This window comes from Thalia democratica, chromosome 6 (genome assembly GCF_965202585.1).
Source record: "Thalia democratica chromosome 6, ktThaDemo2.hap1.1, whole genome shotgun sequence".
Taxonomy (NCBI): domain Eukaryota; kingdom Metazoa; phylum Chordata; class Thaliacea; order Salpida; family Salpidae; genus Thalia; species Thalia democratica.
In genome coordinates this window covers 22,033,624-22,164,464 of record NC_139170.1, presented here as the reverse complement: position 1 = coordinate 22,164,464, position 130,841 = coordinate 22,033,624, and the positions used below count along the sequence as shown (strand labels likewise).

The window sequence follows — 130,841 nt, the reverse complement described above, 5'->3', positions numbered from 1 at the left end:
TATGTTTGTGAAAAAGTTTTGCAGTTTTGTAAAGGATATTTTTTTTAATTTGTACCAGATGAAGGCATTGGAAATCAAATAATTTATAAAGATTCTAGGAAAATTTTGCAATTTAAGTCTGACTTTAAAGGATTTTTAATAAATTTTTTACCATTTGAAGGCTTTGGAAAATTAGGAATTTTGTAGATTTAAACTGACAAAATCTGACTTTTTTTTAACTTTTGTCAAATTTCCTGACTTTTGTCATTCTTTTTATTTTTTCCTAACTTTTCCTGTTTTCTTGACTTTGTGGCAACCCTGGCTTACAAACTGATTGTCCTGGACAAGAAGTTAAAATGTACCCGTGGTGTGCGACTCGATAACCGAAAGGTTTTTGTGCACCAGGTCCTAGGACCAAATATTTTGAGCGTATTTTTGTCGTTCAATAAACTGTTATTGTTGTTATTTTCCTTTTATACATTATTTATTAGTTTTATTTTGTACAATTTTCTTACTTTAAATTTTTATATTTTTTTGTAATTATATACTATAGTTTATTATAAAACACTTAATCGTGTACTCTAATTTATATATGAGTGTTTTGGTTAATGTTTATTAAAAGACAAAAACTAAACGCTTTAAATTCTCGGTCCCAGGACCTGGTGTACAAAAAAGCCTTTTAATTATAAGGTGTGCAATACTTAGAGAGCAGCAGCTAAAGTGTTTAAAGCATAAGTAGGCTTGATATCAAGTTTAAATAACGTAATTTGTAATGAATAGTTTATTAATGATTAACAGATAACTTTACAGTTTTTATAAATCGTAAAAGTTTTCAACCAAAACATTATTAAACAAACCTTTAAAATATACAGTTTCTATGTTTAGTCACAAACAAATTTTCTTTTTTTTAGCTTTAATTTATTAATAAAAGTTAGTTGTAAAGAAATAAGTAGAATTAAATTATTATCTACTGTTTGTAGTTGTTTACTGTAAGTTTTTATAAAAACAACCTTTTAAAGCAAATAAAAAGTATAAATATCAGAAATAGCTTTAAAAAACCTCAGCAAAACAATGTGCTTTAAACAGAGAAAAAAATTATTTATAAAAGAGTTTATAAAGCTACCTAACGAAAAAAAATTAAAAGTATTAATAATTTTTTTTCGTAATTAGACAGTTTGCCAATTCTATTAAAATTAAAAAATTAAATATTTTTTTTCATTCTTGAGTAGTAAAAGCGATAGGTAGCAAGTCTTATTCGTCCTTGTATATGGGAAAAATAGTTAGACGAATTTTAGACAAAAACTTTTTTATGAAATAATATTAAGCTGTAAAATTTTCGAAAGAATTTGTCACTTTTGCTATTTAATCTATTACAACGAAAAATAAAAAGTTTAAAATAATCCAGTTTAAAAGGTTAATTATATAAGAATAAAGTTTAAGAGATTTTAGTTTAAAGTTATCGCGCTTAAAATGATCGAGATTAAACTGCTATGTTTTAAAATTATCGAGTTAAAAATAATTAAATTTAAAATATTTCAGTTTAGAACTTTCGACTTAGAAATGATATGTATAATGTTAAAGAGATCAACAAAAACATCGGCAAAAGTCTGCAGAGTAGAAGCCTTATGTTGTGAGACAAGCTCAAGTTTAGCAAAAAGGTTGATCACACCGACTCGATCATCAGACTAGAAACTTGCGGTAGACTGATACTTGTTTCGTCCTTGTTATGACTTGTTATGAATTTTAGTAAACAGGTGATTTTTTCATCTCTTTTTACAAAGTTTTTCTTACACTTAATTAGAGAATTATAGAAAAATTTATATCACGGCCCTGTGTTTAAACAACCTGTATAGTACTTACTAGGGACGTAGCTAGCTCAAAAAAGTTACGAATCTGCAAAAAAAAAATCGAGAATAACGTGTGATGACGTAATATCAGGAATAGAGTAGTTTTAACTACCTTTAATTTTATATGAAAGTGTGCAGTTCTGTAAGAAAATTAAAAATAAATTGAATGTTGAAGTATAATAATAACTGAAAACAAGGCAATTTGTATTGCTCTTGACCCTCTAAAATTCTTTTTGTGTTGCTACTTTTATGAACCTATAAAACCTTTCATTTAAGATAAAAATATTAATTAACAATTAAATTTTAATTGTATTACTGATAGGCCTAAAATATATAACTTTGAAAACAGTTTCCACAATTCAGAAAACATTTGCAAAAATTGTTGCTTTTATTAGATAAAAATCATAAACTTTAGGAGTTGAATAAAAAACAAAAGAGATAAAAAATAAAAAAGTTCACAACACTAGATAAAATTCAGATGTACAATTACTTTATTATGGTCAACAATAATTCATAAAGAAATAAAGAGTACACTTCTTTGTAAATGTTATTTCTAGCTTTGGCAGCATAAAGATTTAAGCTGTAAAGAAAATGAAACATTTTCTTACTTAAAAAAAACTTGTTAAATAAAAGCTGTAAAAATGAATAAAACTTTTTTTTTATAAAACAAATTTGTTAAATAAAACAACTTAGTTAAATAACTACAAACTTTGAATATTAAACATCAATATTTTTCAGATACAACGTAAAACATATAAATAAACTCAAACATAAGTTTTCAAAACATAAAATATATTAAAATTTTATATTTTTTTACTTCTTATGAATAAATAGTACAAATACACACTTCTTAAAATAAATAGTATTAACTTTTTCTTTTTAATCTTAGATTGAAAAAGTTATATAAAACTTATTTTAAAACCTTTTATCATTTATCAAACATAGTTTAAAGAATTAAACTGATATATTTTATGAATTTTGTAAACCACTCTAAAATTTATAAACTTATTTTGAAACAACAGATACAATACATATTCTTGATACGTTTAAAGAAAAATAAATTACAAAAATCTTCATATTGTAAACAACAATGCTTGTAGAAATAAAAAAGTTACAGTAATATTTAAAAACAAGTTAAAACAAACTTTATATTTTACATAGTTGTCTGAAAACATCATTCAAAGAGCTTTTTCTTTGAAGTACTTATATTATTCTTGAAAAAATGTTTATATTATTAAGTTTTTCAGTTTGTCTTCTTGTTGCAAGCTATTTGTCTTATTGTGCTATTTTTTCTGATTTAGTAGATTCTAATTTTCTTGATAAAACTTAAGGAAATGATATTATCATCACTGTTTCAAAAGTTTTTCATTTTTGTATATTTGTCAACCTTAGGGATTTAATCTTAAAACATTCAACTCAGAGAGTCAATTTGATTTAAAACAAAAGTTAATTCTTTATGTTAGTTTACTTTGAGGTTCATCTACTTTAGAATTCATCTTCTTATATATCTTCTATCTGTATTTGCTCTTTTGTAACATAGTAAAAATGTAAATTTCAAAAAAAATGTTAAGTTTTTTTTGACTTACATCAAACATTTCAATAGTACAAGATCCTCTCTCACACTTACTTTTTTTATTCTCTCACATCATTTAAACCAAATCTACAGCTTCTAAACGGATTTTTTTACAATAATTTGCTATTTGATAACAGAAATCTACACCAAACAATTTGTATACAATTTAGATGTATTCAATTTGTTCACTAAAAGTGCTAGAGAATAAAGTTAATGTAAAAGTTATCTCTCAGGAGTGCAAAACTAAGTATAAACGAATACTGAAAGCTAAAGAAACAAGGCCTTAAAAGCTGAATAATCGAAAAAAAAGCGAGTTTTTCGCCCAAATGTTTACGTTTCTGTAGATTTGCAGGATTTGCAGAAACGTACCAAGCTACGTGCCTGGTACTTATTAATGTAAATTGACTTTATGTTTGCATGCTTTAGATTTGTGTGTTTGTTTCACTCTTTTATGTTAGAATTTGAGTCAGTGCTCTAAACAAAAAATAAAAGTAAAAAAATTAAAAATAAAAACCCAAAGCTGGGGTAGGGCTCGATGTCGGTTTACCTCTTCTTTTCAAAAAAAAAAATAATTAAGGAGAGAGTAGAAAAAAACGCGAAAACCGTATAAAAATTACCGCGAGAGAGACCAAGCGTGGTAGTTGGTGTTGAGTCGTAGTCGTCGTAGCGCGGTTGCGTTGGCGTTAATGTGTTTTTTATAGGGTATGTGCTTAGTTTTCGAGCACAGTTTTGATTATGTTTAAGACGAACTTTTCAGTCGATTACTAAGCATTATTTGTATTGGGAATTGATTCATATTCTTGCTAATATCACTAATTTTCATTTAGCGAGTCACTTAGTTTCTTTTCTGAGATCGTAGAATTTTACATTGTACAATAAACGTTAAATGCTAATTCGTATTTATTTAATAACTAGAATTTAACCTAGTTAAGCTTAACTTATATATCTAGCATTTATTTATAGGCCAGACTATATTAGACCTTTTCAAGAATACATATAAAATCAACTACGGTTTAGTTAACACCGTAACCCAGATTTTAACCTCGGTATATTACGGTATATTACGATTAATTATTTAAACTACTTATTTACCTTCTAGTCATAATAACTGAAAACAATAACAACTGTACTGCTCTTGACCCCCTATAATTCTTTTGGTGTTGCAACTTTTATGTCATTACATTTCAGTTTTACATTTCAGTGGCGTAGCGTGGTATTTTGGTCAGGGGGTGCGCAAATTTTTTTGTCAAAAAATCCCTTAAATTAAAACTTTTGTAATTAACTATAAAAAGATCTTTTTATAAGTAATTTAATTGAAATGAATTCATTAAGTAAAATAAGTTCGAAATAACTGTTTTAGAAAATACTTATGTATTACAAAACTAAACAATTTAAAAATAGTTTAATTTTCATTAGAATTACTTATACTTGCACAAATAAAAACTTACTAAATAAAAACTGTTTTTACTACTTACAGTAAACTTTATATCTTTAAAAATGAATATACATAAAACGAAAGTATCTGTTTTATTTACAAAAAAAAATTATTCTCTTTCATATAAAATACAACAGTGATAACAACACCTCAATGCACATAATTTAAAAAAAGTTACACAGAAGTTTAAATAGACCAACTTAATAACTGTTATTACAATTTATTACAACTTTCTAAAATAGATAAAAGTATACTTTTAAAATTTAATTCATCTGATTGCATTTGTTTAAAATAAAAATCACAAACAAAGTTTATTTATCATAGGCCGACAAGCTTTTTCTTGTATGCTTACAAAAATAAAGATCAGAAAACTAGCAGTAGTCTTAACATTTATTGTAGCATAAAAAATAATTGTAAAATTGTTTAATTTTCTTTTAAGCGTGACGTATTTTTGTAAATTTTCGTAGAAAAATCTGTCATAAGGTTATTTTACTGCGGTGCACTAATTAGTTGCGTTCTTTTTGTGGTAGGTCTTTTTATGGGTAGTATTTTATGGGTAGAATTGCTGCAATAAAATCTGCATTTAATTTTAGGTGATGTCATTAAAATTATGGGTAGTATTTGCTGCAATTTAGTTAAATAAATTTTTGTACTTTTTATTTGAGACAAACAAAAGCTGTCTAGGCCTCTAAAATGTTGAACTAAAATTTATGTTTATGCAATGTAAACAATACTGACTAAAACAAAACATTGAAAATATTACATTAGTATTTTAAGTGTTAAAAATTTGCTGAACATTAAGTTTATGAATGCTTGTTTTTTTTTTAAATAGCCAAATAACTTGAAAAATTAGTGTGTCACTTTTAATTTTGATATAAAAATTAATTAATGTTTTTTTTTTCTGTTTTTGTTTTTAATATTGGCAATTTTTATTTCTAACTATATAAGTAAAAAATAATATGTTACAAAACATATTTTTTTCAAGAAAATATAATTATATTATATTTTATATATTTTGTATTGTATGAAATGTTTTGTATTTTTTACAAGATATAAAATTTTAAAAGAAGTAAAAGTGTCAGCAGCAAAATAGGAGACTATATAACAGAATTTGTCTTAACTTATTTTTGTAAAATATAGAAAATAAACATATATGAAGGAAAACAGTTGTTAAGTTGGTCTTTTTAGGTTAAAGTATTTGTTATAATGCTCATTAAATGTTTTTTTTATGTTTTAGTAATATTATTTTCAGGGTTGCCACTTTACCTGAAACATGAAAAAATCTGGAGATTGAAAATCAAGGCAAAAAAACCATAAAAACCTTTAATTTAAGAAACTTTGAAAAAAACCTGGAAAAACATTGAACTTTTAACATAAAACCTGGAAAAATCTGGAACTTTTAACAGTTTTAACATGTTCAGTAGTAAAATTTAAATTTGACACAAGAAATCTATTTCATAGAGAGACTTTTTTTTTTCATCGTGAAATATTATAAAAAAAAAAAGTAGCTCTACAGCATTTTTTTTACTACTGTAACCAAACAACTCAACAAAAAATAAAACGATTGCTTTAAGTGTATTGAAGTATTTTTTTTCTTTATTAAATAATAATAAAACTATCCATAACCTTTCAATAAGTCTAGCCACTACTTCTGTTAGTTTACAAAATATAATTTAAATAAATGTACAAATAAATCAAACTATTGGTTTATGTGTATTCAAGTTATTTTTTATTTGTTTGTTTATAAATTTTAAAATAAAATAACTATCCATAACATTTATATAAGGCCTAGACAGTGTTTTATTTTTCATTTAATTGCAGCAATTTAATTGCAGGAACATCTAATTACTACCCATAGTTCAAATGAAATCACATCAAATTGTGGGCATAATTAATTGGAGCAATTCTACCCATAAAATAGTGCCCATAAAATAGTACACATAAGGCCAAACCACTACTTCTTTAAGTTTATTATTTATAAATTACATACATACAACTATAAATAAAACAATTGGTTTATCGGTGCTCAATTTTATTTTTTTTATTTTGTTTATAAAATCTTAAATGAAAAAAAAAATATCCAAAATATTTATAATATGCCAAGCCATAACTTCTGTTAGTATAAAAAAAAAATTACATAAATATAATTTTAAATCAAACAATTGGTTTAAGTGTATTCAAGTTTTTTTATTTTATTAAACATTACATAAAAAAATTATCCATTATCTTTCAAAAGTCTAGCCACGACTTCTGTTAGTTTACAAAATATAATTTAAATAAATTTACAAATAAATCAAACTATTGGTTTATGTGTATTCAAGTTATTTTTTATTTGTTTGTTTATGATTTTTATGCTAAAAAAACTATCCATAATATTTATATAAGGCCTAAACTTTTAGTATAAATTAAATAGTATTTTATTTTTCATTTAATTGCAGCAAACTAATTGCAGCAACATCTAAATACTACCCATAATTTTAATGACATCACATCAAACTATGGGCAGAATTGATTGCAGCAATTCTACCCATAAAATAGTGCCCAAAAAGTACTACCCATAAAAAGTCCTACCGTTCTTGGGAGTATAAATTCTTACGAAGTTAATGAAGTTATAAAATTTTTCCTCAACAAGAATCAGTATATTAAGTAACTACCCTAACTTGTCACTAATTTGTATTCAAAATTTTGTTAAAATTTTCGATTACTAGATAAACATAGTTGAAAAAAGGCAAATTAAGCAGAAAAAATAAACGATAAAGATATTACATTCTTTTTTTTTTTACTTCTTTTCTTTTTTTTGGGTAGCACGCATGTGCCAGTGTCCCTACCCACGCTACGCCCCTGCTACTAACGTAATTGTTTTTCGGTGACGCCAATAGTTACCATAGTTTTTGTAACGATTGTTAGGTCGTGCCTATAATTACCACCGCTACCATATTCTTAGTTTTGGTTGATAAAATTGCGCACAAAGTTACTAGAATTGTTAATGTAGTTATAAGCATTACCTGCATGTTCCGAAAGACTTATAGAAATAAAAAGAGTTTTTTACTTTAGCTTAACACTATATAAAGCCGAGCGCGGCTCGAAAAGGGAGTGTTTTTACAGTTTTTGAATATTATTGAGTAGAATGTTAAAACTTCCGTCGTAGTTAAGCGTCGCAGTTTTTGTTTAAAGCGAGTGCGCTTTGCATTTGCAGGTCATTTTTCGCTTTCGTTTCGGCTAGCTAAAATTGTTGGCAAGCATAGTTACAATTCGTTACAATTAAAGCAAACGCTCTTTTGTTTTAGCAGGCACTTTTTAGATTCTTTGTGAACCAGACTTCACTATTTTTTGTTAGAATCACACATTGTTTGACTTAGTAACAAACAGAACCTCGAAAAATGTTTACTAAAAAGTGTTTCGGTCTAGTTTTGAACGTCACTTAGATTGTATTTTAGCGAATATATACTTTCAGCTTTCGTTGTGTTTTAGCGACTGTTTGCTCACCATTGCACTTATTTTGTAGTCCTCTGACTTCAATAAACACCGCTGAGAAACGAAAGCAAGTGTAATTCATTGCACTTTTTGACTTACGTTGATCGCTACAACCGTTTTTTCGAGCTCACTTCTACAGTGAATTATTTTCCTGTAAAAATTGCCGAAAAACTAAAGCAAACGTAATTCATTACACTTTCCAGCTTACGTAGTTCGCTACAAACGTTTTTTGAGCTCTACACTTCTACAGTGAAATATTTTACTGTAAGAATCGCCAAAAAATGGAAGCAATTGTATATTTCAACGGTATTGATTTCCAGCTTTCGTTGTTTTTTTGAACAACCGTTTCTCAAGTAGAAACTTCTACTTTAGTTCAACCAAAGCGGACTTTTAGACGTTTCATACGCTTCAAGTCTTAACTTGGCTCTGACTTCAGTAAGAAAAGCTGACGACTGTAAACAAATGTTAATACATTTAATAAAAGTTGCCTTGCAAACAAACCATCGAGCTGTGACTTGCATGTGTGATAGTGTTATTTTTATCGCTTGTTGTTAAACATAGTAAAATAAACTTAGAGTGCCGAACCTATACTTTTAGTAATATCCGTAGAAAGTAGATAAGTAAGTATAATATTAATCTAATTTTATTATATTAATTTATTATAATAGTGTATCGTATTTTGTTCTCTATTAAAAATATATAGTGAAGTATACGTTAAAATCACTAAGATTAAATTGAAGATCTATCTAGTCTATATTAAGTATATATTAGAATCTTAGTAGACTGAGTTTAATAAGTACGATAGTTCATATTAAAAGTTGTATAAAACGTTTCATTAAGAATATCTCAAGACAACTAATTAAACGTAGATACGGTCTAGTTTAGTCATAAATAACATATTCTATTTATAGTAAGCTATGAGTGCTACCAGTAAAAAGCCCAAGGCGCTCTTGGTCAAAAACTTTACAAAGCTAGTTTCTAAGCACGCTAAGCGTGCCCAACCGGCCGAGAAGACATCAGGAACTTGTAGGCAAACTCATAAAGGTAATCCACCGCTTGATGCAGCTCCTGACCAACACAATGTGTTATAAGACATAACTGTAACACCAGAGAATTGTAATGGCGTCCTTAATTGTACGATTACGCCAACCGTCGATAACAGAAACGAGTGAAAAACGAAGACCGATATTAAACGTAAAAAGCGCAGAGACTGTCTCGCGTCGAGCAGTTTTCCACCTTTACCGGTGGAAAGTGATTGTGAATCATTGTATCGAACACCTGGTTATGGCCAGGATAATCACAAAACGGCGTCAGACAATGTAATTAACCTGATTCAACCGTAGATCAAGAAAATAAAGAGCTTAGAGTCCTTTTGATCAGAAATCAAGAGGTTGTAGCTGGTTTAACGCGCGAAATCGAGCTTAGAAACATGTCGGACACACGGTCCAAGAATAAGCAAAATGCTGACTTTTTGTCTACTTTCGAAAATTCTGAAACCAAGGAAGGCCACTGCTCACAGCAATTCAGACCCTCCGTCCAAAAATTTGCTCACGAGGATGAGTTAAACAAAATGGCGGATGTACGGTTTGGGAATAGTAGAGAGATAGGCTATTTGTCACCATCGAAAGTACCAACATTAGAGAGGTTCGTTGCTTACAGCAACCTGCACCTCCCGCCCAACTACTCATGCATGGCGGTGAGACTAACTTTATTAAAGACGAACTGGTTAGGGACGAGCAACGAATAGGCTTTGTGTCAGTTTTTTGAGAGTTCCAATACCAGAGATGGTTGGTGCCTAGAGCAACCTAGACCTTACGTCTACTGCGAACCGGTCTATGTCCACGACAACAGTGCCTTTAACAGAGACATTAACGTGGATAACCTTGACCGCAAGTTTTACCATTTTACTAAAATAACTAAGCCGCGCCAAACCCTGAATTATTTCATCGGAGAATTTGAGCGACTTAATGCAACAGTTGATCACACTAAGTAAAACATTATAGTCGGGAAATGGGTTCCCAAAATAGGGACCAAAATTACACTAATAATTCCAGTAACTACGAACGTAATTATGATAATAGGGGACAAAACTTTAATAACGGCTACAATAATCGCCGTAATGTCACCAACTCGAACGAGCCTCCCCCAGACCGACTAATGCTAATCATTATTCACGACAGGGAAACTCTATCCCACCCTTGCAGTAACGCTAGGCTCATGGGGTGGGTCAACAAGTCTCGTGTTAGGTTCGTCACAGATACCCCAAAAACCTGCAACACAGGTTAAAGACGACCTAACATACCTCGAGCTGTAAATATTTCTCAAAATGATAATTCTCATAGAACAAATGCACATAACAAATTTAAAAGCCTACATTTGACAGAGACTTGGAGGAGGAACATGCATATTATATAAACAGCAAAACTTCTTTTGTTCTTTCCAAAAGTGTAACTATTCAGCAGGCTGGTCCTGCTGACAGTGACCAAAATGTTTCAGATTCTAAAAATACAGGGAGGATACTGATGGTCACAAGTATGGAATTAATATCTTGAACGAGAAATCGTCAGATATGTCTGTAGAAAAGACCTAGTCGAGCCGGATCGCTCGAAAAGCTATCAAGACAGTTTTAAAACTGCAAACGATATCTTTTATAAAAATAAATATCTAAAACGTTTTATACTGATATAAATTGTTCAGTTAGTTTAAAAAAACTCCTTAAATTAAAAAATAATATACTTAGGTAACGGTAAAATTACATAAAAAGGTAAACTATATATCTGTTATATAAAATGTTTCCTTTTATCATTCAGTATAAAATTTTTAACAAATAAATCAACTTTTATTTATTTTAGAAACTTAAGTTACTCTAAAAAATTACAAATAAGTAAACTTAACCATGGCATATACATCTCTTATAACTTATTTTAAAATTTAAACAACTTTGAAAAATTACAGAAATAAAGTACACACATAAACTTGTTACATAAAATACTAAACTAACTGCTTAGTTATGAAGAAATTAATTATATATTTAAACAAGAAACACTTTGATTTTATAATTATGCAAGACAAACTTTTGACTATATATCACAGCTTCACTATGGAAGTGTCCTTCCAAAGATCATCAATACTAAAATGCATACAAAAACTGCTTGTTCAAATAGGGTAGTTGTTCAGTATTTTAATAGAAAAAAATTGTTAACTTATCATATAAAGGCATTGGAAATTAAGTAATTTTGTAAACTTCTAGGAAAAGTTTGCTCTTTTAGTCTGACAAAGGATTTTTAATTGATTTTTACCATTTGAAGGCTTTGGAAAATAAGGAATTTCGTAAATTTGAACTGACAACATCTGATGTTTTTTCAAATTTTCTTTCAAAAACCCCCCTTTTCCCCTTATTTTTGTAATTTTCTTAAGTTTTTTCTAACCTTTTGGCAGCCCTGCAATCGAGGTAAAATTGTTAATGATATAATGATCTTATTTTCACTAATAGTTTTAACTTTTTACCGTACATGAGTAATAACTAGGACTAACAGTGATATTTCTTTCTTAACTTCTTAACAAGAATTTTATATGTTTACAATTTGTGTAAGTTGAACTTATGAGCTGAAAAGTAATTAAATTTATTTTTATAATTCATTCCAAAAACACTTAAAATGTAAAATTTATCAAAATAATATTCTTAGAATTCAGATACTTTTTAACATAGCTTTAAACAAACTTAATGTTAGCTAGTTTGGTATCAAATTAAAACTAAAATAATATAAAGTTTACAAAGTACAATTTATATCACTGCTTGTATTCAAACATATCACTTTAATAAACTATATGAACAAATCATCGATGTACATGGTTATCCTAAATTTCGTATGTAAGCAGATTATAAAAAAATCAATAAATAATAAATAATCAAAATATTGTTTTATAATCCTAATTGCTACATAGAGAGTAATATTTGTTTGTTAAAATAATAATTTATAAAATATAGAAACAATTAGTATTGATAATATACCTTTACATGCAGCTTATTTTAACATTACGTACAACAAAAATAAAAAACACAAAAATATTAAAAAAGGATCAATTAAAAACTACAATCCACATCAAAAAAATTATCACATCCAAATGTTAAAAAGCACAGACGAAGTAATACATAAAAATTGTATAAGCAACTATAGTCGAATACTTTCATTTATCCACGTAACAGTTTCATGCAAGAAATCAAAGCTCGCAAACTTTGAGACATTAGAAAATATGTTCAGCATTTTCATAAATTCAGCTTCTTTGAGTGTCAAGTCAAAGTTCCCTACAATTTTATTATAGTTACAACTACAAAAGATTTTAAAACTTATAAACTTAAAACAAACGAACTGTTTTAAGCAAACTTAATAATTTAAAGAAACAGGTTTTTAACTATCTTTAGTAGTTAAACCTTATAGTTAACATGATTGCTAGATTAAGTTGTACACATAACAAAGAAAAATTACAAATCCTAAGTTAGTTTTATAAAGACCATAACAGTACTTACAATATATACTAATCATTTGTTTCTAAGGTAATAAGTTTGAATCTAACGGAGCAAATACAGAATTCAATGCAAATTTATATTCAACAGATATTTAAATGTTGCACAACCCCCCAAACGGTTTCAGTAGAGGACTGGTTGGAGTGTAAATGTGAGAAAAACATACATTGTTTTGGTTTTATTAAGTGATTTGATAAACAATCTTATTAGCGCCCCCTGGCGGTCATTTAAAAAACAAAACAACTTAATGTATATATTTTGTTACATTTATATGCAAAAATCATTATAAGAAATTATTTTTTAACTATAAAGTTGTTCTTACAAATAGTGTTTTGACAAATAGTGAAAAGTAGATAACACTTTAGTATTAAATGAAATTAAAACTAATGTAAATTTATCAATTTTAACTTCTAAATAAGAGTGTCTGTCTGAAATAATATTTAACAGTTGTTCACTTCATCGGCGTTAGCTGCGGTTTCTTCTGGCTGTTTCTCCCTTCTATACGCTCTAAACCGTAGGCTTGTCTTTCCGTTGACTTCCTCTCTTTAAACCGTCTTTATCTTGAAAAATCTGCTATAATGTATAGTAACTAACAATGACTTAACACTCTCGAAATCTGCTGCGACGGCAAAAACGTTCATCTGCAGACGTGTTTGACGTTTGTTTTTCCGTGAGGTAGTTCATGCAAGCAGGTTATCGCGTCTTGCGTATAAAAGAATCTTGTAATTGAATACCTTGCTTTGCTATTAATGTTTAGATACGACTTGCAAATTTTGTAAAATTCCAGCAGATTTCGAGATTGTAAAGTCGTTGTTAGTTACTATACAGTACAGTAGATGTTACAAGATCAATACGGGTTAAAGGGAGGAAGTCAACGGTTAGACAAGCTTACGACTTAAAGCGTGCAGAAGGAAGAGATAAGAAGAAAAAGCCGTTGCTAACGCCAATGGAGTGAACAGTTGTTAAATCTTTTTTCAGACTGTTATATACAAAAAACCAACAAACTTATATTAATGAAATTAATTAAGAATAAGTGCACTAGAATTGAAGCTCTAAATGATTTACATGCTTATACTAAACAAAGACTTAACATTTTAGTTTCAATTGATATCAAAGTATTATCTATTTATCACTATTTGTAAAAGAAACTTTGTAAGAACAGATTTGAAAATCAAAAGTAATATCATTTGACGATTTGTGTACATTTATGAAAATTCCTTTTTTAAAATTCTGAGTTTATATTTTAAAAAATTAAAAATGTTACAAAATCCTCCAAACGACTTCAGGGGGTGCTACAAAATATATACATTTTTTTATGACTACCAGGGGGCGTCGTATGATTGTTTATCAAACTAATGAGACCAAAACAATGTATGTTTTTGTTACAGAGAAACATGATACATGTAAATAATACAGACAAAACGTAATAGTTGAAGTAGACCTAATATATGTTAAGAAAGAATGATTAAAAATGGCTGCAAGTCTTAAAGTTGGCTATATAATGATATGACTTCGACTTAGTACTTTTTTAAAATATTATAAATGGTGTATACAGTTTTTTTTTTGATCGATTTATAATTAATCAACAAAAAGCTATATAATCAAAGGAAACAATATGAAAATAAAACGCCAACATGATTCTAATCATGCCCAGTGAAAAAATTATATTTTTCACGGAAAAATGATTTTTTGAAATAAATAACTCCGAGAAATAGTGAAAAAAATTATTTTCGTTTAAAACTTACTTTTTAAGTAATATAATTGTTATTAAAATTTGATAAATACCCAAATAAAATGGTTTTAATAACTTTGCTCTTAATAATAAATGTTATTATTTATCTTTTAAAGATGCTAAATTTATTACCAAAATAATGTTTTACTCGTTTAAACATTTCAAACGAGATCTTAAGTCGTATAATAAAATCCGTAAAAATAAATTAAACATAAAGAAGACATTAGGCCAGCTATTCTTAACCCCTTGGGGTATATTTCGTTGTTTTAGGGGTTAATTTACTTTATTACAAATTATGTAAAATAATGATTATTAATTGTCTTTTTTATTTTTAAGTTAGTATTTAATTGTTATTTTTTTCAAGTTAAATAAACTCTTTAATTTTTTTATATTTAATAAGCGATAAGTTCAAAAAATATTTTTTTTCCTCATTTTTAAACACTATTTTGTATGTTGGGGGTATATTTGGTAACTACTTTTCAAAAAGGTGTAAATTTGGTAATAACCTTTTAAAAAGGGTAAAAAATTATAAAAAAAAGATTTAGAACCACTGGATTAGGCTAAACTTAAAATAAAACTCGTAGTATAATTAATTATGAATTTATATACAACTCAGTTTGTCTCCTCCTAAAAACTTTTAACTATTTATTAACTTTGTTTTAAACTTGAAGCTTTTAAAACTTCTTGAAATTTATTTTTATAAGTTATATTTTGTCTAGCAGTTTATGTGGTATCAACTTTAACTGAGTGTGTTATTGTTTTTAGTCGTGTTTCTTCTTATGAAAACTTATATAATTTTAAGTGTTTTACTTTTCTCTAGAACAGACTTTAATTTGTTTAAATGTAAAATAACCATGTTTTGTGTGATTTTTAGTTTTTTTTTTTAATTTTACTTATGAATTATACATTTACTATGTCTACTTAGTAAATGTATAAATTAAAATTTGACTTATTTCTCCTCGTGTGTCCCTCTGTTTAAGTAGCCTAAGTTATAATACCTAGGTCAATGCTGAACAATAAGCAATATTAACTACAAATCAATAACATTATCAATATAACGAACCGGCACATGAGCAGTTTTTATTGAGGTTATTTTGCTTGATATTTTTGCACTTTTTGCAAATGAGGTCCTGCAAATTATAACTTATCATTTTGCTTTGTAGTTCGTCTATTAATCGTTCTTCAAATAAATCCATGTCGTAGTTGTTACCACATGAAGGACAATTCCAAAAACTGAAAACACTTAAATATCACTTTTTTTGAAAAATATTATAATATGGAGAAAAAAATCCCTATAACCAAAAATACATGAAAATGATTTAAATGTACAGATATAAAAGCCTTACATGTTGCAACCATTTGCAGCTTACAATATAGTTGCTCTAGAGAAATATCTTGTAAAGCTAAAAACTGAAAATTTTGATTGAAATTAATAAATTACTTATGTTATGTAACGATTTGTAGCCAACCAACAAACTTATTAAAATTTAAATCTTTTAACTTGATGTTTATAGTACCATAAAAATGTTGGTTACGCTAAATACCTGATAAGTTTTAAATTTTTTCTTGTAAACATACCATGAAACCATGTCTTCAGACAAAACCGCATCTCTACAAATATCTACATCGTTACATTTGTTGCAGATTGTACATAAAAGTTGTCTAACAACAAAACTTGCTGACGGTTCTTTCCATTCTACAAGAGGTGAAAATTCGCCAACACTGACAAACCTCAAAAGATTTCTTTTCATTTGTTCCACCTTTTAAAAAATGTCCATGGTATTAAAAAATGAACTTTTTTCAATATCTCTTTGAAAAACATAATCTAACTCTTTAAATAAATGATAAAAACTTAAAAATATTTTAAGTTTCTAAAATTTTAAAGTATGAACAAAAAGATATAACACAATGCATATCGTTAGATTGTTAAAACATGATATGTTGTTTATATGTATGTGATTCGTTATTGTAGGTATATTATTCAAATAAATTTACCAAAAATTTAATTAGTTATAAAAAAGTAAATCTTAGTTACTGATGTAAGTACTTAAAGTTTTATGGGTTATTATAGTATATTGATAAAAACCAATTACAATTGTAAAAAAATATGGTTAAAAACAAATTGAAGTAAAGAACTTTGACAAAGAAAAGTATACTGTAGGATAAGAAAATATTGTTGATATAATTTTTGTTGAAAATCCATTGTTTTGTAGTTTTATTATTGCATTTTAGTCATTTTGCTTTGTATTTATGAGTTGAATTTTTTTTTTAAGTTATTTAATTTAGATTATATGCTGCCTTCAATATCAGGATAATAAGTGATCCGATAGACACACTTAGTCTTAAATTAGAAGTGATTAGCTTTAGTCAGTCAACATTTAAACCTTAGCACAACTTTTATTTTAGGCCTCTACTAAATCACAAAACAATGTACAACAAAGTGCAATGCTTAAAGAATTTAAAAGGCAGTTTAAATTGGCTATATTTAATAGCAATAAATCATGAAACTTGAAAATGTTTATTGTTAGAACGTTTGCAGTAAGCTTCATTATTTTTTAATCTAGATAAAAAGGCAACTGTTTTAACATATGTTTAATAAATTTAATTGAAATTTCTACACTAAGTGAAATTTAATATTGAAATCTTAAAATTATTAGATTAACTATAATAACGACTTTTAACCAACTTTTGTACATGTAGCAAAAAGAAATGAAATAATCACTCTAAGTTTGTACATAACAAATTTAGAAAAAAACTATTTGATGATCTATTATAACATATTTTTTGATAAAATTTTTACTTAATCATTATATAATTTCAAACTTGATTTGACAAAACCTTATATTAAATTTATGTATAAAAAGCTACAAATAACTCAAACTTATAAGTAGACTTAGATAAATAATTAGATGAAAAATAATTACTCTTATTGATTGTTTAATGCAAAAAACTTAAAGAAAACTTTTTGAGTGCAGAAAAAATAGCTTAATGTTACCATGTTAAAAATTTTTAATAATTAATAAGATGGTTAGTATATCATGCTATATATGATCACGGTTTGTTTTAAAAACTTATGTTATTTCATTCGTTTAATTTTAGCTAACCTGAGTGTAGATATCAGAATCAACCTGAAGAACATGACAAACGGTTTTAATCAATTCTAAGACTGGGTTTTCAAACTGCATATGGGATCCGGGTAAAAAGGGAAAGGTGTTTTTAAGAGATTTTCTGTCGCTTGGCAACCGTTTGTTCATTTTCTGAATGACTCTGTTATTTAATAGTTATATGTTATTAGCTTTTAACAAAAATTGCTACTATTTAACTTAATGTGCAAAGAAGGATTTTTATTTTAGAAAACTTCTTACTAGAAAGGCAAAATTAAATTCAAAGGCAAAGCATTTACGCTCAAAGATAGTTTTGCTTTAATACGCTTAGTACTTTAATTTAACTCAAGTTTTACACATATCAGGTTTTTCACATTTTTTAAACTTGTCTATTCTTAGAGTTTTTTTAAGGTAAGTACATGCTTATATTAAATTTGTAGTTTTTGTAGACAATTTTATATTTTTATGTTTTTATTCCAAACTTTGTTTTTAAACCATAAAGTTCGTTTATAGTTACTACTCACATAAATATCATACATAATTATACATGCTTTGTTTCTAATGTTTGTTAATATTTTATAGACTCCGTAGATCTGTACTTAAATTTAATTGAGAACAGTGAAACGCCGTTAGTCGGAATAAAGTTTTAACACAAAAACATCCGTGGTATGTAGTTCTTATTAATTTCTACAAGTCATTTTTTTTCTTTCTTGTAAATTTTTAAATATTTCTTGAGATATTTAAAAACTAAAAAAAATTACTATATTTCAATACCTATTTTAGCCATATCTCGAGATACCTAAAACTATGCTAAAAATAAAATCTAGTTTGTAGATATTAATAAGACCTACATACATATTTTTTTTCAACTATATTACTTTTTTAATTGTGGCCCTTTATTTTTTTTCAAGAACTTGAATTTTCGCAATTTGACTTGTCCGAATTCGAATAGTCGTGCATCCCATAAAAAAACTTAACTTTTTAAAATTATTTCATGTTAACAAAAAATTGAAACTAAATTATCTACTTAGCATAAAAACTAAACTAGCATGAGTTTGTAAATAAATTCTAACTTACCTGAATTGGCCTTAGTAACATAAATGTGTGACAACTTTTAATACAAATTATTTTTTCAAATTTTCATTAAGCTTATAGTCTTTAAGCAAAACAATTATAGATATGCTAAAAAACACATTAAAATGTATTTTATTAAAACTTTTGAGAATCATTTTTATCTAGAATGGCTCAACAAACAATTAAAAGAAATTATTTAATGAAAATAATAACTAAGTGAATTTTTTCTATTGTATCAATATTTTTTTAGATATACTCTTTAATACTCTGCTCTAATTTTACTTAAAACTAAATATTAAAAAATAATCTATAAAATGTAATTTATTTAAAAAAAAACCTTACAATGATTTTATTCAATTTTGTTTTTCTGTTTATAAATTTTCAAGTTAATAATTTGTTTTAAGTAATTTAGACTATAGTGTTACTTATCTAAATGCATTTTATAAGCATTTGAAATTTTATAATTAAATTTTATATAACTAATCAATCCTTCCGAGTGAAACTGGGTCTCTTAATAATTTGTGACAAAAAAACTCTGCTATATAGAAATAATAGTTTATTAGAGCATTAACAACAAGCGTTTAACTGGCACTCACTTTTTTAAAGTAAAAGTACTGTTAAATCATGGAAAAAATACATTATAATCATTTTATAATACCTAAATTTATCAACTTCGCAAGTATAAGAAATTTAAAAGGCCATAAGCTTTTCAAACTTGTTTGGTTTAATTATTTAATACAACAAGCAATACTTACTTAAACATTTCAACACTCAATTGTCCAGATATTATATCTTGGGCATATGACTTTATATCGGTCAATTTCATCTGGCTATCTTGTTCTTGGTCTTCAATTTCTTGTTGCTGTGTTACTGATAGACGAGGGCGAACTTTTTCATTTAACTCATCACCATACTCTTTTTTGCGTCGCTGCATCTCCGTGTAAATAGTAGATATGTAGCCTTTAGTAATAATTAATCAAATGAGTTAGGACCAATAAACACGTTTTTGTATATACAATTACTTAGTTTATTTAAAACTAAGAACGTTTTACTATGTTAATAGCACAGTTCTACGTAGTCTGAATAATATTAATACCTAAAGGAGTAAAAAATATACATAAGTTATCTATAAATGTGTATTTTATACTTTTATTACAAACTTTTAGAGAAAAAAATAATTATAGTTGCTACTTATAAGTTGATTGACTGAGCTTTAGAAAAACATAAAAAAACAACTTTCTAAAAAAACTTACATAAGCTACTGTTTAAAAGTATTTCTTACCTGCAATTACATTTTTAAAGCTTTGTTGCACACCAGCCTGTAATGGAAGATATTTTGCAACATCAAAAAAGAAGTCAACTTGATGAGTTAGCTGCTCTTCAATATTTTGTTGTTCAGAAGTTGCTGTTTTGTTACTTTTAGGTTAATTAAGCATACCAAAAAGTACTCAACATTTCCAGATATCAATTAATAGGCCAAATCTTGATTAAAAGGTAATGTTAACTTAAATACATACATACTTACACTTATACATACTTACTTTTGTAAATAAAATACCCAGTATTAAAAAACAGTCAACAAAAACATCGGCGAAAATCTGCAGAGTAGAAGCCTTGACTTTGGATGCCGTGAGACAAGCTCAAGTTTAACAAAAGGGTTGATCATACCAATATGATTTACAAGGTTTGATCATACCAGTTCGATCATCAGACCACAAGCTGAGACCGGTTTCGTCCTGATTAGGACAACGAGCTTGTCTCACGGCAGACGAAAGTCCAGGCTTCTGCTCTGCAGACTTTCGCCGATTTTTTTCTTGATAGGATCGAATTGGTGTGATCAAACCTTTTGTTTAGTATTTAAATTCTTTGACTTTTTCATAAATCAATTTCATAAATTTTTTTTCGAGCAATTGTTCAAGATATTTTTAATTTTATCTTTGTTTTCTTATAGCTTTCAAACTATAATATTTTAAAGCTTTTATTTTTTGTCTATTAGAATTCTGTTTTATTATTCTAGCTAGATCTAGAACAGGGATCGGTAAATTGCAACCCATAAAAGGTAAAAGTGCGATCCACGAGTATGTTTTTATTATAAATTAGACGCGGCCCCCTAGCATGTCAACTTTTGAAAACTACACTAGACATTCTGGGATCTGAAATGAAGAGTAAAAAAATTCAAATGTATTATTGTAGGAAATTTTGAAAAGGGTGACGTTTTAATTATAACCAAAGATTTTTTTAAATTCGACCCACGACTGCCAAATACCTGCCCACACCTGATCTAAAGCTTAATGCTGTGTTAGAAAATTCGTTAAATTCTAATACCCTCTTAAATATATGGTGTAAGTGATTTAGAGATGTTGATTTAGGTAGTTCATTCTAATGTATATCAGAATCTATTATTTTTACAGATCGTTTATTGTTTAAGAACAACTTAAACGAGCTTAAAACAAGAACTTATACTTAAATCACACATAGCACATCTTTGAAAATTTACAAAAACCTTTTTTCAAATCTTAAGATATTAAACGTATAAGTTATATTTCAATATATTTAAGATAATTAATCTAAAAACCATTCAAATTATCTTGATGTTCTAGTTCATCAGTGCAAATTGCAGCATAATTACAACTATCCATCCACAATAAACTGTTCCACATCTACAAATATTTTGAAATAATAATAAGAAAAATATAAGAATAAATTATACTTCATTCACGTTTAGTGTGAAACTTACAATAAAACTAAAAAAAATATTTAAATAACTATTATTTTGTAGCGTTTAGTGGTCTTACCTTTGTTGTTGTAAGTATAATTGATTGGAATATTTCTTTTGATACAATATGTTCTACAACATAATCTAAGTAAGCCTTGGCATCTACTAGAGATTTCTTTTTTGTAGAAATTATGATCCTATTAAAACTAGCTGAGACAATTGAAGATCCAAGTCTTTTGAATTCCGTAATAAGCTGATCACATGGACAAAATTAAAGTTTAAGTTTTTATTATCATATAACAAATACTTTAGTACCTTTTAATACTAATAAGAACACTATTATTTTTAGTATTTATATATTAATATTTATTATAATACCACATATATCTAAATTATTTGATACATTTAACCTTATTAGTTACATGAACATTGATACAGTTCACAAAATAATAATTTATGTTCATTAAAATTGAATAAAAATTTGAAGCCTAACTTGCAAAAAAAGCTTTTTCATAAGGGTATGTAAAGTTCTAAACAGTGCAGGCTCATACAAAAAGGACTCTTTGTTTCCAAGCCAGTTATAAAAATTAATAAGCTGCTGATCTGCAAGGGAATTTCTGTTAAAGCTGACATCCTTCAACCATTGCTGCACCATTATCTTCATCACTCTATTTGTACACAAATATTATTTAATAATAATAAGTCTAACAAGTTTTAACGAATCAAAAGTGTTATAAGTTTTCACAACATCCATACAAAATGTTCAGGAAAGATTAATAAATACTTGAAAGTTGAAAATAACATTAATCAGAAAATAATTTCAAAAATAACAACTTTGTTTTACTTTTCATAGTAAAAAAGTTATAAGTCACTAAGCTAAAACCAAATATTTTTAGATATTCAACACACTTTTCTTGTAGTTTTGATAACTGTTCACATAAAACTAGGATAAGTTTTAAAAAACTTAATAGTAAATAAAATGCATTTAGTACATGAACTCTTGTATTTTAGTGTCCTTGAATTTATAATGAAAACATTTTATTTCTTATTAAAAAATTGTACATCTATTTTTAATTTAATGATTAAGAAAACTACAAATAAAATTGAATACCTAAAGGCTCCAGAACAAAGCGCAGTTTCATCATAACTCGCTAATCCAGTCACAGCTGTAGTTGGCACACCTGTCACCATGTCCTCCAATGATGACTGTTGAATTACGTCAAAACTTATAACTGAAGAAGCGCCACCTTAATATATTTTGTTATAAATAAAATTTATACACGTTTTTTTAAATAATAATATTTTTTTATCAAACAATACATTAAAGTTAATTAAAGCTATCTAAGATATTTTAATATATAATAGTAATTCAAGTAAAAATTTTAGTAAAGGTCTTGTGCAAAAAATAGTAGCGTTTTAATCAAAAATTATGTACTTTTCTGTTTAAAAAAATTTAATTAAAAAATTATCGCACATCTACCTTAAAATCTAAATTTAACTTTATTTTTACAATAAGAGAATAGAGTAAAAAACCTTCCATTTCATTTACGTTTTGCGACTGTACAACAGTATTTACTGCGAGAGAAGACATGTCAAGTTGAGCACACACATTTTGGTAAAAAGCAACATTATTAATATCTATTGAACGGTGATCATCTTCAGCTGAGGCTAAAAAAACATTTTATTAACCAATTGAAATTAATGTTAATATAAGGGAAAAACTAGTCGGATTTTTATTAAATAACATAAGTTTGTAGGTAAGTAAAAATTATATACATATATATAGACTTGTTTGCTTTTACCTTTTGTCTGATACAACTTAAATAATTTTTATACAGAAAAGACTAATGACATATGACTACATTTGAGAATAAGCTAGGAAACTAGAATTTGTCAAAGTCCAACAAAACTGTCGAAAATTAGTAAATGTAGAGTATTTAAAGGTGTATCACAGTTATATAATAAATACTTTTATCTTCTCTGTTTACTTGACTTAAACCTTGAAGATTGTCTCAACTCATTTCATTTAGGAGAAGCATATAACTTACTTTAAATACTTGACGTAATAAAGCAAAAAATTACCAAGTTGTAGTAAACTAATAATTGGATAAACTTGTTTATTTTTACATGACTAAGAAGAAATCTAAAAAAATTAAAAAGAAAACAAGTGACTTAGGTTCGGTAAAACTAAAATAAAAATCAGTATGTGTTTAACAAATCTTACCCAAGTTGCTGGAAAGCTAACTTTTAACAAACTAATTTAATAAGTTGGAACAAATTAAAAATATATAAACAAGTGCATTTTATAACCAGTAAAGATAATGTTAACATAAGAATAGAAAAATATGTCGTAATTTAATATTATGCGTTTAATTTCTATTTATTCTTGCAACAAATATATAAGGACTGCCATTTTTAAAACGAAAAAATTTCAGTTACATCAAAATTAAAAAGTCAGCTGAATTTACGAGAAGAAAAAAGTAGTAAGAGCTACAAGCTTAAACACCTAAAAATAAAAATAATAAAAAACAGCTGGTCAATTAGAAAAAAAAAACATACTTTTTAGTCATTAAAACTAACTTGATTTCAGAAAGTTGTCTTAATTAGTAAATCAGTAAATTAGTGTAGCAATCTAGATAAAAAAATTCTTAAGAAAACTCCAAATAATGCTTTTTTTAAGTTTAAAAATAAAAATTAGCATAATGTTTAATACATTATTAAAACAAACCTAATCTACAATAGTCAGCATAATTTCCTCCAAGATCTGGCAGATCAGTTTGTGAACACCACAGTACATAACCGTTTCTTATAAGATTCCTATGAAAAAGTTTAAACTGCTTTTACCCATTCTTGGAACAAACTAATTGCAACAATACAAAAATGTAAAAATACAAACATATAGACAAGTTAAATTAAATGTAAATTTGTTTATAACCTTAAAATATATAAATTGTAATTAATACACATATTTAATAGTTTGTCTGAAAATCAAGAACTTTTTGCTTACCTAGCAAAAAATACATCTGCTCCAAGTGTAGCAGCAGTATAAGGTATATTTCCAACAGGAATATGAAAATATCTTGATTGATCTAGACATCTATTTATAGCAAGTTTTGAATGAATTAGATATTCCAACATCTCTTTTGCTGCATCCTGATATTTAATACGATAATAAAAAAAGCAATAATTTTAACAAAAAAAATTTAATGATAAATACAAAAAATATATTTGAAAAAAATTATACAAAAATAAAAAACTTGAAAAATGCGAATGTTTTTGATATTTTAAAACTTATTAAGAGATTGACTATTTTAATCTAACAGCTCTTGAACACTACTTTATGCCTACTTGAAGTAAATTAGCATTATTTTTCATGTAATGTTTTACTTTTTTTTATTATTAGCATGGAAAAATTTGATATCGTAAATCAACAAAAAAAATTAGCACAAATGGAAGAAGATTGAACTAAGTAGTCATAAAGTTTATTATTCATAAAAAATAACATTTTGCCAAGTAAGAGCATCAAGGTATTTCGCTGGAGGCTTGTGGTGAACAGGTACAACTGGAAACTCGTTAGCAATCGCCACATTCTGTCGGAATTGATGTACTGACAAGTTTGATTGGTATGCGATGTATGTAGGGCCTTTTTTCTCTTTTTTATAGTCATCAAGAGTTCTGTTTATATTTCTATAAATAAGCCTTATTTCAGTTTCAACCCTGATTTCAAATGACAATTCGTTTGAAGTCACTTCATCTTTTGAAAGTCCCGCTTCAATATACTGATTTCTTAGATCACTGTTAAATTATTCTATGATTTATGATATATAAATACTTTTTATAATAAATTGTAACTACAAGTTTAAATATGCACTGCACAATTTAGAGTAAAAAATATTTTTTTGTTTTTTACAACGAGTGGTCTTCGTGGTGTGCACCTGTGCACACTAAAGTGTTTAGAAAATGTTTTACTAAAAACATAAAATCAGTAAAATAAGTAAACTAGGTAAAATAAAAATACTTTTAAATGACAATTGTTTTGTCTAAACAAAAAGATAATTATTACACTACTCAATATTTCTTAACACTTAATTTAATTTAAAGATACTACATTAAAATAATATCGTTTAATAAATAATTCACTTTTACAGCCTAGTGTCCACATAATTTATTTTCAAGTAATTTAGAGTGCACATATTTTGAAAATATTTAAGACCACTGCTTTACGTAGTACTAAGAAAAAAAACATGAAAGTTAATAATTCTAAACAAATAAGCAAGTCTTACTCGTAAGTTTTCTGTAAACTTTTGCTTAGACGATTAGTTCTAGATCTATCGACAATGTAAACTGAACACTTTTTTGCAGAACAATTGTGTAACGCAAACATGTGTCTATTTCCTTCAAAACAACAAATACATGTTTTAATTACTTTTGTAAAAGAAATATATAACATGTAACGATAAACGTATTCTTATCAAACAACGATTTAATACTAAATTTAAAAAAAAACATACACTTAAATAGAACAAATAATTTTTGTCTCAACACTTGAACTTTTTAATAAAACTAAGGTTAAATGAAAAAAATAGTGTATTTTCAGTTATAAGGATATAAATATTTTTATAAATGTTCAATAACAGTTTAAAAATAAAATTAATTAAAAATACCTGTATGAAAATGGAATAAATATACATGTTTAATTGTTCCTGGTTCTAGATATGGCAATAATGCAACAGATTGCATTTCTAGCTGATTCATTTCAAAGGTGTCCGTGTCATTTCCAGCAAGCATTCTGTATGCCTGATTAATTAAAACACTGCAGTAATAAAATGTTTTACTTATTTTTAAAAACATATAATTTAAATAGCATTAAAAAAAAAACTTTTTTAGTGACAGTCCACACACTACCAAGTGAAATGGTGAGTCGCAAATGGAGAGGTACGTGTAATTCATAAACTCCAGCTACTGCTCTACGTGAGAGCTCACTACTGATCTCCGTTTGATGTTTTTGGTATTCTGCTTCACTTACTTGGTATTCGTAGAGGTAATGAACCTGTGCAGTTCTGTTAAAATTATTAATAGTTAAATTTTTTATTAAAAACTAGGTTTCCTTTCATGAGCTGGTTTAATCTAAAATATGCATTTAAAATATGGCTTTTTGTCGTCAATTTTAAAACATAAACGAAATACAATTTTATAAGTAAACAAAATTAATATAAAAATTTTGGATTAAAAGCCCAGACTGTGTCGAGCAGTGTGTTTTTACAGAAAAACACATGTTTTTTATAACAAAGCATCATTTATTTGACTTAGTATTAAATAAATAAAAGTACTGGGTGCACAACTATTAAATTCTGATAGTTCAAATTCTATAAATCATCGTTAAAGGATTGCCAAAAAAATTTTGTAAGCTTTTTCCAAGCTTTTAAAAAACAAGTTTTTTGGTTCAAATTTAGTTCAAAATCAAACTTAAGGTAAAAAAAACTGTCTTTAATAGTTATTGTGAAGATACTTTAAATGAGTTTTAATGAAAAATAAAACTTATAATAGAAAATAATTTGTATTTTTATCATAAATTTTTCGTATCTTATTAAAATTTCGTTACTTAACATGTAAAAATAATTTAAACTCCAGTTTTTTTTTTTAATTTCTTAAATTTTAATTTTTTTTTTGTCTAAATTGTCAAATTCTAGGTTTTTCCAGGTAGACTTTTTGCAACCCTTATCATTATTGTTAATTATCTTTTTAATTTGGATTTTTTCATTTTTTTTATACTATTGTAATCTTACTAACTAGACCTACAAAATTATTTTTTAATTTTGCAAAACTTTAGATACTTTTGAAATATGGCTTTAATAATCTTAAATATATGGACGTTTAGTCATTTAAAAAAAATTGTTTAAAAATAATATTTCTTTTACAACTATACTTTCATTTAGGCCTACAAAAGCTTTTTATTTTTACAAATGTATATCACTTTTTTAGATGTGGACCCTTAAATTTTTTAGGGATTTAAATTGTCGTTTAACCACCAAATAAATTTAAATACTTTAAGTCAGGTCTTTTCTACATTTATAGTTCTAATTTAAACTTTAGCTTGCAAAATATATAATGTTAAATCAGAATGAGGAAAAAATCAAAACATCAAGGACTAAGAAGTACTTAATTTATTCATAGTGTTTTACTTCAAAACAATTACCTAGGAAGTGTTCGAGAAACTTTTCTCCATCCAACATGAGCTGAACTTTCTTCTTGTTTAGGATAAGTTTGATTTACGTAAAAAATACGAGGTACGTTAATCTGTAATTACATTTTGTATCTTAAATGTAACGCAATTTGAAAATAAAGAGAAATTAGCTCAAACTATTTTTCTTTATGGTTGTTTGAAAATAAATTTAATTTACCATCAACATTTTTTTAGAAATGTCTACAAATTTTCTTATGATATTCAATATATGATATTATTCATTAAAAAAGTATCTTTAATAGTTCAAAATCATTAAAAAGATGCTGTATTGCAACCTGGTGTTTTTTTTTTATCAAATTTGTCAAAATCCTTGACATAAAATTATTTTAAAGACTAAGGGACGTATATAAAATAAATAGTCTTAACAACTTGTTAGATTTATAAGTTAATTTTATATCATCTATCAGATCCAAAGTTATTTTTTAATTCAAGACCTAGCGAGATTCAAAACACCTACCCCTCTTGCTTTGAAAGAAGTAGAAAAATATTGATTTAAAAAATTATTATCTAAATATGTTACATACAATATACAAAAAACTAAAACAACTTTTTTTTTTACTTTAAATATGTGCAGCTCGTTTCCAACAAGTGCAAAAACTTTAAATAGACCAGGTTCTGTTGTTTCAATTGTTTCAATGACCTGCCATGGAGAGTTAAAGACATTTCTAGCCCTTTTTCTTAGAAATCCACCCAAACCTTTTTTATTAATTTAATTAAGATAAATGAATATTTTTTTGGATTATAGTTTTTAAACACAGCTGAACTTTATAAATTTTATGATACTAAAATACGTAAACTAATCATTAACTATTTTTGTTAGATTCAAATAAAAACAGATATAATTGACTTATTTTATTTAATTACAAATTGAAAAATTTAAATATAACGTTGAATGAAAACAAAATATTCCTATTTATTGTTTTATTACAACACATTGTTGATAACTATTTTATAACCCATTTTTAACAGCGCGAAAAAAAGTAACCAAGTTTAATCAATACCAGTATTGATTTGATTCTTGTGTATTTTAGGGTTGATCATAATTTTTTCCTGGTTTTTACGTTGCTTCAACTGAATAATCCACTTTTTTTTGTGAAATTTAAGCCACTTTCTTTGATCTTCTTTGTTTCCTTTGAACAGAGTTTCTACTTTAGGAGGATCTCCTAATAATTCTCGCCAAGTTTTTGTAAGTTCTTCGTTTTCTAATAGCTTCAATTAAATCAATTATTGTTTTTAAAGGTTATACAAGTTTTTAAAATCTCTGTGATACGAAGTAACATTTATTTATATTTTACCTTTTTCTTAGAAATTTTTCTTTTTTTTGATACAATTGGCTGATTTGGTTTGAAAGTTCGACCTGCTATATCTTCAATGTCAATGGCATCTATCAATGTTGTGTTTTAAATTCCTTTTTATAAATAGTATAAAAATATTAGTTTATCACAAAATTAAATGTTGTTTTAGATGATTAGCACTAAATAAAACATTAAATATGCAACTATCACAAATACCTATCAAAAAGATATGCACCAGCGTTACTTAAGCACTAACCTCATAGATAAAAATGGAAACTAGTTACTACTTTTTATGGAAACTAAGTACTTTACTGTGTTCATATTAAGTTTCAACGTCGTTATAAAATAAATATCTAAGAAAAATACAAGTTTACTTAATAATGGTAATTACAGATATATATGTAAAAAAGTATTGGTTATGGTTAACTTTAGGTGAGCACGCTTTGATCGATAACTTATTTTTATATTTTTTTAAATATTTTTTTTCTTACTTATTATTTGTAATTTATTTTTACTATCACTGTTACCCCTACCCTTACCCACGGTTGGTAGCTTTTTTTTGCTTTAATTAACAATTTTTATTTATTATAAGTTACCAACCAAAGCGTGCTCATTTAAAGTTAAGCATTACCAAAGTATTTAATCTTTTATATACGATTTATCAAGTAAAACAATTAAAAAAAAAATGAGTTACAAAAAACAAAATTTAAAGACGATTAAAATTAGAAAAAAATGGAGTCTTTTAAGTTTTTTTTTTCTTTTTCCTTTAGTGTAACATAGCAACTAATCAAATATGTTTAACTTAAACAAAAAAATAAAAACTACAAGTTTATGTAAAATTGTTACTTAAAATATAAATATCAAAGAAAACATAAGCGGAAGTCTAGCAGAGCCAAAGTATGGACTTACATGTACCGTGATACAAGCTCAAGTTAAGATAAAGTTTTTATCGTACCACTTGGACCACTTTAGCTAACTGCAAGTTCTTTTGGGTTGTGACTGACTGACGAGTTTCATTAAACCCTGGTCTCAGTCAAGGGTTTCCATAGAACTTAAAAACTTTGTTTTTGATTTTCTGAATTTTTTCAAGGGTTTTACAAGTAAAAGTTTTTTTGTTTATTTTGGTATTAATTTAAATCTAAGGTAAAAAACTTTCTTTAATAGCATAAAAATACTAGAAAGTTTTCTTAATGCTACTATAACCGTTTTTTATAATTAATAAAAGTTTAAATAATCCTAAAAATAGTATGCAATAGATTTTTCGTATTCAATCGAAATTTAATTATTTTTTAGTAAAAACTGTTTATAATTCTAAGACCTTTAGTGATTTTTGTTCAAAATTCGACAAAATTTGACGGTCTAAGTGGTATGATTAAAACTTTTCCGACTTGTTGTACTACTTTTTTTTGATACAACAGCGTTAAAATTAACAAGCATGTTAGAGCAAAGCAATACACTATTTTTTTTTTTAAAGTAAAACTTTAAGTTTCATAAGAACTACTGTTAAGGTTTTTTTTTAAACGTTACTCATATTAAAACTGTAAATAAAAACCATTATCATTGATTTGATCCAGTTGCTCAGCATTTCGCTTCGCTCGAACTGATTTTTTTCCAATAATTTGAAACGAATCAGTAACTTTTCTTTGTTTAAAGGCATCGTTTTTTTCTGCCAATCTTTTATGTAACCAATCAGGATGACGGACTCTTGGTACGGGGTTTGAAACACCCTTAAATTGTTAAATACAATAGTTATTAAGTTTTAATTTAAAGGACTAGAAAATTACAAAAAAATAGAATAAAAAATATAAAAAAAAAGTAATAAACCGTATTTTTTTATATTAAAAAAGAACGAAGGAAAACGTAACTTTTATTTGTAAAAATACTTTAAAGTTTTTGTTAGCAAGTTATTGTAATTAGAAACTAATTTAGATCTGAGAAAAGAGTAATTTTGTTCAGGGATCTACGAAAAACGGATATTATCTTTTGAAATTAAGCGGTTATTACGAATAAAATCAAAAAAAGCTGTTTAAAACATCTCGGTTCATTTTATAATATTTCGGAACAACCTTAACGTTATTTATCTTTGTTGCTATTTTGTATGTATGTTATGCATTTTTTACTTAGCTTTTACTTGCGTGTTTACTGACAGTTATATTTATATATTTATTTATAATATATTATTTATTTATATACAGTAGACTACCGCTCAAGTACGTACTTTTTTTGGTACGCACCCCGCCTTAAGTACACACTTATCCAGAAAGACATAATGGCCAACCTGCTGAGTTAGCCTGAGACTTTCACAACTTTTAAACTAGGGTGAGTAATCCTAAGTAGTCTAAGTGGCCTGAGATTGTGACAGTCCTGTTATTAAATGTTAATAAACTAAATACTTATGTAGTGGTTGCAGAAAAGTGAAAAGAATAATGATATTTGAGCCGTAATGCAATAATATAAATAAATCTAGATGACAAAGTAAAAAAAAACCTACAAATACAATATTTTTAAGTCATAATTTAATTTAAATGTACACACACTGATGTTTTGAAAATGTTTGGTAAACTTAATGTAGTTTGGTAGTTTCCCTCTAACAAAACAAAATATGGAAAATATGGCTTAATATTTTTTTTTTATTTCATTGACTGACATTGACTTTCTATATTAAATGTAACAAAAGGGTTGATCATGCCAATTCGATCATCAGACCACAAGTTTCGGTAGACTGAGACCGGTTTCGTCCTAGGACGAAACCGGTCTCAGTCTACCGAAACTTGTGGTCTGATGATCGAATTGGCATGATCAACCCTTTTGTTAAATTTGAGCTTGTCTCACGGCAAACGAAAGTCCGGACTTGTTCTGCAGACTTTCGCCGATTTTGTTGATTATATTAAATGTATGTATTAATTATGTAAAAACCTTTTATAGAAAAAATAAATCATTTTAAAATCTATTAAAAAATTTTGCAGATTAGAATTATGTATTAAATGTTATTTAAAATAAAAAGAATTGTTTATTTGACTTTATTATTTGGTGGCTAGTTGTAAGATAGAAAACAAACAACTAAATTTCATATTATACTATGTCGTCAAAAAGTACGCACTACCCGTGCTAAGTACACACTTTTTGGTCGGGTTCAATTTGCGTACTTAAGCGGTAGTCTACTGTATATTCTTATATTTAGCACTCAAAGTAGTTTGCGTAATAAAGTAACCTTAAAACCATGCATACTGTTTATCACAAAGTTTGCAATTTTAGATTGACATCCCCAAATTTAGACTGAATTTTTCCTAACCATTGTTGGACGACTCCCTACTGGGTTTACAACCAGATGAAACTAAGGAGCATATTAATAACGAGAATTTTTACTATAAGTATACTTTTCCAATAAACTATTTTATTATGTTTAGCAAGTATCATAACAAATTGAGTTGTCTGAACTTGAAATGTCATGTAACCACTACAGACATACTTAATATTCTACTTCCAAAGTGCTATGCTTGCTGAAAAAGCGCTGGTTTACAAAAACGAAATGCTTATTTAAAAGAAAAAACACAACTTGATAATGTATCAGGAGAGCCACTCTTTGAGTAAAAAACCGCGGAAAGTGACTTTAAACTGCCTTGAGTCACCCTGATTTTTTTTTTCAATTCTTTATAAAAAAAAATTGACTCTGACCAAACTACTTATACAAGGTTGCCACTGATCAAGCTGAGAAAAATTTCCTGACTTTTCCTGACTTTTTACCAAAATTTTCCTGACTTTTCTAAATCAGTTTTACTTATATAAATTGTTCACTTAGTTTAATAAAATACTACCCAAACTATTTAATATAAAATCAATGGATATCAATCAATTGAAAATCAATGGAAATAAAATTAAATATTTTTGTAAATTTCTAGGAAAATTTTGGAATTTAAGTCTGACTTTAAAGAACTTTTAATTAATTTTTACCATTTGAAGGCTTTGGAAAATAAGGAATTTTGCAAATTTAAACTGACAAATCTGACTTTTTTTTTAATTTTATCAAATTTCCTGACTTTTTTTCAAAACCCCTTATTTTTCCCGACTTTTGTCATTTTTTTAAATTTTTCCTGACTTTTCCTGACCGAGTGGCAACCCTGCTTATACCTCATGTTCATTTTCTTCTTAAAAAAAAGGAAGGTTGAATGTGTATGATCTGCATTAGATGGTCACTAAACTTATAAAATATACTAATTTTGAACCTGTAGGAGAAAAACTTGTTGAATTGCTCTAGCCCCACCATGATATAAATTTATTGCATCATTTTTGCAACTAAAGTCTTTGTACTCAACATTTCTTTTTGATTTACTAAGACTTTAATGCTCTTATACCCATTTTAAATAAAGAAAAAAATTTATCAGAACACCATTTACATTTAAAACTTTCATCAACATCCTCTAACAAACAATTTATGAAATCCTCATGTTGCAGCCAACTTTTTTTTAAATATTCTTTAAATTGTATTTTACTCATTGCGCAAAAAATAAATTAATTAAATATTCAAAATAAAAACAATAAACTACACAAAAAGATTCATTTTATAAAAATAATTAGCATTGAATCTTTTTTTTTAAGTTACTGTTTTTAAAAATTAATCTTTAAAGACTAAATATAGTGTTTTTTTTTCAATATTTTTATATAGAGTTTTTTTTCTAATTTTTTACAACAGAATTTTCTAAATATTGCAAAAATCATTTCCTGAAAATTTGAGGTAATTATCTGAAAAAACGTAGGAGAAGATAGATTTTCAGTGAAATAGTCTTTTTTTGCCATTTTAGTTTACGCCTCCAATAAAGAACCGATTGTTGCCTACTACTTTGACCTGCTATATCTCAAAAGTTATTTTGAATTCAAAAAGAAAAAGCTTAAGCAACTTGTAGCTTAGTTAAAACACTTTGGCTTGAAGAAAATAGAATTAAATTAAATATAGGTAAAACTAGAAGTATTCTTTTTCTTCCAGTTAAAACAAATTTCTGGAAAAGTATAAAATGTTGTGTCAAAATAGGTAAAACTGTTTTGAAATGGTAAAAAGTTACAAATACTTAGGAGTAATAATAGATAATAATTTAAGTTTGGCGGAACATATTGAAATGGTAAAAGGTAAACTATTAAAGACAATTGGTGTTCTTCATAATACAAGGTACTTTTTTTAAATAAAAAATCTTTATACTTAATTTTCAATTTATTTTTAATGAGCCATATAAGGTATTTCTGTTATGCTGGGGCAGAACCAATAAAAGATAAGTTAATGAAATCAATATACTCTTAAATAAAGCACTCAGGTGCATTCACTATAAAAAGTACAACGATAGTGTAAGAAATTTTAAAATAACAAAAAAGGTATTAAATGTTGAAAATTTATTTAAATATGAGTTAGGAGTTTTTATGTTCAAATTTGTACATAACTTTTTACCATAATATTGTAACTTGTTTTAAATTAAACAATTTAAAGTTCTCAACTTAAATGTCTTTAAGGAGATTTTTATCAAATATTTATTTTAAGAGTTTATTACTAACAAAACAATGTTTCACTCCTATATTTGCATATAGGAGATCCTCAGTTGTTCAAATAGAATGATTTTTTACCAGTAAATTTTAAGTGAAACTTTAAAAATATAACTAAAATACATAACCATTCAACGAGGTCTTCAAAAAAAAAACTATTACCAAGATTTAAAAGCAGTAATGGTCATAAACTACTAGCTTATCAAGGTAGTAAACTTAGGACAGACCTACCTATTAAGCAACAAGACCAAAGCCATTTTGGAAGGTTCAAGGTTTAACTAAAGGATAATTTATTAAATGATCAACTAATTCAATTGAGTTTACATAAGATGAACAGGAACTTTTTATTTATTTAATTATTTATAAACATTCGATTAGTATTTATTTTTCACTGAATAGGTATTTATATTTTTTGAGTATATTAACTGGGTTTCAATAGCATTAGTTCAGTCTAGTTTGTAGAAAGTTGTAATATATATATATACCACAGATGTTTTTGTGTCAAAACTTTATTCCGACTAACGGCGTTTCACTGCTCTCTAATAAATTTAAAAACAGAATATATACCACAAAAACATAGCTTAGCTTATCAGGATCTCCAGGATTTAACGCCTTTTAACGTTACATCTTATATATATATATATATATATATATATATTAAAGATTTTATAACAAGTTCTGATCGATAGTGCTCGACAAATTAAATTGGAGCTAAATATTTATCTACTTAAATAAAAACTATAATTTAAACAGCTGTTTCACACATTGAAATGTAAAATTTCATGTGATCGTCAGTAAGTTACAGTTTGTTATAATAGTGAACAGAAATTTCGATTTTAAATTTTTTTATAATAATTGTGACGTAGTAATGGTACAGTTTATTGTACGATTAGCTGAATTTGAAATACGCTGTGAATGTTATTTTATGCTTTCTGGGAAAGTTTAAAAAGGTTATTTTGGAAAAATGTTTTAAGCTATTAGAACAATTTTTTAGACTGTTGAGAAAAATGTTATAAGATACTCGTGTTTGCCGCTTCTATTTTATTTTGTTTTAATATTTAGTTGGTTTTAATTTTGTTAAAAAAGTATTTTTGGTAATGGATGCATATGTTTTGTCTTTCGCTTTTCTTGTTTAGTGTTACGTTCTTGTCTGATTTTTTGATTTCTATTTTTTCTAAGTTACAAAGTTTGCAGCCGAATTTATTATTGAATTTTAATTTTGTCCTGTTTAATATTTCCCATTTAATTTTGTAGTCTGTATCGTTATCTTTTAAGTTCCATATGTAATTCGCTAGTTCTGTTGTGTGTCTTTTGTTAATATTGTTGAATGATGATTTGTGGTTTCTGTATCTTTGTTTAAAGGCATTTCCTGTCGATCCTATATACTGCTTTGTTGTTTTGTTTGATATTACTGTTGCTTTATAAATTATATTTGACACTAGGCATTCGTTATTTAAAGGGCAAGGTTCTTTACGGCAATTACAAAGTTTATCTTTTATGGTGTTTTTATCGTCTATATTGATTTTGTTTTATATTTTGTTGTTGTGAGCTATTATTTTACTTCTGAAATTATTTGTGCAACTGTAAGATATTTTGATTGTGTTTCGGTTGAATATTTTATGGAATTGGTGGTTTTCGTCAAATGATGTAGTAATCAGGTTTAAGAATTGTTTGCCTATTTTGGAACTTATATTTAGACTGAATGGTAGGTTGAAATATATTATGTCTCTTTTTCTTTGTTTTTTATTTCTTTCTGGTAAAGTGGTCTTATCGTACTTTAAGGTGTTTTTATAATTGGCCGAATTTAATGCATTTTGGTATTCATTTTTTACGTTGTTGAAGGATTCTTCGTTATTAGATAGTTTTATTAGTCTTCTGTTTATACAACAGAACTAGCGAATTACATATGGAACTTAAAAGATAACGATACAGACTACAAAATTAAATGGGAAATATTAAATAGGACAAAATTAAAATTCAATAATAAATTCGGCTGCAAACTTTGTAACTTAGAAAAAATAGAAATCGAAAAATCAGATAAGAACGTAACACTAAACAAGAAAAGCGAAAGACAAAACATATGCATCCATTACCAAAAATACTTTTTTAACAAAATAAAAACCAGCTAAATATTAAAACAAAATAAAATCGAAGCGGCAAACACGAGTATCTTATAACATTTTTCCCAACAGTCTAAAAAATTGTTCTAATAGCTTAAAACATTTTTCCAAAATAACCTTTTTAAACTTTCCCAGAAAGCATAAAATAACATTCACAGCGTATTTCAAATTCAGCTAATCGTACAATAAACTGTACCATTACTACGTCACAATTATTATAAAAAAACTTTAAAATCGAAATTTCTGTTCACTATTATAATAAACTGTAACTTACTGACGATCACATGAAATTTTACATTTCAATGTGTGAAACAGCTGTTTAAATTATAGTTTTTATATAAGTAGATAAATATATATTTTTTTTTTCTGTTTGTAGTTTGTTAGTGTATTAGTAAACAATTTTTTTGTCTAAATTTTATCTGCGTAAATTAAATTATTAGTTTATAAATATATTTTTGCCAGAAAACAAAGAAAGTTAAATATTTATATCATGAGCTGAAATAACTGATAATATTTAAAACTAGTAATAGGTTGACTTATTTTATGATTATTAGTGTTTTTTATCTTATTATTGTTTTTTTTTTAAAGAAAAAACTTATTTACTATTTTAAGTGTTTTTTTTTTGTTGTTATTCACATGATTGTTTTGGTATAGTTAAACTTCTATATTTAGACATTTATTCAAGATTGTAAAAGCTGATAGTTTTAATTAAAAGGATAGATTAATTTTGTACTTTTAGTTTAGTTTAAGGAGAAAAAAAAATTTGGATACAGCTTTATTTTACTGTTTTTTTTTTTTTAATATTGCAGCTTTATTTCAAATATTTATTGTTTTATTTTAATATTATAGCTTTAATTTATTATTGCTTATTTTTTAATAGGTTGAAATAAGTTGATAGTTGAGTCTAAATTCTTAAACATACTATTAAAAAAATTAAATTCTTTTATAAATTTTTTTTCTGTCTTTTTTTAAATCATATAAAAGGTTAAATTAGTTGCTAAAATTATTAATAAATTTTAAAATTCAAAAACATTTCAGATAAAAACTTTACCTTTTGACGTAGAGTTCAATATATAATTTATGTGTATATAATGTTAGATATATGTGTGTATATAATTTTTTTTTTGATATATATATATATATCTTTTTTAATATTTAATGTTGTAATGTTTAATAGTCTCATTTTAGATAGAGTTTTTCGTTTTAGAGTCTAAATTTTAACTGCAAAGTTTTTTTCATTTGTAGCTCATAAATTTAATTAAGTTGGGCAACTCGATGACCGAGAGGTCTTTTTGCGTATCCAGGTCCTTGAACCAAAAAATTTTGAGCAATTTTTCGTTTTTGTTCAATAAACCACTTATATGAAATAAGATCGAATTGTGAAAAAAGTGATTTACATCATGCCCTTAAATGATGCCATTTGTATTTTCTCCTTTTTGAGAGAACGTAATTTGCTTATAAGCGCCAGCTTAGCTTGAGCTTGGCTGATTTTTATTGTTTACTAGCTATTTTTACAGCCTAATTTTCTAGTCACTAAACTCGTTACTTACACAACGATGCTGTATGTTTTAAGTATAGTTAGTCTGTTTTGCCGTGGTAGCATTTTTAGTGACTTGTTAGTCAAACTTTATTGTATTTGTTATTATGTGTTAGTTTATTGTTACTTTCTGTTCACATTTTTACAATATTCACAGACACTGATTTCAGTTTAAACAATAGTATAAGTCAAGTAAACACTTAATAAACCTATTATGTTAAATAACGAAATTAGTTTAAGGACTAACTTAAGGCAGTGCACTATATATTATAGCGTTATTGTTAGTTAACCACCAGGCCCGTGTTATATATAAGCAAGCATATAACTCTCGTTAGTTTTAAAACAAATTTTTTTTTGTATAAATAGAGTTTTTGTATTTACTTAAAACTTCGTTACTTGACATGTAAAAATAGTTTAAAACTCAAGGATTTTCTTTTTTTTTTTTTTAATTCACAAATTCAAAATTTTTCCAGTTTTTTTTTGTCAAATTTTAGGATTTTTGGCAACCCTTGTTTGTGTTTACATAAATATGTAACTTCTTATGATTAAAAAAATAATAACAAATAACAAAAAATTCAAAAGTTATCTAAATGTATATATTTAAAGTTCAATATTTTTTAAATCACTTATTACATTAATGTGTTTGTATTTGCTTTAAGTGTGTTTTGTACATGATATATTTATTAACACAACACACATAAACGATTTTGGTTAATAACGCGCATAACGTTATAACTCTTACTTAAAAAAAATATCAAACTTTACTTCGTTTCGTATTTTACATGACTAAGTTTTACTTAATGTGTTTTTCAGAGATTAACTTTCAAAACACTTAATTCAACCAAACTAAAATGAACACTTGTCTTTTCATGTATTTACTAAATTTGTTACATTTATTTGCTAAATCAAAATTTGAGTTTAAAATTGATGTACCACCGGAAGATTCATAATACAAAGCACATCCCTTATTGTGAAATAAACTTACTTATATAAGTAAAGTTGTAGCAGATAATTCAAACACTAAAAGGTTTCTTACTGAGTTGAAATTAATTTATACTTAAAAGCTTTAACTATATTAAAAAGTTAAAGATGGAATTAATATTTTTAAATTCACCTGCAATGCCGCCGGAATTGTAATAATTTTTTGAATTGCACTTCCTAACCTTTCTAAATAATAATCCCAATCAAGCAATGACCTAATGTCAAATTCAGTCAAGTTTGATCTTTTTGTCCACTTACGTAGATAATGACGTTGTATGCCAATTTCTGACTGTTAGATTTTCAATTTTTAATTTTAAAAAGCAAGATGTTTAGTTTACGCAACTTGATTCTGTATAACTAAAAATTACCATTTCAATAAAAGCTTCAAGCATAAAAGTATTTTATATGAAACCAAAGTTATATTATTTTATTATTATACTTCTAACATATAACTAACATTGTTACATGCAGTTTCATATTTTATTTTTGCTTGAAAAGGTCGCAATCTCTTGCCACCGAAACCGGTCGCGAATAAAATATAAAATTTGCATAAATCTATTTATTATTATACTTCAATTTTTACTTTAAAAAATTGTTAAACAATTTAATGAAATCATATAATGGAATAACTAATAATTTACGCAAATTTTAACAACCTGAAAAATAGCAATAGGAATAGCACGCTCTGTTACAGGGCTGTCTTGTGGATATTTTGAAATAATGTATTTACATGCAAGACCTGCATCTTTTACCATTTGATCGCCAAGAAACTCAGCAAGTCTGCAAAACAGGTTTTAATTAAAGATTGTGTTTATTTTAATATATTTTGTTATAAAACCAAATATTATAGAACAAAGGTGTTAAAACTTGCTAGTCGTAATCCATTAACACTTTTCACTTTGCTAAGGCAACATCTGGCCTTAAGTACAAAATTCTTTAAAAAAAATATATTCATTACCTTTCGTCTTAATTCAATAACAGAATATTATTTTTTTAAACATAATTTAAACAAAACACTATTTACTAAATTATTTTTATTTTAATTTATGCAAATGTTAAAATGAAATGCTTATAAACTCTAGTGAAACTTTTACCCAAACCCTACCGCCCAAATAAAGACATAATAGATAATAACTACAGACTATTTAGATAATGATACCTTTTAAAACCGGTTGTATCTATTCCAAAAACTAAAAATCAATTACTAAAAGATAAATTAAAGATAAATTACAACATGGACATAAAATAACTTGAAATAAATTAAGTATAGACATTTTATGCTATGTTAATTACTTTACCCATACGGACACAGACTTCGTAAAAACATTGCAAACCATCTGCGCAGTGGCTTTTTTTCGAAAAATTAATTTTTAAGTTCAAATTTTGAAACTTAAAACTTTTAAAATTTATTTTTTTTACTTTTGTTTACGCTGGTATATTAAATATTTTCATTTTTTATATCATATTGAATATAAAAATGACAAAGATGTGATTTTTTATCATTTTTAATAGAAATTTATCATTATATATGTATTAATAACTAGCTTTTTTACAAACTTAGCTTGGTCGGTACAATTCAATTAGCACTGTATTTATAATTTTCTACCTTAAAAATGAATTTTAAAATTATGTTCTTTAGTATTTAGATACCTAATTTTGTTACAAACAAAATATTTTTAAAAGCTTTTTACCGTTTAGCAGTACTAATTGATGTTGATTTTTGTTTTCCATAGTCTTCAAGCTTTTTAGACATATTTCTGCTTTCACAAATGAGGTCAAAAAGTTCAGAGTCGGGCATGTTTGTAGCCTAAAATAAAATCAGTTAAGAAAAAGGTTTTAATGTTATTATTTGAATAACTTATGATGCATCTGATTATTTTCTAAAGATAAAACTGGCATTAGCTTATTATATCTAAAAAATAATTTACAAAAGAGTTTAACAACTGGGGAGGGGGGAACAGAACTCTCTTAAAAAATTTATTTTAGGGCTACTCTCTATAGTAAAGTCTTATGCGGACCGCAGTTATCCAAAAACATTAGACAACTTATTCCGGTGCATAACTTATTTAAAAATATAACAAAACAAATTTCATTTTTCAAAAACTTATTTGAGTACTTTCAAATAAGTCTTGTCAAAAATTGTATCTTACTAAACTAAACTGAATTGAAATAAAATTTTAATGTAGTTATAATGTTTTAGTCAAAATAACGTAATAATCAAATATAAAAATTAACTAAATGCTAATACTAAATCATTCCAGCTACATATTTTGAAAGCCTTATGCATTCAACTTTTAAGGCCCAGTTTATGTAATCAGAAAAAGTTCGTAAATCAAACTAGACTATTCAAATCCTAATATTAAGTAATTTTAAAGTAATTGGTTCATTAAATTAAAATAAAAAGTTTAGTTTTATTTGTTAGTTTTTATCGCTGGTTTATTTTAATTTGATCATAATCTAACAAGTTTTATTAGTACATCAAAGTTCTTTAGTACTAACATTTTGTAAATTTTTTCACTTGATTATTACGTCATTTTAATTTAAACTTCAACGTTATAAATACATTATAATTTTATTTCAATTTCAATTCAGCTTAAAATTTAGTAAGACACAATTTTTGACAAGCTTTACTTGAAAGAATTAAAATATTCTTTTTAATGGAATGTGTTTAGTTATATTTTGAAATCAATTAAAGCAGTCAAAATAAAATTTTGTCAAATCAATTACTAGACCATAAATGCGAAAAAATAAGCTATATTAAGCACAATTAATTAATGGGTAGCTTAAAAACCTGCAACTTAATTAGCATATTTGCTATTTCAGCACAAAATAGTTTTTTCATGCTTTTGTTTTAATTTTAATTATGAAAACTTATTTATTTGTTATATTTTTGGGTAAGGTGGGTTAGGGATAAGGGTATAGATTTTAAAAAAAAATCTTTTTATTTTGCTGGCTCACCATTTGCAAGTTTGCGATTTTACTTACAGGTTCCTAAGCTACCCGTATTTAATAATTAAGAGCCTAATTGTAGGTTTTGACAACAAAAACTTATTTTATTCACTAACAAAATGTTTTTAGCTGATTTATATTGCAGCAAATTGCTGACCTGTGATCTACAAGAGGTTTACCAAAGTCAGCTAAGTTACCATTTTGTATTGGTATAAATATTATTAATTAGATACACACAGAGCTCCTAAAGTATTAAATAAAAGTTTAGTTATTTAATATCTAAGGTAAATAAATTCATGAAAAATAAGCCATTTTCAAAAAGCTTCCAAAACTTGCTCTAAGAGATATCTTGCCCTCTTTTGAGCTACTTTTACTAATTTAAATACATTAAATAGTAGTATATATTAAACACTACTAATTTAGGTATAACATTATAAAACATCAGCCGCTAAACTTTTTTTTTTAACTTTGACGAGCAAAATTACTTTAATTGTGTGTTAGTACACTGTTCTCAAACTTTTATTTAGTTTTTAAGCAAGACAACATAAGGAACTAGAGAAACTAGTTTAATTAATTAACTAATATTTTAACTTATTTACTTAATCAACCAATAGTTATTTAAATTTCTGTATTAAATCTACAAAAAATTATTCCAAAAGCAATAAATATAGAACAAATATAAAATCAAAATAATCAATACAGCAAAAAAAACAAACTTTACTGTAAAGGACATCAAGCCAATAGTCAGCAACTTTAGCGACGGATTCATAAACTTGTTCCAACGAAACACCTTTTAAAAAAGCATCAAAAACTGACGACTGAAAGTATTTAATTAGTTTCAGTTCACCTCTTCTCTTTATTTCAAACCTAAAAAAGGTAACAAAACCGTGAGAACTTAATAATATGTGTATTATACAGGAAATTCAACAAAATTTACACCATTTTAGTAATCATAACTTATTAAAATTCCGATAAACATCACTTAATCAAATGCACTCTAACAGATGATCACTCAACAGTTTTCTAGATGAAAACAAAAACAATATATATTTCTTTTAATGGTAAAAAAACATCAGTCTCAAACTCCACCCCTTGCAACGATAAACGTTTTCTGGGGAAAAGTGAGTGTGTTACATCATATGTAATTTTACCTGCCCTATTAATATCTAACTTTAACTATCCAAAAATAAAATAAACAAAAACTATCTTTTATCCAAATAAAAAACCCCTTGGTGACACGCCATTTGGAGAACACTCACAAGGCTAAAATCTCAACACTAAAAACCACAAAGTGTGGGAAAATCATGAAGCTCAAATCCCCAAGTAAGTGTTCGCCGGCGCTACAACAAAAAATCACACCAACAATCCAATCATGTGATCACCGCCATTTTTAGATTAAACCGAGTGATGACAGCTAGACTTGAACTCAAAAAAAATTATTATAAATTGTTTGTGTTATTCTCTATTAAGGAGTGAAGTATAAAAGTAAAAATATCAAACAACGATTATTAAAAAAATATTTGAGTTTGTTAAACAATTCTACAACTCTTTTTTCACTTAAAAAAATTAAACTACCTTACTATAAGTCACTTTACTTCTTAATTTTGTGAAATAGAGTAACACTTTTTGTAATTCCTGCCCTTTTTAAAACTCTCACATATAAGTTTTTGAGAAATTATGTTTCTAATAAAATACGTATTGTGGTTTTCATATTTGATAAGAAAATTCAAATTAACCCTTTTAGTTCAGCCAACGATCCGTCAAAGTTAAATACTGCATATCTCTTTTTTAGACCTTTTCCCTCTTCTTTTGCAGCTGGAAGTACCATAGCTAAGTATGGGCCATCCACTTCAAAAAATATGGAGTTTTCTGAACGAACTTCATACTTTAGTGCTTCTTTGTCTACAAGTTCTGCATACTGCTCGTTAGTAAAATCATCCTAGTAATCAAAAGTTTATCATTATGTTGGTTAAATATTATCACAAGTAAATGTTAACAAAAAACAATCTGATAAAAAAACCAAGGTAATAATAAATCAAAATCAAAGAAATATTATTTGCCAAAATTTAATACTATTGTTCTAATATAGAAACATTTCAATCAGTATTCAATGTCTAATTTTGTTTATTTCAAAATTTTTATTAATTTAGTGTCTTTAAACTAGAAATATTTTATATATGTTATTCTTTTACCATTACATCATCTAAATTCATTTTTACTTACTTACTACTATAATTATATGCTTATTTTTCAGTATATATATTAAAATAAATCTTACCTTAACCATTACATTTAAAATAGCACCAGGATATGAAATGGTTAGTTTAGGTTTTTTTGGATTTGTAGTTTTGATAGTGTAGTTTTCAGGAAAACTTGATGGTAACACGCACCATATACCATCAGTATCAAGTTCTAATGCCCTACCTTAACAAAATACACATAAATATAAAATTTAACTATACAAGTAGTCTTTTGAACTAACCTATTCTTTCGACAATTTTTCGAGCATTCTGAATAATCTTAGCTCCTGTGTAACAAACAATTCCTGCCATTTCCATTGAATACCAACGAGCTCTAAAAGGTAAATGTTTATGAGTTAATATAGTCCAGTTATAACTAAAACTTGCATAATACTTAAACTTTTTTAATCGGTACTTAACTTAATAAGTTTTCAATCTAGCTGTACCGTCTACCTACATCCTTTTATAAGTAAAAAGTCAGTTCTAATGAGTAATTTGCTGGACGCTGTGTTTATGTTTGTTTATACTTTTATTTATTTAACATTAATAAAACTATCTTTAAAAAAGTTTTGAAACTAGCAATAATTCTAAACTGCAACTAAACTAATACTACTTTAAGTTTAATTTTTTTTATAAAAACAAATTATACAGTAATATTCCTTTATTGTACCAACATATGTTTCTTTGTGTTAACTAATCAACACACTTCAACTGGGTTCTGTAAAAAAATAATTACTGTAATATGAGAATAGAAGCATAGAATAAAGTAAGTGTATACATGTTTTCATTAAAATTAAAATAAAATAACTTACTACAATTTTTTACAGGTTAATAGTTAATAATAGGTAAATTACTTAATGTTAAACCCGACTGTTATAAAACTATACAATATTCGTAATTATTGAGTCTAATTAAGTAAAGCAAACTAAAATACACAACAAAACAACAAATCATAATATAAACAAACCACTCACTGTTTTAGTTTGCTTTACTTAATTAGACTCAATATTTACGAATATTGTATAGTTTAATAACAGTCGGATTTAACATTAAGTATTTTACCTATAAATAACTACTAACCTGTAAAAATTTGTAGTAATTTTTTTTATTGTATCTTAATTTTAATGAAAACATATATAAACCTACTTTATTCTATGCTTCTATTCTCATATTACAGTAATTATTTTTTTACAGAACCCAGTTGAAGTGTGTAGATTAGTTAACACACAGAAACATATGTTGGTACAATAAAAGAAGATTACTATATAATTTGTTTTTATTTATATTCCAGTGAAATTGTTTAACTAGGATCTTTTGTTAGCAAACGATTAAATCTATATTTTTGAACAGTTAAAAAAAATTAAGTGATAATATTTTGTTTTTGTTGTGCTTTGGTGATGTAAATTTTAATTAAGTCACTTTTTAAAGAGTGTAGACAACTTTAGGGCTTTAATGCATTATGTTTTATTTCTATACAGTTACGAGGTTAGCTTATTGTTAATTTGTGATATTCTTTTAAAATTTATTAAGTGTTATTATTTATAAATAAAGTAACCGAAAACCTTAAATTTAAATTTAAGTTATTTTAAGAGCACTAGTACCGCATAAGGTAATTATTTTATTTTAAACAACCATGAAAACTGTCTTATGTTTTTGAAACAAAATTACTATTAAGATAAAAAGAATAAAAATACTTCATTTTCAGTAAAAAGAACCAATAATGGCAATAAAAACTCTAATTTATTTGTTTTACAAGTAAAATTAAAAAACTACGTGCCCTCTTCTCATAACGTATCCATAGAAGGAGTTGAGAATGCACTTGTGTGCAAGTTGTAACGAGTCGTATAAAACTTCCATTCCTTTTGCCCGTTTTATTTCACCAGCATCACCTAACTTCTGCGCTTCCGCAACTTGCTTCTTCGCTCGTTTTAATGCTGCTTTGAACTCGTACCTGTATAACAAGTATATAATATTTTAATGATGCATATGTTATACAATGAATAATTTATATAAATCAAATAATGAATGTACAGTGATAATAAATTGCTGGTTTTTAAAAAAGACAGAAATTAAAAAAAAAATCAATAATTAATTAAATAATTAAATCAATTAAATAATTAATAAGCATGAGTAATTTATAAATGAAGCTTGTATAAAAGTATTTTACTCAATATCTTGTATCAATCATTACAATGACTTCACCTGCGATCACGAAACATGCGAACTGTGTCAACATAGAATGAGTTCTCGCGTTGACAAATTGTCGTATATCTCTCCTCAAGCCGCTTTACTTTTGTTTTGTTATAAGCTTGCCTACTATACGCCTGTTAATGTCAGCTAGCTTTTTAAAGGTTTTTACAATTTAAAATCACAAACAGATAATTAAGTACAACTGATTAGAAATCAGATTGTTTGAGTTACATCATAATTAAACTTACGTTTATCAATGTACGTTCAAATTGACATATTTATACTTTCATAATAGATGCATTAGAACTAGTATTATCACACTTAAACCTGAAAAAAACTTATAATTTACAAACTTGTAATCTTTTCTTTTCAATTTCAGCTCGATTTTCTTTAGAAAGCTGATGAAAAGGTACGTAAACCCCTTCTTTGAAAGGATCAGGAAATGTCTCACTTTCAAGCTGTTGTTGAATACGGTGGTATTCCCCTTTAGAAGCAGGCATGTATTCGCCTCTCCACATCCAAGACATTGATCTCTGACACAAGGCATCTGCATATTTTTTTTAAACTACAGACACTAGTCACTAAAACATTTTCATATACCCTACTGGTGCTGTCTAACACTCAAATAAAACTTAAATAAACGTCAAAATGCAACAAAAAACATAATTATCACAACAACTATTTAGCTGGTTGCTAAGATTAAACTATGTGAAAAACATAAACTTGACAAACAAAAATTACATAAAATTTATCAGCTTAAACAAATTTTAGTATAAATTGTTAGTTAAACAAAAATTCATTACAAAATATTAACAATTTCAATACTTATATAAATTTATTGTTTAACTTTTATTGCGTTACGCCGTTTCCCTGCAGAGCAGTTCATCAGACGCTAAAAAAAGCTGAAAACAAAAGTATACCGAGCGATGAATTGGAAAATAAAAATACACATATAAAAGAAAAGGAAAATTTAAATTTAAAATATGAGTTATAATTAATATGTTGTTTACAAAAGTTAAATTTTAAAAAACTAATTTAAAATGAAATATAGGTAAATTTAGTTTAAATAATCTAATAACTATAGATTTTATGTATTTTAATAATCTATTTACTAAGCATTTAATATATTAAGCTTTGGAAAAAATGTAAATATTAAGATTTATAGGGGAATTTTAGAAAACAGAAATGGTTTCAATACTTAGCATAACACTTTTTTTCATACTTAAAAAAAACATAAAAAGTAGTTATTTTGGTCATATTTGGCAAAGCTGAAATATTTTTACGCCATAAATCAAAAGGACTAAATAATAACAGTTCATATGACAATCTGATATTTAGTTTCGTCAATATCAAGACTCATTAGGTAGACTTAGTCAACATGAACTGTTGTACCATTCAAAACTAAATTTGTTAAGTAATTCCACGCTGAAACGTTCGTTTGTGGGTTCAATCTAAAATTGACGCAACTAAATCGTTCTCATCTCAATTTTTAAGACATTGTCAGTTCAAATGTGCGATTATACTAGTTTACGCTCGTTTGGTCAGTTAATTAATTCAGTAACCTTCCTCTTTAATTTGAATTTTTTATCAAAAAGACATTGTGTTCAAAGTGAAAATTAATATTTTTATTGTTTAAATTAATTAAAACTCCATCATAACTTAACTAGCTACTAATGAAAATAAAAATTTTTTGTTTAAGGTTTTACATTTTCAATAAAACTAAACAAAAAAACAACTGAAAATACTAATAAAAATGTAGTAAAATCCAAAAATTATAAGGATATAATTTATTAAAAATTGTTATAATCTGAATCATTCATTTTATGTGTAGTTTAAAATAGTTATAAACATTTATTATCTTCATAAAAAATAAATTTAATGAGTTTTATTTTATGTATTTGGGAACTTTATATCTATTAATAATATTATTTGCTTTTAACATATTGAAATTAGCCATTTTAATTTTAAAAATCTATGATTTCTTGAATACGAACTTCCCATTAAGTTCGTATATTTGGGTTTTGTTCAAAAGTGAGCTCAAGATGAAGGTGACTGTAGTTATTTCGGCATCTAAGCTGAGATGCTTATTAAACGATGGCGTAAAAAGATAGCTAAAATAACTACTAATTTGAATCAAAAAAAAAAATAACAAAAAACCTGGTTTGTTAAAATCACAGGCAGCACAGGTAGCTTCATCAACAGTGGCAGATGGCTGAAGCCTGTTAGTGAGAATTATATTAGGATACATTGCACCTACATCTAAATGGTAGATGATAGGATTTTCACAGCGTTGCGGCTTATCACGAAGTTGGAGAAGTTTGCTTTTAATATCTTCACAAACCTTTAATAATGTAAACGTTTGAGAACAAAAATATTATACTGTATCTTTAAGAACAATTTTATAATTGAATTGTAAAGTTGTTTTTTCATTAATTTTAAGTTGTTTCAAAAATTTAGCTATTTTTAACATTCGATTTAAAAAAATTTAGGTTCTTTTTAATAATTGAGGGTGAACACTCCATCTTTACAAATTTTGTTCATGTTTTAATAAATACAATTTTTTTATAAAAAAGTAAATCAAAGGACAATCTTATACTTTATAAATTATATAAATAATGTAAAGTTACTCAAAAGATACTACACAATGCTACTTTAAATGTGTTTTATGACAACAAAAATCTAAATCTATTTTTGCTTTTGTGTATAACTTCTGTGTCTTATCTAATCTAAACTTAAGCTTAACAAACTTTTTTATAAAAAAATTTCAAAACTCCTGATTTTTAAATGATTTTTGTTCAAGATTCTAGGTTTTTCCAGTTAGTTTTGCCTAAATTTTCAAGTTTCAAGTTATTCTAAGTTTTTCCAAGATTCCTCGTTAAGTGGCCACCAAGATTTTTTGACTTTTTGCTTCTTAAATAGCTTTGAATATTTTAATGTGTGAAAATAAATGTACTTAGACAAGCAATACGTAAAAAAATATGTATAAAAACTTGGGTAGGTGTCGAAAATGCACGAAGGGAAACTTTTTCACGAAAGATCACTTTTGCACGGGTTGAAAATTTTTTTTAAACTATCACTGTTACCCCTAATTTTTCCCTTGGTCAGTAACTTTTATTTGTTACTGTTATTTTTAAGAAAAAAATGTTTTTTTATCACTGTTATCCCATAACCTAGGTTTGATTTAAACTTTTTATTATTTCATTACTTTTTATACTATCGATGTTACCCCTAAACATTCCCTTGGTCGGTAACTTTTATTTGTTACTGTTATTTCTTAGACATTTTTTTTATCAATGTTGTCCCCTAACCTGATCTGATTTTTATTTTTTTTTTTAATACTATCGCTGTTACCCCTTAACATTAATATTTTTTATTTTATTCGGTTTTTTTTTTTTCTGTCAGTCGTGCAAAAATGACCCTGCATACATTTTTGACCCTTCGTGAAAAAGTGTCTTCGTGCATATTTGACCCGTCTTCAAAAATATTTAATCTAAAACTAACTTCTTCAAAATTTGTTACTTGACTAAGAGGTGTTTTTTCTTCTGTTTCGATACAAAATTTAATCATTCTTTCCACTTCGTCGTGTAGCTCTTGATACATTTTAGGATCTCCTCTAAAGTTACAGGGAATATTGGAACGAAAAACACCTGAAACCAATTTTATAGTTTGTAAGCTACCAAAATATATTTGATCATTTGTTTTAAATTAATTTTGTAGTAACTTCTAAGAAGTTCTTTTTTAATTTCACGTATAAGGTTAACTAGCTAACTAAATAAATAGACCCATTAACTATGAGAGATATAAAAGCAAAAAAAAATAAAAAATTGGAGCGTTTACAAGGCAATGCAATAAAAAATTATATCGTCTATCGTTCTAACCTTTACTAGACATTTCCTTGAAAGTCTGAGTCAAATTTATAACAATGTATTTTTATAAATTAATTGTTTAATGCACATTAGCTATATCATTTAGTCTGTCTAAGAGGGTAAAAAAAGATAATTTTCTTAAAGGCCCGCAACTGAAAACCAGACAAAAATCATGTTATAATTTTTTTTTGAAAGAAGTTAGTGGTCAGAAAGTCAAAAGCAATAGAAAAAAAAAGAAACTACAACCAAATTTTACAGTTCCGTCTACTACAGAGTTTATGCCACAAAGCGCAAAGCGATTTGAAAGTATTTTTGCTTGGTAAACTTTAATATCTTTCAAGTATGAAATCAATCGTAAACGAAAACTATTTTTACATAATAGCATGTTTTGTAGCTTTTAAAAACAAATTTTGCTAACTATTTTTTGTTTGACCATAGTAAATTTTAAGTGTTATAAAAATTTCTGCTAAGTTATGAAGTATCTATGAATATTAGGGTGCATATGTTGTCCTGACCTTGGAATTTCGCTTAGTAATTTTTTTGACGTTTGGAAATCACATAAATAGACATAACAAAAAAATTAGCTTCCTAGCTTTAAGCCTGTTGAAGCAAACTACTTTTGAAAATTTTGCTTTATATCGGTATATTTAAAAAGGGGACAAAAGACTATTACACTAAATACTTATTTTCTCCTACGTTTTTTTTAGATATTTACTTGAAACGATTACGAAATGTTCCGTGCCATACTTATAAAATTCTGTATAAACAAAGTTTAAAAAAAACTTTAAAAAATAACAGAATTTTTTTGTCATTTTTGCATAATTTTTTTTTTAAACTTTGTTTATACAGAATTTTCTAAATATGGCAAGAAACATTTCCTAACCGTTTCAAGTAAATATCTCAAAAAACTGAGAAGAAAATAATTTTTCAGTGAAATAGTATTTTTTCCCCTTATTAAATATACCGGTATAAGGCAAAATTTTCAAAAGTAATTTGCTCCAACAGGCTTAAAGCTAGGAAGCTAATTTATTTTTGAGCTGTCTATTTATGTAATTTTCCCACGTTAAAAATTTTTACTAAGCGAAATTCAAAAAAATTTATTTATGAGGGGCAACAGATGCACCCTAATGTATATATTATTTAAACCCCTATATAGTTATTTTTTTATCTAAAATATATTTCCAAATAAAGCTGAAAGTTTAGTTTTTAAAGTTTTTTATAAAGTGTTAGCAATTCTGAAATCTTAGAAAACATCTAATAGAAGTTATTCTAAAAACTTTCCTTGAATAATTTTAGTAGAAAGAGTTCTTTTAACTATCAATAAATTATATTCAGCGTGTTCTGAACATTTACAGACTGTTATAAAACATAAGTAATTAAGGTTCAAGTTTAATTTGTTTAATTTTTCTCAACAAACTAAATTTTTAATGTAAAAAAGCACAAATAAAAAACATTTAAGAAAGCTACTACTCAAAGTCTGCTAATAATTTTTTTATATAAGAATCATTAAATTAAGTTTAAAAGATTCATGTTGATTTTTAATGTTGAGATGCACAAAAATTATATATTTGATAATATTTACAAACAAATGTTTTATATGAAATTTCTTTCTTTATTTTCGGTTGAACACTATATTTTTAAAATATTGACAATATCCCTTATTTTAAAAGCTCATTTCATGAACTATAAAATAATTTATGTAGAATATAAAAATATTAATTAACTTCTGAGAAATAGTGGGTATAGTAAATAGTTTTCAATTTAAACGTATATTGAATAAAGTTTCAATTACCTGTTATAAATAGTTTAGACATATTATTCTTTAACTTTATATTTTCCATATTTCCTAAGAAACTAACTCTAAATTTTTTTGAAACCATACTTGCATTAGAAGAAAAAAAAAATCGTATAGTAATAATTGTTAAATAACTAAAGCATTTTATGACAAAAAGATAAAAAATGTTTTTTTTCTAAATTTCTTAAAAACAAAACTTTTACTCAAAATTAAACAATAATCTTACAAAACAACTGCTTATTATTAACCTAAGATTTATCAGATAAAATTTGAGAATGATTGCTTAAAAACTTTCAAAGAGATGTTTTTAATGAAATTGATTTTTAAACGTTTTAATTTGTACAAAAAGATACACAAAACACACAAATTCAGTGAAACTAAATATATTTTGAACAATTATCATCAGTAGAGTACAAAACTAATGAGAGATAATACTTTATAAACTTATATAGTACCCAAGTAATCATAAAGTAATCGACTGAGTATAAAAACACAAAAGCAATCAGTGATAACTAAAATCAATTAGTTTACTTACATTATAATAAACCTACTGTAAAACTATACATTAACATAATGACAATAACACATCTTATAAAGTATTACGATAATAAAGAAACAGTAAAATCAAAATTATTTTGCTTACATGAAACAGGTTTGCTCAATAAAATACAAATAATTTAAGTTTAACTAAATCGAAAACATTACTACAAGTTTTAATTATCTTAAATCTTTTTAGATTATTACCGTTTTAATTTGATCTTTCCATCATACTAAATACTCTTTAACTTTGTAGCCTTTTATCTCAAAACTAATTTGAACTCTAAGCAACAGTAAAAAGAAACAGCTAGCTAACTTAAATGTTTTTTAAATGATACTATCTTGTAAAAAAAAGTCCTACTCTTTATTGCGTTTACAAATAAAAAAACACAGATATTACTTAAGTAAATCTGTTAACCGAGCGCAATCTGGTTCAGAGTCGAAGTTTTTTTTAATTTCTAGTAAATTTTAATTTTTGATAAATTTTAGCCTATTTTAGGTTACAGTCGGAATTAAGTTAACGACAAGTCAAGTTTAATTTGTAATTAAATAAATAAAAATGTTACCTCTAAAAGCTTAAACATAAGTACCAGCTATTTTTTTATAAAAGTCTATATAAAAAACCCAAAAAATACTCTGTAAAGAAAATAAATATAAAAAATAACAAATATACTTACTGAACTTAGCTAGGTCAATATTTTACGAAATTGATAAATATTATAAAAATCCAAGGAACGGGTCAAATATGCACGAAGACACTTTTGCGCGAAGGGTCAGATATGCACGTAGGGACACTTTTCCAAAAATATTTTTGCACGAGCATAAAAATAAAAGATATAATTTATAAAATAGCAAAAAAAGATAAAAAATGTTACCAACCGAGAGTAAGGTTAGGGGTAAAAAGGTTACCAAAAACAAAAAAAAAAGTTTAAATTAATCTTTAAAAAAAATTTAATAAAAATTAATAAAAAAATATACTAAGTTTTAAAAAAATCAACCCGTGCAAAAGTGTCTTTGTGCAAAATTGACGCCGTGCAAAAGTGTCTTCGTGCATAAGTGACCAATCGTGCAAAATTGTCCCTTCGTGCATATTTGACTTCTACCCAAAAATATTTTACTAGTATAATACTTAATATTGGGTTAAATTAAATATATATGCTACAATTGGAAGTGTATGTATGATTATCAATTGTTATTATTTTGTTAAAAGTATTTAAAATAAAAATGATTTTATAGGAACAGGCTTAGATAGAAATAGATCTGACTGAAAATAACTTAAATATGAAGTAAATGGATTAAAATAATTGTATGATAAAAATGATCGTCAAGGGATTACATGGAAGGGATTTAACGGATGGAAAACAGTTTATATGGAAATTAACTAGAATGTTAATTGAACGCGGATTGGAAATGAGTAGTTTCCGTATTATAAAAATTATTCACAAAAAATACTAACCTGATTCAAGAGCTTCAACATGACCTCCAACATAAGTTTCGCTGTCAAGAACATGCCCATCATAAGTAAGTTTATTAAGTTGTGTTTCTTGCTTATTAGGAAAAACAATGTTAGCATGAAATGCTTGTACCATCAACAAAGCTTCACACAGTGTTCCTGTATATATTTAAATTAGTAAAATATTTTGCAGGCGACTTGATTAAGTTACTAGAAGTGGGGATATCAAAAGGCTTTCTATTATTCAGGGTTGCCAAATGATTTTGGTAAATTTTCTCCAGGTTTTCAAAATTTCCTCTAGGTTTTTAAAAGTACACATTTTTAAGTCTATTTTTAGTTTAAAATTAAGTCAAAAAAATCTGTGTAAAATAGTATAAAAACATTGAAAAGATACTCTAAAGCTACTATAAATATGTTTTGTAATTAAAAAATTTTTGATGGTGACAAAATTTTTATCTATAAGACATATCTTTTAGTCAAACCGAAATTTTACAAATTAACATGTTAAAATTGTTAAAAATTCCAGGTTTTTCTAGGTTTTTAGCCTAAATTGTCAAATTCTAGGTTTCAAAGTTCTTTGGAAAGCCTGATTATTACATTTTTCGTAAAACCAAGCATTTCTAGAGTGCAGGGACGTAGCTAGCTCGAAAAAGTTACGAATCTGCAAAAATAAAAAACGTAAGGGACAATGCGTGATGGCGTAATAGGTTGTAAACTACCTCTAGTGTTGATGTATTTTATATTAAAATATACAGTTATGTTAAACTTCAACAAAAAACGGAGTTTTGAGTAGAAGAAATAATTGTTTGCAAGACAGTTTATGTTGCTCCACACCCCATAATAGGGGGTCTCTATGATTTTTAACATTATAAAAATCTTGAAATTTTCATCAAAAAAATCAGCAGCAAAATCTTTCAAAACGGATATTTTGTAAAAATAATCACAACGCCGCAAAAATGTGGGTGGGGCAACTTCAAGGATTGACTTAAGACATTCAGTTTAAAAAAATATATTAAAAAAATGTGTAAAACAATTTAATTTGTTGAAAAACACTAATAGTGTGCAAGTTTACAGTAATAAAACAAAATAAACTTAAAAAATAGTTATTAAAATGATAAGCCAACTGAAAAATACAAATTATGCTAATTTGAAATCTATATAAATTTTGTAAATCACCTTAAAACTTGTTTATACAAAGAAAAAGAAAAAACAGAGATAATGAAAAACCTTCGAAAGTTAGGAATAAAAACAAAAACTCCGAAAAAATCTTTATATAATAAAAACCTATGCATGGAAGACAAGTTGATTGCAAACAAACTATATAAAATTATATATTAAACATTATTTATTAAACTAAAATAATATTTCAGTTAAAATGGCAACCCTGTTATATAAAAAAATTTACATGTTTTTTCGTGATAAAATGTCTTTTTTATTTTTTAATGTAAGGTTAGGACTTTTACAAGAAACTGAAAATACTAGGTAAATTCTTTAAGAAAAGAAGGAAAATTTTAATCTTTAGTATAAAATAGGTCAAAATTCTGAGATAGTCAACAATACAAAAATATTCTAAAAAGACTTTATTTTTATTTTCTTTAATAAACATTTAATACTTTTTCATTTAATTTTATAATTGTCAAAGTAAATTCTTCTAAAAAATGTAGTACCCTTAAGCCTTAGTCATTTAAAATTAAATTTTTACATAAACCAACTAAAGCTACGCTAAAAATTTGATATTTTCACATTAGAACTGACTTTGAGTATTTAAATCTATTTGAGTACAAAACAAATGCTTCAACCAAGCTAATAACTTTATTTACAACTTTAACTAAACAAGTATAAAATATTTGAAAAAAAAATTAAATGAAATAAAATTCTTAAATACAATACAAAAAACTATAACTTGTTTATATTTATTTTAAAAGAAAGCTCAAATATTAGACTTTGTCATTTCGTCTTTCAAGTTGAAAGCTATTTGTCTTGTTGTGTAATTTTTTTTTATATAATATGTTCAAAGTTTTTTAATAAGACTTCAAAAAATAAAATCACCACTGCTTGGAATGTTTTTTTTTTGTATTTGTGTCAACCACTGATATTTGATCTTGCAACATTCAACTCAGAAAAAATATTTGACTTTAATCAAAAGTTGATGTTTCTGATATAATATGTTTAAATAAAAGTTTACATGTTTTTTTTTTGAAAAAAATTAAAAAATGAAACATTCACTGTTTGGTATGTTTTAATTTTTTGTATGTTTGTCAACCACTGCGTTTCATCTTGCAACATACAACTTAGTGAGGGGTAAACCATGTTTTTTACAAGTTAATCTTAATTAATATAGTTTTTTCTAAGCTTTAAGATGCTTTTTATCGTTTTAAAAAATTCAATTATTTTTTGAGATATGACTAGTCAAAGTCGGGTCGCATAATAGGTTCCCTATGGGAACGGAAAACTAAAACAGCGAAAAAAGACAATTTCATTTAAAATCTATCTCCTCCTACATTTTTCAAGCAATCTTCTTTAAACTTTCACAGTCTAATCTTTATACAATAACCAAAAAACTTTACTTTAGAATTAAAAAAAAAATTGTAAAAATATATATTTTTTTTAAACACTTTTTTTTAATTTTTGTGATAAAATTTTTATTTCTTTATATTATTAAAATTCTAAAGTAACATTTTTTCCTTTTATTATAAGGAATGTTTCCTGAAAATTTGAAGAAGATTGCTTGAAAAATGAAGGAGGAGATAGATTTTTAGTGAATTTTAAAATTTTTGAGAAAATTGACCCCGAAAAATTTGCGGTCCATACGTTTATATTGGAAAATTTTTACAAAAAATTAAATATCTCAAAAATTAAATGATATTTTTGATTTCTATAAAAACTGGCTTGTAGTTTGTAATTAAAGCTTTCTTATAAAAGCCAAAGTTAATTTTTGTAAAAAAAAATGTTGGACCCCCCCCTATGGCCTTAAAAGTCTGTAAACGACCATAGCTTGTACTTTTTGCTCGTTATATTATTAGGTTTTAATTCAAAAATTAGAAAAGAAAGTATAAAAGCAAAATATATAAGATAGATTAAGCATTTATTTTTTAATTAAAATGAAATTTAGATTGGATGTACAAAATCCTTGGAAATTTATGCATCGCTAACCTGATCCCTTACGCAAAACACTATCAGGTTCCATTGGAATAATTGTGCAAAGGGCAAACACGAATGGGTGAACGTATTTCATGTACATATAATATGTTGCTACTGCATCTGAGACTGAATAATTTGCAAGTGTTTGAGGCTCCTCAGCAGCTAACCTAATGTTTATAAACTAATTAACATGAGTTAAGCTAAATAAATTAAAGTAGATAACCATATAACATTTAAAACTTACTAAAATAGCATATTACAATAAAAACTTAGCTTATTCAAAATTATAGTTTTTCAAATTCATATTTATATAAGGAAAATACAAACATTAAGTTTTTATATTAATTTGTCTAATTTTATTTTTTTTAATATTATTAGAAGCATATAAAACAAAAATAAACAGTCAATATGTTATTCAAAAATTATAAACTAAAAAACTATTAACTATAATTGTGATAAGGCATTACTTCATTTATTCGAGAGTGAAACTATTAACTTAAAACAAACAAAAGTTTATACGCTTTAGTGCTCAATTGACATAACAACTATTAGAATTTTTACAACTCTGGTATATACGTAATATTTTAAAAATTATGAAAAAATTCATAATACATTTATTTTGCATTTTTACACGAACAAATAGCTTAAGAGCATTTAATATTGGTATTGTTGAAATACTAACCTGCATAGTTCTTCAGGGTCTAGTTCGACAGGATCATATCTTAATTTAGCTTTCGCTGCTGCTTTTAAACTTTGACTTCCAACTGGTAAATAGGAATCACGTTTAACCCATCTATATTTTTTTTTCTAATTAATCTTTTTTATGTTCAACAATTAATATATAATGTTTATTTCTTAAAAGTAAAAACAGAACTCTTAATATAAACAAATCAGAAGATAGTTAACTAATTATAAATTAATTAATTAAAATTTGTATATTATTTTATTTTTATAAAAATTAGCCTGAAAAGCCTAAGTTTATTAAAACAATTCTTTTTTCTTAAGCTTAGTATGTTTATAATTGTTTTATTTTAAGAAGTTAACTTCAGTTATAAACTTTTATCAATATTTTTACTAATAATATAAATTTATTGACATTTAATCTCACATTTATGATTTTAGTCTAACCTGTTTATATTGCATCATTATTTTTAACCTCGGCAGTCAAATAAAAATTTAAAATGAGATATAGAAATAGAGCTAGCCGCAAAGCAGAAAACTTTACCTAATAATTTTTATCAGTATTATAAATTAAACATTGGTAGAACAAAGAATATCTAAAAAATAGTAAAAACTAAGTCAAATCAAGCTAATGAAGTTTAAAATAAAAGTTCAACTAGCCTGATTTTTCAAAAAAAAATCAAAGTAGTCTGAGTGTGTGGTAGCCCTGTTAAACCTGAGTCAATTAAAGAGGTAAAAGGTAAACAATTTTTTAAACATTTGTAGATATTACATAAAAACTGATTTTGACAAACCAAGAGTATAAATATGCTTAAAAAGTTTGAAATTTAAATAAACTTGTATGCATCCATATGTGAGGCTTGTGTTGATTTGTACTCATCTTGAGAGTCTTTTTTAAAGCCAATTTCTTTATACATGTCAATTCCTAGAATTTGAGCCCGCTTTTCAACAAATGGCCAATCAAAAAAGTCACCATTGTAAGTAACAAAAATAAGTGGTTGTACATCAAGGATGTGATCAAAAAATCTTTTTAACAATCCAATCTAAAAATAAATATAATATTTTGTTTAAGCTAAAATGGATGATTTAAGAGATTATTTCATACTTTAATTAGTTACAAAGCTAATAAGTTATGCTAAGGGCTTGGATTTAGGTAAATGCTAAATAATTTAGCTCGTGTAAAAAAGATAAATAATTCAGTGGCCAATACCAAATACTAGCATGTTGTACTACTATTATAAATTGTGTTATTTGTTAATTATTTAAATAACATTAATTACATATATTGATATATACCTACTTTTACGATTATTTTCAAAACTTTTTATAAAAAAACTAGTTACATCATACTACAAGTATTTTATTTTACATGATTTATAAAAAATAAATAATTTTTCTTTATTTAGGTTTAGTAGATATCATTATGCAACACAAATTTCTCTAAATTTTAACTAACATATAAGCTTATTTTATTAAAAATTAAAATAAAGCGTTTTTTACAAATTCTAGCGTTTAGGTCAGATATATTAACCCAAAATAAATTAAAACTTTTTATCTCATGAATCACAAGAATATTTTTCCGCAAAAAATGTGTGATGTAACATCTGATCTGTATTACAACTTAAACTATATCATACTTATAAAAATATATTATATATATTATAATACTTTATAATATATTATTAAAAAAAATCATCTTTTTACAATATATCATACCTATTTATAAAAAATATTTTATTTAAGTATGAGAGTCTTACTTCATCTGCTTCATTAAAAACTTCGAATTTCCCTTCAAATTCGGGTTTAGGGGTATACTCAAAATCATCTACTTCTTGTGCAACTATTTCTCTAAAAGTATAATTTAAAAATAGTTATATATTTTTACAAAAAAAAAAACCAAAGAAATTACCTATTACAGATCAAGTAACCACAACCATCAATCATATATGAAATCATCATTATATTGTCAGTCAAAGGATCCGGAAACTTCAGGGGTAGTTTTGTAGTTTCAATGTCAAATGCAAGGACAACAGGATCCTTTTATTAAGAGCTTTATTAGGCTTACTTATAAAAAAACGTTTCTTTTATAGCTGTAAATAAAAAGCCATCTTAAATTTAGAAGCTTTTTTCAAACCATAGACTTGTTTTAAAGCATTCAAAATTATTTTTATTTATCTCATACGCTTAATAGAACAAATAAAAAGCAGTATTATTTGTATTAAAAGCTATTTTATTATGATTGTATCTCTAAAAATTTTAAACTTGTTATACTTATTATTTCAAATTGTATTCAGTGCTTAAAACTTTAATAAGTATAACTCTTTTATTTTAAAAAACTATATATTTAAAAAGTATGTATAAAAAACTAAGTTAACAAATATATTATAAAACTTAAAGGACAACCTTTAGAAACATTTTTAATTTAAAAAACTTTAATCAAACTTTTTACAAATATATTCTAAAACGTACTAAGTACTAATGCCATAGGGAGTTTATCTTGATTTAGACTAATTGATCTTATTTTGTGGATTTGTTTCTTAGCTATTAGACATTTTCATCCGCTTAACAAAATCCAAATTAACTTTCGATATATAAGAAATCAAAGTTGATGAGCTTATATAAATTTATAGAAGGAGCAAACTTTAACAAAATAGACTATTTATTTAAAAATCTATCTTCTCCTTCATTTTTTAAACAATATTCTTCAAATTTGTACAGTAAGTCCATTAATAATATTTAAATATTTTCAATGCAGGACATTTTTAATAAAAAAGTTATAATAAGAAACTATTGTTTATTTATCTAAAATTTTAATTTCTTTAACTCCAAAATTTAAAGTCTTTTAAACTATAAAAGGAATTTTTCTGAATGTGTGAAAATGAAAATGTGAAAATGTGAAGTCTCTAGCTCAAAATAAAGAAGAAGATAGATTCCTAGTGAACTTTTAAATTTCTGAGAAACTGACAAAAAAAATTGCTGTCCACACATTTTTATAGAAAATTTATCATCTCATAAGATTTTTTTCATATTAAACTGGCTTGTAATTAATACTTGAAGCTTTCGTATAAAAGCCAATGTTATTTTTTGTTTAAAAAAATGTTATACAATATGCGAGTGTTTATTGTATCTCTACAAACTTACCTATGACCATAATTTTACTTTTAGTAATTGAACGACACACCATATTTTTTGTTTATCTCTAAACGATAACTTATTTTAATAAATTTTTATCTAAAACGATAACTTATTTTAATAAATTTTTATCTAAAACAAAAATAATGTTTTTCAGCTTATCTAAATACTTATTCAAAATTGTTGAAAAATTAAAATATCTTACAAACTTAGTACAACTTACTGGTCTTTCAAGCAAGTCTTCTCTTCTAGTGATTGTTGGAGGTTCTTCAGAGCCAGAAAATGTGACATCATACCAAGAACCAACATTGATCTTTTTATCAATGGAGACTCGTACATGATACGGCACATCATGTTCTCTAATGTCTGTAAGATTTTCCAGCTGGTCTACAACTTTTTCTTTTTCATTATCATCTATACGTTTACCTCCTAATGCACTGTAGAAAAGAAGAATTGAGTAAATTAAAGTTATTTTAAATTTAGTTTTAGAACTAATTCAACGATCTAAAAGGAACAAGAGTCAACAAGTTTGTCTTCAGTTTATGAACTTTGAACCTGGATTGTATATGACTCGTCGTCAATGATATTTTGTAAAATTTAAATAATTTTAAATTTTCAAAAAATATTTTGCTTTAAAAGTTAGATCTAAATAAGCGAATTAAATAGGCAATCGTCTAAAAATTGTGTGATATAAATGAAAAAAAATCCGTAACAATACCTCAATGACATTTTTGTAATATGTATATTTTTGTAAAAAATACCTAGATAATAGTAGGAGAATTAAAGAACTATTAAGTTTAAATAAGTATTAAATACTTATAGATAAAACTACAAAAAACAACTGTTGCATTTTTCCTTGAAATTTAAATGCAATCATAACTGTGAATGTAATTTAAAAATTGATCAATAAACTGCTGCTGAAATAAACTTCCAAAAGTTTATAAAAAAAGTTGATAAAACGAAGAATACTAAGATATAATGTAAAACAAAATTCTAAAATAGTTGCAGGTTACAAATTAATTTGCTGATAAATAAGTTTTTATAAAACATTGACAAAACATCAGTTGCTACAAATAACAGAAGTATGCTACAATACGAGATAGTAAGTTTTACAACAGTAACTTAATTAATTTAGATCTTACTCATAAAAATATCAAGTATGTGATTCCTAAATTTTTAGGTCCAGTCCCACTAACTTCAGAAAATTAAGTAGGTGAAAACAGTATCTATTTCACATACTAACGTAAGAGTTGTACATTTATCTTTAAAAACTAATTATTTAACAGTAATGTTTTTGACCATCGTCAGCAAAGCTAAGACATATTTTTCCGCCATCACAATTAACACTTAAATAAAAACATCATAAAAAACGTAACAATAAGGTTAATAACGATACATATTTCGAGTAAAATTTTTAATAAAGAAGGAAACTGAAAATTTTGAATTTAATCAAGGTTGATTTCTTTTTTTTTTTTTGTTTAATGTTAATATAGGCAAACAAAAGTTTTGAAATATACATTTAGTAGTTTATAGCCAGTCAAATTTGTTATCTGATTTAAGCACTACAGGTTAGCTCAACGGGTCTAAGACTACCAAGCTTTGATGATATAAGTGGTATGATCAAAACTTTTTGTTAAATGGAGCTTGCCTCAAGGCACGGGAAAGTTCAAACTTGGCTCTAATAGACTTCCACCGCTTTTTTTGGTTAACTTTTAACTTGGAGATGAAAATGTTTATAATGCTGTGAATTTTTCATTATTTATTTCGATTGAGTTAATAACTTATTACAAATTTATTGTTAGTTTTTTATATCAATAGTTTTTTTTTCATTGTAAACTTATATGATAAATATTATTATTTGCTTATGATAACGTTTAACTACTTTTTTTTAAGTAAATTAGTCGAAATCATATCAAAGCTAACCAAGTTACTAAAAAAATTATAGTTTCAAAAACAATTTTGAAAGGTGAATTATCCCAGGAATTTACTTTTGTATATCAGAAACAATACTTTTCAAATCATATAACTAATGAAAACCTAGAAATACAAGTAATGTTTTTTAATAGATACTGTGATAAAAACGTTGTGTTTTACTTTTTATAAATTGATTGAGACCTAGTTGTCTATGATTGTGTATAAGCAATATTTTTTTATTTTAATTTCATATTGTAACGTTGTATAAAAATACAAATTTATAAAAGTACAGAATAGTTTAAGAACTCTAGGCACGTTATATTTCAAAAGATATTACGTCATAATAAATAAGTTTATGTCTTATGAATATGTCTTCAGAGTAAATTTGGGCTGATCTGCAAGAAAGAACTGCTGGTAAAAAGCAACTGTTAGTCTTATTTGTTTTCTCCTTACATTTGATTATTTTATTGTTTGCAACCTTGTAGTTTTAATTTGTTTGATAATAAATTTATAAACTTTATAGTTGTATATAACTTATAAATGAATTTTAGTAGTATTTTAGTGGTAGTTAAGGTTTAAGTTTTCTGTATTTATTAGTTATTACTAAGTACTATTCAAAATAATTGGTGTAGCAATTGATTAAACCATATTGTTATCGGTATTTATCCTCATATTGGAAATAGTAGTATTTAAGCTAGCATTGAAGTTAAGTTGGGCCATTTAGTATATTTATAGTTGCATATAATCTATTAGTGGTTTTTATTAGTAACTTAGTTACAATTAAGGTTTAAGCTTTCTGTATTTATTTATCATTATTAAAGATTGTTTAAAATAATTGGTGTAGTAATTGTTATTGATATTCATATTGTTATTTATGTTCATCCTCATATTAAAAGAGTAGTATTTAAGCTAGAATTTAAGTTAAGATGCGTGAGAGACGAGTAAGCGTAACATAGAGAAGGGTACTAGTCGTAGCCTTGAGACTATTAGAGTCGTAAGTGACTCCGTGGCAGTACCTGATCCGCCGGTGCAACGAGGCTCTCCGAGCGGACAATTTTTATCATGAAAATTGTACTTTTAGAAATTTCAAAAGCACACTTTAATTTTAGTTTAGTTTTAGTAATTTTAGTAATTTAAATTTAGTAAATTAAGTCTTAGATAAGTTATGGATTACTTATGTACAAAAAAGATTAATGTTTGTTTAACATTATTAAAACACTTAAATATGTATATATATATATATATATATGCATATACTTCTACGACGTAAAAACTTATATTAAGAAAAACGTTACATAGAACAACGGTACATTGTTATACAAACTAATTTAAAAATAATAAACATTACAAAAAAAAAGCAAATTTACTTTGTTTGTACGTTCTATAGCTTTGAGTTAATTATTGATTATCATTTTGAAAATTAAATCAGTGAACAGTAAAGTTGAATTTATATATGGACTATTTATAAAACAGTTGGAAAACCTAGAAAGCATTTTTTGGTATGATGAGGTTCCTTTCATCCTTTCTTTACTTTTCCTAACAGCTTTATTAAGTTGTTGTTTAACACTCTGAAGATCTTCAAGATGATTAAAAGTTAATTTAAGGTACTTTTTCTTCAGTCCAACTAAGTGGTTATGCTAAAAATGTTTAAATTAGTTAACTGAAAATTTAATAGTTATAAAGCACTTACCAAGTCTAAATCTTCTTTATTAGATGATGACACGCTTAGTATTTTAGAAAACTTTTTTGGTAAGTATTGCATCATTTCTCTTTCAGTCCCATCTTTGACAGCAATATAAAAATACGGCTTGAATGGCAGACAAACCTAAAATTAAAGTGAATTGAAACAATACATATATACAAGTCTTTTAAAAATTAAATACACAAATTCCCTTACAATTATTTTGTTACTAAAAATGAATAAATTTAAGAAATTTTTCTCTCTAGTTTTAGACAACCCATTTGTAAAATTAGTAGTTAATTTGAAAAACTCTTTAAAAACTAAATGATAAAGATGCTATATTTACAAAAATAAAGACCACTATTAAAATTATTTTTTCAACTTTGACAACTTCCTACACATTTTTACTTTTAATTGATGGATACCAGAAAATTACCAGAAGTTTATTTTCAAATAGCTGCAAATTAATTCTATGCCGAAAGTGTTTATTGAATTAAAAGAAACTTTTTACACTATTAAACTTTAAAGTACTTTTAAATATATATTTGGGATTTTTTTTATTTAATAACTATGTAGCTCTAAAAGCTTTATATTGAGAAGATAAAAAAATACTAGGTAGGCTTACAGCAGCACTTAAATTAAGGTAAACACTGCAAAAACTAAACAAAAAACATTACATCTTATACTTTAAAACTTAAGTACAACAATTCTAAAAAACCACACTATTAAAAAAGTACTGTATCATATAACATTTAAAAATTAGACTAAGAACTTTTTTTTTCAAATGTGTTTTAAAATTGTTGGGGGAGAATGATTTTTAAAGGGTACTACTAGTTTTTTAAAAATTTATTTCTGGTGTTCTGATTTGCTTCCAGATTTTTTAATGTACTACTTTTCTTAGCTATTTTTAGTAAAAATCAAATTCAAGGTAAGGTTTTGAAGTGGTATGAAAATATTGATAACATACTGTAATGCTGCTTTAAATGCGTTTATATTTATATATTTATAACAAAAAAAAATTAAAAGTAAAACAAAATAATTTTATGGTATATATAACTAATGTTTTGCATTTGTTCTAAATTTTATTATTTAACATGTAAAAATTATTTCAAGTTTTAAGTTTTTCCAGATTAAATGACCTGTCTTAAGTGAAGTAGTTTTTATTTACCATTTTAGTTTGAGTCTCTCATAAGGAAAATAAGTAAATGTAAAACTAGGACTGTTTATATCTTAAAATTAATCCTTAATAAATGTTTTATTCAAATATTCTGTTATCTTCATAGTCTGTTGTACACAGAAATTATTTTTTAGTAAAACTGTGAACAACTTTTGAAAAGGTTTAGAGCTATTATTTTAAATTACTTAAAAATTGTGCTGCCACTGAACATCATTTTGATTTTATTAACTTATACGTTTTTTTTTATGTTACAAAAAATTTTAAGCAGGTTTCAAGCAGTAACAAAGATTTAACTATATCAAAAAATCCTTGGTTGCCACTCTTCGAGTGAAAAAAACTATCTTAAGAGACCAAAAACTGTCTTTGAACTGTCCTGAGTCATCCTAGGATTTTTTCATTTGAGAAAAATTTTAAAAAAGGTTACAAAATTAATAAAAGTCAGTTTTTTTAAACAAAATTGGTTATAAAATAACAAAAAATTGAATTTAAATCAACTAAATTTCATTCCATATCTAGAAAAAAAAAAATATCTTGAGTTTTTTTTAATTCATAATATCCTGAGTCATCCTGATTTATCCTAAGCTATCTGATATTTTCATAAGTTTCAAAAGTGTAAGTAATAAAAGAGTATCCTGAGTGTAAGGAAACAACGAAAACCACAACTAATTACTTGCTAGATTTAGTGTTACTATTTAATTGAACTACAAAATAGTTAAGCATAATAATAAAAAAACATAATTTAAAATCTCGTAGCTGAGATAAAATATTTAAAATCTCTTATAAATATAGCTTTATTCAGTATTTAACTTGGTGGGAAAATACTACAAAAAAAAATTTATATACACAGTAACTTTTTCATAACATAGTTTTTTAGACTCCTAGAAAACACTAGTTTTTTATTCATGTTGTGATATTCTTTCTTCAAATTAAATTGAGCTTGTTTTTAGAGTAAATATTTTTCAGGATATTTTAGGATTTGTACAAAAAACACTAGCTTTTTTAATTTGCCATGATATTTTTCATAAGTTTTAAATTGTTTTGGTTTTCTATAAGATTCTAGGATTTTATGATTTTTGACCTCACATAATTTACTTAGAAATTTTTTTAGTTATGTTTATTTAATATATTGCTTAAAAATAAACCTAATTCAATCTTTAAATCTTTTATTACTAAATAACCCTAGAAATTTATCATACTTAAATTTTAAACTGAAATTGTAAATATATATGGTGAAAACTCTGATGCTTAAAAAACAAATTTAATTTTTTATTCAATGAATAAGATTAAAACTAAATAGAAAATTTTTATAAATTTGTTTACAAGTTATACTAATAATTATACTCTAATTTTATAGAATGTAAAATTATTAACTTTAAACCGTTTTCCATCATCTTGAAGAAAATAAAATCCAACAGCACTAATCAACCTTTTATCTTCATCTAAAATATCAGCCTGTTAGGTAAAAAACATTTTTCATTACATTCTTAATAGTATAAATCTAATTACAATGCTTTTGAAAGTCTTTAAACTGAGCTTTTAATTAATTTTCAAAATCCCCAAAATTTTTATTTAGTAAAATAAAAACTGTCTACCAGCTAGATTAAAGGGTAGTTTTCCAAAATGCAGTTGACTTATTTTCAATTTATAGTTTACAATTAGTTTTACAAGATTCAAAAACTAATCAAATAGCCTTTCTATATTAGCAAAAAGTATATCAAAAAACAATTTAAGTGAGTTTGTATAAATATTTTACTTATGTTTAACTAATCGGTAAATCTTACCAAAATGATTTAATTATATAAAAATGATTCCAAAGTGACACGAAGGTACAAGCTTTAAGTATAGTACAGACTATGAGTCCCATTTATAGAATATAAAAAAGCAATTAACTACTTTATAAAAAGTCTTCATAACAAATGTATGGACTGTATTTTTCTATATTCTTCCAAGTTTACAAATCTACTAAAACTCTATCCAATTTTATTTTTTTAAGTTTAAAACTTTTATATTTAAAATAATTTTCATGTTTTTTTATGTTTAAAAGAGTTTTGTAATTTTAAATATAATGAAAATAAAAGAGTTGTTTTCTTTTTTTTATATATTGCAAGAAACATTCCCTGAAAATTTGAGGTGTTTGTCTCAAAAAATGTAGAAGTAGATAGATTTTTAGTAAAATAGTCTTTTTTAGCCTTTTTAGTTTAAGCCTCCTATATAAGGACTAACTATTTGTATTGTCTAACCTTTACCAGCTGTATCTCAAAGATTAGTTATAGTTAGTTAGATATATTAAAAGTATGTAAAAAGTAACTTGTAGCTTAATTAAAATTATATAAAATAAGATCAAATTGTAAAAAATGATTTAGCCTCCCGCCTAATCCCTATGACCTTAGAGCTTAACTTAAGAGTTCTGGGTTGTAAAAAAATCGGTTAAGCATGACTCTCTAAGCAAGTAAACTCAGTTCAGACAATAACTTCACATTATTTAGGTTGAAACTAAAAAATTGAATGCAGCTCTTCTACATCTCTTAATTTAATTTAATTTATACATAAAAAACTGACTTACAGTTTATACTAAAAGTTAAATATAAGAACTAATGATAAATTTTGTAAAAAATGCTCTTACCCCTCTCATGCTCTTAAACAAAGAAAATCTGAAAACTGGAGTTGATTAAACAAATACAAGTAAACAGTAAATTTACTGTAATGTTTAAAATCAACTTTGATATGATGTAATTATTAAGCTGCATAAACAAAACTAAAAATAATTGGAATTAGTTTACTACAAACTGTAGGGCTGAATTTGCTTTTCAATTTTGCAGAACGTACAACATTCAGGGTTGGCACTTATTTTTTCAAAAAAAATTTCAGGTTTTTAAAAGTACATAATTTTGAGTCCATTTTTAGTTTAAATTTAAGTTTAAGGTAAGAAACTGTGTGAAGTAGTATAATAACATTGAAAAAATACTGTTAAGCTACTCTGTATATGTTTTTTTATAATAAATATTTTTGATGATGACATTTTTTTTTTATGATAGAGTTTTTGAGTCAAATCAAAATTTTATTACTGAACATGTGAAAATTGTTAAAATTCAGTTTTTCAAGGTTTCCAGGTAAAGTGGCAACCCTGAACATTGCTGATAAATTTGGCATACTTTGTGTGATTATGGCTTTATACTACATCAAAAGTTATTAAAATATCTACAAATGTTAGTCTATAAATATATGATTTTATTGAAGGTAAAAAATATATGTTTAGGATATGAAAAAATCAGAAAATATGAGACTTTTGCAGTCAAGTAAGTTTTTTAGGATGCAAACAATAAAAAAATATTTTTTATTTCTTAAGATATTCTTAAAACAAAAACACATCTTAATCCAACCAGTCTATGTGTGCAGCAACCATCACAAAATTACTTCTACCCCTATTAACACATAATTTACTATCTAACAATTGTTATACAGGGGATATAAGATTATGATGTATTTACTTACAGCACAAAAATTAATAAGCCATCCAAGTTTTTTGCAAGGAAGTTTTAGTCTTTCAAAGCCATACTTGGCATCAAGTTCTTCACACATTTGAGCATCTACTAACCTTGTAGACTTATTAGCATCATAGTCTCTGTAAAATCAGCTTATTGATTAATTAATAAACCATAAAAGCTAGACAAAATTTGAAAAAGATTTATAATTCTCAATTTATTTTTATTAAAGCTTAAAAGGCTAATACTTAATGTAACTATCACATGTGTTCTTTCTTTTTCATATTTACATGTAAATGACTTATCAATTAATAAAAAATATGTTAGAAGTGAATTAATCGATAGAAAAAATAGATAAATAACAGATAATAACTTATTTACTAAATAGTATCTATAACATTTTACACGCCTTATAATCAAATGTTTTAATTTAATAAGAATAGAATAGCATGTTAATGCAAAATATAAATCTATTAGATATTTTTTAAACTTGAACAATATTTGAATGAAAATGTTAAGCAACTATTCAATTTTATCAAGTTTGGAAAAGAATAATAATTTACCATAAGTTTGTTAATTCTATTAAGAACAACATAAATTGTTTTTACTTGTTTTTTTTTTCATATGGAAAAAATAATTTTTTTATTTTAGTTAGTAAAAAAGTTTAACTTATTTAATATTTCATTTATAAAACAAAAGTTACTATTTTAAAACTTTAAAAATCTACATTGAAAAATTCCAAAACAAACCTTGATTTAACATATTTCCCGGTGTTTTGTAAAACCATTTCAAATAAAATAATTACTAACTAATATAATCTGTAAAACTTTAAATACTCTAAAAAAATATATCAATAGTTATACAGTACTTCAGAGTTACCATTCCTTGAAACAAAAAAGCTGTCCTGAGTCATTCTGAGTTTTTTCAAATCCATAAAAAATTTAAATACTATTCAAAATCAATATTAACAAAGACCATCAAACAAATTGTTTGTAAAATAACAAAAACAATAAACTAAATCAACTAAATCTCATTAAAAACTAGCCTGAGGTTTCAAGGAATCTTAAAACTATTCTTATTTTTTATTAAAAAAATAAACTTGCCTGAACCATCCTGAGTTTTCTGAGTGTGTGGCTACCCTGTATAAGGTAGATAAAACAAAAAAAACTATTTGATTAATATTAAATTCTATTTTAAGTAAACCACAAATTTGCATTTAACTTGAATTTTACAAAAGTTACATATTCTTATAAAATATAAATTTTAAATAATATTTTTAAATTTGCAAAAATTGCAAAAAAAAGGCTTCAAGATTTAAATGAAACATAAATTATAAACATGATAACAAGTTAAAAATCTGATTTCAAGTAAACGTTGGCAAAATGTCTGCATTTACTGATTAAGCCATAGGGGGTTGGCCAGTTTTTAACACGTTGATCTTATTTTATAGAGTTTTTTCTAAGCTTCAAGATACTTTTTATCTTAAAAAATTCTAACTATTTTTTGAGATATGACCAGTCAAAGTCGGGCGCATAATAGTTTCCTTATGGGAAGGGAAAACTAAAATCAGCAAAATAATACTATTTCATTTAATATCTATCTCCTACATTTTTCAAGCAATCTTCTTCAAACTTTCACTTTCTAATCTTTAAACTGAAAATAACTTTTGAGCTATAGCAGGTCAAATGTGACTAGCAATGTTTAGAAAATTCTGGCAGAAGAGTTTTTTTTAATTAAGATTTTTTTTTTTTTGTTTATTTTTTTATACTTTGTTTTTGATTTTTTTCAAAATTCTTTCACAATAAAAATGCAATAAAAAACAATAAAAAGTAGTTTTAGGTAAAAATTATGGAAATATCCAACTTTGAAAACATCTAAGTATAGAGTTAAGAACTTGGTGTTTAATTTAAAGAAGATTAGTTAGAAGGAAAAGATATATTTTTTGTTAAATATTCTTTTTGAGTCTTTGGTTTGCCCCTTTTATATATAAACCTATTGCAATCACCAGTTTAAATACTATATCTTGAAAGTTACTTTGAATTTTGTTAAGTAGTTAAACATGTCTGATAGCTAAGATAGCACTCAAAATACTAAGATCAACTTGTAAAAAATAAGCTTTACCACCTTATGCCCTCAACATTTCTAGAATTGTTTCCTTGACAAGACATTAAATTGTATCTAAGCAATGTACGACTATATAACCAAAAGGTTTTTTCTTGCACCGGGTCCCAAGACCAACTATTTTTAGTGCCTTATTTTGTTGATCAATAAACAGTAATAGCAGTTCATCTTTTTCTTTTAACTTGGACTTTCATTGACATTTCAGCTGATGACATGATGTAGATTGCTGTAAGGTAAAACTAAACAATGTAACTGTGATAAAATAGCATCAGTATTAAAATCCCTAACCTAAAAGTAATGGTGTAGTCAAGCTTACTTTAGATCAAAAAATATATTTTTATTTTTGATGTGAGCAAATAAATGTAACTGTAGCATTTTATTGGTCAAGCAAGTTGACCACATCATCTTTAAATTTAACACATTTTCAATTAATTATTTTTAAACAAGAAAAGTAAACAGATGTAAAATCTATATTGTTAAATTAAAATTTCAAGCACCATTTTGTTAAAATTTGGAGAATTAATATTATGATGCAAGGGTTCAGGCTAAATCAGTTTAAATTAAACTCATATAATCTAATTGTATCTGAGTTTGCTTTAAAATATATTGAAAAAATTTAATAAATAAAATTTCTCCTCTAGAAGTTGAGATCATTTTATTAGTTTTCAAAAGATCTAAACATAATAATCTAACTGTAAGAAATCTATTTTTTTAAATTTAAGTTATAAGTTTGTTGTTGCACAGTTTAATCTTATTCATAGTTTAAGCTAATCATTTATTAAAGTAATGTCAAAATATATTATGAGCGTTACTTTGGCTCAAATAGCTTTTTTTGTAATTTTTTTTTACCAAACTTTAAAATTCATTGTTTTTAATTTTTTAATGCTAACTTAGAACTTTTTTTATTCTAAAGAATGTTCTTTTGCTTTGCGATTCACAATAATTTCTAATATCTAATTGGGGTTTGACTTTAGTATTGGGGCCCCTTTAAAATTTGACTTTTGTTTTTATATATATTAACTTATTATAGCTTTTCTTCAAAAATAAAATACTTTTTTTTTACCTAAATTATTAAACTAATTTTTCTATGATGAAATTTTTTTTTTTTTTATTGTTAATTTTTTTTTTTAAGGTATCCCCAAATAAAATTAATAATACATAATTAATAATAAATAATCATAAATTCATAGCACTTGAGCCAGAAATCCCTCGAATAATGTAAATTTATGTAAAACTTGCATAGGTCCTATAATAAAATAATTTAGAAAACTTAATATTTCCTTAATATAAAAGTTAGTTAAATAAGAATATTGAAAATAATAATTATTTAAAAAATATTACATATTTGCAGTAGAGCCATGCTAAATTTTAATATTTTGGAAAGTTTTATTTGGAGATATCTTAAAAAAATTTAAAGAAAAAAAATATTTTCATTATAAAAAACTTAGTTTAATAAGTAAATTTAAAATAAAAGAAAATTAATTCTTATTTTATTTTTGAGGATAAACTATAAAAAGTGTAAAAGAATTAAAAAAAAGTCAAGTTTTAAGGGGCCCCACTACTAAAGTCAAACCCCAATTCGAAAGAAATTATTGTGAAAAGTAAAGCAAAAGAACGTTCTTTACAACAAAAAAAAAGTTTCAAGTTAGCATTAGAGAAATAAAAAATAATGGGTTTTAAATTTAGTTAACAATAAAATTACAAAAAAAAAGGTATTCGAGCCAAAGTAATGCTCTTATTTGTATTATTATATATTAAATATATTAAGATTTATAAGTGATACTTTGTTGTTATAGTTATAATTATGTTAGTGTATGTATTGAATGTTTAGGAAATGGCGCCAAATATAATATGGTGTTATTCTTAAATGTCATTTCATTTGTTAGATTTTATAACCACATGTAGCGCTAATACACAAAAACTTTTAACTTGTTTAATACTTGAAAAATATTTTAACTGTTTGTCTCCGTTAAAACGTGTGACCTAATTAACCATCAGTCTGTTTTTGTTTTAATCAATTTTTCACACTTATGTCATTTATAATTTGCCTTAGTAAAGTCTACATAATACATTGAACAAAAAGTTGATAAATAATATAATGTTTTATGACAAAAGAAGAAAAATCGTATAAAGTTTCAATAAAATTTAGACTTTTTAGTGTATATTATGCTACACTAAAATTATCGTTACATCTAATATGTAATGATTTGTTATGAAAAATAAATTTAACTTATATAAACCTAAAAATTGTTTAATAAAGTTCATTTGCTTTAGTAGAAGTGGTTTAAAAAAATCTAAACATTGTTTATTGAACGAAAAGAGAGGCTCAGAAAATTTGGTCCAAGGACCTGGTGTACGAAAAAACCTTTCGGTTATCGAGCCATACACCAGGATATTAATGTATTTTAAATCAAAGTTTTTATATTAGTTCAGCATTTTCTATTTTTTGATCAAATAAGTTTTCTTTGATATCACTTAACAATTTTTAAATATTTTTCAAATAACTTGTAATAAGTAGAAAAACTAATTAAGTAAATTATTATATTTTTTATCTTCGATAAGCTGTACTCAACCACAGGTGTGTTTAGACTGGTTTCCTGAGGTCTGTGCGACCCTGAAAATAAGACGAAAAAGGAAGGTTTTATTAACTAAAAATATTGTTTACTCATGTTTACTTGTTTTAGAAGATTTACTTGCGTTTTCTTTCCAAAATTGTAAAAGTTAATAAAACATTATTAAAAGTTCTCTAACAACAAAATGCTATAACAATAGATAATACTTTTTTTAACAGTTTAATTAAAACCACTTAAGAACTTTTTAAAATTGATAATTATTTGTTCAGTAATTTTTTTGATAATGATAAGTATATACACAGTTTACTGTTTAGAATTTTTTTAAATTGTTTAAGTAGATTCATATAGCTATTGTTATTTTTAGGTACACATCAAAGAAAGTGTGATAGTAAAGAGAGCAAGTTCCCACTCGCATTTACCAAACCCAACAAAGAAAAAGGTAGTTCAATTTATTAACAATTGGTTAAAAATTTTTAAATTAAATAATTTATTACATAAACTATACAAACTATATAAATGTAATCAACAGGTACGTGAAGCAGTTGAAGAGTTTAAAACCTTAGCAAGACTGGTATGGTAAGTACAGAAAGCTCTGTTAATCGATCTCTGGAGGTTGCTGGGAAAAATTGTGGTATGCAACCTTTAAGTAGAAACGCTTTAAAACAGTTATGTAGACGGACAAAAAGTACAGCTAGAAATGTGATTCCCTAACCCCTTATCTTGCGTGATTTAATTTTTCCGGAGACTTTAAGCAAGCTAGATGATGGCATTAACTTTTTGCAGTATGATTCTGCTAGTGAAGAGGAAGGCTCTAGAATCATCGTTGATGCCACTTGAAATAACCTTGATTTACTATCAAGGTGTAAAAAAAAATATGTCTGATGGTACCTTCAGCACCGCCGCTAGAAATTTCATCCAGTTGTACACTATCAACAGCGACATATCGGAAACAACTACAGATGAAAAAACTGATGTTTTTACATAGGTGTATGTATTACTTGAAAAAAAGACGTAAGAAAAATACACAAGACTTTTGACTACACTGCATAGAATTAAACCGCTTTTACCAGAACTGTGAATAACCTATTATTAGGCATTTCATTCAAACTTGTATTGGTAGTAATGGTGTTAACGCTCAACCACCATTGTTTCTAATTAAATTTCGGAATTTTTATAAAAGAACGTTAAACAATCGCTTTCGGACTAACAACTGTTTGGAGGGTTGGCACAGAAAGTTTAAATCTCTTATGCAGTGTGCCAACCCTGGAGTGTTCAAATGAATTTGCTACAATAATGAAAGAGCAAAAACTCAAAGTATGCAAACAGAAAAGATTAATTTGGATGAACCTCAAAATAAGAAAAATAAAAATAACAAAGATCTATACAATAGTTTAAATCAATAGTAACCTGGCGCTATCAAAGAAATACTATTGAATTTCTTAGAGGAATTGCACATAGCCTAAATTAATCATACTGTATGTGTTTTAGTTTTGGTCTATGCTTCGTGATTAAGTTCTTGTGTTTTATAAGTTAGTTGATAAACAATTAATTTTTAATATTTAGCAAATATTCATCTCACATTTTTAATTTATTTTGAAATTTTAGTTGTGTTAGAAATGTAAAAAACTTCGTTTATGACACAATTTTTTTATAAGTTCTTTAGTGGTATTAATTAAGTTGAATTAATTTTTGGAAAATTATTTCAGTCTATATAACGAACCACTCATTACATTTTATGTTTCGTTTTATTTCAGAAGAGTTAAAGTTAAAGAATTTTAATGCTTTCAGTGACATCACAATTGGTATTGAGAATAGAAAATGAGAAAAAGAAGCATGAAGTAATTTTGAGAGAAAGAGTTTAAAACTTAGCTTGCAGACGCCAGTCGGGCGGATTAGTGACGGGAGAGACGCGAGTCGGGTGGATTACTGTCGGGGGAGAGAACGCACACAACGACGTGGAAACAGCACAACGACAGAGAGGCGAGTGAGCCGGCAAGGCGAACGAAGCATATTGAAGACGTTTGGAAAATTAAACGAGGATAAGAAACTTACATCGTCGAGTCGATTTTCTTAGCAATGTTAAGTATATTCAAGAGAATGTTTAATATTTGGTTAGCGTGCCTATGAAGCTCTTAAAGAAATTGTCGGTAGAACTTTTAAACCACTTTGTTTTCTTTCATCTTATTCACTTATTTCACAATGTTTTTATTAATCTTGTAAATATATAAAACGTGCACTTATAACTAGTTTTTTAGCATCGTTTTTAAAGTAAGTACTAGTATATCAAATTAAGCCTGCGTTCCATCTTAACGTCTGTAATACTTAAACAACCGTTTCTTGTTATCTTATTTAAGAGCAGCTTATCAACAACAAAATCCACCAATCAACATCGTAATTGATGACGGTTACATCTACAGCTTCAACTTATAGTATCTGTATCAGTTTTCGTTTTTGTTCGTTATTAGATTCGTTCGTTTCTGAATAAGTTAATAACTATAATTATAAAAATATAAGTGAGTTTTTCTTCAAACTACATTATTAATGTTGATAACTTAATTGGTATAACATACACATTTAAAAAGATAATATTTAAAAGTTCTATAGCGGTAGTTATTTAGTTAAATTATTTTTTCGGAGACGTTTAAAAATAGCATGGACGACGATTAATAAACATGCAATTGAACAAAATTTAGATTTTAGGTTTAATTTATTTTAAATTATACAGTGAGACACACGAAAGTCTTTATACTCTTATTGTTAAGCCACCTACAACAACAGTCTTTGTGTAACTGTAAGTTTTTATTAGTTATTTAAAATTATTTTTAACCATCCTTCACTTTTACATAAAATATGAAACATATTGATTTGAAAAAACAATCTTTATAGTTACAAAAGTATTAAGCTTATATGTGTTAAATATACTTAAAAATAAAAATTTATTTAGTTTAAATTTAATTTAATTTAAATTAAAAAATATTTATTGTTAAGTACAAAAGAAATTTATTTGGTTTTAAAGCTAAGACTTAAAGAAATGCTTCTCTGAATAATAAATATGATTTTAGCTGATCTGGATTAAACTTTAGTGACAAATGTAGCCTTTTACTAGTAAAAGACCATTTTTTATAAAAATCTGATCGTGGGCATCAATAATTTAAAACTGATGTTAAAGTTAACAAAAGAAATACTGTTATAAACAAGAAATTTGAAGAAATAATAAAATTTTCAGTTTACAAAACAACTTCCACTTAAGAAAATTATTCCGTACATTAACATTTTCTATACTTTTTACAAAAGTAGATTTGATCGGACACAAATCTATACCATGATTTTTTTTAATAAGTCCGATACTAAAGAACTTGAACTTGCTTAATCCTTATCTGGATTTGATATAAGTAGCTAGAAAAGCCTTTTACAAGAAACTGGCCAAGTTTCCTAGAAAAATCTGTCTGCCAGCCGTAATTATTATAAAAGCAATTTAGTGATCAACGAACAAAAGTAATTTAGATCAAGAGTATAATAAAGTAAGCAATAGTATCAACTTTAAGTTCCTTAACTTTCATTAAAGAAAACTATGTTTTACAGAACTAAATTATTTTATTTATTAACTGAATAAAAAAAAATAAGAATTTTTTTGAGTTTAAATTGTTCGAACTTGTACAAAAGTAGATTTAATTGGACATAAATCAATTAAAATTTCAAAAAATTGTTCTGATACTAAAAACTAAAATGTACTTTGTTTAAAGTCTGGATTTAATTTTATTAGCCATAAAAGCCTTTTACAAGTACAGTGACCTCTCACTTATTTACGCACATTGTGTCTACAGAAAAAATGCTTTAAGATACGAGAGATCGTAAAGATACGATAGGTACCAAATATACTTACTATAATGGCTGATTTTTTATATTGCTTATAGTTAAAAGCAGACTTGGGACTTTCCCACTTTTAACAATTTGTTGACTTTAGTTATAAATATGAAAACAAAAGATAAAACTGTACATAAATTAAAAAAAAACGATTTAAATTTATATAAAATAATAATACTTGAAGAAAATTTTCACTAATTTTAATAATAAGTAGATTTTATCTTTATTTATATGTGACTTATTTGATACTTAGCATTGATATTGTGTTCTACTTAGCAAGTTCAATTTATAATTAAGCATTTGTTTACAATTAAGAAATGGTGTGGTGTCTATAGTAACATTTGTTTCTATAGCTTTTTACAAAAATATGCATTTGATGCTGTAATGGATTTCTTCTTAGAGCAAAAATATATAAATTATAAGAAAAATGTTTAATAAAAATTGTTTATGTTACTACAAATTTTTTTAATTTGATCTTTGCCCACATAAGGATAAATTTGTCTTGCATTGTACTAAATATATATTAATTTCAACGCTTGCTGTGCAAAGCAATGTTACAGAAGAAGAACTTAAACTAATAAAAAAAACGTCAAAGAACATTAGTGGTATGTTTACTAAAAAAAACAATTGAGATTTGTGTTAAAAGTAAGCTCTATATTTATTAAGTATCACTGCTACTTTATGCTAGGCAGTTTTATTAGAATTTTGTTTTACATGTTAATTCATATATAGAGCAAGATTGCTGTACTATTTATTTGTGTAAATTTTGTGTTTTAAACACTGATTTTTTCATTATACTTTCATTATTTAAAAGAGTCATAATTCTTTCAGAATTTTAATCTAATCTCTTATTGTTAACAAAATTCTGATATACTGAAGTATAACTAAATGCTTATCGAATATTTAAGAAACATAAGTTTACAAAGTCTAAAGATGTAAAGAGGTAAGTTAGCATTTAAAAACATATTTTAAATTAAAAATATACAATAAACCTAATTTGTACAATATTAAAAGAACTAAAAATTTTATTTTTTGAATTTTTTGGAATTTGTTAGAGAGTGCGTAACGTCACGAGTGCGTAAAGACATGATAGGTTACTGTAACAGGCCAATGTTCTGCTCCCCGCGAGCTGTAATTATTTGAAATTACCGTGTAAATCAACAAAGAAAACCTACATTGACTAAAAACACGATAAAACTAGTAATAGTAACACTTTTATTTTCAAAAACCTTAATATAAAGAGTTATGATTAACATCACTGAATTTATTCTTTAGTTGTTTTTATAAAGGTTAAAAATTACAATTTTAATTTGAGTTCTTTTCGTATTAAAATTTTTAACTTGTACAACAATAAAATAACTCAATTTTAAAAATTGATTGGGAATTGATTCAGGTGGGAATTGATGGGGTGGGAATTGGTTAGATAGGAAGTGATCGGGTGAGGATTGATTCGAGTGGGAACTGATTAGGTGGGAATCGTGCGGGTGGGAAATGTCAGTATACCGCTTTTATCACGCAAAACTTGTATTTAGATAAATCTTAGGATTTGAGAACTAACTATGAAATAACTTAGTTACACTATTAATTATGATAAAATTTCCTGAACAAGACGTTTAAATTCTAAGTATCCAAGTGGCGTGCGACTCGATAACTGAAAGGTTTTTTAGTGCACCATGCCACCAGGTCTTAGGACCAAACATTTTGAATGCTTTTATTTGTCAATCAATAAACAGTATAAAATTAAGTGTGTTTAATAAAAAATTAGAGAAGTAATTAACAAGTTAATGTCTCTATTTTATTTTTTTACCATTATGATTTAAAACTTGTACTTTATTAAGAGTGTATATAGGTTTATGGTTAAAACTAAAACCAAATTGTGGTTCAATTAAGTTTACCTTTAAAACATAGTATTTATTGGGCTAGATATTTACTGATGGATTTTTATTAAAATGTAACATTTTGCTTTGAGAATTTCTGAAAATAACAATGAAATAGTTGTCAGCTACAGTGATAAATAATCGTTTTTTTTATCTAAAGTAATTGTAAGTAGTTTAACCAAAAATATACTTGATCTTGTTTCGTTGTTTTTTGCAGCTTTATCAAAGCTTTATTATGTACAAACAAACATATACGGGTTGGTTGCAGTAGTACAGTTTTTGAATTTTTTTCATTCATAATATTATGTAAATGAGATAAGGTAATTATACAGCAGTACATTAATAACATGTAAACCCTTATACCTAACACATTTTACCAAAAACTTTTAATCTAAACCAACACTCCTATCCCACCTTACTCAAACCTATAAAAAAAACAAGATTGTTTTAAAATTTTAACCTAGAATAAACAAAAACCAAATTTTAACCAACCAGAGGCGTCTTTATTTTTTAGCCAACAGAATATATAAAGATCAAATAGGAACCTATTTTATTCTCCCTTAATTTCTTAGTTTATAAAGTTTACTAGTCGAGTACAAATGAAAAATTAAAAAAACTAAAACTAGTGTTAAATAAAATTTAAGTTATCTTGTTATACTTACGATATATAACGTTTCTTCTTTGATTTTATGTTTCACATGTTTTTATAAATAACATTCACTTTAATGATTACAGTTTTAAATAGATATATTCATTATACTATATTAAGTAGAGTAGCTTTATTTATGTTCGCCTACTTGCATTAACAAACTTTTATACTTATACTGGTTTAAATCTATAAACTTTTTAGACAGTTATTTAAACTTTATATATTTTTGAATTTAAAATGACTTTAGAACTCTTGGGCACTAAGTAAAATAAACTTTTAACAATTTAAACATCAGACCTATTTTTAACTAAATAAGCATGTTTCAAAATATATATATATAAATGTATTATCTCGCACATTAAAGACAAAAAAGATAATAAGAGCGTAGAAGTCAAAAATGCGATGAAAAAATCAGTTATTGCTGAACATTTAGTAAACAATACTTGCTGTGAAAACAATTTTGATATTTAAAAATTTAGTTTTATGAGACAATGTTCAAATACACTGTAATTAATATGAGTAGAAGCCATTCTAGTACATTTAAATAACCTAATTTACGTAAAAACAAAGGATTTTATTACACTTTAGCCATACTTAGTTATAAGCAATTTTGTTTAATTTTCAGTTTTACTTATGTATATTACGCTTGAATTTAGTTAATTGGTTAATTAGTATATTTTTGTAATATATATTGTTTGTGTTTTATCTCAGTTTACTCTTTCAATTGTACTTTCCCTGACAAAATTTGATGAAATATAATGGAAAAGAAAGAATTTGAGTCACTTTATTTATTCAGTAAAATAAACTTTGTTTTGAATTTTCATCCGATGTATTGTCTTTTTTTTTTAGTTTAACGCAAATTTATCATTATGTTGGCTAATTTTTATAAAAAATTTTGGTTTGATTTCGTTTTTTCTGAATTAGAAGTAATATTGAAAAAGTTAAACTAAATATTAAACTAAATACTCCAGTTAATCAAAAAACAGTTTGAAAATTTTATCTTGTAAATCGTCTTTTGAAGCTAAACAACCATATTATGCAGCTGTTCAATAAAAGTTTGTACAAGGTTTGAGTTTAAAGTATAAATATTTTGTCTTCCAATTGACTTTTTAAATTTTAAAATAAATAAAATACAGCTAGGTTAAAATAATAATTTTGTTTTTTATAACATTAAAAGCAAGCTATAAAAAAAGAAGCTGATGAATAATATTACAAGATGCATCAATCATTTCAAAGTTAGGTCTTACTTAAACTGTTTAAATAAGAAATATTATTCCATAAAGTACATGCAAACCCTTAAGATATGATAAGTTTATATTACTAACAACAAAAATAAAGTTTCTTTCTTAAAACAGATAAGGCTTTCTCTAGTTCTTTAAAATTTTATTTATCTTCTAGCTCTACAATGTTTTAGTTTATTATAGCTATGATAATGTTTTATTTGGTTTAAACAAAATAAGAAAATAAACATTACAAAAAAACATTCTAACTTATCAAATAGCTAAACTTAAAGTTTTAAATTTGTAGACTGTACGTTAATTGTCTGAAAAAGATAAAAGTAAATAAAAAATGTTATAAGACATACTTGCGTGACTTTACATTATTATTAAACTTTTTTATTTTATAATCAGATAAAAGCAACTAAAAAATAAGATTGTAAAACCATGTTAACTTAAAAGTATGAAGTTTCATGTTTTTATAAGATTTAAGTTAAAGTTATTTTTACGTAACTATCATTATTACAGCCTGTTATATTTCTAGGAGAAATAACATTTTGCACCAATTAATCGCTACATTTATAAAATGCATTAAACAAACATATGGTAAGTAAATTACACACGTATTTATACTTGTATGCTTAATTGAAAAAAAAGTGCTGGCGTAAAACTGTTAGAACTCTACAGATTTTTTGGACTGAAAAAAAAAAAACAAATTAAGCTCACAATTTTGAGTTAAATAACAAAATTTACACTACTTAAATTGATAAGCACAACGTATTAAAAAATCTTGTGTAAAAAAAAGACTTTATGGTGGAAATTAAACTTAAACTTGTATTAATGTTAAAAAACTTAATCTTTAAGCTTTTAAATATTTATTAAGAGTTTTTTTTTTGTTAGAAAAACTAGTTTAAAAATAAAAGGTACAACCATTCTAAAAGAGTTCAACTGTAGTCATAGATTTTAATCAGAAATTTTATTTAAAAACATTTCAAACAACATGAAAAAAGTTTTCTTCAATATGTTTAATTTTAAACCTTTAAATTAAAAATCATCATTTGTAGATATTAGCGAAAGCTAATATAAACACTTGGTATAATTAGTGAGTTGGCTATGTGATTAAATTTATGAACTGTTGATAATCTAAGTGTATAAAACTAAAAATAAAATTTCATTTTTATATTTTGTAAAATTAAAATATTTTAAATACAGTTTTAACATCCACCTTATTGACATACTTTTACTTATTGCATTACTTTATTTTCTTTTAACTTATTAGAAAAATAAACATTATCTCTATAAGAAAAAAAAAACTCTTAACACTTTTTGTTTACTGCAATTTTTAAAGTTTCTGCAATTTTATATAACCATTTTTTAAGTTTAAACTATAAATAAATAATTTTATTACTTCCTAAATTATTGTTTTTAACTTAAAAGCTCTAACTTTTTATTTAAGTAATACTTAATATTAACCATATAACTGAAAAAAACAATGATTTAGTCATTAAATTATTTGCTATGTTGTTACATTAAAACTTAGCAAACTATATGAGCTTTATTATGATTTAAAATTTCTTGGAACTAGATGGATAAGTTTCGATTTTTATAATTTAATAGTTATCGGCATTTCAGCCTGTTCCTTTTCGTTTATACTTTGACCATGCTTTTGTTGATATTCAAGGCTTTAAGGCAAATGATAGATAAAGATGAATTTTAAACTTTATTTTAATTTTAATAAGTGTTTTAGAATACAATTAATTTTTAATTACTAACTAAATGAAAGAATTAAATTATTAAAACGATCTTAATAACTTACAAGCAAATAGATCGTTTTATGGATATTTTTTAGTTTCTGAAGATATGACTTGCTAATATAATTTTCAATCTGTGAAATACTTTGTTTTACTTCTCAATATTTCAAAAATGTTTCAAACAAATTACATTATTCAAAAGTATAAGGTTTTCTACATTTCAAGTTTTCCCAAAACAAAATTAATAACTGTGTAGTTCTAAACATACAACAAGGAAAAAAGTGTTATTTCAATTTTTTAAAAACCGAAGTTTCATATAGATACCATTTCATATATCATTAACAGTATTAGGTTTATGGTTACAACACATACATGTAAGTTTTAATTATATCGTTTAGGTTAATATTTAGCTTATTTTTTAATATACTTATATTTTAGTATAAGCTTAAACAACTAGTAAATATTAAATACGGAAAAATTGTTCCAGCAAAGTTGTAGTGTCTAACAAAAGTTTGAAATAGAGAAAACTTAATTGGTCACTTAAAGATCAATAGTTGATTTAAATAAAAATTTTTAGAATGTTTTTACAATTTAGAATACTTCAATACTAAATCTAGATAAAATACACATTTTATTTCCCTCAAAACCTTTTGTTTTAATGCTTATTAATTTACATAAACTCAGAGTAATTACATGGTTCTTTTTGCTTAGACTTGTAGAGAAAATCTGTTTAAGTCCACATTTGTCGTCAATAAACACGTTTTGTAATTAAAACTTTTTTTTTTATAAAAAATGATTATAATAACTCATTCTATCTTTGTTTAACTTCCGTAATTACTTCACTGTAGTTTGATCACATATGTTTGAAAGCTTTTTTTAAATAAAAAAATTAATCATTACAAAATTCAGACGACATTTTAATAAACGCAAACTAGCTTCTCCTTAAGTTGTTGAAACGATTTGTACTTTCCTTGTTGGTGAAATTATAATCATTATTAACTTCTTTTATATAGTTTTGATTAGTATGTACATAAGTAGTCAAAGTACACTTAAATTATCATAGTTAAAAAAAAAAATTATCGGAACAGTTAATTCAAAAAAAATATTTTGAATGTACTTGAGAAATAATTGTATATAAGAGAAATAATATTTCAAACAAGATTTACATATATTAGTAAAAAATAGTAATTATTAGTATCAACAATGCTCGGATTTAAATTAAACAACGAATTATTTACTAACAAATCTTTAGAAATGAAACAATACTAGATATCAAAAAAAGTATAAAATACAAATATTAAGATATTGCAATATGTTTTACAACTACGCAATTGCATGTATAAAAACAAACAAAAAAGCACTTTATACAATTAACATTGCTTTATACTTTTAGTATTATAGTTTTAAAATTTCAAGTGTATACACTTGTATCTACAAGTTACATGACGTTCAAATTCTTGAAAAAACTTTAAGGGGCTTATCTAAAAAAGAAATTAAAATCTAAAAAATAAATCATGTGTATGTAGGTCTAACTAATAAGGTTATGACGGTAAAAAAATCCTTATAAAAAATTGTTAGTTATTAAAGCTAGCCATATATTAGTAAGTTTTAAACACTTTTCAAACTATATCTTAAATAATTAAAAAAAGATTCTATATTTAGGTCTAATTGTTAACATTAAAATAGTAAAAAGATTGAAAAGTTTTTTTTTTTGAAGATATTTACCAACTCAGAGTTATAAGAATTTGAACTGTTTGAGTTTAAATTTTTGATAGTTGGACTGTCGTGCAGCCGTATCTAATATGCATGTTTTATTTAATGTTAAAAACTAAATATAAAAGCTTAATTAAAGAAAAATCTCCAGTACAAACAGTGGTGAAAGTATTATATTTATACGTCAAAAAGTTTTGCAACTTTCGACATAATATTTTCAGTTTGCAAAACTTTCACATTTTACTATTTTCAAGTAATCTTCAATTATTCTCATCGCCAGCTTTGTATTATAGTTCAGGCCTTTTATCAGTGTCGATTTAGTTTATATCGTATATCAAAAAACTCATAATATACTCTCATTTGCGTTGTAGTTAGAACGAGAAGTTGTGTATCGAAGTTCTTCAGAAATAGCTAATTTGAAATCTCGTCTAGCAAGTCTTCGATCTACATTTGCACACTGGCAGTACAATAAAAGACGAAAAGACTCTCTGAGTTCGGGAGAAAAGCCTATGTAGATAAAAGGGTTGAACGCACTGTTCATGTACCCAAGCCATAGTACAAAACTTACCTGAATTTTTTTTTTAGTTTATTTAATAACTCTTTTAAAAATATGAACTATTATTTGCGTTATGTTAGCCTATTAAAAAGAAAGATAGTAAGATAAAAATATGACATGCAATTGAGATTCTTTGTGTTAAAGTATATTAAACTAATTTAACTTACTATAGACTGAGGTATGCATTTTGTAGAAAGTGGATTTTCGCAAATAAGTGGTCGTATGAAAGTGACAATGAAAAATGGTAACCAACAAATAGTAAATGCCCCCATTACTATCCCAAGCGTTCTTGTTGCTTTTGCATTTCTACGTCGCTCTCTAGTCGCAATCAATGAAACTCTTCTTTTTAACTGGTTGAATACAGTAGACCTAAATTATAATTTTTTCAGTAACTCTATAAAACTTTAACAAACTAATTAACTAACTTTTTATTAATTTTAGTTGCAATAGCATTTCTTCTAATTTTATTTGCAACAGCACCATTAGAAGTGTTAATATTTACATAAAATGAAGAAGAGTATGCTTTTGGTCTTTTTGAATTTAGTTTTTTAGAGTTTTTTTTTTGATTAGTAATTAGGGTGTCTTCGTTTTCAATGATTTTTTTTTGAGATGAACGAAAAACTGAGCTTTTAAAGTACTTGCTAAATTTGAAGCATTCACATTCATTACCAGGTATATCATCATCACGTGATGAATCGCTGTTGTTTACTGAGATTTTTCTGTTACAGTTTTTGTGCATGCGCTTAAATCTTGAATATTTAAAGTGACCTTTAGATATTTCTATCTCGCTGCTGCTACGTCTAACTAAATCAGTTAATGAACTGTCATTTCTGCAACAAGTATTTACACTTTTTTCATGTAATTCACTTGCATTGCTGTTATTTGTTATTAAGCCATCTTTCTGAAAAGATAAAAACTCGTAGCTTCCATTCGTAAGAGGATTTGTTTTTATAGACGTTTCTACCATCACATCTACAGAATTGTTTGAACCATTTTCGTTGTTTAAAAGTGAAGTGTTTCTATTTTTTATTTTTATAGTTGATGATACTGATGACTTCTTAGGAAGTTGAACATATGGTGATAATGGTGGTGTCACTGTTTGCTAATAGTATTAATTAATTAATTTTAAATCACATTTATACAGCATTAAAAACTTAATGTTTGTTTTTTATAAAAAAGATCTTTAAATCAAAAAAAGTAAATAAAACCTCATGTGCTTTCAGACACTTTTTTCTATTATCTTCTTTTAAACTAAATCTAGAAGCTTCACGGTATATTTTGTAGTACATAAAAAGCATCACAGAAAGTGGAAGGTAAAAAGATACAGTAGTTGAGTAAATGGTATAATAAACATTTTGGTTGATAAGACAGTCTGAATTGCTAGAGTTTTTATATTTATTAAATTGCGTTGTAGTAGATGATAAAGGCAACGCTGTTGTCCAACTTTGATGTTGCACTGTTGAAAGCCATTTATTTTTTACGGTTTTACTCAATTTTCCAACAGTTTTTCTTCTAATAATAAATAAAGAGTATAAAATTGTATAAAACAATACATTAAAATTTAATAAAACTATGCTCAAAATATACAACATATTTTAACACACTAAATACTTGATTGATTACTATTTCTAAACTTTAAGACACATTTTATTTTTGGTTTATAATTTTGTATTTTTATATATCAAGACATTAATATTTCGTTTTAATCCTTGCATTAATTAATGGAGTATATAAGGAAATTAAAAAACAAATGTTTAAACACATTTTTTAAAGTTTATAAAAAAAATCGTCTAAACTAATGGTCACCTAACTTTAAGAAATCTGTATAGAGATATATACTAAAAAAATAACTGTTGAAAAAGGTTACATTTAGTATATATCTTTAAATGAAAACTAGTGTAATTATAGTTTAGTTGTGTTTGAAGTAAAGTATTTTATGGCTTATTGGGAACTACAAAAAAACATAAGTAGTAAGCTAATCTGTAAGGTGTTTTATTAATCAGAAATAACTATAACAATAAATAACTATTCAAAAAAATAAATTTAAGCATTTGTTAACAAAAGATCCTAGCGAAACAAGTTCACTGGAATATATAATAATAACAAATTATACCGTATCCTCTCTTTATTAAACTGTAAGTGTAAGTATCAAGTGTAATAAATAAAGGATACTGTATAACTTTTTATTATTATAACTATAAATATTACTTTATTGTACCTATACTTTTAGATAGAATAAGCTGTCTTTAATAAATAACAATAAATTATCATTTTGAAGTCAATAAAAACAGTGTCTGTCCTATCTCAATGGAAAACTTATTTGAAAAAGTTTAGTTTTTAGAAAAAAAACATACTTTAACTATAAAGTCGGAAATTTGAAAAAACAAAAATATTAAAAAAAAGTTAGAATCTAAAACACATATCCTTTTTGCAACAACACCGTTTTGTAATTTTAAACTCACATAAAAAGTAAAAATATTAAAAGTTTTCTAGCTCGTCTAAGGATTTTTTATCAATACTATAACGTCGTCAACATTTTATATACTTTTTGACTGACTTTACAAATGTTTTAAAACAAAATAAATATTACTTACATTTAAAAGTAAAATTTCAGAGCTAAAAAAAACATTACATAATATTTTTTTTTCTTATGTCACTTAAAACAATGTTTGATTATTTACGAAATGTCTGTAAGTAATTAAATTAAAAATAACTCAAAGCTTCTTAAAATAAGTTCCAAAAAACCACATATGAAAAACGATATTGTTTTAATGTGTTTGTGTTAAAAAATACTGTATTGACTGTGATGTTTCTAAAGAAAATTTAGTAATGTATGAAAAATCTTTAAATTATACTAAAAAAAACTTTTGTAACTTTTTTCAGAACATAAATTATTTAATTTCTTTTAAATTTTTAACAAGTTTCTAATTTGTTTTTTCTAAGTTGAGAAATGTATAAAAATTTGTAATTTTTTTTATAATTTACGATTTCTTAAAGTTATATCTCTAAAGTATAACTTATTAACATAAAACTTTATTTCATTTATCGCAGTACTCAAATTTTAGAAGAACAAACGAATATTAAACGGTTTAAACTAGATATTATTCTTAATTACAAAAAATGTATTTATTTAGCTTTTGTAATAAAAATTTTAAACTTTTTAATTCTATTATACAGAAATTTCGTAAAAACAATGTAAACCTAAATAACTTTTTTTTATTTTCGATACAAAATTTATGTTAAAAAGTAAAATAAAAGTACTACGAAGCTGTTTTAGTCAAGAACACTTGTATACATTTCGTATTGATATTGTTTAAAACTTTTCAAAACTTTAGTCGAAATACTTTTGGATAAAACATAATGTTTAGGGCAAAAAAATTATATTTAGTACACAATTCTAGCTTTAAAAGAAAACTTTTACTTAAACCTTTTTAAGTTTATTCCCTTTATAAAAACATTTTAGATATGTATATGTTTACACAAATATTATAATTTATAAAACTAATTTTTGGTTGTTGACATCACATCAGAATTCAAAATTTGACAGATGAAACAGGTTTTACTTATATTTGATGATACTTGAATAGCTTTGTTTTATATATAAAAAAGCATATAACTAACTATAAATAAACAATAACTTATAAGTTGATAATGTTTTTTCTTTAGATAGCAAATAACAAATCTGAAAATAATTTTTATTCTTATACTAAAAGTAAAATACTAAAAACAGTTAAAATAGTTTTATCATATTAAAAAAAAGTAATCTTTACATAACAATTTGAGACAAGAATTCATTTTGAAGTTTACTTTTTTTTTTTGTGAACTTAAAATTTTTCAATATACCTTTTTCGAAAGCTCTTGTAGATAACTAAATAGATTTTTGTAAAATAATTAATTTAATAAAATTGTAAGATTATGCGTCATAATAGATAAATAAAATTATATGTACGATGCGATGCTATTATAAAGTTGTTTAACAACATAACAGTTTGTTCATGCAAATATATTTTTCATTACTAATTAAGACATATGTTATATTGTTAAAGAACCTATAAGTTTAGTTTAATGTAAGCTCAATGATTTACAATCAAATTCGATTTAAATGTTAGTAAAGCTTTATTTTACACATTTCTGTTTAATTCGTAATTTTCTTTTAAAAATATTGGAAGAAAACAGCAATTTTAATTTAAATTTGTTCTATTTAAAAAATATAATGTATATGTGTTATATTTTGAATTAAAAAAAGTTAAAATGTTTTTTCTAAAAAAACTGTATTAAACAAAATCATTATTTCACCTTTATAATAGAAAAAGGTTCATTAAAAAAAACTACCTTTAGGTATTTGCTTAGTCATTGTGTGTTTTATATCAAAATACTTTTAAGTATATAACCGAAATTAAGTTTAAATCATGTAAAGAAGAAAACTATACTTTGTTTTAAGTCTAGAATTATTAACAAACAATATTTATAGAAAGTCTTTATCTATTTTGAGTAACCACAAAAGCAAGTTTATTTACCACTTTTTTTTTTAATTATGGTTTTGTAATGCTAAAAACATTACAGTTTTAAGAAAAAGAAACTTTTAATTAAACTTTTTATTAAATGATTGAATAAAACGGGTTGATCAATTATACCTATTAAAGGTAGTATGTACTAGAATGTTGTTAGCATAGTTAAGAACTTGGGTTTTTAAAGTATGTTTTTAATATTTAATATTTTTTTTACTTTTAACTTTAATTAAAAACTATAGACAAAATAAATTTGAAAATTATTTGTAACCATATAAAATAAAAAAAATATAATAAAAAGGATGATTTAAATTAATAAAATAGTGTAATAAAAAACAAAGGAGACTTTAAACATTAATGCTAAATCAATCTTTTTTAAACAAGATTTGTTCGCGTTAAAACGACGAACCAAACAGCGATTTAAATGTGTTTAAAAACACATAAAACAGCGAAGCATAAGTAAGTATATACTTATTGAAACCAAATAAACTTTTATAAACACACCCCTTATGCACATGAAAAGACAAACTTTGCAACAAATAAACCTCTTATGTTGAGCACACATTGAAATAAGTAGAATGAAAAAACACAAGTTGTGAAATGTTAGTTTTATCATTTTAAGCATAGTTATTTTACATTCTTAGTTCATATTTAAAAACTAAACTAGAATTTAAAAAAATGTTGTAAAGTCTAAAAAATCAAAGACAGATTTCTTTTAAAGTGGAGGTGCTTAAAGTTCCTAAAATTAACTTAAACCTGTTTTAACTTACAAGTAAATTTAAGCTTAAAGTTTTAAACTGTTTTTATTTTTAAACGAATCATAAACAAACTTATAAAAGCACTTTGATCTAATTTGTTATTTTACAAAATTTTAATGTCATGCCGCCTACTAATTGAACCGAGTGGTATGACATTTGGCTTAGCTGTTATATGATAATAGTAAGGTTAACGATAAAAAATAACTTGACAGTAGAAAAACCTTTTGACATTATAACCAATTATCAATGTCGTTACACAATTAATTTGTTTAGAATAAAGACATAATGAATACTAAAACTAAAGTCAATAACTATTTGTTTAATATTAAGCTTCTAAAAAAAACTTTATTCACAAGTATGATACGAACTATTTTAGATCAAAAAAACTATGGTGAAAGTTAAACTTTAAAATATGAATTTCTTTATTAAAGCCGACTTGTATTATTTTCTATACAATAGATTCTAGCAAGTTTAAATTAAAAAGGAAAAAAAAAAAAAAAAATATTTACTAAAAATTTGCATCACAAAACCACAACATTTCGTATCTTTATAAATGGTCCTTAGTTTACTTTATATTTGCAAAAATTAAGAAATTTACGCACAAAAAGTTATACTATTTTAAAGCTAGTTAATATTTCAAGTAAAAACAATGTTATGAATAGCAATGGTCATAATTTGAATACACTTAACAAAGTAAATACTAACTGTTGCTTTCAGAATCTCCGAGATTATTAAAACCCGGCAGACTAATAATAAAACCTAATATCCAAGACACGGAAATTAAGGTTATCATGAGTCTTTTATTGCGTTTTTTTGGATAGGTCATTGGTTTTGTTATCATCAAATACCTGTTAAAAAAGTATAATAGTTTTGAAAAACAAAAGTTTTATTACAAAACTTTAATTAGACGTTGTTATTTTATATTTCAAAATACTGCATAGTCTCATATATTTTATGATTTCAAAAAAAAATCATTTAGGCTTTACTAAAAAGAAAGTTCAATTGATTCCGTAATACAGTGATATTTCATATTTCTATAAGTAAAAATATAGAGCATTGATTTTTCAGACAAATAAGTTTGTAAAAACTTGTATTGGTTGAAAATATAATAAACACGTTTATCATTAGGAAATTAAAATAGATAACGACTTAAACATATTTAGATGCATAATGTTTATTTTATTTTCCTTCACTATATATGTTTCAATTAGTATAAAGTATAAGTTGTTGAAGTAATGTTTGAATTAAAATACTAAAAAAAATATTTAGAACATAACAACTCAAAATAGAAAAATAATTAAAAAATAACAAAGTCTGTTCTTAAATATTTATAAAAACATAGTGTTGAATAAGTTTATTTTTACAAAAAAATTCCTAATAAACCTTATTTAAATGCAACATACCATTATCAGAATTATTAGTTTTTCAAATAAATATCACATAATACTTAAACAGATGAATCTTTTTTTTTTTAGTTCTTTTTTTTAAGATCTAAAGTGTTTTTAATCAACTTCAAACTATTGTATAATTAAAACTTAAAAGCATGATTATTTAGTTTATTATTAAATATAAAATACTGTAAAAAAAATACATAGCTTCATTAGAATATTTTTCTAAGTGTTTAACACGGATCATAAAACATGTTTTAGGTTTACTTTAAGAAATATTTTAAACTTGGTTTATTTATGTTTTACTGTATTTTTGTGAATCAAAAACTAACGTTTTTATTAATTGAGAATACACTGTTTAAATAATTATTTCCTATTAGTTATTTCATCTTTCCGTTATAATTTTTTACTACAATTTTTTCCCTTAACTTTTAAAGTAACTTAGTTAAGAATATCATATTTATATTTTAAGTTTTATAACTTATATATTTATTTTTTTTTTCGAAAATAAGTTCTCCTAAACTATTTATGCTTATAGATTAAAATACACAAAAAATTAATTAACCGAAGTAAGCTTACCTATCGATACTAATCATACATAAGTTCAAAATGGAAGCTGAGCAACACACCACATCTAAACCAATGTACATCTTACAAAGAGTTTTTCCTAAATTCCAGTTTCCTCCGTTCCAGTCATATTGCATTGTTATTGGCATTACAACTGCACCAACCAAAAAATCTGCAAACGCCAAAGATACAATTAAATAGTTTCCAGGTTGTCTCAACTTTTTGACGATCACAACAGAAGCTATAATCAGTCCATTTCCGACTACCACTAGTAAAGCTATAAACGCTAATATGATTATTTGTATGTAGAGGTAAGTGGATATCTGTTGAGGTGCTTCTGTGATGTTTTTAGCAATTGTTGTTTCTAACATAAGTGTTTAGCTTTGTGTAATAAAATCAAAACTGAAATTCGTTTGATTTAAACCTGATATCATTATTTATGAAAAGCACAACTTTTTTCAACAACTTTCGAACACCTCATAAGAAAGAAAAAAAAAACTTTACAAATTTTTCTCTGAAAAAAAAGTATATAGTTTAATGAAGCATAGCGTGATATTCTATTGAAACAGAAGCATAAATTCTTCATTTAATCAACAATTGCACGTGACAAAAGGAAGTAGTTTTTTTGTAAAACTCTCTATCACTTTGTTTAACAAGTTTAAAAGAAGAAAAAAAAACTGTAACAAAAAAATTATTATAGACATTTAAAACTATAGTTTAACCTAGAGTTCTTAAAAATGAAAATAAATAAGAATAGATTCTATAAATCTAAAAGCCTAAAAACTACTATAGAAATATTAAAATAAAACATCTTAAAAATGTAGATGTTGCTAGAAAAAACCAAAATAATATTTAGAACTAAAATTTTAAAATCGGCTAAGTATATAATACAAAAAATAGTATCTTTTAAGTTATGTTAAAGTAATTTAAGACAATGCTTTATAAAGCTTTGAAAACAACTCGCTTACTTTAAAGTACTTTACGCTTGTGCAAAAAACTTCAAGACAAAAAAAAAATCATTTCTAAAACTAATAGTAAAAAATAGTTCTATAGAATTCATTTTGAACACTGTTTAGTTTTTGATTACTTTTATAAGATAATAAGTTTCTTTCTACTTGGTGAATTATGAAATTAAATTACGGTAGCACGCATATAAGTTGCACTTGTGATATTTCGTGTTTTACTGCTCTTTTTTTGGTTAACTTTAGCGCCCTCAGCTGCCCATTCACGATATACACATGGCCAAAACATGAAGAAAATAGTTATCGTTTTAATTTCCCTTTACTTTTCACTTACGTCATAAATAACATCATGTAGATAAAGTTTTCACTGACATTCCTTTTTTTTGGCGACTAAGTATTGCAGAAAACAGTATTTTAAGTATTTAAATTGACGGTTGCGAAACTCGCTAGACTTATATGAATACAAACCTGATGGATTTATATTATACGATTACCACCTTCTACACAATGCCTTCGCTGTTTAAAAAAATCGTCTTGAAATTTTCCAACTTATATTTTTTTTGATATTTAGTTTTTTATTATCGGCAAAACCTTTAAACCTTCTATAAAAAATTTAAGCTAATACCTTTTTTTAAAAGTGAAATTTTAAAAGGTGTTGAATTTAATTAGAGTTTTATAAGCAGCTCTGTATACGTTCTTATTTGCAGTTTGACTTGATAATCTTGTTAAACTAATCTTTTTCATTTAAAACTGTTAAACAGTTAAAATTTAAACACAAATTTATCAATGATATTAACTATTTAAGTTTCCACTTCTATACTTTAAATGATTGCGTACCCTAAAGACTTTTTTTTAGTAGACCTAAGCGTATTATTATTATTTAGCTTTTATCCGAGTTTTAGACAAAATAAATTAAACAACATAACAAAATAAATGGTTTAAACATATTCTGCAACAACAAAAAATGCTTTATAATATATAATCCTTAACAATTTCGATAAAAATCTTAATTGTAAATAAGTACAAAATTAAACATCTATAGACATTATTCTTTAAATTTTATCAAAAAAGTACGAAAATGTTAAACACAAATTTTTTTGTGATATCAAACAAGCTAACCGAGAAAATGTTTTCTTTAAATTAGTTTCAAAGAGTTTAAACTTCTAATTAAAGTTATAGAAAAGTCTAACTAAGTAAAGATTTAAAACAATAAAAAACGATGTACTATAATACTGAAGCAATAAGTGTACACAAAAGTTTTTCACTACTTCTTCAAATCTTAACTGCAAGTTAGACAGTAAAATGACATTTTCGCTACAAACACGCATTGTAATAAATCGATGCAGATTTCATTTGCTGTTTATTTCGCTTAACATTGTTTTGTTTCTTGAGTGAACTTAAAAATATATTTGCAGAAATAAAAGTAATCAAATTAAGTCCGAGATTTTTATGTCGATGACCATTAAATCTGTTAAGATTTTAGTTGTTGGCAATTTAAATTTTATTGAACTCTTATAATAAGTTAAAAAATAAGTCTTAATTTTACAAATTTAATTTATTTGACTAATGATGTTTTTCAAAAGATTAATATTTAAAACTTTTCTAATATTATTAATGTACACAAAAACTTGTCTACTTATATTTTGAATCATAAACATATAATTCTTATATATAAACTTGTCAAAACTAATAACATTTAATATAAAATGCAGGTTGATTTTTGTTATAATTACATTAAATTTTTGTATTGAACCATTAAAAAGGCTGTTTAGACTAACTTTAGTTATTTATAGTATATAGGTTAAGTTATAATTTTATGTAAACTAAAGAAATTTTAAGAAATTAAAAAACTTAAATAAAATTTTTACAAAAAATATTTTAAAACGTTGATTAGATCATATAACGCAATTAATCAGTAAAAAAAAGTTAGGGTTGAATATCTAGTTTTAAAATGCATAGGAAACAAAGAAAACACAAAAAAAATAATTTTTTTCTGTTATTAAAAAACAGTTTATGACTAAAAAAAAAGTATTTATTTTACTAGTTGCTTTCCTATTTGTTGAAAAAACTACGGACCTAAAAGTGATTGCATATTATTACAAAATAAAACAATTTAAAAATATGATTTTTACAAAAAATAGTTGACTTTATTAATAAAGTAATACAATATGTGTTAGAATAGCTTTAGTCTTATTTTTAGTTTAGTATTTTATCTTTCCATTTAAAACTAAATGTTTGGAACAAATGGTGTTGTTATATAACATGTATTTTTGATTCAAACAGTGTTTTAAATAAAATAAAAATATATTACTTTGCTTTTATTTTTTGAATTCAAATACCGTTTTATAATTATTAAAATACTCCAGTATTGTATTAATATATGAGCCTATTTTAAAAATACTTTGCTTTAAACACTATTTTACTTCAATTTTACTGCCATGTTTAAACGGTGTCTGTTTTATAAATTAAACCATATTTTAATATATAATTAAGTTGTTAAATTTTGATTTAAAACTCAGCTTCATAAACAAAGGATTTCTTTGACAGAACTGCTCCATTCTTTATGCTAATGTTGATCAAAAACATGAAAAACTAGTACTTAAAAACTTTCAAAAAAAAAGAAAAGAAGCTATTATTACTATGGTCATCAATTAAGTCAAGAAAAAAAAGATACGGTTTATCGATTTAAACATACAATTTAAATTGATCATTCCATTTAGTATAAATTATAATCATTTTCAATTTCTTTTTTTTCAGGTCGATCAATGTCGCCTTTGAAATAAACTTTAAAGTCAAAAGTAATTTGTCTCTATTTATTTTAAAATTATGTTTTTATCTTATATCAACTAGTCTTTTATTCAAATTTTCTATTAGAAACTTAAATTTTTTAAACTAAGCTATTGTAATAAACAAATTGTGTTAATGATTCAACTTATGTTTAAAAGCTAAATCATATTTTAATTTAAAGTTATATATTATAGTGGTTGTAACTTATTTTTCTAACAAATGAAATAATCTGTTTATGTAAACTTTTAGCGTGAACACCTAGCAAAATTTATACATATTTTTCAACTCTTATATTATAAATATTTATTTTTCTTAAAGAACCTTTTATATATTTTGTAAACATTTAGTTTGAAAACAAGATTAGTCCTAAATTTTGCATTAAAATATTTTTACTTACTAACCGTAAAAATATATTTTTTTACTTAATTCGGTTCACAGGAAGTATTTTGTGATTTTATGCAGAAGCCACAAGTGTTTTTAATTATTTTGTTATGTATTTTTTTGGTATATTATGACTGTTTGTACAAATACTAAAATAAATAAATTTTTAATAAACTGTATTTAAAATGACTAAACAAAACTTAACTACAATTTGAATACTTTTCATAAAAAAAAGCACAATTCACAATGTAATTAAATATTAGAAAAATTTAATAATTCTTAAAAAATAAAAAGTTTCTAATTAATAAATAGTAATAATGAAGTAACTTATTAAAGTAACTTAATAGTTTTATTTTAAACATGGTTTTAAGCTTTGTAAACTTCCAACTTTTAGTTAGTATTTAACAAAAAAATCACTTATGTGGTTGCAGAAAGTTTTGTAATTTAATTAAGCTAAAAAATTTAAAAAAAAAGAAAGCTTACACATTTCACGTTTAACTTAAAAACTTTATTAGGTAATACAATACTATAAAGTAATTAAAGATAAATTTTAATTACAACAAAAGATTTAAAATAACCTAATTCCTAGATTCTGTTTAAAGTTTTGTTACAAGAAAGTAAGAATAGAAATAATTGTAGTTATTGTAAATATTGTAGTTAATCTTCGTTTTAAACAAATTAGATGTCTTTAAAAACTTTTAAAACCATACTAAACATAGTTTTTGTGTAGATTTACTGTTTTGAAAAATAATATCCTAGTTAAGTGGACCTGCCAAAATTAAATTTAGTAAACGTAGTTAGGCTAAAAATATGCTTGATAATTTGCATAAAATACTTCACAGCTTTATGCAGCAAAATTTATCCAAAATTCTGTAAGGTTATTATATTTTGTGACTTTTGATCTTTTAATGTTAAAAAAAGTCAAATAAAAACATTTGGTAAACAGTTATAAGTATATTATCTTGAACAGTGTGTTAAAAAATTATAAACTAGTTTAACTTAAAAAAAAATTGTTATAATTACTTTATATTACTTGTAATACTTTATGTTTAAAACTTTTGTATTAACTACAGTTTGAGCTTTAAATAATGAATAATGGTTTGTTAAAATTTCCAAAAAATTATTTTTTTAAATATATTAGTAGAGGTAATGTAAAGTATTTCACAATACTATTTGAATTTTGTCTAAAATTTTATCTAAAATATAGTAAAACTCTCACACTATTAGTAGCTGTAAAAAAAATGTTAACAAAAGTGTTATAAGTATATATCTTTTAACCAAAATTGTTATTGTTATCAACTTAACTCATTAGTATGTATTTTAGATGTTTTATACTATTTAAGATAACTGCTTATAGTTACAATATACTGCTTATAGTACAAACTTGATGTATTTATTGTTTTTATATTTTTAAAATTTAATGAATTAATTTAATTGGATAAACTGACTTTATCTTTTTTTAGATATATAAATTTTCAAATATTCCCAGTAAGCTTTTTTTTCTACTAGTAATTTACAGTATTTTAGTCTCTAATCATGTTTTAACGACTGAATGCTGAAACTGATATTTTAAATCTATTTTTTACCGTATAAAAATTTACTTATCTTAATTTGAATGAAAGTGCTTTTAGAAAAAACTCTGTCATCAGTTAAAACTTTTAAATTAGTCTGTAAAATTAAACAAAAAACTTATTATTAGTTGATTTTTTAATACATAGTTTGTGATTATTAAAGACTTATTAACTTTTCATTGCACTGCACACTAAATACATTTTTTATTTTTTTTAATACTTTAAAGATTTTAAGTTTACATTATAACTAGTGATGTACCGGACCCACAATTTCGGGTCCGGCCGGACCCGGATCCGGACTTTTTTTCAAATCAGAGTCCGGCCGAAACCGGATCCGGACTTTTTTTTCAAATTAGAATCCGGCCGGAACCGGATCCGGACTTTTTTTCAAATTAGAATCCGGCCGGAACCGGATCCGGACTTTTTTTTCAAATTAGAGTCCGGCCGGATCCGGATATCAGACAAAAATGGCAATATCCGGCCGGACCCGGACCCGGATAGTGAGTACGGTACATCATTAGTATAAACTAGCCTAAGTCACAATGAGGTTTTTAAAAACTAAAAAAAATAACTTTAATCTAATAATAAGTAGAACAGCTAGCCACAAGGTTTACAAATTTAGGTGTTATTTACAATTAAAAATCTGAAATCAAGTTCATGAACAAAATACACTAGAAAATTACAAAATATTGAAAACTGGATCAGCTCAAACTCATTCAAAATCTAAAAGAAAACTAGCCTGAGTTTTTACAAAAAACTAAACTAGCTTGAGGCAAGCAGTCCAAGATTTTCTAAAATTCCCAAAAATTTTCAAACTAGCAGGGTTGCCACTGTTTAGGTCAATAAAACTAGCTAGAGTGAGTATAAACAAGCCTGAGTCAGAATGAGGTTTTTAAAATTACTTTAATCTAATAATCAGATAACAGCTAGCAAAGGTTGACAATTTGGTAGTAAAGTTGTGGACTGATTGTGGTACACTTAACTTTTTAGTAGTACCCATCATAATTAAATCCTAACGTATATAATTAATATCTAACAAATACTTAATTTAAACTGAGACTACTTTCTATAATCAGACACGACAGTTTTGATTGATGAATCTTTTACATAAAACACAACAAGAAATACTAGCATATACAAAATTATTAATTACTTTGGTAACACTTTAAAAACTGGAAACTATTTAAATCTATTTCAAAAGACTTAACACAATATACTAAAAATTAAATAAAACTTTTAGTAAACAAGAAACTAAAAAATTTTTCATAAACTAACAAACTATAAACCTGGCTTAAATATTTAAACAATTAAACACCAGTTGAATCACTTTTAAAACAAAACACTACTTACAATAAGCATTCACAAAAAGTTCAAGATATTTTGTTGCTTCAAGCTGCTCACCAAACTAACTAACTGCTTACATATAAACTGCCTGTCATGTTCTGATGTTATGTTGCATCAGTATTTAGTTTGAAACATTTCGTCATATGATTCTCATTGGCTCGTACATTCAACCGTATTAACTCTAAATATTCTCTGAGCTCAACTTTAAACAACAAATAATGCAAGTATTCATTCAAAAGTTTTCAATTTTACAACATTTGTAAAGAGTTGCATTTCTAAAATGTTTATTTCATAGTTTAAATGTAAACAAGTGTAAATTAGTCACGTGTACAAAATGAGCCAATCGGGGTAGGTGTTTAATTTTAAGTGACGAAAATGACTCTTATTAATTAACACAGGGTTTGTTTTTAAAAAATATTTTCCAGTATGCTCATTTTTACTAACTAGATCCGGGTCCGGCCGGATCTCTGTTAGGATCCGGCCGGACCCGGATCCGGACTTTTTTTTTAAATTAGAATCCGGCCGGAACCGGACCCGGACTTTTTTTTCAAATTAGAATCCGGCCGGAACCGGATCCGGACTTTTTTTTCAAATTAGAGTCCGGCCGGATCCGGATATCAGACAAAAATGGCAATATCCGGCCGGACCCGGACCCGGATAGTGAGTCCGGTACATCACTAATTATAACACAATAAAAACACTTTTCAAGAATTTTATTGGCGTAAGGAACTTTATTTTATTTAAATACCATTTGCAACTTAATATGAAAGATTTTTAAATATCATGTCAAAAGTCTGCGTAAAATACTCGATTAAAAAAAGTAAATTTGAGAATAACAGTACTATTAGTTGAGCATAATTATAGTGATAAAATTTTGAACTACCATTAAAAAAACCAAAGATTTTTTGCTCTTCATCATCAACTCCAGAATATGTAGTGTAAGTAATTATGACCTCATGGCCCTCTGTGGCTCCTTTACCAAGGGGGCCACTCGGCTCACTTTGGAAAACCCTGATCTAGTGTAAGTTTTAAATTTCTCGTGAAAAGCACCTAAAACCTTTTCGTAGCCCGCGAGACGCAAGTTGCCGAACCCTGCTGCATACAAAAGCTTTTATTTTTAAAGCATAATCAATACAAGCGTTTTAGTAAAAGGTTTAACAGATCATTTTATTTTTTAATCTAGATATTTTTTCAAGCTAAAATCCGGCCAGATCCAGATCTTTTATAAAATAAAAATTTGGCCGTATCCTGATCACAATATTTTATCAAACTAGTATTCAGACGGATCTGAATACGGACTTTTTTAAATGAGATCCGACCGGGTTTTGATCTGTTTTTTTTTCAAATTAATATCTAGCCGGATACAGTATATTTAGAATTTTTAAAACTTTAAAGGTTAGCTAGACTTCATTGTTTTATTTTGTTAATTTAAAATTTACAATAAGTTTTAGAAAACTAATAATTACTAGAAAAATATTTGGCGAGTAGGACATGTCATTAAAGTTATTAGTTCAAAATTTTACAGAAAATATCATTTTATAGTTATTATCACAACGAAAAACCAAAATCATAGCATATTTAAAAAGTACATTTTTTAGAAAACTTAATCGTTGTTGCTTTGAAAAAGTTTGTTCTCAAGATAAAAACTACAGATCACAACAAAGATTTCTACTTCGCGGGATAGGTCAAGCCAATGGGCCGTACGATGCCAGTTTCTATCCTATAATAATTAGGTGAATTAAATAAAGAGATTCTGGTTTATTAGTTTTTAATTTAATCAGCTTTGTTATTGTTTTTATCGTTTGTTATATTTTTTGAAGTTTAAAACTTAAAATTTTGAAAAATAATTTTTATTACCTCGTGATAAATTGTAAAATCATGTGGTAAACGACTCGATAATCGAAAGGTTCTTTGTTACACTAGGTCCTTAGCAGGGGCGTAGCGTGGGGAGGGACACTGGCGCATGCGTGCCACCCAAAAAAAATCAAGTAAAAAACAAATGCTATATCTTTATCCTTTATTGTTTTTTTTGCTTAATTTGCCTTTTTTCAACTATGTTTTTCTAGTATTCGAAAAGTAAAACGAAATTTCGAATACCAGTTGGTGACAAGTTAGGGAAATTACCCAGTATACTGATTCGGTGCGTAATTGCAAATGCGCACCGATGTTGATGAAAAACTCCATAAGGAAACATTTTATAACTTCATTAACTTCATAAGAATTTAGACTCAAACAGTACGCAACTAGTTAGTGCACCGCAGTAGTATAACCTTATGACAGATTTTTTTAGATAAATAAATGCTAACTATTTGTTATAAAACCATAAAGCTAAACCTGTTTTATAGTGATAATGATTCAAGAACAAACAAACTGTAGTAAAAATAGCAATCAACAACTGCTAATAAAATAAAAATAAATTGATAATAAAAATAAAAAATACTAACAACATAATTTAAAAGAAAAATAACAAAAAACAAAAAAAAAATTAAAACAAATAATAAACAAACAGTTCATACTGTGATTACAATTTAATCTCAATATACAAAAAGTATTGTTTAAATTAACTAAACTTGATTTTTTTTTTATAAGTAATTTTTTTTTATTAAGATAACAAACAAATCAAACTTTGTTATTTTATCAGCCATAAAGTTTAAAAATTAATCAATTTTTGTAGCAAGTTACTTTTAAGTTTCTTTAGTCACATCATTAATAAATTTGTAGCAACTTGTAAAACAGAGTTTTTTACAATCAATTTTTAGTCTAAAAGACATAGTTGATTAATTTTAAATTTAAGTTTATTTTGTTTTAAATCAAATTTTAAATGATATTTAAAATTTTTTATTTTCTACCAACTGATTGTAGTATTTACAAAATTGTATTCCCTAAAGATCTTAGAAAAACTGACTTTAAGATAAATGATTAGTTATATCTCTTGTGAATTTTTAAAAGCATTGAAAAAGTTGACCTTAAAAATTTATCTTTCAAACATTTTGTTTTGTATCAGAAACATTTAGTAAAATATTTCCACACACTCAGGATAACTCAGGTGTTTATGAAGTTTTGGAAAACTTTAGTATGACTCAGTAAAAATCATGATTACTCTGAATGTTTAAGTATTTTTAAGCTCAGGCTGACTAAGGATAGACTTGTTTTTTTTTTAACTCAGGGTAGATTGAAAAGCTTTGTTTCTATTAGTTTAAAAACAATAAAAAAATTCTGTAAAAGAAATTAAAATGCTTATGATGACACATGACATTTTAAAACTAACTAAGGACAGTTATTTTGACTCAAAGAGTGGCAAGGCAATCTTCATATCTTCAAAGTTAATTGTTTTTTTTTTTTTTGTAAAATATGTTTTATAATACTAAAGAAAAAGTAAACATTTGTTTTCAATAATTTTTAGATTATTATTTAAAATGATATGCAAAGTTATATTGTATGGAATGTTGCAAGTATAAAAATATGTCAGGTAGGAAAATTATCTGAAGTCCAAAAGCTTGAATTGAAAAATAGCAGACCAACACCAGATATTACTATTGCTCAAGACTGCAGTTCAAGTGGTATGAAATTTTCAATTTTAATTTTGTTTATATTTCAGATTTTCTTCATTTATTAAGACTTACTTTTACAGTTTTATACTGTAATATAAGTAAAAATGTAGAAGTTAAAAAAAACTTGCTCTTTAGATTTCTCTTAAAAAAAATTAAAAATTTTCAATTTCAATACTTAAGATTTAACATTTTCATATAAAAGATAAAGATAGTATATTAAAAGCTGCAACAAACTAAAAGTATGAGTTATTTTGAGTTTAATACAATTCTTTTTTGTTGATATAAAATAGATATTGAACATTATTTAGAAATTGCCGGAGAAAAATGTTTTGAGGTATTAATTGTTGTACTTAGTTGACTATTTATTTGTATTTTAATGCCATAGGGGGTAGTAAGCCATGTTTTTTAGAAGTTGATCTTATTTTAAAGATTTTTTAAAAGCTTTAAGATGCATTTTATTGTTTTAAAAAATTCGAATTATTTTTTGAGATATGACCAGTCAAAGTCGGGCCGCATAATAGGTTACCTTTTGGAAGGAAAAACTAAAACAGCGAAAAAAGGCTAGTTTGTTTAAAATCTATCTCCTCCTACATTTTTTAAGCAAACTTCTTCAAACTTTAACATTTTAATCTTTATACAATAACAGAAAAACCTTACTTGTGAATTAAAAATTTTTTAGTAAAAATTTTTTTTTTGAATAAAAAAAAGACTTTTTTCTTTTTTTTTTGTGATAAAATTTTTATTTATTTATATTATCTAAATTCATAAGTAACATTTTTTTTTGTAATTTAAGAAACATTTTCTAAAATTTGAAGAAGATTGCTTGAAAAATGAAGTAGGAGATAGGTTTTTAGTATTTTTTTAAATTTCCGAGAAAATTGACCCCGAAAAATTTGCAGCCCCCTGACCAATTTACCACGCTACGCCACTGGTCCTTAGACAAATTTTTTTAAGCGCTTTTCTTTTGTTGTTCAATAAAAAACACTTAAGAATAAGGGTGGACCAACATACGGCCTGCAAGTAAAATCCATCTTACTTCTATATTTTTAATGATAACATTCTGTACGAATTATGAAAAAATATTTACAAATTAGTTAATAGCAATTTTCAAAAACGTGTCAATTTAAATACAACGTTAATTGAAACACGTTAGATTTAATAGCGCATGTCTACCAAAAAAGACCTATTACTTATTACCTGTCTAGCGAATATAAACTTTAAATATTAGTAAGTAGCTTAAACAAATAACTTTAGATTTAAAAACTTATAATCTCTACAAATCTCTCTACAATCTCTGCAATCTTTTTAGTTTTTATTAAAGGTACTAAGATAATTTACAAATCTAAACAGGTTAGAGTATAGTAATTTATATCCTTGTCAATAAACTCATTACACAAATTGAAATTACTTGTTGTTATGTATTAACATTTAAAGTTTTAACAACGTATATGAAATCATACTGTTCTAAAAAATTTTTTTTTTAATAAAGCTATACTCAAATATTTTTGATATAATAACACTATAGTTATTTGTCTTAACTAAAAAAGCGTGCTCGATTTACTGTAATGTAAAGAGCTTATTTAAATAATATATTATACAATCTAAATATTTTATTTACTATCAGGTTTCGGTGGCAAAAAAAATATGACTTTTTCGAGTATAATGCAGTTTACTATTTTACTATACTTGAAAAGGTCGTAATATTTTTTCCACCGAAACCGGGTAGTAAACAAAATTTTAAATTTGCAAATTACTGTATATATTGATGTAATAATACAAAAAAGCAACAAATTTACTTTTACTAAAATCAAAGTTCAGTGAATCTAGAGTTGTTATAACTAATTAAAGTATTATTTTTCATATTTATGACTTAAGGGGTCTAAAGAAAATTTTCAAAACTTCATAACCTCTTGGTGGGTACTATTTATATTTCTTATCCAAAAGCAGTCAAAGTTAAGTTTAAATATATTTTGTCAATTCTAATAGATCTTTTTTGGTAAAAATCATTAGAGTTAGGGTCAAAATGAAATTAGGGTTGAAAATAAGAGTATTAAAAAAAAGACATGCAGACTTGTACACAATTTCTTTTTTTTTTTGCTAGTATTTCATAATCCCTAATAAGTTGTCATGATTTTTTTTAAAGAAAAATTGAATAGTCTATAATCTACATATAAAAAACTTTTTAAAACAAATGTGGAATAACTTAAAAAAAACAGACTTGTTTAATTTAGTTGAAAATCTATGGTTATATACCCGTTTTTTCTTTTCTTGACTCATTTAGTGTGAATCATAGTGACATAGACTGAATTAATAAGCTTAAAACTGTTTTGTATGATGACATAAGGCATTAGCAACAAGTAAATAATAAGCAAATATGGGTCAACTTTTAAAAAATCGGCGGATTCATTTTATTGTTTGTTTTTCACTGCGATAAAACTTTATCACTTAAATTAATTTATTATTTAATAAAAAAAAAGAATATTTGTGATTTATCAGTAAAATTATCAGGACCTTATGGTGTAGTGGTCCCAAGAACGGCTTTAAAAACTCTCTGAGTTGAACGTTGTAAGATCAATCCCCATGGCTAACACGTATATAAAAAAGTACTTATTTTTTTTACTAATAGCAAAATTTTAAGCATATTGTATAAAAAATATTTCAGTTAAACATGATGTGTATTTCGATGACCAAAAGGTCTTTATAAACACTAAGTTGTTTCACTAAAATATTTGAGTATTGATTTTTTATCGTGTTCCATAAACTGAACCAAACTGTGTACTATAAGATTTATAATAAAAAGACATAATTAGTTTGTTTAGCTAATAACAACAATGTGTCAACAAAAACTTATTAAAATTAAAAATAAAATACAAACAGTTTAAAAAATATTAATTGCTGCTTGACCCAGTTATATTTTAAATAGTATTTTTGAAACCCATTCAATTTTCATCATTTAGGCCAAAATTTCCATGATATTAAACCAGGGGCCCTTAAAGCCAAAACCTGCGGCCCGCGAGGTACTTTTCAGCAAAAAATATTTTTTTTAAAACAATAAAAAGAAAAATTTTATGGTTAAAAATTACAATTAGAATCTAAAATTATGTTTTAGTCTACACCAGTGCCCTATTATTGCTTATTTTATCACATTTTCACTTCAAAATAGTATTTTTGTGATAATTACTACATTTATTTTAAAATTACAGCGGTTTTGTTATACAACGCGGTCTGCAAGCAACTCTTTTTAGGAAAATTGGCCCGCGACTTATAGTAGCTGTCGAGTCTGAATCCTGCATTAGATATAACCATTTGGTAGGAGATATTTTATACAAGCTCAAAAATATTTAGATAAGCATAATGGCTCTATATTTTTGCAAATCAGTCTTTGATCTTTAATTTTCTAGTAAATTTTTCAAAGAAACAAAGTTTAAAATTAAAAGATAACTTTTTGTCTAAAAGTTTAAAAAAGAAGTCTAATTTGGTTTTAAGAAATCATTTAAGTTTATTTTAAGCTAAGTAGTTAGTTTTCAAATCGGTCTGTAATTAAAAAAAAAATGAGAAAAATTACTTTACATTAAATATTTAATATTTTCTAAATAATCTTTGATAGAGCTCTCTTATAAAGATTCAAAACTCGTCAAAAATTCTTAAAAGTTATTTAAAAAATATAACAGAATACATTTCATTTTTCTTTTGTTTATTTTAGTACTTTCGTAGTAAGGCTCATCAGAAATTGTATCTTAGTAAGTTAAAATGATAACAAATTGAAATAAAATCATACTGCAGTTTAAAGTTTTAAAATATAACATGACGTAATAATCGAATGTTGAAAATTAACTAAGTGCTTATGCTATATACATTTGGTATACTAATAAAGTTAGAATTAAAACTATACTTTAAAATAAAATCTAACAAGAAATTAATTACTTTAAAATTACTTTAAATAAGGATTTAAAAAGTCTAGTTTGGTATACAAACTTTTTCTGCTTACATAAACTGGGCCTAAAAGATTAAATACATTAGGCTTCCAGAATATGCAGTTGAAAAGAGTTCTCCGCTCTCACTAATACTGAAAAATTCTCCTTTTTATAATTTTTAGAACCTACAGGAATAACAGAAATAAATTTAAGAAAAATGAAATGTATTCTGTTATATTTTTAAAATAAGTTATGCACCGGAAAAAAAGCTATTCTTAAAAGTGAGATTTAAAGCATTTTTATTAACTTAACAATTTCAATATATAACTGTTGGTTATTCTTTATATTTAAAGCAAGTTTTTTTATAGTATTTTAAAGCTTAATAAGATTAATTGGGTTGGTGTTAGCAGAGGCGACAGGTGAGTTGGAACGCTAGAGCTCTTTCTGCACTTAAAAAAAAGTGTACAAAAATTTTCAGTTATATAGTTTAAGCTTTTAAAGACGCTATTTCAATTAGGCCCTAATCAAGCTTTACTACTAAAAAAGGGTTTTAATCTCTTTAATTTTAAAGCTGAGGAATACAAAATTTTTTATCAAAAATTATACAAAGAAAATTATGTAGTGATTAACTCGAACAAAAAATTAAGCCAAAACATACTTTCTCAGGTTTATTACCGTAGTTAATTTTTCTGCTAAGTTTATTCTATTAATTTTTTGATATAATTTCGGGTTTGTAATGTCGGAGCTGCAGCTAAAATAGCTGGAGAAATGATACAGCTAAAAATTAGATGCAAAATATCACTCACCAACAATTTATTTAAACCGTACAAAAAAGAAAACACAGAAATTAGATACACCAATTGAAATTCCAATCATCCTAAAATTATTAAAAAAAACTTACCAGCAATGAAAGAAAATAGACTGATTAAGTTACCTAAAAACAAAAATATTTTTGACCAAAATATATGCACATACCAAAACGCTTAAGACAAATTAAATTTTAAACACAAACTGACTTAAAAGGAACATTTTTTCAAACAGAAAAAGAAAAGAAACAGACAAAAAAATAATTTATTTCAATCCATATTTTCGCGAATCAGTAAAGACAAATGTAGGAAAAATGTTTTTTGAATTAATAAACAAGCATTTTCAACAAAACAACAGTTTAAACGAGTTAATAAATAAAAATAACTGCAAGTTGTCGTATATTTATATGAGCAATATAAAAATGTTAATTGAAGGACACAATAAAAAGACTTTAAAGAATATAGAAAAACCAAAAATACTAACACAGAAGAGTCATTCTGCAATTGCAGAAACAAAATCTACGCCCGCTCAAAAACAAATGCCTAACCAAGAATGTAATTTATAAAGCTACGGTAACCGTAAAAAAGAAGAAATAAAGGAACACGTGGGAAGCACTGGGAGAACTTTTAAAACAAGATGGTATGACCATATTATAGATATGAAAGTTTACAAGGAAAACGGCACCGTACTGTCGAAATATGTTCGGAAATTAAAATACAATAATAATGATTACAACATTAAATGGAAAATTTTTCATCACATCGGGCAAATAAGAAATCCGCAGAGAATCTGCATGACCTGTACCTATGAGAAGATGGAAATAGCGAACGCTGACGGGGGAATAAAAGGAACGAATTAATATGTTCATGTGTACTTTTTAAAAGGCTTTATCTTAAAACTTAAGATCAATTTGATAAATACATCACTATTTTAACTTGTACAAGTAATTATTACAACCAATTTAAAAGTTTCAAATTCATAACGCCATTAGATTTTATTAGGGGAAGGATTCTAACCCTCGGTTTGTATTTTTTACTTATATCAAAACTCACTGTTCACAACGAAAGTTGTAAATAGTAAAAACAGGGCTAAAAACAGAAATAAGTAGCAAATGTTTTAATAAACTTTATACAAACTATTAATAGACTAAAAGAAGTACTACAAAAAACAAAACAATTCTGTTTTTATCTGATCAATGAATGTATGAAATGTATGTATGAAATGTACGCAATGTATGAAATCGTTAAGTTAATTTTAACATAATTGATCAAATAATTGATAATTATATAATTATAATAAAATCTTAACTCTTAACAATTTTTAAACTTTTTAGAACTAGTTTAATTTAATAATAACTAAATAAAATTATAGTCTTAATTAATATTTTTGATATAGAAAGTAAAGTTGTAATCGTCTTAATAATTTTAAATCAACGATAATTTTTCTTAAGCAAACTTAATAATTTAAAGTTAATTTTTTATCAAAAAAAGTATTTGACATTGACGAACTCGATCAATTAATTAGTAGTTACATAAATGTAATAAAGTATTAACTTTTAACTATTATATAAGTTTTTGCTAATTTTTTTGATTAAACTTAATTTAATAATAAACAAATGAATTGTAATATTAATTGTATAATCATTTACGAAGATTTTTTATAAAATAATTCTAAGTTTGAATTTTAAATTAGATTTGTCTTACTAAATTCAAATCAACGATAATTGTTCTAAAGCAAACTTTTTCACTTAAAACTAACTTTTTAATTAATAAATAAAATTGACGTTAAAAAATTTGAGTTTCGGACTTCGGTTATAGCACAAAATTTTAATTATAAACATCGGTATTTACCTTATAAAATTGCTTTTTGTCAATTGTTTCAGCTAAAAAAAAATATTTTACAATTTTCTTTTAAATTATAAAGTCAGTAAAATAAAACTTGTATATAGTAAAGCAAAATACGGTCTAAAATATACTAAGCAAAAAACTTTTACTTTTTTTTTTTCTATCTTAGCATGTTTACTATAACTGAAACTATATAGTTTTTGAACTAACAAGCCTAGTACACTAAGTATATAAGATACTAAGTATATAATGACTAATTTAACATGAAAACCTACAAATTTCTAGTTTGTTTTCAAAGATTTTGTAAAAATTTATTCATAGTATGAGTAAAAACATAAAAACATTTGAGTTTCACTTAACAATTACACTTTTTACATTTTATTTTATAATTTTTATTTAAACAACTTATAGTAATGGCATGAATAACTATAAACACATTTCTCTAAGGTCAGCCTTTCTACACTTCATACTATTTGTATGAATGAAAACTATAAAATTTAAATTTATAGCTTGCAGCTTGATATAAAGAAAAGCATTTAATTTTTTTACAGTCTTAATTGGCTTTTCTTTCAAAATCTTGACATCTAGATCAATAATTGAGAAACGTTTTACATAGGAAAAGGTAGATTTTGTATTTATTTTTTCAAAAACTAGTTTATTGTAAAAATTATTGATTTATAATATAACCAGTTGTAAAAAGTAATTTAAAATATTAGATATAATTCTTTTAGATGTGTCTTGTCTTCCTCAGTACCTACTATTTTCCATTACTTTGCTCTTAACAGGTTAAGATTTAAAATGTTAAGGTTAAGGGCATAGGAAAGATCTATTATCGAAAAATTTAATAAATGTGGCTATTATTGGTTACATGACAATTAAAATTCGGACAATTCAAATTCTTAAAAAAATATATGAAAGACTATATCTCAATAATTGATATAAATTTGAAAAAAATAAAAATACATATGTAGATCTTAACTGTTCGAAATATATATTTAATTGTTTTGCTAACAAAAGATCCTAGCGAAACAAGTTCACTGGAATATAAATAAATAAAAGTTATACAGTTATCTTCTTTTATTATACCAACATATGTTTCTGTGTGTTAACTAATCAACACACTTCAACTGGGTTATTAATAAAAAGTAATACTCTCATATGTAGATCTTATTAATATCTACAAGCCACTTTTTCATTTTTTTCAAAATCTTTAAAATTTTAAAATTACTAAAAATAACTATGTATTTTACTTTATTTTAGCCTCATCTTAAAAAGTATTTAATGTTTTGCAAAAAGAAAAAATGGCTTGCAGATATTACCTACATATGTATTTATAGGACCTACATATGTATTTTTTACATTTGACAAATATACATTACTTTTTTAGTAGTGTCCCTTTCAAAGTTTTTTTAAAGAGCTTGAATTGTCGGAATTAGAGTTTCCCGAATTTGAATATGCGTGCACCCCTATTATTTGAAAACTTAGAGTATATACTGTAAGATAGGTATTACAGAAAACAAAAAAAATCAATTAAATTTTGAGATATAACAAAATAATTTTTTATTTTCTTTATTTAAAAAAAACAGTTGTTTAAAAAATTTAAAAATGTGATACATATTTTTTTTAATTCTAACAATTATTCTGAAAGTTTTTCAAAACAATTGCTCAAAAACAAAATGAGATAGATTCTGAGGTGAAAAAGTTTTTTTTTGCTATTTTAGTTTGAGCATCCCTATAGAAAACAGTAGAATGCTCTGACTTTGATTGCTTATACCTATAAAGTTACTTTGAATTTAACAAGCGGTAAAGCATAAGATGTAGCTTATCTGATTATGTAACAAGTAAGACAACATTTGAAAAAACCTGTTTTGGTTCTCCTATGCCCTTTTTTGGAGGAACTATAAAATATTTGATAATTTTTTTAAATTTTATCAGTCTATTATACAATTCGGTTTTGTTTAACATAAAAATGTAACAAGGTTGAATTTGTGACTATTAAAAATATTAATTATCTTATATATTAAAACAATAGGGGTGGGGGATCCACCTATGGTTTATATTATAATACTTTAAGAGTTTTAACTTAGGTACCAGATGTTTTTAACAGCTTATGAAAATTCAAAGTAACTTTTGAAATATGACCGATCAAAGTCAGTGAATTCAATAGGTTCTAATGGAATTCATACCATAAATTTAAATCAAGGATAAAAAAACGTAGTACTCCAATTAAAGAAAAAAACAAACATAACAACTTAAAAAAAAATAAAAGCAATTCTTATTTATAAATAAACATTTTTTTTACTTATAGAAAATATGTGTTGTAGTTTATAATTGAAGTTGTATATAGACCAATATTATTTCATGTTTAAAAAAATGTTAGACTCCTCTATGACCATAAAAAAAGCTTGCTTTACAAGTTTAAAAATAAAAACAGGAAGTTTTACCAAACATTATAAGTTACTAATTAAGTATACGAGAGAACTTTCTATAAAATTAATTAACAAGTGTAGTATTTTGAAACAAATACAAGTTTTTGATTTAAACAAAAATTAACTAGGGCCATTGTTTTTAGTATAATTATGTTAAAATAAAATGAAATTCACACAAAGAATAAAATCAAATCCTTTTCTTATGTAATCTCAGGTGTGTGTTTGTTCATAAAAATAACTAAACATTTTTTGTTTCTTTAAAAACCAGTTAATGTATATATTTCCAACAAAAAAAAATTGTAAAATATCTGATAAAATTGTACATAACATCTACATAACTTTTAAAAGAAAACGCTTAAATTAAAATTTTTAAAATGACTCATTTCTAAAAATATCAAAGTAGATATATTCTATTAAAACTAAGACTCATACTTATTGAAAATAATTAATACATACAAATAAAGTAAAAAAACAATTCAGCAAACTTTCAAAAATAAAACATAAATAATCAAAATTAAGAATCTTAAACATTTTGATGCTAAACACCATGATAATAAAAACTAATCTATCATTCATCATTTTCATACACTTTTTTAGAAAATTACTTATTATATCATTGATAAATAAGTAAAACTAAAAATTTAATTAAAAACAAAATATTAAATAACTTTTGTATCATTGTCAATTATCATTGTTAAGATGTTAAGTCTCCAAATAACAATTTACATAAAATTTAGTACTGCTGATAACATTTTGATCCTCTGTATGTTTCAACCATATGCAGTTAGCAGGTACTCATTGGGCATGCTCAAAATTTCATTATCCTTCTTTAGTCTGTTGTTTTTTAGTTGTTTCGTTGCTACAAGGAGGAGCGACCATTAGAGATGGTCAAGGATCTGCTTCTATAGGCTCCCTGCCCAATTAAGATGGCAAATGCTGTCTGTACTCTGTATTCCATGAGTTGCTCTGGTGTTTTAGTCATTTTTATTTGTATTATACTACAATTAATTTGTATAAATCTGTAAAATATATAAGTATAAAATATTGTATTCTTTTATTAAAGTTATTTTGTTTTTTGAAAAATTTCACCTGTCATGGTTTTTTTCATAATAATATAAACTAATTTAAGAAATAAGACTTCATCATATTTTTTTACAGTTCCCTTATCAAACTTATCCAAAAAAAATAACTAAAAATCCCATGGTGGGAACGTCATTCTGTAAATATATAGCTTGGTAAAAATTTCAAAATTAAAAATCACTAAGTGTGGGAAAATTATTAAGCCCAAATCCCCAAGCAATTTTTTACTGACACAGAAAGTAAATAATTACAAGCAATCTGATTATTCTAATAATTCCCACCAAATTATTTTTATAATCAGCTGCTTTTTTAGCAAAAAAATTAAACAATCAAAAATAATATCAAAAAAATACTTAAACTTAATCAGAATTAAAAATTGTCACTTAAAACTCAAAATAAACTAAAGCTAGTAAAACTTTTGTAAAAATTGTAACTTTATTTCAAACTTCTTCATAAGAAGAAAAAAACTTCAGGTTTACATTTACGGTCAATTAATAGGGTCGGTTTAGAACAACCAGAACTAATGCCAGACTTAGGCTTTAATTTTAAATTTTTAACATCTATCTAAATTTAAAACTTATTCTCATCAATACTTAAACTGGTTACCATATCAACTTCTAATGAATATAATAACCTTTTCTTTAAATTAATAATTAACATACCTATTATCTCAATTTTAACAAATATGGTATGTAAAACAAAGTAAATTTTTTGAACAAAGCTCAACTAAAGTTAAAATTATTATTTGAAAAAAAAACAAATAAGTTATACTATTTTTAACAGGCTGGATATTAAAATTAGTATAGATTTATGACAAATAACTGTTTATTTTAAAATTTTAGAAAAAATTAAAATAAATAAAACTAAAAAATAAACCTGTTTTAAAATAAAAGCAAACTGGCAAACTTTAAATTCAAATGGAACTTTTTTAAAATTTACATACAAAAGAGCAATAAAAAAATACAAGCTGTTTTTATCTAACAACAAAACAACATATAAGCATTTCAATACTATTTCCAGCAGTTAAAACAGAATGCTATTAATAAGTTTAATGAAGTTTCTGATTTGAGCATTGCAACATTGATTACCAGTGGTTGACAGATATACAAAAATTTAAATACCTGTTTTTTTTCTAACCATAATAAACTAACCAGAATACTTTACTAAGTATATAAGAATTAAATAATTAACATGTTTCAAAATTCCATTTTTTCTTAAAAGCAATTTCAAAATTTGTGGCCTGATGGTGAATGGGTCTTGTTGACTCTGAGTTGAATATTGCAAGATCAAAACCCAGTGTTCAACAATTATACAAAAAATAAAATAAATTAATAATATATTTGCAATAGTACATTCAAATAAAAACAAACTGAAAAATTTACAATAGTACAATACTTAATGCAGTTTAGTTAAAGTGACAGGCACCACTTAATCACTATATTAACTACAAGAATGAGTAAAAAATTAATACAAATGCTTTTATATATGCATCTTCATATTGATCTTCATGTCTTATCTATAAGCAGCTACTTATTATAGCTTGCATTTTACAAATGGTTTAGCATAATTTTAAAAGTGAGTTTTCAAACGAGAGTTAGAATCCGTCCCTTTTATTAGCACAATTATAACTACATAGTTAATTTTTTTAAACACTAAATTCTGCCTAATGCTTTAGTTGCAGAGTTTTTTTTGTTCAGAAGTGTTACAAGGCTGCTAAATGTAAATATATTTATTCCTTTAAGTTTTAAGACTATAATATTATTACGTAGCTTACATTTTTCAAAAATTAACATAAACTAACCTAGTAACATTATGATTTTCTTATACTGATAGCTTTTAACCATAAGCTATATTTGTTTATTGTTTTAGTTTTTTATTTCAAGTTTAGCATAATGTCTTCTTGCATGTTATTGTAATTTTTTTACAGATTTTATTCAACTGATGATCTCGTTTGATTTGGTTTAAGCGAGTGAAATATTGTTTTGTTAATAAATATTTGAATTGCAAAATATCACTCAACAAAAATAAACAATTGGAGCTGCGCATAGCTTAAGTTGGGAAGGATTCTAACCCTCGGTTTGTATACTTCACATATACCAAAACTCACAAACAGGGCTTTAAAACAGAAACAAGCAGTAAAGGTTTTAATAAACTTCAAACAAACCATAATAGACTAAAAGAAGTACCACAAAAAATAAAATAACTGTATTTTCTATCTGATCAAGGTATGTGTTATAAATCGTTAAGCAATTGATCAAATAATTGATAATTATATAATTATAATAAAATTTTAACTTTTAACAATTTTTTAATCTTTTTGTTAATTTTTTAGAACTAGTTTAATTTAATACAAACTAAATAAAATTAAAATCTTAAGTAATATTTTTGATAAAGAAAGTAAAGTCGTAATCGTCTTAATAATTTTAAATCAACGATAATTGTTCTTAAGCAAACTTTATAGTTTAAAGCTAATTTTTTACCAAAAAAGTATTTGACGTTAACAAAATCGATCAATAAATTATTAGTTACAAAAATGTAATAAAGTGTTAACTTTTAAGTATTTTATAAGTTTTTTGCTATTTTTTTTGATTAAACTTAATTTGATAATAAACAAATAAATTGTAATATTAATTGTATAATCACTAATTACGAATTTTTATAAAATAATTCTAAGTTTAAATTCGAAATTAAAATAGTCTAAATAAATTTAAATCAACGATAATTGTTCTAAAGCAAACTTTTTCACTTAAAACTAACTTTTTAATTAAAAAAAGAAATTGACGTTAAAAAACTTTAATGTGGGTTATAGCACAAAATTTTAATTATAAACATCGGTATTTACCTTAATTAATACGACAAATTAATAAAATTACTTTTATTAATTGTTTCAACTGAAAAAAGTTTACAATTTTCTTTTAAATTATAAAGTTAGTTAAATAAAACTGGTATTTAATAAAGCAAAACCGTTAAAAATTCATTTACGGTGTAAAATTTACTAGAAAAAACTTTTAATAATATTTTTTGTCTATCTTAGCACGTTTACTATAACTGAAACTATATAGGTTATTTATTAACCAGCCTAAAACACTAAGCATATAAGATACAAGCTAGGCTAGTTCATTATAATGACTAATTTAACTTGAAAACCTACGAATTTCTAGTTTGTGTTCAAAGATTTTGTAAAAACTTATTCATAGCATGAGTAAAAACATAAAAATATTTGAATTACTGTTAACAATTACACTTTTTACATTTTATTTTATAATTTTTACTTAAACAACTTATAATTATGGTATGAATAACTATAAATACATTAATCTAAGGTCAGCCTTTCTACACATCATACTATTTGTATGAATGAAAACCATAAAATTAACATTTATAGCTTGCAGCCTGATATGAAGAAAAGTATTTAATTTTTTTACAGTCTTAACTGGTTTTTCTTTCAAAATTTTGACATCTAGATCAATGGTTGATAAACGATTTACATAGGAAAAGGTAGAAATTTTGTATTTATTTTTTTCAAAAACTAGTTTTTTGTAAAAGTTAACAATTTATAATATAACTAGTTGTAAAAAGTATTTCAAAGGGAACACGTTCAAAATCCACCCGCAATCAAAATCCACCCGAGTCAAAATCCACCCGATCAAAATCCACCCGGGTCAAAATCCACCCGAGTCAAAATCCACCCGAGTCAAAATCCACCCGTTCAAAATCAACCCAGTTCAAAATCCACCCGATCAAAATCAACCCGGTTCAAAATCCACCCGTTTAAAATCAACCCGATCAAAATCAACCCGAGTCAAAATCCACCCGAGTTAAAATCCATCCGATCAAAATCAACCCGGTTCAATATCCACCCGATCGAAATCCATCCGAGTCAAAATCCACCCGATCAAAATCATCCCGGTTCAATATCCACCCGATCGAAATCCATCCGAGTCAAAATCCACCCGATCAAAATCCACCCGATCAAAATCAACCCAGTTCAAAATCCACCCAGATCAAAATCAACCCAGTTCAAAATCCACCCAGATCAAAATCCACCCAATCAAAATCAACCCGAGTTCATTTTTTTTCGAAATAAGAATTAATTTCTAATAGAATTTTGTAATATTGAATAAAGTTATATGTTTAAACAACTATTGGTATAAAAAAGAGTAAGTATTTATAAAGAAAGAATTTTTAATTTATTTAATAAAATAATTAAAAAAATAAGTTAAACAATATAATTAAACAGCATTAAAAAAAAATATTCATAGTAGCTTTACAAGTATTTAAAATGTTTATAATTTATTAATGTTAGTAGTGTTGGTGTTACTTTTAAAAAAAGAAGTTAAAAAAAATAAAAAAAGAATTACGCTCAGTTTTAATCCATTTAAACTTCCTTCTAATTTAATTTCCCAAAGTCAATCGTTTAAGTCAATCGTTCCTATGCCCTTACGGTTAAGGGCATAGGAAAGATCTTACATTAGAAAAATTTAATAAAAGTGGCTATTATTGGTTACATGACAATTCAAATTCAGACAACTCAACTTCCGACAATTCAAATTCTTAAAAAAATATATGAAAAACTATATCTAAATAATTAATATAAATTTGAAAAACAAAAAAACACATATGTAGATCTTAAGTGTTCGAAATGTATATTTAATCGTTTGCTAACAAAAGATCCAAGTGAAACAAGTTCATTGGAATATAAATAAAATCAACTTATACAGTATTCTTCCTTTATTGTACCAACATATGTTTCTGTGTGTTAACTTATCAACACACTTCAACTGGGTTATTAATCTAAAGAAATACTCTTATATGTAGATCTTATTAATATCTACAAGCCACTTTTTCATTTTTTTTAAATCTTTAAAATTTAAAAATTACTAAAAATAACTATGTACAACCGTACTGAATTGAAAAATTTTAAGAAAAATTTTCTTGAAATTTAAAAAATATACTGAAAATCTATCTTCTCAATTTTAAAAGCATATTTATTCAAAATTTTAGGAAATGTTTTTTTCAATATTGCAAACAACTTGTAGGAATTGGATTAAAAAAAAAAGTGATTAAAAAAAATATAGCCAAAATTGAAATATAAAAAATCTTTATTTAAAAAAAAATAGTTGCTTAAAAAAAAATAAAAACCTGTTACATACAATTTTTTTTAAATTTTAACAATTATTCTGAAAGTTTTTTAAAACAACTGCTCAAAAATTAAATGAGATAGATTTTTATTAAAAAAGTATATTTATGCTCTTTTAGTTTGCGCATCCCATTAGAAAACAGTAGAATGCTCTGACTTTGATCGCTTATATCTCTAAAGTTACTTTGAATTTAACATGTAAAAAGAAAGAAATGTAAGATGTAGCTTATCTGATTATGTAAAAGTAAGACAAAATTTGAAATAACTGTTTTAGTCCCCCTATGTCCTTAAATTAGTTTATTTGAGGATTTATAAAATATTTGATAATTTTTTTAATTTTATGAGTCTATTATACAATTCGGTTTTGTTAACATAAAAATGTAACAAGGTTGAAATTGTGACCATTAAAATATGAATTATATTTTATAAATTAAAACAATAGGGGTGGGGAATCCACTTATGGTTTATTATATCTTAAGAGTTTTAACATATGCACCAGAAGTTTTTAACAGCTTGAGAAAATTCAAAATAACTTTTGAAATATGAGCGATCAAATCAAACACAACATAACAAAATAAATAAACATAACAACTTGAAAAAATAAAAGTAACTTGTATTAATAAAATAAATAAAATATTTTTCTTAAATAAATATGTGTTGTAGTTTGCAGTTGAAGTTTGTAAAAGGTAACCAATATTATTTTATATTAAAAAAAATGTTAGACTTATGTATGGCCATTAAAAAGCTTGCATTTCAAGTTTAAAAATGAATTTTGTTAAATTTAAATTATATTCACAAAATGAATAAAATAATTTTGATATGTAATCTCAAATGTTCATAAAATAACTAAACAATTTTTTTATTCTTAAAAAACATTTTAGTGTACATATTTCCAACAAAAAAATTTGAAAAACAACTAATGAAATTGTACTAAACATCAACTTGACTTTTAAAAGAGAACACTTAAATCAAAATCTTTTAATCGATTCATTGCAAAAATAAATATAACAAAGTAGATATGTTCATTTAAAACTAAGACTTATATTTTTTAAGATTAAAGATAAGTATCAAAACATACAAACAAATTTAAAAAGCAATTCAGTAAATTTTTCAAAATAAAATATAAATAAACAAAATTATGAATCTTAAACTTTTTGATGCTAAACAACATGAAAATAAAAATTAATATATTATTCATCATTATCATACACTTTTTTTGAAAATTACTTATTATATCATTAATAAATAAGTGAAACTAAAAATTTAAATTAATACTACATATTGAAATTTTTTTGTATCATTGTCAATTATTATTGTTAAGATGTTTAAAGTCTTCAAATAAAATTTTACATAGAAAAATTAGTACAGCTGATAACATATAAAATTATGAAGATAACTACTTTTGATCCTCTGTATGTGTTAACCATCTGCAGTTAGCAGGTACTTATTGGGCATATTCGAAAGCACATTATCCTTCTCCAGTCCGTTGTATTTTAGTTATTTTGTTGCTACAAGGAGGAGCGACCATTAGAGATGGTCAAGGATCTGCTTCTATAAGCTCCCTGCCAAATTGAGATGGCAAATGCTGTCTATACTCTGTGTTCCATGAGTTGCTCTGGTGTTTTAGTCATTTCCATGTGTGTTATACTACAATTAATTTGTATAAATCTGTAAAATATATAAGTATAAAATATTGTATTCTATTATTAAAGTTATTTTGTTTTTTGAAAAATATCACCTGTCAAGGTTTTTTTCATAATAATATAAACTAATTTAAGAAATAAGACTTCATCATATTTTTTTAAAGTTCCCTTATTAAACTCATCCAAAAAAATTAACTAAAAATCCCATGGTGGGAATGTCATTCTGTAAATAATTGCTTGGTTAAAATTTCAAAATTAAAAATTACTAAGTGTGGGAAAGTCATCAAGCCCAAATCCCCAAGCAATTTTTTACTGACACAGAAAGTAAATAATTACAAGCAATCTGATTATTCTAATAATTCCCATCAAATTATTTTCATAATCAGCTGCTTTTTAGCAAAAAAATTAAATAAACAAAAATAATATCAAAATTAACTCAAATTTAATCAGAATTAAAAATTGTCACTTAAAACTCAAAATAAACTAAAGCTAGTAAAACTTTTGTAAAGTATAAATTGTAACTTTATTTCAAACTTCTTTACAAGAAGAAAAAAACTTCATGTTTACATTTACGGTCAATTAATAGGGTCGGTTTAGAACAACCAGAACTAGTGCCAGGCTTAGGCTTTAATTTTAAATTTTTAACATCTATACATCTATATTTTTAACATTTATATAAATTTAAAACTTATTCTCATCAATACTTAAACTGATTACCATATCAACTGTTGATGAACATAATAACCTTTTCTTTAAATTAATAATTAACATAGCTATTATCTCAATTTTGACAAATATGGTATGTAATACGTTGTAAATTTTTTGAACAAAGCTCAACTATAGTTAAAATCATTATTTGAAAAATAAACAAATAAGGTATATTATTTTTAATAGGCTGGATATTAAAATTAGTATAGATTTATGAAGAATAACTGTTTATTTTAAAATTTTGGAAATTTTTTTTTAAATAAAATTAAAAAATAAACCTGTTTTAAAAAGGAATACTGGCAAACTTAAAATTCAAATGGAACTTTTTTTAAAAATTACATACAAAAGAGTAATAAAAAATATAAGCTGTTGTTATCTAACAACAAAAGAACATATCAGCATTTCAATACTATTTCCAGCTGTTAAAACAGAGTGCTAACAATAAATTTAATGAAGCTTCTGATTTGAGCATTGCAACATTGATTACCAGTGGTTGACAGATATACAAAAATTTAAATACCTGTTTTTTCTTACTATAAACTAACCAGAATACTTTACTAAATACATAAGAATTAAATATTTAACATGTTTCAAAATTCTATTTTTTCTTAAAATCAATTTCAAAATTTGTGGCCTGATGGTGAAGGGGTCTTGTTGACTCTGAGTTGAACCTTGCAAGATCAAAACCCAGTGGTCAACAAATATACAAATTAAATTAAGAATATTTTTGCAATGGTACATTCAAACAAAAACAAACTGAAAAATTTACAATAGTACAATACTTATTGCAGTTTAGTTAAAATGACATTTACCACTTAATCACCATATTAACTACAAGAATGAGTAAAAATTTAATACAAATGCTTTTATATAAGCATACCAACACTTTTTCCTATACTAAGTGTAAATATTTTTGATTCTCATGTTTTATCTACAAGCAGCTACTTCTAGCTTGCATTTTTACAAATGATTTAGCATAATTTTAAAAGTGAGTTTTCAAACCGAGAGTTAGAATCCGTCCCCTTAAGTTCGAAAAACTTTATTTTGAACTTTTTTTTTAATTTTGAAAATACGTCTTAACTGACGAAGCGAGATCCATGGTAAGAAAATGCAATTAGATTCATTTAAAACTATAACGTCACACCCTAAACAACGAGACAGTACAGTGACAGTCCAACTTTTTAAAACATATCTACTGACTTAATAGTCATGAAAGTTTGTATACGTATTTTAGATGACTATAATGCCTATAATAAATTGATTACCATTTTACTATATTGTTTTTTTTTTTTTATATTTTATTAATATACCAGCAGGGTTTCTAAGATTAACAATGTAATGATTGAATTGCTTTTACTTGTTTATTAAATTTATATTATACGCTTTAAAATAAAATGAAATTTAAATTTATTTGTTTTTATGTATTAAAATTTAACAAAAATAAGGACAAAAAAGGCCTAAAAATTAAGGCAAATGTGTTAGTAACCTTAAATTTGTAAATATTTGTCATGTTGTACTTGAAACTTTAAACATTAAGGAACTAAACACTTTTTATATTTAATTTAAAAAGTTTGAGAAGTAATGAGTTTTGACTACCATTACATAAATGTTGTTAGGTGTTGGGTCAGCTGTAGTTGTTGGGTTATAAATTTTTTTATGCAGAAAATTATGCAAATAAGGTAAAGTAGTAATACTGCAGTATATTAATAATATCTAAACCCGTTTATCTAACTTTTTTCACCTAGATGTTTGATCTATAACCATATCCCTGTACCCATAATAAACAAGAATTAGAAGCAACTTAAATTTGCAGCTTACAGTATATTTCAGCTTAAAATATTTCAAACTAGGGGAGTTTTTATGTTATTTAAATCTCTATTGCTGAAAATAGCAAATCTTTTTTAGCTGACTCAGCAATATGCTAATAATTTCCATATTTCTTAAGCTGCCCTTAATCTACAGTACTCCCAACTGCCATTGGGTATTAGTGCTCATAATTGATTAAATCTGTCAGCTGCTAATTCAAGGAGCTAATTAAAATGAGAATCTTTTTTTTAGTTTTAGTAATAGGGTTGGTCTTTTTATGGGTAGTATTTTATGGGCACTATTTTATGGGTAGAATTGCTGCAATCAATTCTGCTCATAATTTGATGTGACGTCATTAAAATTATGAGTAGTATTGAGATGTTGCTGCAATTAAGTTGCTGCAATTAAATGGAAATAAAATACTGTCTAGGCCTTACATAAATATTATGGATAGTTTTTGTTGTTTTAAATTTATAAACAAACAAATAAAAAATAACTTGAATACACATAAACCAATAGTTTGATTTATTTGTACATTTATTTAAATTATAATTTGTAAACTATTAGAAGTAGTGGCTAGAGTTATTAAAAGATTATGAATAATTTTTTATTTAATATTTAATAAAGAAAAACAAAAAATTGTATACACTTAAATCAATTGTTTGATTTATAAGTTTATTTTTAAATTAATACTTAGTAAACTTATAGAAGTAGTGGCTTGGCCTTATGTGTACTATTTTATGGGCACTATTTTATGTGTAGAATTGCTTCAATCAATTCTGCTTATAATTTTATGTGATTTCATTTAAATTATGGGTAGTATTGATATGTTGCTCAATTAAATAAAAAATAAATTAGTGTCTATTTACAAATAAACTTGTTGTTTGATTTATATGAACATTTATTTAAATATATTTTCCTAAAATTTAATAATTAAAAATTTTATTGAAATTATAAAATAGTGCCAATAAAATAGTATACATAATGCCAAGTCACTACTTCTATGAGTTTGTTGAATATAAATTACATATACACATTTATAAATCAAACAACTGATTTGTTTGTGTTCAAGTTTAAGTTTTTAAATTTGTTTTTAAAATCTTAAAAAAAAACTATCCAAAATATTTATAATATGCCAAGCTATTACTTTTGTTAGTTTACTAAATATCAATTCAAAAATAAACTTATAAATCAAACAATTAATTTAAGTGTATACAATTTTTTTTTTCTTTATTAAATATTACATAAAAAACTATCCATAAACTTTCAATAAGTCTAGCCACTACTTCTCTTAGTTTACAAAATGATTTAAATAAATATACAAATAAATCAAACCATTGGTTTATGTGTGTTCAAGTTACTTTTTATTTGTTTGTTTATAAATTTTAAAATAAAAAAAACTATCCATAATATTTATATAAGGCCTAGACAGTATTTTATTTTTTATTTAATTGCAGCAACATCTAAATACTACACATAATTTAAATGAAATCACATCAAATTATGGGCATAATTGATTGAAACAATTCTACACATAAAATAGTGCCCATAAAATAGTACACATAAGGCCAAACCACTACTTCTATAAGTTTACTAAATATAAATTACATAAATACAATTATAAATCAAAAAATTGGTTGATGTGTGTTCAAGTTAAATTTTTTAGTTTTGTTTATAAAATCTTAAATAAAAAAAATATCCAAAATATATATAATATGTCAAGCCATTACTTCTGTTAGTATAAAAAATACAAATTACATAAATATACTTTTAAATCAAACAATTGGTTTAAGTGTATACAAGTTTTTTTTTTCTTTATTAAATATTACATAAAAAACTATCCATATCCTTTCAATAAGTCTAGCCACTACTTCTATTAGTTTACAAAATATAATTTAAATAAATTTACAAATAAATCAAACTATTGGTTTATGTGTATTCAAGTTATTTTTTATTTGTTTGTTTATAAATTTAAAACTATCCATAATAATAATATAAGGCCTAGATAGTATTTTATTTTTCATTTAGTTGCAGCAATTTTATTGAAGCAACATCTAAATACTACCCATTATTTAAATGAAATCACATCAAATTATGGGCATAATTGATTGAAGCAATTCTACACAAAAAATAGTGCCCATAAAATAGTACACATAAGGCAAAATCACTACTTCTATAAGTTTACTAAATATAAATTACATATATACAACTACAAATCAAACAATTGGTTTATATGTGTTTAATTTTAATTTTTTTATTTTGTTTATAAAATCTTAAATAAAAAAATTGTCCAAAACATTTATAATATGCCAAAGCATTACTTATGTTAGTAAAAAAAATATACATAAACATACTTTTAAATCAAACAATTAGTTTAAGTTTATTCAAGTTTTTTTTATTCTTTATCAAATATTACATAAAAAAACTATCCATAATTTTTCAATAAGTCTAGCCACTACTTCTGTTAGTTTACAAAACATAACTTAATAAATGTACAAATAAATCAAACTATTGGTTTATGTGTATTCAGGTTATTTTTTATTTATTTGTTTATAAATTAATAAAAAAACTATGCGTAATATTTATATAAGGCCTGGACAGAATTTTAGTTTTCATTTAATTGCAGCAACATCTAAATACATAACTTTCATGACATCACATCAAATTATGGGCATAATTGATTGCAGCAATTCTATACATAAAATAGTGCCCATAAAATACTACCCATAAAAAGTCATAAAATAAAATACTTAATATTTACTGCATCTTGCTGCTTCATAAACATGTGATAAAATTAATTACAAGTTAATAAATAAAACATCTATAAACTTGCAAACAACAAAGCTTATACATTTAGTTATTCTTATCTATTATGAATAAATAGAACAATTATATTTGAAAAGTAATTTACTTACTACATTAAGGGTTATTTTCAAAATTATTGATCTCCTAGATCAACTGTCAGTGTTCTTATTTTAAAAAAGATTTGGATTCTAAATTTTAAAAAGTCTCCGGATCTGACGGGATCCAGATCCAATTTAATGGAAAGACTTAATAGCTTTCCGCGATCAGCCTTTTTCAGTTAATATTTTGATTATTGTTTTTTTGCTTAAAAAACTTTTTTTTTAAAGAAATTTTACTACTGTTTAGCAACTTTTAAATTTCTAACAAATTAATTAAAACTATTGTTTTTGGCAGCTTCAGAGCTAGTTATTTTTATGCATTAAAGTAGAATGGGTGACTTCAGATTTCCACACTTTTTTGAATCGATTGAAAATTATAGCAAATAACTTACACATTTGCCGAGTCAGCAATTTTTTGTTTTATTTTTATAAATTTTTATGATAATTTTTTTTTTATGTTTGGGTAAGGTGGGTTAGGCTTAAGGGTGTAAATAAATAAAAACTTTAAAAATATTTTGCAGACTTAATTAATATAACTTAACTTAATTTAATATATGCATTTCGGTAGCCTCAAATTTCCACTCCTGTTTTTTAATTGCTTGAAAATCATGCAAATAGTTTGCATATTTACTTTACTCAAGTTAGACACACATTCGAATACAAGTTCTAAATTCGACTTGCCCCTCCATTACTCACTTTAATCTTTAAATATCCTTTTCATATTTCGTACATACAATTTAGAGCATCTCCTCTTTTTGATTTAGAACATATAGAGAAAAAATGACGATTATTGACGTCATAATTGACTGTATAAACCAAATACTCGTAAAAACACCGATTTATCGGAAAGACCCCTCCATTACTCCTTAAATATCCTTTTAATATTTCGTACATCCAATTTAGAACATCTCCTCTTTTCGATTTAGAACATATCGAGAAAAATGACGATAATTGACTCTATAAACCAAATACTTGTAAAAACGGGTAGGTCTTTTTATGTGTACTATTTTATGGGCACTATTTTATGTGTAGAATTGCTGCATTCAATTTTTGATGTGATGTCATCAAAATTATGTGTAGTATTTAGATGTTGCTGCAATTAAGTTGCTGCAATTAAATGAAAAATAAATTACTGTCCAGGCCTTATATAAATATTATAGATAGTTTTTGTAGTTTTAAGTTTATAAACAAACAAATAAAATATAACTTGAATACACATAAACCAATAGTTTGATTTATTTGTACATTTATTTAAGTTATATTTTGTAAACTAACAGAAGTATAGGCTAGACTTATTAAAAGATTATGAATATTTTTTTCATTTAAGATTTAATAAAGAAAAAAAACTTGAATACACTTAAACCAATTGTTTGATATAAAATTATATTTTTGTAACTTATATTTTTTATACTAACTGAAGTAATGGCTTGGCATATTATAAATATTTTGAAAAAAAAATTTATCTAAGATTTTATAAACAAAATAAAAAAATAAAAATTGCACACACATAAACCAATTGTTTGATTTGTAGTTTTATATATGTAATTTATATTTAGTAAACTTATAAAAGTAGTGGTTTGCTCTTATGTGTAATATTTTATGGGCACTATTTTATGTGTAGAATTGCTTCAATCAATTATGACCATAGTTTTAAATGACTTCATTTAAATTATGGGTAGTATTTAGATGTTGCTGTAATTAAATAAAAATAAAATACAGTCCTGACCTTGTATAAATATTATGGATAGTTTTTGTAGTTTTAAATTTATAAACAAACAAATAAAAAAAAACTTGAATACACATAAACCAATAGTTTGATTTAGTTAAATAATTATTTAAATTGTATTTTGTAAACTAACAGAAGTAGTGGCTAGACTTATTAAAAGATTATGGATAATTTTTTTTAAGATTTAATAAAGAAAAAAAAAGCTTGATTACACTTAAACCAATTATTTGATTTAATAGTATATTTATATAATTTATATTTCTTATACTACCAGAAGTAATGGCTTGGCATATTATAAATATTTTGGATATTTCTTTATTTAAGATTTTATAAACAAAATTTAAATTTAACACACATAAACCAATTTTTTAATTTATAGTTGTATATATGTAATTTACATTTAGTAAACTTATAGAAGTAGTGGTTTGGCCTTATGTGTACTATTTTATGGGCACTCTTTTATGTGTAGAATTGCTTCAATTAACTTATGTGGTTTCATTTAAATTATGGGTAGTATTTAGATATTGCTGCAATTAAGTAAAAATAAGATACTGTCTACTTTTAAATCAAACAATTGATTTAAGTGTATTCAAGCTTTTTTTATTAAATATTACATAAAAAAAACTATCCATAATCTTTTAATAAGTCTATCCACTACTTCTGTTAGTTTACAAAATACAATTTAAATAAATGTACAAATAAATCAAATTATTGGTTTATGTGTATTCAAGATATTTTTTATTTGTTTGTTTATAAATTTAAAACTACAAAAACTATCCATAATATTTATATAAGGCTTAGAAAGTATTTTATTTTTCATTTAGTTTTAGCAACATCTAAATACTACCCATTGAATAAAATTGATTGAAGCAATTCTACACATAAAATAGTGCCCATAAAATAGTACACATAAGAGCAAACCACTACTTTTATAAGTTTACTAAATATAAATCACATATATACAACTATAAATCAAACAATTGGTTTATGTGTGTTCAAGTTTTTTTTCTTTATTAAAAATTTCTTAAAAAAATCTACCCATAATCTTTTATAAGTCTAGCCACTACTTCTGTCAGTTTACAAAATATAACTCAAATAAATGTAAAAATAAATCATACTATTGGTTTATGTTTATTCAAGTTATATTTTATTTGTTTTTTTATGAACTTAAAACTACAAAAACTATCCATAATATTTATATAAGATCTAGACAGTATTTTATTTTTCATTTAATTTCAGCAACTTAATTGCAGCTACATCTCAATACTACCCATATTTTGAATGAAATCACATCAAATTATGGGCATAATTGATTGAAGCAATTCTACACATAAAATAGTGCCCATAAAGTAGTACACATAAGGTCGAACCTCTACTCTATAAGTTTACTAAATACAAATTACGTATATACAACTATAAATCAAACAATTTTAGATTTAAATCAAACAGTTTATGTGTGTTCAAGTTTAATTTATAGATTTTGTTTATAAAATCTTAAATAAAAAAAAAAACTAAAATTACTTATTATATGACTAGCCATTACTTCTGTTGTTAGTATAAAAACAATAAATTACATAAATATACATACAAATCAAACAATTTGTTTAAGTGTATTCAAGTTTTTTTTTTTCTTTATTAAAAATTACTTAAAAAAATCTATCCATAATCTTTTATAAGTCTAGCCACTACTTCTGTCAGTTTAAAAAATATAACTCAAATAAATGTAAAAATAAATCATACTATTGGTTTATGTTTATTCAAGTTATATTTTATTTGTTTGTTTATAAACTTAAAACTACAAAAACTATCCATAATATTTATATAAGGCCTGGACAGTAATTTGTTTTCCATTTAATTGCAGCAACTTAATTGCAGCAACATCTAAATACTACACATAATTTTGATGACATCACATCAAAAATTGAATGCAGCAATTCTACACATAAAATAGTGCCCATAAAATAGTACACATAAAAAGTCCTACCGTGTAAAAACACCGAATTATCGGAAAGACCCCTCCATTACTTCTTAAATATCATTTTATTATTAAGTACCAAGTACTCATAATTCAATTTTGTTATAATTATTCTACATTTGTTGTATTTTTTCATTTGTTTTTTACTAATAGCATTTTGAGTGTATAATTATGTAAAATCGAATATTAAAAATGAAATAATGTAGTAATACTAATTTATTGTTCATAAGTACTAGATTTTAAGTAATTTTTTTAAATAAATTTTTAATAATGTAACATACTTGAACTAATTAAAGAGTGTCATTAGTTAAAATGTAACCTTCGTATATAAAAAACCGTCAGTCATATTGAAAGCCAAATTTATTATAAACAAAAAAAAGATAATCAAAAAATATTATCTCGTAAGTATTAACTGTTAAACAAGTTGTATGTGGTTAGAAAAAATCTTCTTTAAAACACTCTTTGTCAGAACTTTAGACGTATCCACAAAGTGCGCAATACCTTTTCTTCTTATCAAAAGACTCAAACATTTCGTTTGAGTTATTGTATGGAAGACAACAGAAATATAAACCATTTTTTGCAGTTTGAGCATCCTAACTGAAAATATAGATACGTTTTAAAACTAAAAAGTGTTATTTATTTAAAATAAGATAGTACGGATGGACAACTAAACAAAAATAAACATAAGCTTACTAACCCATTTTACCTTTTCATTCTTGTTTTGTTTGTGCATAGCAGGGTCGGCTCTATGGCATTGATAGTAGATGTCTTGATTTATAACTGAAAGTAGGTATAACTAGATAAATTGATCATAAAAAAAGCAACTTCGTTTATCCTTTTTATTTTTGCTTAGTGATTCATATTTTATTTAACTTAGTTTTACCTCCGTTCTTTATTAGGCTTGTCGCAATTTCCAAACGTTTACAAATAAGGTGTTTGCTGTTAGTCTCTACATGTATTTCTTTTAGTTGGTGAGGGAAGCGAGAAATAAACTGTTTGGCAGCCTAAAACGTAACAACAGCACTTAAATAATAGAAACCTGTCAAAACACTGTAGGGAGAATAACTGCTACTTAGAAAAAAAGCTACTTGTTTTTACCCCAATGACATGTATCCCACAGCTGCCGAGAAGTGTAGTCACCACCACGCATTCTTCTTGTACTCCCTCTTTAAGAGCTTTACAACTAGTCTTCGCATTTAACCATCGTTAATCACTTCTCAGCGACTTGTTTTCTTTTATTCTTATTTAAAAGTCTTGAATGAATTTCTCCTATTTTGTGTAATATTTCCCTTCGTATGTATAAACACACTCAATGCTGGTTTTAAGGA

General features: G+C 25.1%; 2 protein-coding genes across 2 annotated transcripts; both read right to left on the bottom strand.

Annotated features, from left to right (window-relative positions):
* Positions 1–12,250: 12,250 nt before the first annotated feature.
* Positions 12,251–70,187, bottom strand: LOC145837805 (DNA polymerase epsilon catalytic subunit A-like). The gene is made up of 47 exons (XM_082945256.1): positions 70,150–70,187; positions 69,411–69,540; positions 67,290–67,370; positions 64,751–64,885; positions 64,543–64,697; positions 61,370–61,583; positions 59,924–60,051; positions 59,772–59,862; positions 58,852–59,057; positions 58,016–58,126; positions 57,346–57,500; positions 54,196–54,351; positions 50,043–50,188; positions 48,699–48,882; positions 46,895–47,088; positions 46,554–46,675; positions 46,129–46,302; positions 44,594–44,685; positions 44,390–44,535; positions 43,848–44,050; positions 42,828–42,978; positions 40,854–40,969; positions 39,819–39,942; positions 39,296–39,451; positions 30,551–30,725; positions 30,151–30,153; positions 28,999–29,087; positions 28,705–28,912; positions 28,263–28,399; positions 27,656–27,756; positions 26,339–26,519; positions 26,124–26,256; positions 25,743–25,854; positions 24,963–25,245; positions 24,467–24,612; positions 24,188–24,276; positions 22,993–23,127; positions 22,571–22,706; positions 21,953–22,127; positions 21,539–21,712; positions 21,319–21,403; positions 20,026–20,148; positions 19,499–19,703; positions 17,670–17,832; positions 16,144–16,325; positions 15,629–15,798; positions 12,251–12,614 (listed from the first exon to the last, which is right to left on the bottom strand). Exons 1-47 carry the CDS (start codon positions 70,185–70,187, stop codon positions 12,481–12,483), a joined length of 6,747 nt encoding a protein of 2,248 aa, XP_082801382.1. The 3' UTR covers positions 12,251–12,480.
* A 13,890-nt stretch (positions 70,188–84,077) lies between these two features.
* LOC145838664 (5-hydroxytryptamine receptor 7-like) lies at positions 84,078–93,484 on the bottom strand. The gene is made up of 6 exons (XM_082946289.1): positions 92,955–93,484; positions 91,693–91,835; positions 86,930–87,177; positions 86,147–86,823; positions 85,889–86,090; positions 84,078–85,733 (listed from the first exon to the last, which is right to left on the bottom strand). Exons 1-6 carry the CDS (start codon positions 93,311–93,313, stop codon positions 85,509–85,511), a joined length of 1,854 nt encoding a protein of 617 aa, XP_082802415.1. The 5' UTR covers positions 93,314–93,484; the 3' UTR covers positions 84,078–85,508.
* Between the last annotated feature and the right edge of the window lie 37,357 nt (positions 93,485–130,841).

Bases quoted from the DNA above. Each gene is read 5' to 3' on its own strand.
- LOC145837805 (XM_082945256.1), bottom strand. From the start codon at position 70,187: ATGGTTTTACAAAACACCGGGAAATATGTTAAATCAAG. The intron at 48,883-50,042 runs GTTAGTTTTAGA...ACATTATTAAAG, and splicing joins AAGTAACAAATTTTGAAGAA to GTTTGTGAAGATATTAAAAG. The intron at 17,833-19,498 runs GTAAGTATTGCT...ATTAAATAACAG, and splicing joins TTGAGTGTTGAAATGTTTAA to AGTCATTCAGAAAATGAACA.
- LOC145838664 (XM_082946289.1), bottom strand. From the start codon at position 93,313: ATGTTAGAAACAACAATTGCTAAAAACATCACAGAAGCACCTCAACAG. The intron at 87,178-91,692 runs GTTAGTATTTAC...GGCTTTCAACAG, and splicing joins CGGAGATTCTGAAAGCAACA to TGCAACATCAAAGTTGGACA. The intron at 85,734-85,888 runs GTAAGTTAAATT...AAAAAAATTCAG, and splicing joins AATGCATACCTCAGTCTATA to GTAAGTTTTGTACTATGGCT.